Below are 144,179 nucleotides of genomic sequence, written 5' to 3'. Positions count from 1 at the left end.
ACAAGGCTATTAAAAACTCTAAATGAAAGTTGTGTAATGAGCATGAATCTGAATACATTTAAATTTCCTCTAGATCCAGTAATTCCAGCAACACCGTGACATATATTGCTATGTGTGCTCTGGCGGACGTGAGGAGACCAAGGCCCTAAAAGATAGCAGGATTTCTTCAAGGGTGGGGGTGGGGAGGGGACAAACAATTGTCATGAAAATTAACCCCTGAAAATGCACAGGATTTTATTACCAAACGGATGCCTGAGGAGATTACTAGATTTTTAGGGTCTTTACTATCAAGAGAGCAACCTGCATGCCTGACATAATTAAGAAGAGACTCAATTATCTAGTAAACTGAAATTTCAAACCACCCTGCTTACCTAAATGAGAAAAGCTGCTTAGACTAAAGCATCATTACTTCTATTTAGACAAGCCTTAGCAAAGATATACAGGGAGCTAAAGAATGGGACCCCACATTCTTCCCTAAGCCACAACAATGCCTGTTTATGTAAATAGGATTTTCAACAACAGGACGGAATCTGAAAAAAAAAAATGTTTTCATTATTGTCTCTGAAAAAATGCAAATGCAGAAGATGAAAGTCAAGGGGCTTTCACTATAATGGGCACTGAATACCCTAAAATATTTATTCTATGTGAGTCTGAGCCTGGATTCCAAGTGGTTCTAACAAATAGGCAAGGACTCTTTCTCCTCAAAAATGTCTTGAGTACGATATGTGGAGGCACAAGGTTTTCTCCAACTCGGTGGCAAGCTGAGTGCATATTTATTCCAAAACTCGGTTTGAAAAAAAAATAAAAGTAGTAGTAGATATCTATTTACGTTTATTTGGCACCCCTTCCAAACTCTGGGCCAAAACATAAATATCCTTGCCTCCATCCTCACCATCTGCCAATCAAACACCCCCGCATGACCATAACAACCTCCAGGCGCAAACTAAAAGCTCATTAAAGCCTATATGGAGGCTATTGATAGAAGAACTAAACAGAAGGAACGAACTATTAGCAAAATGAATTAGACTGTTCATACTTTTGACAACTATTGCTATTTGTTTGAACTCAAGTGTCCGGCTCCTTCGCTGATAGGTATTGATAACTGCACGGGTATCCCAGAGCCAGAGTTTTAAACTGTGCCGGTAGTTTTTTTGGTTCGAGAACTCAGGTTTTGACCCGTACTCTCTATATCAGCCTTCCTGTTGTTGTTTAGGCAGCTGATAAGAGGCAGAAATCCTTCTTGCTCATTAGGCCATTAGCTGCTGTTAAGCAAAGGGCTGGGGCTGGGGCGGGGGGTGTTCAGTGGCCCAGAGGAATGCGCCGGACTCCACATATAAAGCCAGCCCCGATTTGGGGTTAAGAATTTAACCTTAAAAGGCTGACAAGTCATAAATTTGCCTGGGGTTCATATATATGTGTGACTTTCACAGTTTATATTTCCTAGCCAGGACTCAAAGTCAAAACATGACCCTGATTAATGAATGGTACTAATTGTTATTCCTGACTTGAGAACATTAGTCTTTATCCGAAATATTTTCTTTAAAAACACACAATCTCATACCTAAAACTCTCTGGCTTAGGGGAGTTTGGGTAACCAGTTGGAAAAAAATAGGAAGAGGAGCCTAATGTTATCTGTTACTTGGTGCTACCATTTTGGTAGTCCAGATTGACTCAAATGCTTCCATTTCATTGTGTCCATCAAGCAAAGTGCAAAGGAATGTCCTCCAAATCTAAACATCTGAGATAAAGCAACCATCTGTGACTCTACACAAAAACTGAGCGGGGGCGGAGGCAGGGGTGGGGATGGAAGGGCTGAAGTATCTCCGAGCACATTTTGTCTAACTTATCTTGTTAAATATTTATACGTAGGTGCATAACCTAACAGCCTTGGCCAAGCTTGGGAGAGATAATAGACACAGGACAAACAAAAGATCCCCCTAAGTGTAAAGACGAAGAAAAAAATACCAAGGAATAGTCCAACTGGAAGACGCTCTTTAACCTGAAGTCAAATTTGAAACTAGGACAATAAAATCCTGCAAGTGACATGATGTCCTGAAATGTGATCACTTCATCGGGGAAAAGCAAGCTACATTTGGTTAGCCTGTGAGCTAGGTGTCAATTCCACCCCACATTAGCAGTGTCTCAAAGGGGCTCCCTGATCTTCAGAAAAAGGCAGTTCGGTGGAAGACAAGCGATTTCTAAGAACAAAGATGCAATTTGCATTCATTGAGAATTATGACACAGTGAGAGAGAACGTAAACTACATGGCAATGATCTGAGATACTCCAGTCAGATATATTTAGCCTGGTGCTATCTGTACAGAAACCCTTTTAAATACTCGGAGTTCTTAGAAAGTGGAATGTAAATTCATCAGTGCATATTTTAGAGCTCTGCAATTCCAAACTAACTAAGGAATCGAATTTCGAAATATCCCCGGGAGAAGTAACCAGGTACCCAAACCAAATATGCGGGCAGAAATGGAAAGGCTGTTTTCTCTCCAGAATCACTGAGGGCAAGCGGATGTGGAGGAAGCAGAGGAAGATGGGGGAAGAGAGAGGAGAAAAGGAAATCAGGAACTATAGGAAAAGGAAACACAACTTAAAAACTAAAAACTAAAATACAGAGGGAAATATAAAACATTCCACTCCTCCAATTTTTTTAGAGAACAAGAAACACAAAACCATTCAATAAATATAACAAACCGTAAAACACCTTCTGTTCTAAATTATAACCAGTTGAGAGAGAGCATGCGGGTAGAAAGGAGGAAGGCAAAAAGGGAAGATGTGGGGAGCAGTCTGGCAGATGACGAAGGGGAGGGCTCGGTAACTTTGGAGCTTTTCTGAGCCCCAGAAGGGCAGCGATGGGTGTGCTCAGAACACCCGCTGCTCCCCTTGGCTACAGGTGTCCTAATAACTCAGGCTACTTCTTATCACTCTACTCTATGAAATAAAGGGTGATGAGCTTTTGGAGAATTTCACACAGAATTGTTAGTCAGCGATACATCTCTTTGCCACTAGGACCTAGCTTGAAAATAAAACTGGATATTGGTGAGGGGCGGAGAAAGCCTGAATGATTGACTAAAGCTGGTTCCAACTCCTTCAAGCTTTGTGAATGAGGCAACCTTACTCCCTCAAAGAACAAAGAAAAGGCAATCTGACAGCTTTTGAAGGCCAAAAGAACCTTCAGGCAACGTTATTAAATTGACCCACAGCACTGAAGTTTCAAAGGCAAGAAATGACTTAGGTTTTAGAAATTAACACTTTTATAAAACCTTCAGAATTCCATGGGGGAAAATAAACCTTTATTTCAGAAATAAACTTTGAAGTTTGAAAACAAAGCAGAAACTCAGTTTCTGAAAACAGAAGGGACTATTTGAAACACTGAGCACAGTTCTTCCATGGCCCTCTGAATAGCTTCAAAAGCTCCACTCTGACTCCTAGGGATGGCCAGAGAAGGTACCCCCCAGAAGTCCAGTTAAAAAAAAAAAGTGGGAAACCATTAGGTCCCTAGGGTAAGAGCAAAATGGTCTTGGAAGATACTTGCCTCTGGCCACATTAAATTAAGCCAAGGCGTGGACAAGAGGCTCTAACTATCTGGGAGAGCAAAGATTGTTTTCCAAACTAGTCACAAAGTTATTAGCCAGCACACGGGCTCAATCCAGCCCCTTCATTCTTCAACCCCCCCTTCCCTCCTTCTCACCCCCACTCTCTGAATCTCTCTCTCTCTCTCCTCCCCCAACCTCCCCCCCTCACACATTTCTTGTGTATAGATTGCTGGGGCCACATCAATGAATGAACAGCCAAGCACAGCACAAATGCAAGAAATCAAAAGAATGTGGACCTATTATGTGCAAGACCCTCCCCTGAGTCCTGCAAGGTCCTTGTCCTCAAGGAGCTTACACTTGGAAGCAGCCCTTCTCAAGCTTTAAAGTGCATACAAATCAACTGGGGATCTTGTTTAAAAATACAGGTCTCGGGGCGCCTGGGTGGCTCAGTCATTAAGCGTCTGCCTTCGGCTCAGGTCATGGTCCCAGGGTCCCGGGATCGAGCCCCACATCGGGCTCCCTGCTCAGCGGGGAGCCTGCTTCTCCCTCTCCCACTCCCCCTGCTTGTGTTCCCTCTCTCGCTGTGTCTCTCTCTGTCAAATAAATAAATAAAATCTTTAAAAAAATAAAAATAAAATGAAATAGAAATACAGGTCTCATTCAGCAGTTCTGGGATGGGGCCTGAGATTCTGCATTTCTTGCAAGCTCTCTGGTGATGCTGATGCTCCTGGTGCATGGGCCACCCTTTAAGGAGCAAGCCTCTAGGAAGACGAAAAAGTCAAGGACATAAATAACTAGAAGAGCAAGAGAGAACCAAGGCCATAGGAGAAGTACAATGAGACCAGGGTTCAAAGGGAACTAGGCATGGGGAACCATGATATGGTTTGTGCACATGACATCGCACGGCCACCTTGAAGGGTGGCCAGGACTAGAACACACACTGATGGAAGGTAGACAGTCAGGTGGTCCACAAGCAAAGGCTCGGAGGCAGACAACTACAGGGTCCTTTCAGTTAAGGAGTTCATGGCCTGTTGTGCTTAAACAGAGGGTACACGGGCCAAGGAGGTAAGCGCGAAAGACATGGCGGAGATAGACTCGCAGGACTTAGCCATTTAATTCGGGGGTGAGATGTGGACAAAGAGAAGTCCAAGATGATTGCATGGTTTCAGGTCTGGGTACCAGAGTTGCTATCGCCACGGATGCAGAATGTTGGAGGGGGGCAGTTTTGTGCAGGCGGGAGGAGAAAATGATGGACTGATTTTTGGCTCTGTGGAAAGGGAAGCCTTGGCAGGACTTCTGGATGGAGATGTTCGGCAGGGCGACTGGCAGATCCTGAACTGGACAGCAAGGAAGAGGTCAGGCTGGAAAGGGAGACGGGAGTCATTCAAACAGCAAAGATAATGAAGTCATGGGAATGGGTGTGGGAATGAGCAAAGAGAGAACAGAAGGGGCAAAGGACAAACATGACTGGAGCGCTTGCATCTAAGAAAGGGTGGGAGGATGAAGGCAAACAAGCAGAGATGGAATCAGCCTGAGAGGAGGAGAGAAGCCCGGAGTGAAAAATGTCATAAAGTCAAAGGAGTGTGGGAAGTTAAGTCAAATGCTTTCTATCCAGCCCATCTTCCTTCCCCTCAGAATCCAGTGAGCATACTGGCAAGAGCATGAGCTATCAAGTGAGACAAATCTGGATGCAAATCCTGGCTCCGCATATTACACAAGCTCAGGGAAAGTGAACCTTTCTGGGCCTCAGTCTCTTCATCTGTAAAATGGAGATGACAGATGAAGGTTTGCTGTGTAAACGAGATTAAATATAAAGCAACTGGCACTCAGTAAATGGTAGTTTCTGTGCTCTTCCCTTGGGGCCCCTTCCATACTATTCCACTAACCTGAAAGTGGTCACGAAAAAATCTACTGGAGAACAAGGGGTTTCAAGTTTACACTGAATGAAAATAGAAGCTTGGATGAAGGCAACCTCTTGAACAATAGGGAAATTAAAGAAACTCTTCATGCCAGAGAAACAGAAAATTCTACCACCCTTTCCCCCCCAACCAACCAAAAACATACACACACACACACACACACACACACACACACACACACACACACACTACATCTCCATAGATACTTAAGAAAAATCAGCCCAATTACACAAGTATGCCTAGTATTTGCTTGGAACCACATGTTTCAGAGACCAGCCAGCAGGGCCCAGTCTGAAGTGGAATAGAGACCAGAGCTCCAAAAAGCTACAGCTTTCATTCTCCAGAGTGGGAGGCTGGTCCCCAGTGGGGGCTGGGGTGCGGCAGGGGGGCCTCTATGTTGGAACCAGGCAGGTCAGCTGAACTCAGAAGCTATGGACACTTTATGAGTGGTTGCATTGTCTGTACATAAGATATATGAAAGCAAGGCTTTCACGACACAAATGTAGGTAGGATTGTGAAAGACCACCCACTGCTAAGAGTAACAATTAACAACTTTCAAACAGTTTAAATAGCATGCAAAATTATTAATTACTGCTATCAAAAATAATAGAAATCCAATCCCTTGCTTCAAATGTGCTTCTCTACATTCCCCCCACACCCGTGTGTGTGTGTGTGTGTGTGTGTGTGTGTGTGTGTGTGTCTGTGCTTGGTAGCGCATTATCTTATTTGCAAAATCTTGGACCATGACAACATCTACTCATACTTTCTCTTAATCAAGAGAATTCTTGAAGTCTTTGGCAGTTTTTTTTAAATCACCAGATGTTGGCAAAATGCATTTTAAGATGTGTCACATGCAAAAGCCTGGAAAATATCATCCACACCCTTGACTTCCAACTTGAGCCTATATGCTGATGAGTCCCAACTATGCTTCTTCTGAACTCCAGGAGAGTGTATACACTATTTCCCAGTGATCTCATCTATTCCCAGAGTTTCAGTTAGCATCTATATGTTGTTAATGTCCGAGTATGTATCCCCAGCCCTGATTTCTCTCTTCTACCATCCAAAACACAACCTCAACTACCTAGCAGACATTTCTGCCTCAATGATCAAAGAACCTCTCAAACTCAACCCCTTCAAAATCAAACTCATTATTTCACCCCTTAAAAACATGTTTTTCTTGGGGCGCCTGGCTGGCTCAGTCGTTAAGTGGCTGCCTTCGGCTCAGGTCATGATCCCAAGGTCCTGGGATCCAGTCCCACATCGGGCTCCCTACTCAGCGGGAAGCCTGCTTCTCCCTCTCCCACTCCCCCTGCTGTGTTCCCTCTCTCGCTCTGTCTCTCTCTCTCAAATAAATAAATAAATCTTTAAAAAAAAAATATGTTCTTCTTGGGGCGCCTGGCTGGCTCAGTCAATAGAGTGTGCGACTCTTGATCTTGGGGTCATGAGTTCGAGCCCCCACGTCGGGGGTACAGTTTACTTAAAAATATATGTTCCTCCTATATTTCACTAAGTCAACAAATATTTACTGAGCACCTATTATGTGCCATAGCCCCACCACCCAGAAAAAACAGAAGTTCTAGACTCTCCCTCCTATCCTCATATCCAGTCAGCAAGTCATACCTGATCCACTTCCTCTGGTCTCTCAACTTCATCTTTTACTCCCCTATTTTCTGCCCTGCTTTTTTTTCACCTGTATTACTAAGACTCCGTACCAGTCATTCTCCATACTGAATACCATTTTCTCTTCTTCAAATGTTTTCATGGCTCTTCATCATCCTTGGATACAGCCTGAGGAAACTCCTCATCATTTCCTGCCTACTTTTCTAGTTCATCTTTCCTCTACAACCACCGCCCCCCCCCACAGCTGTTCTCCAACCAATCCAAACCAGTCCAGTCCAACAAATGTGTCATTTTGTCTCTACAGGCCTTTGCATATACCTTACGTGACAGCCCACTTAAGGCAGCTAGGCACCCCTCCTCCATAGCGCAACAACCCCCAGATCCCTACATGGCTCCCTCCCTAGGCGGTGATTGTATCTTATGCATCAGCTCCTAGGTCAGTACCCGGCATAGAATCAGGGCTCAATGAATGTTGCTGAAGTAGAGAATGAATGAAAAACTTTTCAGTATTTATGCAGTGATGGCATATAGAGTTCATTATTAGTAGGTTCCTTTCCTGAGGATTTCCATCTGTTTTCCAAAACAACTAAATGTTGTCCCCAATACAATCACTCCATGAAAGTTAACTTGGAAACTGCCTCTTGGGTCACATTCTCCTTGCTATGGACTTCAACATGCAATGTGGCCAGTGCTAGAAGTCATTTTCCGAAATGAGTCAAATTCACAGTATGGGTTGACCATCACTGCTTTAAATGAGGATCACATCTCTGTACTTAGGAAAATGATGGAACTTAATAAATGAGCTCTATGATATCAGTGACAATTCACTCTGCAACAATTTGGGGCCAATCCAACTGAAAATGGGTTACTTGAGCTCTGAGAAGCTGTACCCCATAAGCTCTTTCCAGGGTAAGTTAGGCTTTTTCTCTAGGTTATTAAGGATGGATAGATGTAGGGATAGTATATGTGTGTATGTATGAGTGTACAAATGTGTGTGTGTGTGTGTGTGTTGGAACCAGGCAGGTCAGCTGAACTCAGAAGCTATGGACACTTTATGAGTGGTTGCATTGTCTGTACATAAGATATATGAAAGCAAGGCTTTCATAACACAAATATAAGACAGGATTGTGAAAGACCACTCACTACTAAGAGTAATAATTAGCAACTTTCAAACAGTTTAAATAGCACATAATTATAAGTTGTTCCTATCAAAATAATAGAAATATAGAGTATTTATACATATATAAACTATGAATATACACACACACGTATACATAAATATAAATACATATAAAACATATCCAAACACCACATTTTTTTAAAGTAGGCTCTATGCCCAATTTGGGTCTTGAACTCACGACCCCAAGACCAAGAGTCACATGTTCTACCAACTGAGCCAGCCAGGTGTCCCTTAAACACCACATTTAGAGAAGGCTGGGGGGGGTGGCGCCTGGGGGGCGCAGTCAGGTAAGCATCTGACTCTTGGTTTTGGCTCAGGTCCTGAGCCATGCTCTCAGGGTCGTAGGTTTGAGCCCTGCGTCAAGCCCCACATGGGGCTCTGTGCTCAGCACAGAGTCTGCTTAAGATTCTCTCTCCCTCTCTCCCCTCCTCTCAAATAAATAAGTAAATCTTAGAGAAACCTGTAGGTAAAAATTTCTCTCTACTTGTCACTTCCTCCCCAGACTTCAGTTTTGAAAGAGGGGCAAGAAGGCTCCCAGGACCACAAAGAACAAATAAATGGGCTTCACCTCCACCACCCCATCCTCAATCCCTACTGCAGATCAACTTAGACAATGATGCATCCAGAGACTCAGTCCTTCTCTAGGTATATGCCATCCTAGGATCTCATTCAACAGCGGTCAAGTCCTGTAGACTGTGTCTTTAGGTGTTTATTCTTACCTTAGCTCCAACCTTTATTACTAACTCTATACAAGGCACTCTACTCACCACTCTAGAGGATATCATGCGGAATCAAATATGGCGTCTGTATTCAACAGTTGTAGGGTCTGGCAGAGGCTATGAATAAGCTAGGTACTTCAAAAAAACATGGATACTAAGCAAGAAGTACAAATAGAGTATTTCAGGGACCCAAATGCACTTGGGGCATATCTCCGTATTTTCTATGAACATGCAAGCTTCCGAATTCAAATGTTTTCCAATCCTTTCAGGCTGTTATGTGTCAGTGAACTTTCTGATACATACCAGAGTAAGGGTATGTCCTCCCTGTATCTGTTGAATGTCCTCCCTGTATCTGTTGCTCTAGCCCTTCCTCTCTTGCCCACGTTTCCCTCAGCTTCAATCCTCCGAACCAAAATTGGACAAAGAGCAATGGAGTATCCCAGGATGCTGATACATACTACAAGTACCAGAATGCAGAGTTTGGGAGAGAGGGAGGAGAACCATAACTAAGGAGGAAAGTATGCAAACACAATTCTGATATTATTTTCAAATGAACATCATCCCTTTCCTTTTTACCCTCTTTCCTAGTTGAGCCTCTAGCTGAAAGAACTCCCGATGGGTCAGCCCTAGCCAAATAGTTGAGTTTTCTCAGCTGACTTTCAAAGCTTGCCCCAATGCATACAGAAATTGAGAGACCTCTCAGGAGGCCCTTTATCCTACTCAAATAAAATTTCCTTGGCTGAATATCTACTTTGGATTGTGTCCTTTTAAATATACATTTATGAAGCTTCATGTTATAGGTAAGAAACACCAAAGAAAAACTTACATACATTCCATGTATGTTTCTGTAACTGACACCAAGTTGCATTATTTTTGAAACCTAAATGCCACAGATCTGTAAAGTAAATAAATGCATTTATATATAGGCGGATATATTTAATTTATCTATAAACTTCTTAGAATAGCCTTGTAAACAAGCACAGAATACTTACCTCTTGGAAAGGTTTGGCTAGACTACTTCTTTTGGGGAGTTATAGTACAGCCACATGAATTAAACCAGTCCTTTGTCACTTACCTATAGACAACAAATGGATTTTTGACCTGAAAAAGGAGCTGCTTTTTTAGAAACCTTAATATATTAGTAAAAGTGAATCAACTACTTAAATATTGGCTTTATGGAAATTTTGTTTGTAATACATTTCTACTTCCAATCATTCATTTAGTCTACAAATATTTATTGAGCACCTATGATTTGTACCATGCTCTTTGCTAGACATGGCAGACACAAAGATGAAGATCACAGTCTAGTAGGGCAGATATAGACGACTATGAACACATACCTTAAAGATGCCATACTCAGGATTTCTAATTTTCCAGTCATAAACTTATTTCCAAAATCCAGACTCAAAAAGGCCAATTAAAATTGTAGTCTAGAATTCTGCCTTATTCTGGATTTATAAAAGAAATAAATGCATGCCACATTGTGGAAATTCTGAAAAACACAGGATATTCTCAAAATCCTCACTTCTAAGAAACGTACCTCATTCAACTTTCAGGTGGATGGATAGAATACAGTGAGTGGAGGTTTCTTTTATAATGGCTTTAACTTCCCTGTCCCTTCTTATTGCCACTTTCACTTGTATTTTATCTCCCTTCCTATCAATTATTTATCAATATAAGCCTATTAAGTATACTTCAAAGAGCTTAGTAGATTTACTAATCTAGCATATAAATACAATTTCAACTACTGGAAGCAATTAACTGTTTGGAACACTAGCAATGCATTTTGGTCCTAACACTGACTCCTTTTTACTCATGAGAAAAAATACAAACTCTCAAATAAGGCTTTATCCAGCTACACACAAAGAGAGGCAAAAGTGAACACGCCTTTCTTGGTAATCACTCTGGATTCATTTTTGTTTAAAAATGGCAGACAAGTATTTCTAATAATTAGCACTTGGACAATTGAGGTTTAATTGGCCTAATTTGAAGTACAGAACTAAACCTTTTTTACTTTGTACATTCAACGAGGTCTTCAAGTGAGACTACCATGCTCCAGTGAGGGTTTTCTCCACACACGCAGCATTTCAAAATGCACATTTTCTCTGCTGGTATGCCCACCTTCACCTTGCTTTCTGACTCACATTCTCCCTGTCATTCTATCTCAGAAGGTAAATTCCCATTACCTTACACTGTCTCTAAAGCCAGTCTGGGGCCCATGGTTTGGATTCTATTCTCTGATGCTCATTTCTTAATGGAGTGCTGGGGATCCTGTTTCCAGCCGGACAATTTGCTAAATATGGGCAGATGAGTGGGGGGGGGGGGTTCTACCCACACTTTCCATTAGACCCTAGATTACCCAAAACATCAAACCCCTTTGCAAGCTTGGCTAGGGCTGAATAGATGTTGGCTCCTGGTATGGTCTCTTGAATTGAGCCTGTGCACAAATTCTGATCCCAGGCTACAGAAACGTGTGAGGTACTTCAACAGGTCCGTGCATGTGTTATAGCCCAACTCCAAAATACGGTAATGTCAATGTTAGCGAGAAAGGTCTAGCTGACATTCCATCAAAGAGTTTGATTTAAGAGATGTGTTACAATTTATGTGCTATAATAACTGTTGTCCTGTAATGATACTACGCCAATCATAACAATGTTGCTAATTTCAATTTGTTCTTTGGGTACTCGACATTAATAAGCCCTTCCTGATGGTTAAGAGTCACCAGCTAACTGAGGAAAGACTGAATCTGGCTCCAGTCAAGATATAGGCAGCCTGAAAAGTTTGTCCACACACCCCAGCGGTGTACCCAAACAAACTGGACTTGGGCTTCTAAAATAAGTAAGATGACATAGAGCTTAGGAAAGTATCTGAGAGTTCATAGGGAATACGTCATGATCTAGAAATTCTATTATCATCAATAATTTACTAAATGTGCTATGGTGCTCTTGGTATTGTGCTCAACACTGCACCAAATGCAGGGCTTTCCCTTTAAGAAGCTTCTAATCTAAAACATACAAATAACCATATGCAGAAAAAAGCGAGAGATCAGAGTAAAGGAAGCATTCACAAAAATGTACAAATTCAGCATGCCAGAACTTTTCAGTTGAGCAATATGATCCCTAGTGAAATTCTTTCCAAATGATGTATCGTGTGCACAAGTTATAAGTGATTATCTTCAATTTTCTTAGAAATGAGTAATAAGATACCTCTTAAGACCCATGCTTTTGTATATGCATCAAACACTGAAGTTGGCGTGGTCATTGATAGCTGCCATTTAAGGAGAAAACATATTTTCTGTCTTGTCTCATAGCAGACAAACCCAGGCCTCTTTCTTCCCAGGTTGGTAATAAGCAGCCTTTTTCTAGGCTACAGCGAACAGCAAACATGGCAACTCTAAAGATGAAAGTAGCAGAAAGCTCAAAAATATTGCATCCAAAAGACTGGATGCAATCTACCAGCCCATAAGAAAAAAAAAAATTGCAAAACTGACACCATCTGTGTCATCTAGCATCCATCGGAATCATCCCATGCATGCATCTCCTAATGCTTGCGTGGAATTTGCTCCAAGAATTAAGAAAACTCTCTTTAAGATGGCGGCCCTATTAAGAGCGACCGCCCTATCTCCCACTTCATCTCTTCAGTTCTTTTCCCTTGGCCAGGCTGGCTATTGTGACCATTCCAGCCAATTTCCTGGAGGTATTTTCTAGCCCTTTTCACCCTGTTTAATCCTACAAGTTTCCTGAGAAGCCTGTTTACTCGTAGGCTCCCCCACGAGACTGTGAGCGCCTTGACAAAAGGGGCTGTGTCTTACTCCTCTCGGCACATCCAGCACCTCACTCGGGGCCGGCCAAGGAGCGCCAGGCTTAGGCTCCTCGCAGGCCCGGGCGCTCCACCGACCACCAGCCATCTCCTCGACGGGCCCCACGCTGCCCTCCAAGCCCAGCCCGGTACCACCCGTCAGGGCCGGCCTCAGAGATCTACTCAGACCACGCTCCGGAAGAGCCCTCCGAACTGTCCCCAGTTAGCGTGCAATAATGCGACTTTGTCAAAGTGTGAACAAATCACCTGCTCGCCCCCACGTCTAGGGCGGCCTCGGCAGGGAGCAAGTCCTCCCACACCCACACCCCGTGTCTTGTTCCCTCTCCCGACATTAGGACCCCTAGCTACTTCCAACTGATTGGGGAGCCGCGGCTGGCCACCCAGACACGGTCACTAGGTCTCACGCTTTAAAACAACAACGACAACAAATACCAAACTCTCTCTTTGTTTCAAGAACGCTGATTTTTATTTTTATGGTGTTTCATCTATTTTGAGAAACTCCAAGTCGGGCTTGGCTCTTCAGGGTTGCCTTTGACCCACACGGGAGTTTGGCCTTCGGGATTGGTTCCTGCACTTTCCAGGGCCCTCTAAGGCAAGATCCCTCAATCTTTGGGGAGTTGCAACACTACCATGGTTTGTTTGATTTTCCCATTCCCGTCCGTCCCCTTCACCACCACCCCCCACAAAAGCAGTGTATGGCATTCATAAAGTGAATTACACTTGATTTTTGTTTAGAGGAATTTTTTTTCAGACTTCTGTAACATTCCCTTGAGACAATTGGAAACATCATTGTCTGATTACTAGCTCACTTTCTTTGCCTAAAATTGTATCCATTCTTGATTGCGCCTGTGGGTAGGTTAAGCAAAACAAAATAAACATCCAGACTTATGAGCTCATTGGCTTTTTTCTGAATTTTTCTAAATTAAATAAGGGCAAAAGAGCTACACTGAAAGTCAGTTATATGGATTTTTCTGCCAAATGCTAACTCTGTGTGCCTGGTTTCCATCTGTGGTGCCTTCCAAGTTACAAATCCTTAAAAAGAGAGAGAGTGGGGTATGAAAAGATCTACGGACTTGGGGGACATGCTATTTAGAATTGCTATCCCGTGTCTTTGAACGCTCTAAAAGAAATGGGAACATGAGATTGTAAGGCTTTAGATCAGCTTTGTGGAAGTCTGGTATAGCCCTTCAGCACCAGTGATTTATTTTTTAGGCTGGCTGATTTCAAATGCCATTTAGTCTCATCCATACTAGCATAAGAAATGTACCTTATCCACTCTAACCCAATTCTGCTAATGGCCGAAGTTAGCAGTCAATCCCAAATGCTCCCCCTAAGTGAGACAGGACATTCTTGAGGATTTCTCCTTCCTGTGACCAAATCTCATTTTATCTGGGACAAAAAGAGCTTTAATTAGCAGTTAGTACAGTGACGTGGGCAAACTGAACATGGCTTAAAATATAGATGGGGGAAAAAGAAGTCAAACGGTCATCTTGACGGTTCATAACTATCAAATAATTTGCAGCTCTCTTTCAATTTCCAACCACGGAACGACAGCAGCAAATGACACATTTATTCACTTTGAGATGATGCACTTGTCATTGTATTTAGTCGGCCATTATCATCTCTTCTCTGAATTACTGATGAGCTCTTTCCACTTGTGGACATTAGGATTTTCACCATGTTTCCCATTCTACAGTGACCAGAGTTGTCCAAGTGAAATTCGGGACACATGGTTTTCATGGCAAGACAAGAGTACTGGAAATCTGCGCAGCCCCCGGAAAATCCAGGATATATGGTAGCTAGCTGCCTGGGTGTCACCGTATTTGAAGTTTGGCTTTACTCCAGCACGAGTCAGAACAGTGCCTGCCCGCCATCTAGAAGGTGCTGGCCACTGCACACGGCTGTTTAATAGAAGTGAAGTAGGGAAATTGGGTTTATATGAAGACCCTCGGAAAGTAATTTTGCCTACAGAGTTTGGGAAATACTGGAGGAAAAGGGAAAAAATCCCCATTAGGAATTCCTGTCCTCTACAGCATGGCCATCCTTAGGCAGGGAGCAAGGGAGCGTGCAGGGAGGGAGCCCAGGCCAAATCTCTTACACACAGTGTGTGGGCCCTCCCAGTACTTGTATACAGATGCTGCAAAGAGGCCGGCAGCCAGAGAGCTGGGGAGGAGGAGGGAGGGCCAGCGCCAGCACGAGTGTGTGTAGAGGGAGGGGGTTGCTAAATGAGTATCAGTGTGTTCCTTCTGGTCTTTTTCTTCTTTTAAGTACAACCTTTACTCCCTGGCCTCGAACCAGCCGAATGTGGCCCCAACCCCAACCCCGGAACCATTCATCTCGCTGGGACCCATCCTGTGAGGACCAATTTTTACGTTATCAACAAGAGCGTATTCTCTGGCCTTAGCAATCTAATTACCACGGCACTTCGAGGGGAGAGAGATTGCGCCTGTTGTTTCAGCTCTGTGGAACTGATTCATAGGTTGCCCCTTACAGCTCCTGCACACGCCCACGTGGTACGTTACGAACATTTAACAGCGGGAGAGGTAGTTCTCCCCTCCCATAGAGCGAAATCCTGCAACGCAATATTTAACATATGCGCAAATGCATTTCAGTCGCCAAAAGGGGTGACCAATTACCTTTGCAACCAAACAGCGGGCTCGCTCGGCTCTTTTAATCCACCTAAAGAAAAGGCTGAGGGCTGAGGGAGCGCCGGCTGCCTAGGTAAGCTCCCGCTAGTGAACGCTCGCTGGCAGCGCCCACAGGGCGCGCGTCGCGTTCACAACTTGGTCCAACCATCAGGCCCGCCTCTCTGACTTGTTGAGAGCCACGAGCCAAGTTTTGACGAGGGCTGCTCCCCGATCCCTGATCCCTCCGAAGCGCGGGACGCGCGCCTCGCTGGAGGCGCGGGCTGGGAGGAGACCCCGAAGGCCACGGACGTCTCAGGGTTTGCGAACACCACCGGCCGCTCCTGCAGAGCGCACCTCCGATAAATTAACCTGTTTCAAACCAACTCTTCTCGCCCGCAGTGTCAATGTAGCAACTTGTCCTAATTGGATTCTAAGGCAGGCTTTTAGGAGTCCAACCGCGGGACAGTCAATCACACGGGGCCATTAATATTCATCTGTTGACAGCGGCAGCCCTCAGCGAAGGTTAAAATATGCCCTTACAACACGATCTGATTGTGCAGAACAAAAGGCAGGCGTTCGGAAACTTTCCTCCACCTAAAATCATCTCCCCTTCAGGGTCCAGCCTGTCAAGAAGGCAGATGAATTTGAGAAGGGGAGGAGTTAAATCATCTTTGGACTCCTGCTCCCCGGCCAGCAGCACCGTTTTCGAAGCGATTTTGCCAACCTGGATAAGGGACGCTGTTTTGAAGGGAAAGGTTCGGTCCTCCTCATCTTGGGGACCCTCCTACTCAAAAGTTTCCCCCAGCGTGTACTCTACCTGCCACTGTGGATTCGGAGATCTGTCCCCAACTTTGCCTGCACTTGGGCCCGCGAACCCCGGGAACCCAGGCTGCGGAAAGGAGGGCGAGGGGGGCAGGCTGGGGAGAGAATGGCCGTAGCCACGGTCCAGCTCCGGCGGAAACGCTGGCACGTTCGTGCAAGGGAGGGTGGCGAATGCTCGAGGCACCGGCTCGGCTGTGGGGCGCCAGTTCGCCGAGGCCCCGGGAAGCAGCTCCCACCTTCCCGCCCTCCCCCAAAAATGGGCGCTCGCGAGAAGGCCCTCCCCGCCGTGCCTCCCACCCGCACCTTCCCTGACAGCAGAGCGAGCCCGGGAGATGCGGACACGGTCCACGCTCACCCTTCCGCCCTCCCCCGGTAGACCTGGCCGGGCCCCGGGCGCAGCGACCACTCCCAGGTGCCCAGCGGCGGGGCGCACGACCGCGGCCCCACGAGGCCAGCGCGCCCGGGGGTACGGTCGCCACGCGCCCCCGGCTCCCCGCCGGACGCGGGGGACGCGCGCGGGGTCGCCTCCTCACCTGGCACGGGGGTTTCGGGCACCCACTTGAGTCCGGGCTGCAGTCTCTGGAAGAAGGAGCGGACCTGGTGACAGGTGGCGTCCGGCGGCGGCGGCGGGGGCTGCGCCTGTCCCGGGCAGTCCAAGCTGAGCAGCATCGCCACCACCAAGCACGCGGTGCGCACGGTCCCCGCCATCCTGCTTCGCGGGCAGCGAGGAGAGCGCGGGAGAGTGGCAGCGGGGGCGCGAGCGGTCCCGAGACTCGGCAAGGCTGGCAGCGGCCCTGAGGAGCGGGAGACGTGCCGCTACCCAGCCGCGGCAAAAGTTTCCTCGCAGCTACCTGGGCGCGGGGCGAGGGCGGGAACGGCTCGGCGGCTCGGGCGGGGCGGGGCCGGCGGGCGGGGCGGGGCGACGGGGGACCGGGCGGGGCGGGGCGAGGCCAAGCGCGCGGCCAGGGGGGCGGCGGCCGCCGAGCGGCGGCGAGCCTGCGGGTGCGGGGGCGCGGGGCTGCGGGGCCGGCTGGGGCACCGCGGCGCGGCGACCGGGCGGGAGCGGCGGGGAGGAGGGCGCCGAGCGCGTGCGGTGGCTCCTGGCGGCCCAGCCCAGCTGCCCGCTCGCCGCCGCTCTACCCAGGGCGCTCTGGCATAACTACTGCAGAGGGGCTGCAGGCTCCGGCGCGCTGATTGGCTTCCCAGCAGCCGTCCCCTCTGACTGGCTCTGGGAGAAGTTCCCCAGCCTCACTCCTCCTTCCCGCCGCTCATTGGCCTACAGCCGCCAGGGCTTTTCCCTTTAGGATTTTTGCAACCTCTCCATCCTTCCTTGAGGTGCGTGGGGGCTCCCTGGCCGCGGGGCCCCTCTCCGCTTCGCCGCAGGCCTCCTCCCAGCCGGGTCCAGCTCGCCCCTGGCCACCCGAGCCACCCGAGGTCTTCCTCCTCCGCACAAAATCCACCTCCTCTTCCTGCTCTCCGAGGGGCTTCCCTCAAACCGTTTTCCCAACGCAGCGGCCCCGGTCGGGTTCGCAAACCCAACCCACGAATAGTCACATTCAGGGGCAGCCGGGGACCGCCCGGGGCCGGGGGGATGGTTCACAGCCTGCCTCATCTTTGACTCCTGTACCTAAAAAGTCTACAAGCCCGTGGGATTTGCTACGTTTGATTCCAAAGAGCCACACAAAGTCAGAGAAAGCACCTGATCCCAGGATGTTAAAAGAATCTGTCTCCTGCAAGATAGCCCCAGGTGACCCTTCATGAAGCAAAGCATAACTGGTGACAACAAAATAACCTGGGGCTTAACGCCAGCCTAACTCATGAGGAAATCATTGGACACAGCAGATTCATCGAGCCAGAGCTTGCCTGTTTTGTAGATGGAGTAGAAGGCTGTTTCAACTGTCTCCTAGACCCAAATCCCCACCTGACCTGCTTAAATTTCTCCATTAGAAATCCAGTTCTTTGAAAATGAAATACCTCTCAAAGGAGGAATGCGTTTAGTCATTACCCATGTGCTCCTAGGTAAGGATCTTTAACTCTCCTATTCTTCTCTGTGACCCCCCCCCCACATACACACACACATGCCTCTTAGCACGGTGCCTTGCACGTGGTAGGAACTCAAAAATTACTCGTATAATGACATGATTTAACACCTCAGTGTGGATTAGTTTATCATCTGATTGTGTTGTTTCTGATCTAGGTAAAAGTAGGTTTTGATTAGGAAAGAAAAGGGAGAGCCTCCACACCACAAATTTTCCAGGGAGTGCCAGACCAAGAGAGAGGAGGTCATGTGCCAGAACTTGTGGGCTGAGGAAAGAGGTAAAGGAAGGGTAGGCTGCTGAGGAGCTCGCTCATTCATTCGTTCATTCATTCAGTAACAAAGATTTGAACTCCTACTATGCACCAGACACGTGGGATGCAAACAGACAATGAGGATCCAAAGACTAACTCTTGGTACCTAACTTCAAAGAGCTACAAGTCTAATGGGGAAAACAACCAAACAGAAAATGTTAACACAGCACATGGTCAGTGATAAGACAGAAGCAAGGGCAGCATTCTAAGGGGTGAGAGGGTAGGTCAGAGGAAGCTTCCCAGAAGAGACGGTGCCATAAGCTCAGGCTTACAAGGCCAGCAGGAGTTGAAGTCAGAAAAGAAGCTGGCAAGGAGGGGGCCAAGGGAAAAGAAGCAGCACGAGCAGAGATGGAGCAGGGACAGCCTGTAGGGCCCCATTGCAGGGTGGGAAGTACAAGCAACCGCTCAGGCTGGGGGGGGCGGGGAATGGGTCAGAAGAGCCCACGAGGCCGAGGTGAGCGAGCAAGGGCCAGGTGATGCAGTCTTGAAGCCAGGCTAAGGAGCCTGTGGAACCACTTAAGGGAATGCTAAGCAGAGGGGTGACATGATCATATTTGCCTGAGGAACAGATCTCTCCGGCAACTTTGTGGATTGTGGAGAATGGTTTGGAGAAGAAAGAGGATTGGAAGCAAGTTAAAACGCTGTGAAAGTCATCCAGACCAGAAGCGATAAAGGCCCAGGGCAGAGGAGATGTGTGTGGAAGGGAAAAAAAACTAGCAGCGGTATTTGGGGAGGAGAATGAAAAAGGCTTAGTGACCTGGTGGATGTGGGGGCTGGGAGAGGAGTCAAGGACGGAGGGCTCATTCATTCTTTTTTCAACAAACATTTGAGTGCCGCCTATGTATCTGGCATTCTTCTCCTACTTCATAATTTTGCCTGGGGCTAGGCCTGCGCCTGCATTGAACATTTGACAAATGACATATCCACTTTAAAAGAAACACCAATTAAGAGTCATAATTTGGCTGGTGAGTTTGATATGTTCCACCTGTGGAGCCCTGTGACCAAAGGGCAGATTGGAAGGCAAGCATTGATTGAATTTCATGACCTCGCAGAGGAAGACATGACCTCCCATAAATTCATGATCTTCCAGAGCTCATGCAACTAACTACAAAGGCAACAGTTGTTTTCAACTACTGGGTAGTGAGTACCTTGAAATGAGGGACTGAGACCTATTTTTAATATAACCTTCTTTATGTGATACGCTCTGTATGAGCCAGGGGGGTGCTTCCCAAAGTAAAGTGCATGAATCCGTGGTGATAGGTGGGCCAGTGAAGTTTTTGGTTTTTATTTTACTCGATATTTATTTTAATGTGGATTAGAAAAATATATACATGAGTAGCGCACCTAACCCCTGACTGCTTTAGGACAAAGCTAAGTAGATAGTGCTGAAACGAACTGCTTTCAGTGAAAACGTGAGCTGGCTTGAAGAAAAACATGAAAGAGTATTAGGAATATGACGATATGGCAAAACTTGTGGGGTGCTATGTGAATGACCAGGACTAGGGCTAGCTCACAGGCAAACCAGCCCTGAGGTTTGGGGAACTCTTTGGCCTCAAAGCGTCTGCTCCTCCTCCATCCAAGCAGCTTCTTCAAGGCTTTAAGCCAACCTGAGGGAGGAGGGAATAAAAGGGGCTAGGCTTAAGAAGCGGTTCCATTTTTATAAGGGCCTCTCAAAGACTTTCTGGTCTTCCAGCCCCCAAGCGATGACTCTGGCAGTGGAATTTCAGACACCGGGACAGCCCCTGAGGAACAACAGGCTTTGGGTCAGGAACAGCGATCGATCCAGTGCTCTCTGCACATCCAGTGACAACGGAGTTTTACTGACAAACATCCAGTTCCTTTCCCAAAGCCTAAAATCTGTTCCGTTACGTACTCTCCACTGCCCAGATGAGTGACTATGAATTAAGACTGGGTTTTCTTTTTTGCTCTTTTACATAAACAACCATCTTACCCTTCAAGGCTCCCTTCCTCGCGTTAGGAGTCAGGCCAATGACTCATTCTTACTCTTCAGCTGGAAGAGACAAAGAGAAACAATCAGTCGAGAAACACAAAAGGATGTGCTGATTGAGCCAGCGTTCACTTTCTACAATTCATGGTTCTGTGCTTTCAGGCCCCATTGGAAGCATTTAGATGACACCGTTGGGCCCCATTTTCCTCTTTGGACCTCAGAAGAACTTTTCTTCACCTTTCGTTCCTAGTCTCCAGTTTGAAAGAATTCAAGAATTCCCAGCTGTAGCCAGCAGCTATTATCTTGCTGTAGCTGGGAGGAGAGTCTAGTTCCATGGCTCCAAAAGCAGCATAAATCAAGGTTTCTGGGAGAGAGTTAAGAAAGGGTGTTCAGCAGCTGCCGCCATGGGAGGGGCTCATACACAGCCGTGCACGCGGCCACACACGCACACATGGTTTGTCTTGGGCCCGGTTCCCTTTGCCCCCCAGATGATGGCCCGGTTCCCTTTGCCCCCCAGATGATGCCCTCCTCTTCCCACCCCCCTCAGGTGCACAGTGCCTTCTCCTCCTTGCCCTATCCTCAAAACCGGCTTTCAGAGAAGAAACTTGCAGACTCATCTGCCTACAGTCTATCTGCTTGATAGGATATAATGGGGCTGCCCACCCAGGGGTACGGGTATTTTAACAGGGATCAAAGCTTTAAACCAAAGGAACAGAGCTCTCCAAACTGTGGAATTCCAGGCATTCGCCAGTGGGAAGGGAGTGTTTAAACTGAGGGGCAATGAGGCCTTTTTTGGTGCACCTGAAATCACATCATGTAGACAGTTGCTTATATGTTGGACCGCTGCTGCCCCCAGTCAACACGTCCCTAGCCACACCTCTGCACTCCATGGCACACAGCCACTTTGTCTCCCCTTCTCTCGCAGTGTATGAGTCCTTTGTGGGGCAGAGAGGAGGGGAGGCGCCAGGCACACTGATCCCAATTCTCCCAAACATATAAGCTATGATCAGAGAATGAATTATGGTCCTTTGGGAAAGAGCGTTCATTCATTCATCCCAGCCAGCAGGCCAGTGCAATGTAAATGGTAACTTTGTAAGTTGAAAGACTTAAAGCCATTTTGAAAATTGCATAATAATCCCAGGCAGAGTTTGGCTCCATGTGTATGGAAAATTAATAGGGCCGGCTGAGATGCTTGCATTATGAGTTGTGGACGGATAGCCTCTCCTCAGACCAGGGACTATGCTTGGCCCTCACTAAATCCACAAAATATACTGAGGTTCTTGTAAGCTAGAGTCTAAGACTTGGGGGAAAAAATTATTGAAATTTTTATTTGTGGCATCATGTTGATTACCACAAATAAAAAATTATTCTGTTCTGTCTCTGTTTGTATGAGGGATATTGATCTAGATTCCTAACATATTTCTTCATACCCCCAGTCCATTGATTTTTTTTTGATTGGGCAGACATAGTGTATCTATCTATCTATATCTAACATTTTGTCTCTTGCATAGGATATTTGGTTTTCTAAACAATTTAATGGGTTTGTAGTTTGGTGGTTGAGACTATGGTAGCATTAAATCTAAAGGCTGGTGATGCCTGAGGCATGGCAATTCACACATCCTTTGTTTTGCTTTGAATTATCATGGCCCAAAAAACACAGTGGTTCAGGTAATGTAATATATTTATTTTGTCGTATGGTGCGTAGAACCTATAAGTAATTTTACTATGTTTTTGTTTTTTTTTTTTCTGGGTCTTTATGCTCTGGAGCCTAGGTCAACAGAGGATCTCCAACAGTTGAACTCTCACGTTGTTTCCTTCCATCAGGTTCCTTTCTCATCCTCAAAGCTCCCTGAATTCCCAGCAATCTGGGGGAGGAAAATCGACAGCCACCACCACAGATAGCAACTCATGCTTTCTCAACCACCTCTCCCATCCCACTTCCCAAACCCCATCCACAGTTCTAAGTCTTGCGGAATTTCCAAAGTAGCATCTCTCAAGAAAAGGCGATCATCCCCACCCCACCCCTAACTCTATAGACTTATCATAAAGGCTATCCATGAGGGACTGTGTTCCTGAGCAGCAGTGTGGTGGGGGCCTGCAGCCAAAGGAAGGGGAGAGTAGGTACCAAACCATTCTATACCCGTTAGCCCAGCGTCTGCCATATTTGCTGTACCAACACCTGGAGGGACCATTGTCTCCACCATGACTTGTAAGCTTTAGATGAGCACAGGTTCTCATGATGCTTCTCTCTCTATTTCCTCTAGTACAAGTGCTACTCAAAGTGTGGTCTGGGTACTTGTGCTGGTCCCTGCACTGTTTGCTACCGGTCTGTGCCAAGTTTAAGTACAAAAAGGGAGAGTAAGCCTTTAGAAAATTGTATAGCATTTTGATACCACAGCCACATGTAAGCACATGATGAATTGGCCCCACTGTTGAATCTCATAATTGTTTAAAAACGGTCTTGTATTTTGGTTTTATTTCCCAGTTTTTCTAGTCATTCATTTTCATTGTAGTTTCCCCAAGTATTTGTACATGTCAGACAGATAATAAAAAACATATAAAATAAACTAATCCTTTACTACAGCCTGAGAAGCACTGCCCTAGGATGTGCCCAGTGCCATGGTAGTCACTTCGTAAATATTTTTCAAATAAAGCCCTGTGAAGCTTTTCTTTACAAAGATAAATTTCCACCTTCCCTACTTATAGAGAGTTCCTATTAAAATCACAACACGTAAAAACTTTCCGATAATACGTAGCCCATCTGAAGATAAATTTCTCACTAAAAGGTTTCTCCTACAAAAATTTCCCCATAGGAACATTCTTCTTCTTTGGCTCACTTTTATTCAGCAATACTCAGAAGAGAGTAAATATGGTTTTTGTGAGATTTTGCGTCTCAGTAGATCTTGGTGTAAATTGCAAAACAGAAGTTGAACTCCACAGCTTTCGTATATTATTTTACCGATTATCCACCCACCCCCCAGATTTTATATTTTTTCTGTTGTAAATGAAGGAGATGCTAGCCTGTGTACCAAAACCTATCTTCTTAGAGCAAGATGATAAGATCCAGAGGGAAGTACTGCTTCCTTGGAATGCCTTCATCTCATTCATCCTTACAACATGTCAGAAGCATAGCAAGTCTCCCCTGCCATAAATAAATTGCATGTCATTACTCAGAAGATTTAAGCTCTGTTGGATGTCTCCAGTCCTCCTCTAACTCCTGTTAAACTTATGGTTAATACCATATGGTTTGTTAGCAGCTTTTTGTCTGCTATTGTTCTAAAGTTGTTTCATGTGGGAGTATCCTGTCTTCCCAAATAGACTGGAATAACGGAAGGAACATAGGACTAGGGAGTCCAAAGAGCTGGTTTCTAATTCTTGTGCTGCCACTCTGAGCATTGTGCCCCTGGATCAGTAGCTTAACATCTCTGAACCCACAGCCTCCTTCCTTAACTTCCAACTGAGGAAGGTGGTCTATATACTCTCTAAGAGTCCTTCTAGCTCTGACAATCTGTGTTTCTGTGACTGTGAACTCCTTGAAGGAAGGAACCCTATACTTCTATACCCCGCTTCTAGAACAGTACCTAGAGCATAGCAGGCCCCCAATACCTATATGTTGAATGGGTGACTGAACACAGCCCTCACAACACACACCCCAACAATGGGGTGCAATCTCCACAGGAGAGTCTTGAGAAATATTTGTTGGTCCATCAGTGCTCTTCTTAAAGTACTGTGTACAACATTTAGAATCTAATTTTTTCTCCTAACGAGCAGCCCAGCCATGCTTGTTGTAAGCAATATTGCAAGAGTGGAGATACAAACAGACATACTTCTATCGTATTTTCTTTATCTCCAGAAATCTCAGTCAGAGATTTTTAGAATTATGTCATTAAAATCTTTACGTAACTGAGGCTTTGATGTTGACTCTTTAAGATTGTGAAGTACTGACGGTAAGAGACTATGTTTATCTGAATCTTGCTGCATGGGGGTCTAACAGGTTACTATATTGGCTGGAAATGATGGTAGTAAACTTTGAGGAGGGTTTATTATCAATTTTTCCCTGTTGAAAGACCTGTGTCAATCCTTTCTATGGAAATCTTTCTGAGATGTAGTGCATATTTCCCTGCCTTACTAAACAAAGTACAGGAAATCTAATCTATTCTTGCTGCTCTGTTCTCTCATATTTAACTTGTGTACGATGTTGTGAATATATAGAAATGGTGATACATTGGAGCCGAATCTGTGCTGGGCCTATGACACATCATGAAACTTGCTTTCTTAAAAACAAGCACAATAAAAATCCCCTGTATGATTTGTCTCTTCCTTTTTTTTTTTTTTTTTATTTATTTGACAGAGAGAGACACAGTGAGAGAGGGAACACAAGCAGGGGGAGTGGGAGAGGGAGAAGCAGGCTTCCTGCTGAGCAGAGAGCCCGATGTGGGGCTCGATCCCAGGATCCTGGAACCATGACCTGAGCCGAAGGCAGATGCTTAACTACTGAGCCACCCAGGCGCCCCTGTCTCTTCCTCTTTAATGTATGCTATAGAACATATAGAGATCCAAACCCTCCTGCATGAGTCTGATTTTTACAAATTGTAATTCTGGAATGAAAGGCCCTTCATAGGCTGTTCCTTTGCTGTCAATACTTGTAACGAGTAACTTCAACCATCCGGTCAGTTTCAACCCACTCTTTAGTTTACTTGTTTTAACTGATGTTGCAACACGGTGATGACAAGAGTCCCTGCAGCATGGTGGAGTGAGTGTGGGTTCTGGAGTCAGATAGTCCTGAGTCCAAATTCCAGCTCTGTTACTTACTAGCTGAGTGACCTTAGGCCAGCCGCCCTACGTGGCTGAGGCTTCACTTACAAAATAAGGATTAAAGGGGCGCCTGGGTGGCTCAGTTGGTTGGGTGTGTGACTTTGGCTCGGGTTGTGATCCCAGGGTTCTGGGGTTGAGCCTCACGTCGGGCTCCCTGCTCAGCGGGAAGCCTGCTTCTCCCTCTGCCTGCCGCTCTCCCTGCTTGTGCTCTCTCCCTCTCTCCGTGTCAAATAAATAAATACAATCTTTTAAAAAATAAGGATTAAAAGCTTAATCTTTGGTTGATGAATTGATGGGTGGGTAAATTCATGTGATAATACAAATATAGTACAGGTAGCCAGGATACTGGTGTCCACTGCAATATTCCTTCGGCTTCTCTGTATGCTAGGAAAAACATAACCTTGCAAGGTCTTTGTGAGGACTAGAGATAATATAGGTAAATTGTCTGGCACAGTGTAGGTATTCACATTATCCTATGAACTTGAAGGCTATTTCTTTTAAGGGCCATCAAAGCCAGGTTTTCTGTCTGTTTTTTGTTTTTAATACAGATTGCCTTATTTTTTACGAACAACATTTATTGACCCATCACTATGTTCTAAGCGCTGTTGATACAGCGATTAGGGCAAAATTCTTACCCTCGTGGTCCTTATCCAGGTTTGTTTTTAACCACCAGAGTGATGAGGCCTAACTGAGATCTTGCATTTTTCGTTGGGAGTTCATTGGCAGGTTTACCACAGTGCCAGTTTTGGGGCGTGCCAGATTATCAAGATTTTACAGGATTCAAAAGTTTGAGGGGGGCATATGCTCTCAGAGGGTCTCCTTTAACTACACGCTGCTGGCTCCTGCTCAACCCTCCCGCAGCCTCCCTTAAAACAGGTCCATGTGGAGGGTGTAAGAGCTGAACGGTGCTCAGTGATGGCCGGGCTCCAGCAAGAGACCTGACACAGGCCCAGGAATTCTCAGACACCGATTTGCCTTTCCATTTCCCGGGGCTTAACCTCTGTCGCTTGGCCTCCCCAATTACAATTACATTTCCAGACCCTTTTTTTGGCCTTACCCTCAATTCCCAGCCTTCGTAATGGCTCGTATTTCCTGGATGTAACTACAGGAGCTCAAATTCACTTCTGAAAAAAAGCTTTCAAACTTGAGCTTGCAGCCAGATCTACCCCAGTTTTAAACTTCACAGTCATATTCACATATACTCATACCATTTCTAATTTACTGCTGTACAGAAATATCATGCTGTATTTACTTTTCTTTTTTTCTGCTCGATACTAGGCAACGAACTGACTCCTCTTCAGAGGAAAAAGGCCAAATGATTTCTTGACAACTGGAAACAAGGCCAGGCTCTCGGCAGATAGTCTATATGTGGAGGGAAAACATTTCTCCCACATGTGGAAGGGAAAGTTCATCTTCCTCAGTGTAACTGCTCCTATGGCAAAAAGGTCATTTAATCACACGCCGGCAGCTAGACAAGATGATAATATAAAGCAGGATTCTGTGTGCTTCTAAACCATCTGGGGTTTATCAGATGCCCCTACAACACTCAAGGATGGGAAACCCTGAGACAGTTAAGGAGAAAAAAATTAAAGAATGAAGGATGGATTTGCCTATCGCCCCTTTGTCTCTTCTCACAGGCACTGTTTAGTTCTTGACTCTGAGATGAGCAGATCAACAGAGGATCTTTTCTCTGAGCAGTTGTGTTTGCACCTGAAGCAGCCATGATTCTGGAATCCGGGGAGAAGATCTGTCTCACTTTAGTTTTGCTGCAAAACAGGACTTGCACTATTAGCAATATACCTTGAATACACTCACAGCATCACTGATATTAACAGAACGTTAAGCCTGCCAAGTTTCCTTACCCCTGTACTAATCTTATTATGCGTTCTTCAAACTGAGGCAATATATCCATTCATACCATTTTTTTTTTCCTTAGAATTTGATCTTTCAGGGTGTTTACATCCAAGAAACGGGGATTAAAGGGATGGTACCACGTAGGGCAATTTGGGAGCCTGACAACGCACCTCTGGATCTGAGAAGAAAGGGCCCAGCTTCCAGGACCGCCTAATCACCCCAGTTAACTTGTCTCCTTTCCAACTCTCTTACACTTGTTTTAGACTTCACGCTTCTCACAAAGGGCTTCCCCATACCTTATCCGGATTGTTCTTCCCAACAGCCCCATGAGACAGACCAGACATGCAAGTATTATCACCCCCGTAACATTGATGAGAAAACCTCCGAGATTCAAAGACATAACGTGATGATTCCAAGATCACATAGCAGGTCAGCCATGGAGACGGGACCATACCCAAGTCATATCTGTCCATTTCTAAAAGATACAAAAATAAAAACTCCCAACAAGCCATGTGGCAGTGGTTTCAAACCTAAATGTCATAGGCAGAAACTTTTGAATGTTATCCAGATGTCTTTGAAAGGCTCAGGGGAATCGATACTCACCTTCCAAGAGCCAGGCCTGAAAAATGCCATGTTATGAAACACAATGCCCATTTAGGATTTACTAGATGAGAGAGAAAAGTCGGGGACCATATAGACCGGGCCAGGTTTCAGAACGTTTCTTGTTGCTCTTCACTTTCCTGCAAACAATGACCTTTGCACAAGATAGAAGAGATACAGTGTTGGCTGTGGAAAAGCGAGTTTGTTTCAGACGATTCACTCCCAATTTGTGGGCGGGGGGGGGGGCAGAAAGTGGGAGACGCTTTGGAAATCACCCTGCAGTTGGATTTTAAATGTTTGGAGAACCTTTTCCTCCTTGTAGGTGAAAAGCCTCAAGTGGTTCAGGGAAAGTCTGGCTCTGTTTTACTTTCATCCTGTTATCAGGAAGGTAAATGAAGAAATCAAAAGGAGAAGTCCAAATGAAGTAGCCTTTGAAAGCCTCTGAAATCGCACTTCCTCGGGCCAGTGGAATTTGACAGCTAATTATGGAGACTATCGATGATACAAAACTCAGAATTTCTCCGAATGTAGTAGTGACACGCCTGGGTAGGGAGAGCTGCTTACATTCACTACAGGAAATCCACAGCTTCCCTGAGGAAAAGTGGTTCCACGGGTCAGAGTCAGGCCTCATGCTTGGAATTAGGGGGTACAGGTCCGACCGAAGCCCTCTTTTTCCTACCTTGCCTTCGCAGACAGAGAGGAGCACAGAGTCCCTCAAAGGAGAGCTCCCCACAGGAAGGAAAAGTGAGCCTAAGAGGGGGCTAAACCTATGAAGCTGACGTGCCAGAATCCCTCCACAGGCCACCCAAGCAGTGAAGAAATTCATGGAGAGAAAGAAAGAAAAGACCCACAGCCGTGAGCAGAGCCAGCTGGGAGGGATGTTATTACTTTATTTCTGTTTTCTTAACTATGTGTGTGTGTGTGTGTGTGCATGCGCGCGCGTGCATGTGCGTGCGTGTGTGTTGAGGATTGATTGCAGAAAATGTCTGAATCCACGGCCCTCAAGATGGAAACTTTTGTTGATATAATTTCTCCTAACTTTCCTACACCTTCCTTCCCCTCCACTCCGGTTCCCCAGTGGCTATCAAGAGCTGTATATATCTGACCACAAAACATCCAGTCAGTTCAAGTCAAAAATGCAGCCAGCCATCTGGATTGACTCAAACTCTGTCTACACACACCAATTGGCTTGGGGGTAAAAAAATGTAATTCAGTGGAACAACTGGTTATTTTTAAAACAACGAGTTGAATTCAGACAACCATCCAATTAGTTGATTTCAAAATGCCTGTTTGGCGACATGAAAAGGGTTTTTTTTTTTTTTTTTTTCCAAAGGGCCTTGTGTGTGCATAAACAACCTGAACGCTATTAAATTGACGAGCTATTTTAGAATCAAGTAGATAAGGCCAAAGCGGCTGGCCTCTGTTTATAAAGGGAAAACCTGTTAGAGTAGCAGTCCATCAAACACTCCAGAGGGTGACACCTTCTCTTGCAAGGATGCAGTCTGTCCCTCGACAGCAGGGTAGACATACCCCTCTTTGTAGCTCAAGCACCTCGTTCCTTTTTTACAGAAACCTCCCGGGCGCCTCCTTCCTGGACGCGCCACGCTAGCCGGAAAGAAGGCCGCAGATTCAAACAAACTCGCAGAGGCAGACGGGCTTGGGTTAGCTCTCGCCACGTACCATTCCCTAACGCACACCAAGACGGGGACTCGATTCTCTCTCGCCTCTCCCGGGTGGAAAGGAAGCCTCCTCGGAGCCCTCTGACCCACTCCGGAGTGGGTTGGGTCCGTGGAAACTGCACGGCTCTATCTCCCTGAGCTTTTCCCCCCCTGAAATGTGAAAGTTCTCGTCTTGTGTCACATTGCTAAGAAATGATTTAAGCAAAAAAAGGGCGGGGGGGAGGAAGGTCTCCTCCTGAAGAGAATTTTATTTGCACTCCCCATGCTTTGTCATAAAGGGCATTGAACCGTGTTAATCATATAAGAAGTTTTAGAGAAGCTCTCTTTTTCACATTAGGCTTAAAACATCACCCCTGAGGTGGTGCTGATGGTTCCCTTAGAAAAGATTTCTTTGACATCTAAGACACAAAGGACTTCAGCAAACGCGCTCGGCGTTAAATGAGTGGCGCTAAGTGCTGACTCTCCATCCCCAGTGACAAGCATTGACTAAGTGAGACTTTTGTTACTGCAAATGTCTTACTTGGGTGTGTCTTAATCCCGAATGTTGTGGAGGTTTTGTTTTAGTGTGTGTGTGTGTGTGTGTGTGTGTGTGTGTGTCTGTGTGTCTGTGTCTCTGTGTCTGTGTGTGTGTGTTTAAACATTTATTTTATCAGAAAGGATCCTCACAATGGAAGCACTCATAGCCATCTCTGTGGCTGAGTCTTTAGGTTTAAGACTGGCTAAGCAGCCCCAGGTAGAAGTGTTTGCACAGCTACAGAAGGATAGAATCCCAGCCCCCGAGTTGGAAGGGGCCCCATTAAGCCAGTCCTTGCCTTCAGGCATCCAAGCCAGAGGAATAGCCACCCTTTCTTTAAGATCTCCAAGGACAAAAACTCCACACGTAGCTCTTTTGTTACCAAGAATATGTGAACTGTAAAACATATTTACAAGGGAAGAATATTATAATCCATATTTAAATGATTTCCTTGCTTCCGTATTTGCCTTCGTGAGTTTTAAAAAATGAATAAACAACAAAATGTCCTTTTCCCTTGGGGGAAAAAAATCCTTTCAATAGAAGCATTTCTCCTCTTTTTGAGGATCCACACGAGACATTTCTCTCAGGAAATTCTATCAGAAACTGTGATGTCTCTCCTAAGAAAGCAGGTCTGCTTTTATCTTATGGATGCTCTGAATCAAGAGCTTTGGCTTCCTTTGGCTGTTAGAAAGCTCACAGCCACATTTGTAATCAATGAACAGGACCCAATCAGCGTCACCATGCTTTCCCTCCCTTATCTTCTCTTCATCCAAACTTCTTCCCTTGGTTGTATCTTTTGTTGTGGTTCCTGGGCTTTGGGGTTGGTTTGTTTTGATGTCTGTAAGTAGTTTAGTGACACAGTTAAGAGTAGCAGAGACCTCCGCTTGGATCCCAGCTCTGCCCTTTCCTAGCTTCCCTTCCCCGAGTCTCAGTTTCCCAATCTGTAAAGTGGGGGTTGTTGTCGGCGTTAAATGAGAGAACGCATGTGCCGTATCAAGCCGACAGTAAACAATTCGGTTATTTACTAGTATAACTTTGCTACTGCCTTAAATCATTTCGGGAGCAAGCAGGGCAAAAACTGATTGTTTATTCCCCCAATCCAATTTCCCATCTTTTATCCCTTTTCCCCTTTTTTCTTTTGCATGACTTGTCTTCCGAGTGAAATCACTTGTTGCTGTTTTCACACTTTGCCAGAACTCCTTCTACTACATTACTCGACAGTGCTTCCCAGACTTGCTTGATCTTAAGAATCAACAGAAGCGCTTATTACAAATACAGATTCTGACTCTTTAGACACCTAAAATTATTTTATAAACAAGCAGTCTGAGATCAGATGTTTCTGGGACTGAAGATGTTGGATGTCATCATCGGCTTTTTCAACAATACACGCCACGTTGTCTGTACTTTTCGCCAAGAATCTAATCACAAACTTCCAAACTTGCTTTCTCTGTAGTGAGCGTCCCTCTAACATTTTCATTTTGTTCTCTTGTTTTTCCTTCAGTGACTCTTTATACAACTTCTAATTCTTTGACTTCCCGTCCCACCCCTGTGCGAGGCTGTGTCTGTCCAGTTCCTGATGCACCCCCCTTTTGTAAGAGCATGTCCTTCAGCACACCTCACCCCCCACACTCCTTTGGATGAGGTATATCAGAGCTAAAGTTGTCAGCCTCTCTGTATCTTTTCATGACTGAAAGTATATCGCCATTAACCAATAGTTACTCAGGAACCATTCCAAACCCTTCTTCAGGAGAAAAACATCTGCAGGCCTTTTTTATTTTATTGGCCTGCTTGATGGCTCTACAACACAGTGAAGAAGGAGCCCCACCCTCCACAAGTCTCTTCATCCTGCTGGGGAAGCCATACACAGTTGAGAGACCAAAAAGTCCAAAAAGAAAAAAAAAGATTTTATCCGCCTTCCTCTGTTTTCCATGGATGAATGCCAAATCCCTCATACTTAAACTTTTCCCCCCTTCCTTTATTTTGCCTGCCAGTTTTCCTTTGAATGAATGAATAAATTGTCCACCCCTCCAAATTTTCTCAATAATCTACCTCTGTAGCTCATTGCAATGTTTAATAACCTTGGTAATAAAAAAGAAGGAAGGAAGGAAGGAAGGAAGGAAGGAAGGAAGGAAGGAAGGAAGGAAGGGAGGGAGGGAGGGAGGAAGGAAGGAAAGTCTTGCCTACTAAAATGCTGAAAGCTCTTTAGCGTTATCTTAAGACTGGTTCGGCTGTTTCCCCTTGTTACATGTACATTGCCAGGATAGTACGAGTATTTTCAAGATGAATTCTCTGCCAAAAGATCTTGCCACTGAGTCATCACCATCCTCATCTTTTCTCAAAATGTGAGCAAGTCTCGGCAGCACTTCATTCACGCTAGTAAACACCACCTAAGGAAAGAAAGAATCGGCTTCGAGAACATGCATCCTCATTGAAACGAAAGTTTACGGAGTGCCTACTCAGGGCCCGGCACTGCATTAGCCCCAGAGATAGAAAGAAGGGCTTGCCTTCAGGCACACACGCACACACATGTACTCCCGTGTGTAACATCCGGAGAAGGGGCGCAGACTGGAAACATTACTGGAATTCCAGGGAGGGTGCAATTCTCCCCCAAGGGCCCTGGGTAGTCACAAAAGGTAAGACTCCGAGCCCTGAAGAAAGGGTAGCAGAGAGCCTGACGGAATTAATGTGGACAAAGACCAGGAAACAGGAATGAAAATAGTTTCAGCTATTTGAGGGGGAAACAATTAGGAGACCATTTGCCGAGGGCAGACAGTTTGTGTAGACTAGAAGACGAGTGGTAGATAATAATGGGGCGGTGGACCTTAGTCTGCTTGGAGAGGGCCTTGAATGCTAGGCTAATTAGCGTAGCCTTAGCCTATAAGCAATAAGGAGCGCCGCCCTCACAGATAAAAGAAAACAGGAGACCCCTGGGGCTTCTGGGTACCTTCAAGGAAAGAAGCAGGGACATTGATTACAAGAACTTTGTGAAATGTCTTGAGTTTTTATCACTGTTCATATTTGTGACTTTGTTCTTCCCCTGTGGTGTCGGCGCCATTGGGGATGACAGCAAGGAGAGGAGAGCTAGAGAGCCTAATCCTGTCCCCAAAGGCCAGACGGAGGCGGAAAGGACCCTAAGAAATGGACTAACTGGAGGTGGTTTCAGAAGTAGGAAGACAGACCAGGAAAATCACTGGGGCTCACAGAAGAGGGAAGAGATGTGGCCTCTTTGGAGTCAGCGTGGAATTGCAAAATGCCTTTGAGGGCTTAACTGTGAGGAACCTCAGCCATTTCCCTCCCAGCTCCACTGTTCCAGCAGTGTCTCGCATGCTATTTTAGAGAAGCGGAATTTAAGGGGCACCGTTGAATGAATGCCCCATTTTGTGAACCCCAGAGAGCCCTGAGATGACTCTGTACCTACAATTGACCCTTGAACTACACGGGGTTAGGGGTGACGACCCCCCATGCAGTAGAAAATCCACATACGACTTTTGACTTCCCAAAAACTTAACAACTGTTGACCAGAAGCCTTACTAATAACGTAAACCGTCAATTAGCACATATTTTGTATGTTATATGTATTCTATACTGTATTCTCACAATAAAGTAAGCTAGTAAAAAAATGTTATGGAGAGAGTACTTGAAAAAATCACATGGAAGAGAAAATACGCGTACAGTACTGTGCTGTATTTATTGCAAAAAAAAAAAAATCCATATCTGAGCAGACCCACGCTTTTCAGACTCGTGCTGTTCAAGCGTCAACCTGGCTGAACTAGCTAGGATTGACTGAGTACCAGGGAACACGTAGGTTGATTCCTTGAGCCTCCTAATTCAAAGGTTCTGCTTGGACAATAGTGGCTCCGCATCTCCTCATTCACATTTGAGGCAAAAGTGAAACAACAACAAGAACAAAATTCTTTTCAGCCAAGAGTTGATCGTGTCCTGCTAAGGTAAGAGTTGATCTGCTCTCCTCCTGATTCAATATGGCTTCAGTATTGTGAATGGGCAGCTCTCTGTCCAGGACCACTTGGAAAAGGCTTCTGTCTCTAACGATCTTCATTTCTCACTGAGCTGCTCTCTCTGAGTCCTAAATTCACCCCTGTCTCCCTTTGCAAGCAGGGGATTGCCAGTGTTTGGCTGATAGGGCACAAAGTGATTGAGAAAGACCCTGTTGCCTCCCTTCATCCACTCTGCCCCTTAGCCAAGCAGACAGGAAACACTGCTTTCTTCACTGACTTGTGATCACTTTCATGAGCATTTTGTCCGAGCTACACATTAGATCCTCAATAGCATTTGCTGAACAGGTGAACAAATGAATGCCAGGTACTATCCTAGGTTATGGGCATCTGCCAGTCAAGAAGACGATAGACAGAAATCCCCACTTTTATGGAGATTACATTATAGTGATAGAAAAGAAGGGACCATAAAGTTCCAAGTTATGTCAGACACAGCACTGAGCACATGAGAACTACTCAATAGATAATGTAGTGAAAAGAGAGACTCTAATATAATAACGCATCTAGTTTATGTCTCTCCTCCTCCTCAGTCTCATTAAACAACACTGATTATCCTCAAAAAGTTAAAAAGAGAGTCACCATATGATCCAGCAATTCCATTCTTAGGTATATGCCCAAGAGAACTGAAAGCGGAAGCTTGAGCAGATATGTGTATGCCCATACAGTATTTTTTGCAAGAGCCAAAAGGTGGAAACAACCCTAGCGTCCATCGACGGATGAATAGACAAACAAAATGTGGTCTATGCATACAAATGGAATATTATTCAGCCTTTAAAAGGACAGAAATTCTGACATATGCCACAGTGTGTATAAAGCTTGAAGACATTATGCTAAGTGAAATAAGCTAGTCACAAAAGACTAATACAGTATGACTGCACTTAAATGAGGTGTCTGGAGTAGGGAAATTCATAGAGACAGAAAGTAGAATGGTTGGTTGCCGGGGGCTAGGGGGGTGGGAGGAACGGAGAGTAACTATATAATGGGTATAGAGTTTCAGTTCTGCAAGATGAGAAAGCTCTAGAGATCTGTTGCACAACAATGAGAAGGTATTTAACACTACTGGCCTATACACTTAAAAATGGTTATGATGGTAACTTTCATGATAGGTGTATTTGAAATGATGATATGTGTAATTAAAAATTGTTTTAAACACTTGTTGAACACTCGTTTGTGAGAATTGTACAAAGATTAACAAACATGAGCGCTTTGCTGGAGTTTACATTGTAATACAGACCCTTCATGATGTGGCCAGGCGTGTCAAGGCCACACAGACAAGAGAACACAAACATTCAACCCAGATATGGAGAGGCAGCTGGATATTTACATTACCTAACAGAGCAAAGGTGAGTGCATTTGGGGATGGAAGGAGGGCAGGCTGTCCACACAGTATGATTTGCCCGGATGCTGCTCCTGATCCGTTTCTCCAAACTTTATCAACGAACGCCATTGCCCATCATACATTGCAAAATTACAGTTCTTTCTTTCCAATCCTGAAGGATTAGGATCTTCCACAATTCCTCATAAGTAGGCAAATAACCCAGGGAGGGACAAGAATGGGTTTGAGCTAACAGTTTGCTCCCTGTTTTATATTACAGCACTCCAGGACGAGAGGCGAAGAAGTGGGGTAGGAAAGGAGATGGGTGGGCAAACAAAGTCAACTTCCCACTTTGACGCCCAAGTGAAGGAGACTGGGGATGCAAAAGATATTGATGTGACAAGTCCACATGCAGACAGGTTTACGGGGGCTGTCCTCCCCACAGGTAATCAAGAGCAAAGGAAAAACCCGTTTCCAAACGTTCGCACTGCCCAGCCTCCAGAGGTAGTGATCTCCTTCCTAATGCCAGAAGTATTCCAGCGGAGGCTGGCGTGGCGATGGGGATATTTTTTCCAACTCCGTATTCTGTGTCTCTCTTGACAGAGACCTCTGGGTGAACCTCCTTTTCCCCCACCAGGCCAGCCACGCCTCAATCCCTCAGGTGCTTGTGGCAGCTGTGTGGGGAAGATTCTAGGGAGAGATCTCTTTGCACTTTCCATGAAGAAAGAGTCTGCTGGACAGGATTCTTTAAACCACATCACAAATGCATTTTCATCTCCTTAAAGGAACAAATTGTTTTTAAGGACTTCAGCACATTGTTTATGAGTCAATGGAAACTGCTAATAACAAATGGGTCTTATCTATTCACGAAAGCAAGTCTCTGAGGGTCTCTCTTGGGAACCACTGCGAGCAGTTAGTTTGAGTTATTGTACACATAGACTTCAGCTAATAAAAGGGCATGTTTTAAAACATTCCAGAATTCCAACCTGTCACTAATTCAGATTGGTCTGCCTGCCCCCACCCCCATTAGTCCAAATAGATGAGATTTTGCTGAGGCAGATTTTCGAGTCCTTTGCAAATGGTAAAGCAAAAGAGGGGACTTCTCCCCCCTCTCCCTCTCTTAATTTGAGACACATTGTTTGACATCTCACTATTAGGATCAATAGGTGACAATTTCTTCCCACTTGTTATTTACCTTGGTTCCCATTAGCAAGTTGCATTACAACAAGAATGAGTCCTGACTTTCTTGCTTAGTGCCAAACAGCTTTGTTTTTCCATAGACTGACTCTCTTTTGGTTCCATAAAGGTCATTATTAAGCTAATGCCAACTTATTTTTTTAAAAGATTTTATTTATACATTTGACAGAGAGAGAGGGAACAAGCAGGGTGAGCGGCAGGGAGAGGGAAAGGGAGAAGCAGCTCCCCGCTGAGCAAGGAGCCCGACCCAACCCGACTTGGGGCTTGATCCCAGCACCCCAGGATCATGACCTGAGCCGAAGGCAGACACTTAACCGACTGAGCCACCCAGGCGCCCCTAGCTAATGCCAAATTAAATTACCTTTCATTCATTTATAAATGGAAAGCACAAATGCTCATCAGTGGCATAACTTAGAAGTATCAAAGAAGATGCTCTGGCCAATCACTCTCTTCAAAACAATCCTGTGGATTGCAATACTTGTGATATGCTATTTTTGAATAGTGTTTTCCAAAATAACAAGCTATAAACCACATGGTCAAAAAAAAAAAGCCATAAGCTATTTAATATTTAAGGGACTTGTGGGAAAACAATATTTCAATGTATATTTAGGTTTTTTTAATCAGCTAAAGAGCACTTCAGCTCTAAAGCCTGTAGGAACCCACCACACCAAGGTTCCAGGCTTAACGCAGCAGCTGGAGTTTCCCAGGAAGACATGGAACCAGGTGCAGAAGCTTCAAATAAGTCTTTGGTTTCCTATATACATGTCAGTTGATTGTTGTGTTGGCTTCCTGTATCACAGAAATTGTGACTTGCTGATGGGAAAGCATTTTGAGAGCCACAGGAATAAAAAAGGAACAGAGATGCTCCTCTGGTTCTGGTTCTAGGCAACAGAAAGGGAGTGCAGAGACTGTGGAGATGTGAGCTCCCCTGGCTGGCATCAGGTCAGAAGTGTGACCGACTGACGGTCTGAGGCAGTTTGGTGCTGAGGGGAAGGCCTTGTGGACGGGGCTTTGTAGCCCAGAGACTTTATCATCCCTCACCTCCCAGCATGCACCTGATGAAATAAGCTTTAAAAGCTTATGAGGCAGGCAGCTTTTAACAACAAAGGGATTCCTCGTCCAAGAAGTTTCCGGCCTGAGATGACACGTGTAGTACAGAAATGCTCCATTGTTAATCAACCAAATGTATGCATTAACTGAGGGATAGAAGAGCATACGCATTTTAGCGTCAAAGGCAAAGTCAATGAATTTGAGACGCACAATCTTACAATTAAGACTTCAAAACCAATTTTCAAAGTACAAGTAGCTACAAGCCAACAGAAGAGGGCTGAAGTAAAGGCAGGGTCAATGATACTGTGGCCACCGCAGCAGAATCTTAGGGAGGCACTGTTCTTATTTAAAGGGTTCTTTTTGTCCGGGCAATTGAAATCCGCCACCTCCTCTATGAAGTCCTTCCCGTCGCTGACTCTTTCCCTGGCTAAAATATGGGTCACTCTTTGCTTTAGGCCTCACTCTGCCCTGACGGAGTGAGACCATGGAGGAGTGAGACCATGATGCTCCCCATCACGCCACCCCTAACAACGGACCGCATTTCTGTTTTCATGCCTGTGTCCTCACTAGCCCTCTAGTACTTTGAGGACAACGTCTTGGTCTTTTGTGTGTCTCCATCACCCTAGCTCAGTACCTGGCACATAGTAGGTGCTCAATACGTTTTTTTCGAATGGATGGTATCCCATAATGCCCTGTGGTAAAGAGAGCACCCACTAAACAAATGTTCCTGTTAGAGTTATGTCGAGCCAATTTAGGGCCCTGCAGAAGAAAGAGAACTGTAAATTCCCAGCTCCTAAATCAAAGGTTGAAAGCTTGCTCCTCCCTAGCCATAGCTCCTTGATATGGCTCCTGATTAATAATCTGTTACATCCTCAAAAGGGGTCATTTTAAGGTAACCCACCAGAGCTCCCATGACCTACTGACCTTGTTATATCACCAAAAAGGAGCTAACTTTGGGTCAAAGGATGGCAGAATACTTTGCTGTGATTCACATATTACCCAGAAAAGTTTGGCTTCCTGGAATTCATAATAAAAATTCCAAATCCCCAGCAATAACTTCCCAACCCCACATTCCTTGCTAACACAGCAGAGTAACACTTGGATTCTACGCCAGGCCTCCTGACCTTTTGCTAATTGCAAAATAAACAGATCTCCAGTTTAGAGGGGCCTTCTCCTTTTATGGGCTCCCTGCAGTGTAGGCACTGCTTGAATGGTATTTATTTCTGCCATATTTGCTTTCCAACACTTGTTCAGAGCAGGAGGCAGGTGTCTGGGAATGGAAAGAATAGGGATTGGAACAAGAGGAAAGAAGCAGGTGCCCTAACGTCCTGAATGAAGTGCCCAATTTATTCCTCAGAAGAGGCTAAGGTCCTAGGAGGATGTGTGCAGATGAAATTTTATTTTAAAAAATTTCAACAAGTATTTCTGAGCCCCTACTCTCGTGCCTAGCCCTGCCCTCACATAACTCACTGTCAGGTAGGGGAAACAGACATGTTAAAATGTGATAAGCACCATTATGGAAGCACGGACCCAAAGCTGGGAAAGCCCAGAGGATAGATAACAGTCCCCCACTGGCCAGTGCTAGTGATTGGCATAGAAATATGATAGGGAAGGGCGGCAGCAGCATCATGGAGATGTGGCCTCCTCTGTTTTTAATAATAATAATTAATAATAATAATTTCTTGGCATATAGTAAATACATAGTGAATGAACTTTAAAATTTTATGATTAGCACTAATCAGACTCCAAGAGACTGACCCATGAAAAACCAGAAAGATAAATACTAATACAGATGTAAGCTAAAGTTCATTCACTATGTATTTACTATATGCCAAGAAATGTTCTCAGTGCTTGGCGTGAATTATCTCATTTAATACTCATCGCAACACAAGGAGAAAAGCACTATCACCAGCTTCATTTTTTAAAAAATAAATAAACAGAGACTCAGAAAGGTTCTGACTTGCCCACACTGGTCAAGTGAAGATTCTTATAAAAGTCTGTCTGATTCTAATGCCCACGTTCTCAACCCCTACACATGTAGTCACTCATTATTTCATAGTGAAAAAGTGAACTGTCGGCTACTGTGTGAGTTCCTTCCCCAAAAAGGAAAATGATGGAAACCGAGTTAAGTCCTGAAGATCGTTTGCTAAGTGTCAAAAGCAGAACAAGGAGCTCAAGAAACATCCTCCATGAAAGAACAGTTACGAGTCCTCAAGCTATGCTGGTCTAGTGAATTAGACTCCTTTACCCCCGCCCAATAGCTCCCAGACTTTGAGTGATCAGCCAGGACGCTCTCTCCTGCCGAAAGCCCAATGATTAAGTCAAACTGAGCATTGCTGCTTTTTCTGTCCTTATGTACCCACATCTGGGCCCTGCCCTGAACCTCAGTCAGTGACTAGGGTCTTAGATACCATCCTTGCTCAATTTCTTCCAGCTGCCCCAGCAAGATCCTCCTCTTTCTAAATCCTCCTCCCTGCCCTAGGGTTGCTCCACTTGCCCGATTGACCCTCCTTGAACTCCTGATGATCAGAATTGTACCAGAATTACCTATTCCTTTTGGACTACCCAGCTATCCTCACCAAAGTTCATTAACTTATTCATTTAACTGGTGTTTACTGGGTGCCTACCAGGTGCCCAGCACTGTGCTAGGGGCTTGAGGGACAAAAAGGAGGGACGTCTTATGCTACCATGATGCCAATGTCACTCCGGGCTTAGGAGATAGTACAAAAATGACCAAGGTTTATCAGTTAAGGTCTGGGCAGGAAAAAGATGGCACCCTCAGACTGAGTAATCTGGGGGAGAATTTCATAAAGGGGCTACTTACAAAGGTGTGGGTAGAGAGTGGAACCTTCACAAGAGATGGGGTCATACCTGGGAGGTAGTAAGTGCAGGGCACTCTTACCCACCCAGGGCCAAGGAGAGGGAGCGGTGTGTAGAGTGTGCTTTACAGGACGCTGCGGCCTTCTGTAGAGAGAGACAGCCACTGCCGGTCCTCAGTCCATCAGGAGACAGCCTGGGGAATAAACACTCCAGCTTCACTCTCCTCCCGCCCTCCAATCCCCAGCTGCTGCCAAACACAACCAGAAGTCAGGAGGCAAGGGAGTCCATGAATGCAATCCATATGGGTCAGCCTCCTGTGAAGGGTGAAGAGCGGATCTGGACATCCAGTAACACTATGCAACTGCATTATTTCCTCCCTGGCCCCAGTCTGCTCCGCTTAGGATTCCTTCCACTTCCCCCTCCTCCTTATTCCACCCTGCCAAAGATTCCGCTTCTTGTATGGTTACGCCGAGCCATCCCAGTCTTTACAGTACGCGAGCTTTCCGAAGACCCCATGACGATTTAACGACAAAACCAGATCACAGACCTGAGACCCTGTTTCTGTTTCTTTCTACTTCATTCTCCATAAGACAGTGAAGTACTAACATGATGAGGATGATGCTAACGATGACGATAGCTGTCATTTTTTAAATTCTCGTGATGGGCCGGGAACTAGGCTGTTTTACATAGAATGCCTCCCTAGGTGTCTAATCTCAGGCAGGAAAAAACCCCTGACTTCCGGTAGACAAGTGAGAATAAAGACCAACTTCTTACCTTTACAGACAGCAGAACATTTTTGTGGGTCCCATTGCCATTCTGCCTCTGTCACCCTTGAATGGCTGTGTACCAGATGCAAAGAGGATGTAGTTAACACATTCTAATTATGGGCTCTAGGAAGAGAGCTGCTTTTATGGAATGTACTCCCGCTGCCACTTTGGCTTCTGTCGCAGAGGCTGCTGAGTATGTTAAATGCTCTCCAAATGCCCAAGGGGCACCCTCAAGGTTTGAACGTGCAAACACAGGAGCTTAATTATGGATCCTGAGAACCAGAATGATTCCATTTACAGCCTTAAAGTCCTGAAAGGCGATATAAGTGTTTAGGGGAAAACTCAAACTGCACCTAAGGGTCGAGACAGTTGCATCAGTGATTTAACATATCCATCCAGTACAGCTCCCCCAAAAGTTATGGAATCTGTGAAGGAAGCCAACATCTCTACTTGCCAGCCCTGGAGGGGGAGGGGTGTAGGGTGAGAGGAGGCTGAACAGAAGCCCAGCAGGCATAAACACACACACACGCGCGCGCGCGCGCGCATGCACGCGCACACACACAGGGCAGCTTGCCTTTGTTTGCCAAATATTTACCCAATAGTATGTAATCTACATCAGGTCAGGGATTTTTGTCCACACTCCCACCCACCCACTGCAGTATCTCCAACACCCAGCATGGTGCCTAATGTGTAGTACGTGCTCAATAAATAAATGAATGGGGGGGCCTGGCTGGCTCAGTCGGAAGAACATGCGACTCTTGATCTCAAGGTCATGAGTTCAAGCCCCACGTTGGGTGCAAAGATTACTTAAATAGAACTTTAAAAATGAATAAATGAATGAAATGGGGGAAAGTTTCCTCTGCTGCCCAAACAAAGACTCCTTAATAACCCCTGAGGTTATCTCAGTTGGAAATTTCTCTGGGCATCTAGAAGATACTATCCTTCCCATTATCTCATATACCAGAGTATAATGCTTTACCTTTTCCATAGCATTTTCCCAATCATGGTCAAATAAGTCTTTCCCTAGCAGTAGTTCAGCCCAAAGCTACTCGAATAAGTCGAAGGAGTATGGTTAGATCCACTTTAAAAATGTAGAGATTTACTCCTGTGCATTTGGGTATCTTAGTGTTGTAGTTGAATCTGAGAGACTCTTAGGAAAGAGATAACAGGCCCAAACCTCACTTGACACACATGCCAAAGTTAATGTTAACTGTTTCTGCACTAGGGAGCTTTTCATCATCCAGCCACTGCCCCAGCTCCAGAGATGTGGGGCAACTGACAAGACGGGTAATGAGCTTTCATTTTCTTTATACAAAGTCAATTAAGGAAGTGGGGGGTCTCCACTTGTTTTGTAGCTTATTCAGATCAGTAACCTCCTTTCTTCCTTGCAGATAGAGTCTTTCCTATGGCTGGAGAGTCAGGGCCAGAAATAGTTTGGCTGCATTTATGCTCTGTGTATTGCTCAGGGGAAGGACATGCCTGTTACACCAAGGATTTGCAAGGTGGTCAATTTGCTGCAAGCAAATCAAATCAGACTGGAAAGCACTCTAACTTTCTAATACATTTTATTTCCAGACCCTTAACTGAGATTCCCCAAGGTGGTCTACTTAGACTAACCAGATTTCAAACATGTATAACCTGCTCGATTTGTAAGTTCCTTGAGGCAACTTACAAATGTCTGTCCTATTCATTGCCAGGTCCTCAGTGCTACCTCAGTGTCTGGCACATAGTAGGTGACCAATAAAATATTGATGGATAATGGAAGGAGTATTTTTCTAGTTCATCTTCTCACCAATTGACTGGCCCAACATCACAGTAAATATTGTAGGCATCTCCCTAAAGGAAGACCAATGGTGAGGCTGATGACAAGCAACAACTTCTATTCTTTTTTCGAATCTGAGGCCATCATTTGTTCGGATCGTGTGGTCATTCATTCATGGATTCAAATGTTTATTGGAACACGTACCATGTGCCGAGTAGAGGGGATGCATATGTGAACAAACTGTGTTCCCTGATGTCAAGGAGTTCAGTCTCCCCAGGGAAGGGATAATGAAATAACTGCAGTACTATCTAATAAGTACCATGAGAGGGGGCAGGCCCTGAGAGCCACGGGAGCACAAAGGAGGGACATCTGATTTAGACTGGGAGGTCAGAAAAGGCTTCCCAGAAGAGGCAAGGGTTAAATCGAGTTTTGTAAGGCAAGTGGGAGTTAGCCAGATGAAAAGGGGAGAGAAAGGCATTCCAGGCACGTTTTAGGCACAGACCAGTGAAACGGGCCTGAGGCTTCCAGGGAGCTATAGGAGCCCTGGAAATGCCTAATGACATTTTACATGCTGGCTAATTCTTTGTTGTGAGAGGCTGTCTTGTGCATTGCAGATTGTTTAGCAAATGGTATCCCTGGATTCCACCCACTCAATATTACTAGCACCTCACTCCCCCGGGCTGTGACAACCAAAAATGTCTCCGGACATTGTCAGACGTTCTCTGGGGTGCAAAGTCACCCCCGGCTGAGAAACAGTGCCAAAGGTATGTGTGAGGAAGTGATAGGAGATGAGGCTGGAAAGCCAGGCAGGGGTCCAGGTCATGAAAGTCATGGGCGCTGTGATAAGAAGTTTGGACTTTATCCTGGAGATCACAAGAAGCCCTTGAAAGATTTTGAGCAAGAGGATAATCTGCTCAAATATGTGTTAAGACTATCACTCCGGCAGCAGTGTCGAGTGTAAATCTGAAGGGGATATGTGGCAGGGTGATGAGTTAGGAGACGAGCAATCATCCAGAACAGAAGTGATGAGAGCCAGTGTTACAGCGATGGTGGTGAGAATGGAGGCAGGAAGGAAGATTTGAGAGATATTAAGGGTCAAATTCTTAGTATTTAGTGATTTAGGGGACAGGGGGGAGGTGAGGGAAAAGATGTGACTCCCAAGTTTCTAGTTTTAATAATAGGATAAATTGTGCGGCCATTCACAGACAAAGGGAACAGAGAAAGAAAATCAGGTTTGGGGAGGAGCATACCTTTCATTATTGGCATGTTGACTTTGAGTTACTATGGGACATTCAAGTGAAACTTTTCAGGAGGGAATTTGTTATACTGGTGGCCATTAAGCAGGGAGTCACGGGATCCACTGGGGTAGAGGGGTCCTGAAAAGGAGCTATGTGACAGCCTGTCACCTATAGAACATTTGCTACTAAATGGCTTCAGAGCCTTCTCTCACCTTCATTCATTTAATAAACATTCACTAGGGGCCAGACCCTAGCCTGCATGTGAGGGATACAAAGCAAAGTAAGATGGAGCTCCCGCTGTCCACATCCTCACAGTCTATCCAGGGAGACAGATGAGGCCACGAGCAATGGGAAGTGCTGGGGAGGAGGCACGCCGAGCGCCTGGAGTGTAAGAGAGGGGGGCCTCTACCGGAGTGAGCGGAGGGGGAAAGGCAGAGAGGGTGTATTGGAGGAGGGGACAAGATGGAGAGGTGGAGAATGCCGTGGTCCTGAGAATGCCCCTTGCCGGCCTCCCACTACATCAGGGTTTCTCAACCTCAGCATCATCGAAATTGGAGACTGGATCATTCTATGTTGGGAGGGCTGTCCTGTGCACTGTAGGATGTTGAAGAGCAGCCCTGGCCTCTACTCACTAGGTATCAGGAGCAGCCCCCACCTTACTGGTGACAATCAAAGCTATCTCCAGATGTTGCCTCCTGTCCCCTGCTGGGACAAAATCTGCCCAGTCGAGAGAGAACCCCTGAACTTCACAGAACATAATCTGATCAAGGGCCCGAGGTGCTGTGTTCATCACGGAGTGTGCATGAGCCGGCACGTCCCCCCTGGCTGCTGCTAGCCAGGGGACTCCGCACGTTGGACCCGAAGGCAGGCCTGCCGCGGGAACATGTAGGACTCCACTGACAGCAGACTTCAGCTCAAGGACTCGGCGAAGGGCTTCCTGAACCTTTCCTTGACTGCATGGCCATCTAGGATGTTCCTACCCAACCTTTTTTCCTCTCTTTGCCTCTCAGTCTGACGGCTCTCTCAGCCTCCTCCAGCAACCTCCCCAGTGTCTCTCATACTGATATCACCTCTAGTGAAATCCTTGCACGTTTAATCCCATCTTGGCTTCTGCTTCTCAGAGGACCCAGACTAACAGAAGAAGTCAGACTCTGAAATCAGAACTATCTGGGTTTGGGGCGCCTGGGCGGCTCAGTCAGTTAAGTATCTGACTTCGGCTCAGGTCATGATCTCGGGGTCCTGGGATTGAGCCCCGCGTCGGGCTCCCTACTCAGCAGGGAGTCTGCTTCTCCCTCTCTCTCGGGCCCTCCTCCCCCCACTGCTTGTGCGTGCTCTCTCAAATGAATAAAAAATAAATCTAAAAAAGAAAACCCACATACCACAACCAGAAAATAAATGATTGAGGGAACCAATCACAGGGGGAAATTGAAGGAGGAAAACACTAAAACATAAAATATGTTTGGCGTACATAAAAAAGCACCACTCAGTCTTTGTGTAGTTGCTAGAAATGGGCTACAAACTTGGTTCTAAATTTCCTAATGAGGGACGCCTGGGTGGCTCAGTCGGTTAGGCGTCTGCCTTCAGCTCAAATCATGATCCCAGGCTCCTGGGATCGAGTCCCGCATCGGGCTCCTTGCTCTGCGGGAAGTCTGCTTCTCCTTCCCCCTCAGCCCCTCCCTCTCCCCCGCTCCTGCTCACTATCTCTCTCTCTCTCAAATGTATAAATAAAATCTTTAAAAAGAGAGAGAGAGAAATATCTGGGTTCAAATTCTGGCTCCTCTTACAAGCTGTGTAGCCTTGAGCAAGTTACCATACTTCTCTAAGTCTCACTGACTTGAACATAAAGTGGAGGTAACAGTAGCCACCTCAGAAGGTTTCTATGAGGATTAAATGATCTACTGCCTCTAACACAGTTAGCACAGTGCTGGATACCATGAAGAGTAAGTGCTGCCTCTGAGCAAAGGATGGCTATGTGGAGAAAGGGGCATTCTGGGCATACTGCACCGCATGACGCACAGGCATGATGGCGGCAAGTGGCACGGAAAGGCTGGGAGTGATGGGAAACGTGGTGGGCATTTCAGTATGGCTGCCACACAAAGTGTAAAGCAGGAAGTGACCAGAGGTGATGCGAGAAGGAGGCAGCTCTCGACAGAACAATTCCAATCCCTTCCACCTTTTGAATTCAAGTTAAATTCTCCAAGCCTTTCATTGTCTCCTCTGAGACTTCTTCAAGTTCACTACATCTGCCTTTAAGCTAAAATCCCAAATCTTCACACAAACTCCATCAAAATTCATCGTTCAAAGGGTCTGGCTAGTTGGGAGAGACTAAAGGGTTTGCTGCCTCCCAGTCCCTCTGCTCAGTATTCCAATTTACGCAGCCCTGAATGGGGATTACTTGGAGGGAAAAGATCTAATCGCTACTTGGCCCTTGCCCTGAAAACTCTTTCATTCAATCCAAAAACATTAACAGGGACCATTTCCCCCCTCCCCAAAGGAAAGTTAATCATTCTCCCAACCTCCTCTGCTCAACTCTCCCCTCCCCCACATGCAGACCCACGGGAGCTTACACACACACACGCGCGCGCACGCATGCGCGTGTGCACACACACACACACACAGGAATAATCCAGACATGTCCATGAGCATGAGGACTGAAAAACCAGCAATAACGTGGCCAGTGTGTGGATGTTCTGCTAGCTAAAGACTTGAATTCATATTCCAGCCCCAACATTGAGCAGCTGTGCGATCTACCACAAGTCAGTCTCTGAGCCTCAATTTTCAATAAATCATAACCTGGACGGAAAAGCACTTTGAAAAATACAACGTACAGGACAAGTCATTATTATGCAACTTGTGTCAGGTTAGGGGTCCAAAACTATCTCTCCGATGCCCTTCAGTATGTTCGGTGCCTTTCTGGACATCCTTGCCCAGGTAACAGACGTGAAGCCATCCAACCGGTCTTATGAGTAGGCAGAGAAACAGCTGTCCAAAGCTTCTCTGAGGGAGAAAAGTGTAAGCAAAATAGGACTGGTGATGCCAAGCTCTGCAGTGGGTTCCTCACTCAGTCATCTTTGCGAAACTGGAATTTCTCTCCCTCTTCCCTAAACCCACTCCTGAAGCTTAGCTCATCCATTCTCACTTCCTCTACCTTACTTGACTTAGGAATTCATCCCTTAAATCACTCTCTGTATTTTTGTCTACTCTCTTTCACCCCTGCTATGAATGCAAGCTCCATGAGAACAGTTTTTTGTGTTGGGTTTGGGTTTTTTGCTATTTTAGATTCATTGATAGATCCCCAGGACTGTGCCCCATGTCTGGGACATAGCACACACTCAACAAATCTCCGAATGAATGGATGGATGAATAAAGCCCCGCTTCCTAGCTGGGCTCCCAACCTCCCATCTCTCCAGTCCTGTATGCACCTCCCTCTCAGGCTTGACCTGAATGGTGGTGAAGAGTAAGAGGATGGTACTTGGAAGAGGCGGTAAAGGAGCATGAGCTCCACCCTCAGGAGTGGACGAGTAGTAGTGAGGGGGCTTTTAAACCTCTAGAACTATCTGAAAAGTGTATTTGGAATTATAAACACAGGTAAGACTTTCCCAAAGTGTCTTCTGTGGAAAATTAATCCTACAAATGCTTCTCAACAAGAGGGTTCCATGATCAAGAAAGTTTGAGAAACACTGCATGATTAATTCTACGCTCAGGGCACTGACAGATTCACGGTGTGTATTAGCATATTAAAGACTCTCAGATGTCAGATAGCAAGGAAACAAGCTTAATTATAGAACCCTTTTATCATATAATACCTGCAGAAATATTTTAGGAAATAATCATAAGAAAGTTATCAGATTTCTAGAAGCCTTAAGTCACTTTTCCAGATTTGTTTTTTGTCTTCTGCCTGTTTCCATTTAGTTATCACCAGGAAAACCCTTAAAGCAAACAAAAACAAAAACAAAACGCTTAAAGCAAAATGGAGCTTTCTTTTCTTTTTTTTTTAAAGTAATCTCTACACCCAACATGGGGCTCAAACTCACAACCCCCTGAGATCAAGAGTCGCATGCTCTACTGACTGAGCCAGCCAGGCACCTCCAAAATGGAGCTTTAAAGAGAAAGGAGCCTGAGTGTCCAACAGGAGCTACCAAAATTAGGGTTGGGAGAAGGGCTGACGAGACCAGCCTAGACAGAGAGAAATTCAAGTAGAAAAATCAGCTGGTAGGATCTGTGAAAAAAGGAAAAAGCAAGGTTTTTATGAATCACTCTCTCAATGACCATAATCAGTCTTTCTCTTCCCACACTCCACTGAAATTGCACTTACCAATGGACTCCTTACTGCAAAACCCAATGGGCACTTTGCTGTCATTAGCTCTCAGATGTATGTGACACAGTCAACCTTCCCTTGTTCTTGAAACATTCTGTTCGTTTGGCTTCTACAATGCCATATCCTCCTGGTTTTCGTCCTACTCTATGGCTCCTCGTATCTGTCAGTCCTTAAACAGTGGGGTACACGGCTATGTCTTAGGCCTGCTTCTCTTCTCAATTGGCACATCATCCTGAGCATTCCTACATACCCCCATAGCTTCAAACATCATGTATAGGCTGATAACTCCCGAAATGTGTATTTCTGTTTTTTTTTTTTTTTTAAGTAAGCTCTATGCCCAACATGGGGCTTGAACTCACAACTCTGAGATTAAGAGTTGCATGCTCTACCAACTGAGCCAGCCAGGGCCCCCCAAATATGTATTTCTAGTGTGGTCTGTCCTCTTGGTTTTTGGACCTTAATATCCAGCTTCTTCCTCAACATTTAAACTTGAACTTACACTCAACATGCCCAAGTCTGAATTTGTCCTTTTGTCACGATCTCAGAGAAAGCATCACCCAGCTGCCCAAGGGAGATCCTGAGTCAGCCTCAACTCCTACTCTCCGACATTCAGTCAACCAGCAAGTCCTGTCAGTGAATTCTCCTAAACATTTCTGAAATCCATCCACTTCTCTTCATCCCCATTGTTACTGCCATTCTCACTCCAGGCACCCAAGTTCAGACCAACTCCTTACATAACTCACTGCTTCTGATCGTGTCACTCCTCCCTAATCCATTCGGTCACATGGCAACAAGAACGCAATCAATGTCTTCCAACACAGATCTGATCTTATCACCTCTGTTTAAAACACTTCAAAGGGACCTGAATCAAAAATTAAAACTCTTTCGCATGGTTTCCAAGGCCCTTCGTGATCAGATCTTGCTTTCACTTACAGTGTAATATTAGGTCAGACCGAGGAGCAAGACTGGCTGGGTTCAAATCTCAGCTTTACCACTTTTGGTAGCTATGTAACTGAGCACATGAACCTCCCTGAGTCTTACTTTTCCCATCTGTAAAATGAGATAATTACGGTTCCATCCCTTCTAGGGCTGTTTTTGAATATTTTGTCAATACGTGCATCGTACTGAAAACGTGCCCTCTAAATGTCAGCTTTGAGTCGTAATAAGATCTCTCTAACCTTATCTCTTGCCATACCTTCCCCCTCTCTCTATCCTCTGGCTATAGCATGTCTTTTAGTTTCTAGAGCATGACACATTCTGTTTTCTTTTTTTAAGTGTACACTTCAATGGCCTCTTGTACATTCACAGAATTGTGCATTTATCGCCACAGTCAATCTCAGAACATTTTCATTACTCCAAAGAGAAACTCCACGCCCCTTATCCATTGCCCTCCCAACCCCCTCCCCAGCTGTCCCAGCTCTAGGCAACCACTCATCAATCTACTTTCTGTCTCCATGGCTTTCCCTATCCTGGACTTTTCCTAGACATGGAATCATACATTTGTTCTTTCGTGACAGGCTTGTTTCACTGAGCCTCCTGTCTTTGAGGTTCCTCCCTGTGGTGGCAGCTTATCAGTCCTTCATTCCTTGTTACAGCCACACCACGGCCTCTCCTAGTGCCTGACCTTTGTGCGCGGTAAGCCTCTGGCCGGAACCCATGGCTTCTCTCCCACCCCGGCTCACATGGGTGACTCCCACTCAAACTTCGGCTCTCCCCAGTCTAGATGGAATGACAAGAAGCGCTAGATGACAGCCTCCTCCCATCCCCCGTCCCTCTCCAATCTGGATCAGGTAAGCCTCCTGGATGCTTCCCCGTTTGCTGGTCTTTTTGTCTGTCTCTCTCCCAGACTGCCAGCCGAACGAGGGCTATGCGTGGGGACTGCTCATCCCCCGCACCTAGCAGGGTAGGTGGCACACAGTAGGCCCTCGATTGCTTTGTTGAATGAATGAAATGGGAACCCGGGGAGGGGGGGCGGGGGGAGGGGACGGAGTGTTAGCAGAACAAGGGGAGGCTTGTTAATATGCCACCAGACTAAACGTCCTAACACTGCTTTCTTCAAGGCTGATGTCCTCCAGCAAGACACCTGGCCTCAGTTTTTCCTCCACAAAATGAAGCGTTCGCCTGAATAATCCCTACAATCCCTTTTAGCTCTGACACTGATTGCTTACAAGTATATGTTTAATTAGTCCTATAATTATTAAGGAGAGCCAGAAGGATGCCAAATGCATTAAAAATACATTCCTCTTTCAAATGAATACAAAATGGCACTGTACAAATTGTACTTTTTTTCTCTTATAGCATTAGTAATGTAGCATTTACTGGGGTCAAATAAACAAAAAATTAAAATGATGTCTTACATTAGAATGGTTAAGGGATACAACCTCCATCAACTAGAAGCTTCTGAATCCTCTTTTAATCAGTTCTATCTTGACACTTGATTGAAATATTAGTAGTAAGTGCCTCTGCATTTATCAGCATTTAAAGACCTGAATTAATTTCCCAATCCGGGCCCGGCTTTGTAAGATGGAACGGAAAGTAGGAGGCACCCCTCTCTCTCAGAGAAGCACTTCCCAGTTCCACCAGCCCGGCCCAAGCTATTTTGAATGGGCTTGCCATTAATGAACACCACTGTGGCTCCTTCCAGGTCTGGACTGCTCTCCATTACAGCAACTGGAGCCAAAGGTAGACAAAAGCAACAACAACGAAAAAGATTTAGAATCACGGCATAGTCTCTACATATACACTGCTCTAAGTGTGTACCATACTCAATAATAATAACTCCCATGTATCGAACATGGTATTGTCCCTTTATCTACACATCACGTTCATAACAATCCTATGGGATCAGTATTATCATTTTATTATTATTATTATCCTCATCTTACAAATGAGGAAACTGAGCCAGACAGGTTGAGCAACCACCCAAAGTCATGTATCTAGTAAGTGGTAGAGCCAGGGTTTATTTTTTTTTTTAAGATTTTACTTATTTATTTGACAGAAAGAGAGAGAGAGGGTGCACGAATGCACAAGCAGGGGGAGCAGAGGGAGAGGGAGAAGCAGACTCCCCACTGAGCAGGGAGCCTGATGCCAGGCTCGATCCCAGGACCCTAGGATCATGACCTGAGCCGAAGGCAGACGCTTAACTGACTGAGCCACCCAGGCGCCCCAGAGCCAGGATTTAAAACCAGGCCTCTCTGAACACAGAGGCACAGCCTACGATGTTACAGGACATGTGCCTCCCATCATTTAGTAATTATCCATTTACAAATCCTTCTCTCCCACTGTGCTATGAGCTCCCTCTAGGTTTGTACCACCAGCACACAGCTTGGCACACAGGTTCATTCATTGCTTCAGGACAGATCTATTGAGCGTGTACTGTAAGCTGAACACTGGCTAAGGGCACTTAGACATACGGCAGTGAACAAGGCAGTAAGATCTCTGGCCTAGTGGAGCTTCCATTCAGGTGGAGACAGACCAGTAAACAAATAAGATTTTCGACGAAGAAAATGTGATTAAGAGTAGCTTGGGGTGGGGGTGGGCAATGTTTCGGGAGGCTAAGGTGGTCAGGGAAGGCCTCTCTAAGCAGGTGACAGTTCATTGGAGCTGAGACCTAACTTGAGAGAAAGAGCCAGCCATGAGAAGAGCCAGAAGAAGCGTGCTCCCAGCAGAGGGCCAAGAATGTACAAAGGCCAGGAGTTGGGAAAGAGTCTGGCACATTTGAGGAGGGAAAGAGGGCTAGTGTGGGTGAAGAGCAGGGAGCAGAGGGGTGGGTGGATAGATGTGAGATCTTACCGGGATTGTAGGCATTAGGCACCTCCTATTGTCCCTACGCTTAGGATTGGGACTGCTGCCCCCTACTGATTCCTAACAGGAGCCAGGGTGGAAGAAACAAGTTTTTGATGGGGGATATTCAGAGGCAGGATCTCTGGGCTGGGGAAGGAAAGTATGGGCCTTCCCCATCCCGACTTACTCTTTTCCCTGGGGATACCTTTCTTTGTCCCCTACTCCCATTTTGTACCTTTCCTCCTCCTCTTCCTCCTCCTCCTCGTCCTCCTCCACACACATCTCTAAAACAATTCAAGGGTGCCAGCCATCTCCTTCAACTCCTCCTGGGACTGTAAGCCAGCCAGTCTGTGCCCTGAGCCTCTCATGTGAAAACCCTTGAGGCAGATAAGAGGAGGGAATGACGGTGACAGGGGCAGCAGACACGTCCCAGCTTGAGGTCAAAGCTCAAAGACTCCTTCGGCCTGACCCCTGGAGGGAGTCAGGCAATTTTTTGCGTGGCCTCAAACCGTGGTGCAGAGAGCTGAACTTCCTCACCGCTGTGGGGAGCAGGAAGGAAAGCAAGACCCAGAGAAAGCAAACACCAGGGAACAAGAACCAGAAGCCCGGCGCCCGCACCGACAGCAGGCGGGCTGGTGGAGGGCTCGCACACGCATTCTGCACAGCGGCCCCGGCCCGGCCGAGTCCCGGGGCTCCCGCAAGCCCGCTCCCACACTCCTTGCTCCCTACTGCCCCGCTGTGGAGAAACGCTTCGGGCAAAGCGCTGAAGTGCGAGAGAAAAACGTTCATTGCCACCCTCGGCTTTCTTGGCTTTGGGGTCCCGGCAGTCCCCACTTTCCGTTCCCTCCCTGTCTCTAGCTCAGAGAAAAGGGCTTTTGACAGACCTCCAACAGCCTTTACCTCTCACCGTTAACATTTAAGGCCAATAAACTAAACTAAACATTGAGCTTAACAGTTTAGAAAAAGAGCAAAAAAATTGCACAGGAAAATAGGAGGAAGGAAACAATAAAGATAAAAGCAGAAATAAATAAATTAGAGGATGTAAAAACAGTGGAATTAATAAATACATTCAAGAGCTGGTAGCTTGAGAGGGCTAATAAAGTAGCTAAGCCTCTGGCAAACCTATGTGAGAAAAACACACATAAAATTAGAAATGAGAAAGGGGGTATAACAGCCAGTATAAACAATATTTTTAATTGTAAGGAAATTCTATGCACAATTGTATGCTAATAGGTTTTTAAAATATAATGCAATGGATGCCTTTTTTCCGGCAAAAATATAAAATATTAAAATTCATACTCCAAGTAGAAAATCTGAATAAATTAATAACTGAGGAGTAAATTGAGAAACTGTCACACCAGGTCCCTTAACCTAATGATAAGTAGTTTCAAATCTTCAAGGAAGAAAACAGAAAAAGTTAGGATGTACCTAATTCATTCCATGAAACAAATATGGTCCTGATTCCCAAACCTGAGAAAGATAAAACTCAAAAATCAGAGACCAATATAAACTCCAAATATAGATATAAAAACTCCAGGTAAGACAGTAGCAAACATAATTTAGCAAAGCTTGGAAGGAACAAAGCACAGTCACAAAGGATTGATCCAAGGGAAGCAACAATAGTTCAAGCCTAAGGCAGTCTATTAGTATAATACTATCTATAGGTTAAATCAGTGCGACCCAACTTTTCATGGCATACACAGAAAATGAAAATATTTGCATGGGCCACTGGAGTATGCAGATGAGGCTGCTCCTAGCTGAAGAAGGGGAGAAGGCATATCAGGTTATCCCAAGCCCACTGGCTACCCTGAGAGTTGAAGGGATGGATATATTGACTATTACCAAGGGTGCTATTTGCAGCATTTATCAAGTGCTAAGGCACAGAAATTGACCAATCAGAATGTACAAGCCATGCTGGGTAGTAGCATTAGATCGGGGTCCTGGTGGCCGCCTGCTATATATACCAGGTATTACCCTTTTAGTTGGTAGATTCTCAGGAGGAACTGGGTCAGGGAGGGAGCACTCAGGGTGCTCAGGGCAGTAGTGATTTACTATGGAAGTATTTTAATATTTTAAATGGTCTTACCGTTTTGGTGTATACCAGCTGAATATCAGCTCTAGCTGTGACCCAGACCAGATCGTCAGGTGCATCATGTGGGAAGCTCTAGGTTAGACCACACTTCAAGACTGTTTTAGTATTTATCACACTGTATTGTAATGGTTGGCATCTTGTCCTTCTTTTATTTTTTCAATTGAAGTATAGTTGACCCATGATGTTACATTAGTTTCAGGTGTACAACACAGTGATTTGGCAAGTCTATGCGATCTACTGTGCTCCCAACAAGAGTAGCTGCCCTCTCTCCCCATGCAGTGCTATTACAACGCCATTGATTATCTTGTCCTTCTTCTGACTAGTCTGTGGAGCTATCCATCTTTGTCTTCCCAGCATCCCTGCAAAGTATCTGACATATAGAAGCTTAATAAATGTTTGCCAGATGGATCAAGAATCATTTTGAAGAGATATCCAAAAAAACAAATCATAACGTTTAATACCTATTATGTCAAATTGGGACTATAAGGTAAAAGGATAAGGATATACATGAAAATGACAAGGAGAACATAATAAAGAACATCTCTGTTAAACATGAGGTAAAATAATACTTACCAAAGAATATTACCAGCATTTCTTTCTCATTTGTCTGTTTATTGTTGTTTTCATTTTTTAAGTAAGCTCTATGCCCAATGTGGGGTTCGAACTCATGACCCCAAGATCAAGAGTCACATGCTCCACCGACTGAGCCAGCCAGAGGCCCCCTACATCACTTCCTTTTTTAATTATAATTTTTTACAGATTTTTAAGTCATCTCTACACCCAACGTGGGGCTTGAACCTACAGCTCCAAGACCAAGAGTCACACACTCCACTGACTGAGTCAGCCAGGTGCCCCAGCATTTCTTTTTTTAAAAAACAAGCAAAATAAAGATATCTTCTATCATTTTTAATATTGTTTTAGAACTTCTGATCACGGGCGCCTGGGTGGCTCAGTCGTTAAGCGTCTGCCTTCGGCTCGGGTCGTGATCTCAGGGTCCTGGGATCGAGCCCCACATCAGGCTCCCTGCTCCAAGGGAAACCTGCTTCTCCCTCTCCCTCTGCCCCTGCTTGTGTTCCCTCTCTCGCTGTGTCTCTCTCTGTCAAATAAATAAATAAAATCTTTAAAAAAAAAAAGAATTTCTGATCAATGACACAAAAAAGAAATAAAGTATAAATACTAAATTATGATAGAAAATGCAAAATATAAGGAACTTAAGAATAAACAGAAGTTATATTACCCATATAAAGAAAACTACAATACTATGGAAAGATATAACAAAAAGCCCCCACCATCAACCATATATTTTTTTTGTATGAATGCCAATACTATTGTGTTATATTCTAATATTGTTGTCAAGTTATGGCTGTAGGGAAAGGCCACACTCCTGTGGGCAAAGGATGGGTGGAATCTCCCTGGAAAACTGTGGTTATTCCAGACTAGCAGTCATCTGAGCAAAAAGACAACAATGTGAAACTAAGAAGGCAGGTCTTGGGTATGCCAGGAAACGAACCAATCCTAGTGCTCTTGGGTTCAGAGGTCAGAGGATTCAGAAGTTCTCATCTTACACTCCTGGGTGGTGGGTTGCTAAGATGGTACCCACCTTGTGGAAATAAATGAGGATAAGATGGTGCTCTGAAAAGCAAGCCTTATAGTGTAAAGTACAATGATCTGGTTTCATATTATTTTCTGTGTTTATTTATCTGCTGTTATTCCCTAATCTTTTTTTTAAAAGATTTTATTTATTTATTTGACAGAGAGAGACACAGTGAGAGAAGGAACACAAGCAAGGGGCGTGAGAGAGGGAGAAGCAGGCTTCCCACTGAGCAGGGAGCCCAATGTGGGGCTCGATCCCAGGACCCTGGGATCATGACCTGAGCCGAAGGCAGACGCTTAACGACTGAGCCACCCAGGCGCGCCATGTTATTCCCTAGTCTTTAGACAGTCTTATTCAATATTCCAGCCTTACCTCAACTATGCTAAAAGGTACTCAGGAAAGGTGAATGTGTCTACATTTAGGCGAAAGTGCTGATGGAAGAGCAGGACCTCGATTTCTATAGGCAGATAGAAGCGAGGTTGCCAGTAATTATGAATAATTGAGTGCTTGGGTTAGGCACTGCTTTACACACATTATCTCATTCAACTCTCTCAACAAACTGATGAGGTAGGCACTTTTATTAACCCCAATTTACAGGTGAGAACACTGAAATTCAGAGAAGTGTAGTGATGTATCCAAAATTATACAGGAAGGAAAATGGCAGAGGTAGAACAGAAACACATCTCCGTCCAACTTCCAGCTCTGTGCTCTCAGCTACTACCTGCTCTAAGAGATCCCTAAGAAAAGACAACTGTCAAGGACAAGAGTTAAGGGTTCTAGGCTTAATTTAATTAACAAAGGTAGAAGTTATTTTTTTAGGAGACATAAAAGATGAATTCAATAAATAGAATACATGCCATGTTCATAGACGGACAACACTGTAAGAATATAAATTCTCCTTGAATCAATTTGTTATCTGCTAGCACCATATTCCAGAGGAAAAGTAACTTCAGAGATACAGGGAATATAGATTGTTTATGAAAAGAAAATCTTTGGGTATTTTTTATTAATAGGTTTTACTTGATATCCTTAAGAGAGATATCTCAAAGTACACTGGGGATATCTTCTCCAAACCCTGCCCAAAGTATAAAGAGTTCTATAGCTCTAGCTTCTCCCCTGGTAACTTCATACCAGAGCTCATCAGATCACAGGAAGGCCCTGGGACTTGGCTCTGTTAGTGGCCTCACCCACACTCAGCTCCCTTCTCTCTTAACAGCGAGGAATGTAGTCCAAAAGCCCTTGTATGTTTTGATTCTGTTTTCTCCATCTTTTCTCAATACTCATTTCTCCCTTTTTCTAATCATTTCTAAGATTCCCACCTTTTTTTTTTTTTTTTTTTTTGGTTGATAAGCCTGTTGCTTTTATACTGATGGATGTCACAGAAGCTCATTAAGTCACCCTGAGATGGTCATCACCCTGCACACTCGGCTCCTGCAGGCATGATGGGGATTCACAAATAAAACACACAGAGCACTGAAAGCATGCGCCAACCCAGTGATCATGAATTTAGTCCTAAAATTGGCTCGGGAATATAGAGGTCCAACCATTCCCCATAGGGCAATCTGGAAAAAAAAAAGAGCAAAAGTAGACCTCACTTTTTAGAAAGGAACCTCGAGGTACCCAAAGTATCCTGTATCACAAAATAAATCCTCACACACTAAACACAGAATAATAATAACTACAACAAAAGAAATAAATTTGGCCTTGGAATGATGTCAAAATCCTGCTCTAGTTCTTTTCACACAGCCTGAGAAAGACCATGTAGTAAGAGCATGGACTCAACACCAGACCATCTAGACTAGAGTCCGGGCTCTGCCACTTACCACCTGGGTAACTTTGGATAAGTTACTTCACCTCTCTGGACCTTGGTTTTCTTATTTGTAAACTGAGGTAATAATAGTAACTACCCCCATAGAATCGCTGAGTGGATTAAATGAGATAATATGCCTAAGGTGGCTGATACACGGTGTGCAATTATTATAGGTTAATAAACTCAGCCTCCTCTGCCAGAACCCTAGTTCCTTCTTTCCATGTTTTTCTGCACTGATCCTCTTGCCTATCCTTTTGCCACATGCAGTTTCACTGCTGATTCCCTCCTCTCGTTTCTTCTTCTGTGACTTTTCTCATTGCCTCTTCAAACATCCCCTCCCTGCAAAATGCCCTTTTGCAAGCAGCTGTTAAGACACCAGAGCGTCCAATCCCAGGACCCAAGATTGCTTTCTCTTGCAGAAACTCCAGCTCAATTAATGAAAAATAGTCAAATCCAGGGCATAGCGTTTGTCCTGTGGAGATTTTCTGCTGTAAGACAACAGCTGGTCTACCATCTACCACAAATGGTGTTTTCGAGAAATCCAAACTGCTCCGAATAGACCCAAGTCAAAAGGAATTTTTTCAGACCACTCGAGGAAGCCCTAATTCATTTCTAGGCTAAGTCTCCCTTCATCGGCAACCAGGGCATGTCTGCAAAGCTTCATTTACCTTACTTAGTACTTCTTTGCCATTTTCTTACAGCCTTCCCATGTCCTCACGCCAGCCACCACTAGTATGGATGCCGTCTGTTCTTCAAGCCCCTTTCATAAAGGCTTTCAATATTTGCCTTTGCATTTTGTCCTTTGTTTTCAACTCTGAGCTGGTAAAAATGGCCAATCAAGAGTATCAGTCTAGGAGCGACTGGCTGACTCAGTCAGTAGAGCATGGGACTCTGAATCTCGGGGTCATGAGTTAGAGTCCCTCGCTGGGCATGGAGATTACTTTAAAAAAAAGTAATAAAAAAACTAAGTATTGAAAATCGACTCAATTAGAAACAAACAGGAATGAGAAGAGAACATGTATTATATCGTTGGAAAGATATATTTTAGACAAAGAAATTTAAAAGGAAATGACAAACTTTTATGATTGCACTGTTTAAACAACTTCTGTACAATAAAATTAAAAATCCTTCTGATAATCTACAAAGATCTATATAATCTGGATTGCTGGTCCCTCTCTAGCTTCATCTCCTCCTCTGCTCACTCTGCTCCAACCACACTGGCCTCCTTGAACATATCATGCACAATCCTTCTTCTGGGCCTTTGCACTTGCTATTTTCCTCTGTCTGGAATGCCCAGCCATTCTAGCTCTGTTTTGTTGTAATTTCTCCACTTCTGCTTGCCTCTTTGCATTGGCTTCATCCTCAGGCAGCTGCCTCTCATTGTTGCAAAATGGCTGCCGAAGCAACGAGGCTATATGCTTCTTCTTGAATATATTAGGAAAGAGAGCCTGCTGCCTTTTATAAGCATAGTAAGAAGCCCCGAGTTTCATAATGACTGGGCCATAGCTGAACCAATTTCTGTGGCCAGGAGAATGCCATATGCTGAATAGTTTAGGCCAGGGTTACCTTGACCAAATACTATGGCAAAGGGGATAGATCACTCAGATTGACTAAGACGAATGAGGGCTCACACTTGGGAGCTGGTGGTGAGGTCAATTCCACACATATCAAATGGTTGCTAGGAAAAGAACTACAATACCCACTGCAGAAAGGAATCTAGATATACCTATCAGGAACCTTTAACCTAGTAATGATATTCCTTCCTGGGAATTTATTCTAAGGAATAAATTCAAATGAAGAAAAGCTATGTGCATCAATATTTATCTCTGCATTATATCAATAGTGAATAATGAATTGATGAATAACTTTTAGAAGCAAACACTGTAAGAACTTAAATGCGCAACTACTGAGAAATGTTTAAAGAAAGTATGTTATATAAATCAATATCCAATAAAATATTATGTAACTACTAAGAGTAAAAATTATAAAGATTATGTGATGAGGAGATATATATAAACATTTTTGCATTATATACATATATAACATAATATAAAAATCTCAATACAGACTTCTGTGTATACTAATACTGGAATGGTATATGAAAAGATGAAAACAGTCACGTTTAGGTAGGAGAATTAAGGATTTTTTCCCTTCTAATATTACCTTTAATTTTGTCTTTCCAATAAATTTTAAAATCAAAGAGAGGCAATCCGATAACAACCAAGGAATTCCTGAGAAGTAGGCATGCTCTAACAAAGGGGAGGCTCTGATGATGAGGAGAGCCCAGCTTGTTGACGACCAGCTTTGCCAATGGCTCCATCAAACCCTGGGCAAAGCTGGTCGTCAACAAGCTGGGCTCTCCTCATCATCAGAGCCTCCCCTTCCTTTTCAGTTTTCTTTTTCCACTTTTGCATCCCCACCCCCCCCCCCGATCCACTGATCATTATGTTTCCTAGACTCTCCAGTCATTGTCAGAAAGATCTTAGAAACTCATTTACACTGAGGTTCCCTGGTGGGAGGACTCACAGAGTGGGGGTGGCAATGCTTAACCCAAAGAAGTATGTAAATGAAAACGGACCATTAGGTCCAGCTCAATTTTGGAGTGGAGAAGAAGAGTCCATTTTGGAGATGGAAGAGAAGAGGCCTTCCAGTACCTGTCATGTGTCTGTTATTTGAATATTGATATATTATCCAAATATTATTGTTACTATTTTGCAAATATTTAATTACTAAATCCAAGACATAGTGGGAGAGATATATATATGAATAAAAATTACAGACTAGAAAAAGATATGAGGCCTATATACAAACAACAATAATAATGAAAATAAGAACCATAAGTGGGATTAAATGATATGGGAATTCAAAAGCAGAAGATTATTTCTAGCTGGTGATATTAGGAGAGGCTTTACAGAGGAGGTGATGGAGTTTCTAGGGCTTGAAAGATAGAAAGGTTTTAGTATGCATAGAAAGGGGCAGAAGGCAAGAGCAACAAAAGCAAAAGTAAACTATTAGGACTACATCAAACTAAAAAGCTTTTGCCCAGTGAAGGAAACCAATGAAATGAAAAGGCAACCTACTGAATAGGAGAAGATATTTGCAAATGATATGCTTGATAAGGGGTTAGTATGCAAAATACACAAAGAACTCATACAACTCAACACCGACAACGCAAACAATCCGTCTAAAAAATGGGCAGATCCAAATAGACATTTTTCCAAAGAAGACATCCAGATGGCAAACAGATTCATGAAAAGATGCTCAACATCACTAATTATCAGGGAAATGCAAATCAAAACTGCAATGAGGTATCACCTCACACCTGTCAGAATGGCCAGTATTAAAAGGACAAGACATAACAAGTGCTGGTGAAGATGTGGAGAAAAAAGAACCTTCGTGCACTGTTAGGGTAAATTAGTGTAACCATTTTGGAAACCAGTATGGAGGTTACTCAGAAAATTAGAAATAGAAATACCATACGATCCAGGGGCGCCTGGGTGGCTCAGATGGTTAAGCGTCTGCCTTCGGCTCAGGTCATGATCCCAGGGTCCTGGGATCGAGCCCCACATCGGGCTCCTGGCTCAGCGGGGAGCCTGCTTCTCCCTCTCCCTCTGCCTCTCTCCCTGCTCATGCTCTCTCTCTCTCTCTGTATCTCTGTGTCTCAAATGAATAAATAAAAAAAAAAAGAAAAAAAAAAAAGAAATACCATACGATCCAGTAATTCCACTTCAGAGTATTTACCCAAACAAAAATACTAATTCAAAAAGATATATACACCCCCATATTTATTGCAGCATTATTTACAAATGCCAAGATATAGAAGCAATCTATGTGTCCATTGATAAGATGAATAGATAAGGAAGATGTGGTATATATACACAATGGAATATTATCCAGCCAAAGAAAAGAATGAGAACTTGCCATTTACGACAACGTGGATGGACCTAGAAGGTATTATGCTAAGTGATATAAATCAGACAGAGAAAGACAAATGTCATATGATTTCACTTATATATGGAATCTAAGAAACAAAACAAACTGGGGCGCCTGGGTGGCTCAATCAGTTAAGCGTCTGACTCTTGACTTTGGCTCAGGTCATGATCAGGTCGAGAGATCAAGCCCCGAATCCAGCTCTGCACTCAGCACAGAGTCTGCTTGGGATTCTCTCTCTCTCCTCTGCCCCTCCCCCTACTCACACACACTATCTCTCTCAAATGAATAAAATCTTTAAATAAATTTAATTAATTAAATAACAAACAAAAAACAGAAACAGACTCATAAATAGAGAACAAACTGGTGGTTGCTGGTTGGGGTCATGGGGATGGGCCAAATAGGTGAAGGAGATTAAGAGGTACAAACTTCCCATTATAAAATGAAGAAATCATGGGGATGTAAAGCACAGCATAGGGAATATAGTCAATAATATTGTAATAATTTTGTATGGTTACAGGTGGTAACTACACTTATTGTGTAGTTATTTCTTACCACTTATTGTGGTGAGCATTTCATAATGTATATAAATGTTTAATCACTATGTTGTATACCTAAAACTAGTATAATATCCTATGTCAACTATACTTCAATTAAAAATAAATTAATTAACCTAAAAAAAAAGAAGAAAGGAAAAGGAGATGCCAGGCAGGGGTAACTTCATGGGAAAATGCACTGAGATGTACATAAGAATAGCAAGTACTGTCTTTCAATGAATCTTAAAGCACCAGTGATTATAAGATACATTGTTATTTTTTTTAAGATTTTTTTATTTTTGGGACGCCTGGGTGGCTCAGTTGGTCGAGCATCTGCCTTGCGCTCAGGTCGTGATCCCAGAGCCCTGGGATCGAGCCCTGAGTGGGGCTCCCTGCTCAGCGGGGAACCTGCTTCTCCCTCTCCCTCTGCCTACCGTTCCCCCTGCTTGTGTGCCCTCTCTCTCTCACTCTCTCTCTCTCTCACTCTCTCTCTCAAATAAAATAAATAAAATATTTTTTAAAAATAAAATTTAAAAAAAGATTTTTTATTTTTAAATAATCTCTACACCCAGCGTGGGGCTCGAACTCACAACCCCAAGATTAAGAGTCGCACGCTCTACTGACTAAGCCAGCCAGGCACCCCTTTTTTCTTTTCTTTTTTTTTTAAGATTTTTTCATTGTTATCTTATGCAACACTAAGAAAAGATAAACACTGCCAATCAAACAATAACTCAATAGTTTCTCATATGGAATTTTTATTCTATATTTACTGAAGGAGCTCTTTCAGGCTTTAGACATAGACAAAGCAAAATAAGATAATTATAATATTCCTAAAGCTTCTTCACAGTGAGTGAGGAAGGGGCCAGATGATGCTGGACTGTGTAGACCATGTTGAGAATTTGGGCCTTTCATGGGCAGTTCATATTGAGAAATGTTTTCACCAATAAAATATTGGTGGACAACTCTGATCTCACTTCTGCTGGGATGACCATTCTTTCCCACCCTGAACCCTTCCTTCACAATCTCCATGGATTACCCCAACAGAGTAATTCTTAAAGAGTAACTTGTCCCTTTTCTTCTGAAAAGTGTTGGGCCAAAAGAGAGCAAAGGCAAGAAGCAGAAATGTGGCCATATATATTATCAAAGCATATTAATGAAGGATACCTAAAATAAACCACAAATAAACTACCTTCTCTTTATGTCACAATAACTTAGGGAAGAAATGAACACAGGTCCTCGCCTACTCAGTGATTATTAATAGCCAGATGCTCATACTTGAGAGATCCTGCAGTTGAATTGCAAAATAAAACCTCCAGCAATATAGGAAGATCAAGAAAACCATTTTATCATCCAAATGGATATTCAAAAGGCATAATACTACTATAGGAAGGCAAGAAGAGAATTATTTGAATTTCACAAGATGTATACATATGATTGATACATCAGAAACGCTTTCAAAGTATATTATATGGTCCCTTCAAAATATATGAAATATATAGTTATCAAATATTGCTCAATTAATGTACCTAATGGTTTTATTTTATGAAACCAGTCTGTCATTTTATCTTAATTTTTACATAGATGAAGGAGCAGCCCCATAATATTGAAAATGTAATTTAGCAATTTAACAAGGACACTACAATCCTTTGAAAATGAACAGCTTTTAACTGAGTAATATAACTTACCTACTTGTCATACTAAACAAATAACACACTAAATACCAAATAGTTTTTCTTACTACTGAGTTTAACTTTAAAACCACAAATTATCTTTGTACCCATACTTTAAATTTAAAATTCCAAGATTTTTTTTTGCAGTACACTAAGTAGGTGTGTATTCTTGAAATATGCAAATATTAATCGTCATGACAAATTACCACTAAAATATTATCACTGCGAAGAAATGTATTATAGGATTCTACAAAAGGCTATCGGAAGTAATAGATTAAAAGTAAGGACAGAAATTATACTAAAATGGACTCAGCTTCAATTTTTAGGATTATGATTACATCTATGATTAATCTATATAGAGAATATTCAACATAATATAATATTAAATATGCTGTCACCATCTCACTTACAGACTGATTATGAGGCAAATTAAAGTGTCATGAAGTCATCCTGCTAACCTTCAGGCTAGTGCTTCTCAGACTCTAATGTGCATGCCAAACACCTGCAGATCTTGTTAAAATGCAGATTCTGATTCACTAAGTCTCCATGGGACCCACGATTCTGCATTTCTAACAAGTTCCTAGGTGGTACTCATGCTACTGACCACAGTTTGCGTAGCAAGGCTTTAGGCTACAAAAAAACACTTTATATTCTTCAGGAAACTTTATGACAAATATGTTTTTAGTTCCCACTTCTTTCATTCACACTTCCAACATGTTCAACAAAGATTGAAAATATTTCCTCTGGATAAAAATGTTCTCTATTCACATTGCTCCATGGTAGATGTTGGCATTAGGAACATTCGCCTCCTATCAAACACAGAGAAAATAATTAATAAATACTTGTTGGCTGACTGACTTTTTAAAATAACAGCTTTATTGAGATATAATTCACATAACATAAAATCGCCCTTTTGTAGTGTATAATCCAGTGGTTTTCAATATACTCACATTGAATTGTGCAGCCATCACCACACTCTAATTTTAGAACATATTCATCACTCCAAAAAGAAATCCGGTACCCATTACCAATCACTTTCCATCTCGCCCTAACCCCTCCAGTGCTAGGCAACTACCAATCTACTTTCTGTCTCTATGGATTTGCCTATTCTGGATACGTGATCTTTTGTGACTGGCTTCTTTCACTTAGCATAATGCTTTCAAGGTTTGTCGGTGTTAGAGCATGCACTTCATTCCTTTTCGTGCTGGTTATATTCCATTGTATGCATATGCAACCTTTTGTTTATCCATTCATCAGTTGATGGACATTTGAGTTGTTTCCATTTTTTGGCTATTACGAATAATCCTACTGTGAACATTTGTGTATGAGTTTTTGGGTGGGCGTATGTTTTCAATTCTCGTGGGTATATTCCTAGGAGGGGGTCACATGTTAACTCTATGTTTAAATGTTGGAGGAGACCTAATCTGTTTTCCAGAGTACCTGCACCATTTTACATTTCCATCAGCAATATACAAGGGGTCCAATTTCTCCACATCCTGGACAACACTGGTTGTTGTTGTTGTTGTTGTTATACTATCCTAGTGGATGTGCAGTGGTATCTCACTGTGGTTTTCATTTGCTTTTCCCAGATAGCTCATGATGTTGAGCATCTTGTCATGTGCTTACTGACCATTTGTATATCTGATTATTTTTTTAAAGTTACGTTTTATGAAGCATTTACCATGTGCCAGGCCATTTTCATTCATTGTCTCATTTCAACCTCTTACCAGGCATATGAAAAAAGTACCATTTTGTAAAACAGCTCTTTAAAGGTATAATTGACATACAAGAAAATGCACATATTTAAAGTGTAAATTTGATGAGCTTAGACATATGTATACACCCCATGAAACCATCACCATAATCAAGATAATTAATAGTTCCATCATCTCTAAAATTTCCTTGCTCTGTTTCGTAATCCCTCGTTCCTGACCCTTCCCATCCCCGCTGCCAAGCAACCACTGATCTGCTTTCTGTCATTATAGATCAGTATGCATTTTTCTAGAATTTTATATAAATAGAATTATATGGCATATACTCTATTTTGTCTGGCTTCTTTCACTCAGCATAATGATTTTGGAATATATCCAACTGCTTCAATGTATCAATAGCCCATTCTTTTTTTTTTAACAGCTTCATTGAGCTAGAACTCACATGCCATATAATTCACCCATTTCAAGGGTACAACACAATGATTTTGGTATATTACATTATTAATTTTTAAATTGTGGCATAATATATATAACATAAAATTTGCCATTTTAAGACTTTTTTTTATGTTGCTGAATAATATTCTCTTGTATGGATCTACCACAATTTGTTTATCCATTCAGACAGGTAGTATTATATTCGTGCCGACTTTACAAATAAGGCAAAGTGAGGCATGGAGAGAAGTTAGCTGTGATTGTAAATCACAGGCAAGTAAGTAGTAGAGCTGGTATTCAAACCCAGGTCTGTCCAATACCAGAGTTTATGCTCTTAACCATTATGTTACACTGTCTTTCCAAACTGAGAAAACCTATCTGTTCTCTACATCAAATATGTACGGTCCCCACGGCCAACACCATATCAGTTCTTGTCACAGTCTAGCCCTGGATCATGGTCCTCCTCCCCTAGTAATCTATAATGATCTAAAAGACCCTTTCACACACACAAAAGGTAAAGTAAAAGCCCTTGTCAATATAAGGTTTCCAGAATCAAGGATCAGACATGAGTCCAAGGGGCTAGACATTAAGCAGGACCAGACAGGTTAGTGTCGGAACAGTGAGCTTTGCCCAGTCAGCAAGAAAATAAACTGCCCTCCTCGGGCTTGTGCAAAAGGGTTTAACTGAATGCAAGCCTGGGGAAGAAAAAAGTCTTTGTGTGATAACAGTCCAGTTGGGACGAGTAACCGAAAGAGTCACTTCAGCTCTCAAGGGACTTGATTCACTCACCTTTAGTAATACCTCAGATCGGGAGGACACGAAGATGTATTCTCTATTTTTCTGAGAAAGAAGTGCGAAGGCTAATGCACTAAACTACCTTCATAGGATCACAGGACAGAAGGGTTGCCACGGGAGAAGGCAGGGGCGGCCTCATCTCTATTTTCACTAATTCAGGAAAAGAGGAAATGAGGTGTAGTAGAAATAGAAAGGCATAGCTTGACAATATTATAAAGCACTGTAATAAAAGCTGTCAAAGAAGGCTGTGGAATCTTCTTCCCTGGAACTCATTAAGAGCAGAAGAGATACCCACTTGGAATCCAGCCCAGAGGAGAGTCAGAGAACGCCACTCGGAGCCACAGAGAGAGGGCCTAAGCGTGGTCTGCAGCAACTGGATTGCAGCCCGCTGCACAGGCTGGCCAGCCCGACAGTCTGGAGGGACCGCTTGACTCCAGCGCGGCCAGACAGCCCCAACAAGTAGTTCCTAGAGAACTGGACTCTATGCTTCCTCCTAATTTCATCTGCTGCTTTCTTCTGTAAGAACATGGCCACACCAGGGCCACTACTATGACATTTGGAAACCAGAATATGATTTAGTTTAAGCCTCCGGGACCTTTGGTCGGAAAATACATATTAGACACAGAAATAGCAAGTGATGTTTCAAAAAACAACCCTGAAACACACGGACCCTGGTCACTACAGGCAATACCCATACAAATTAGGGGGGAGGGTGATGGAATACGCACAGCTCAAGACAAATGAATCTTAACTCCTGACCACGGCTCTAAGGTCATCTACAACGGTCTGATTCCAGTCTCTCTAGGCCTCCTCGACTCAGAGCTGGAACATCACTTTGATCCCAGCTAGAGGCTCAGCACTAGCTCCAGACACGGCTTCGTCAGCAGAGTTGTAGGAAGCTGCACCCCAACACCCTAAGGCTCAACATCAACTTGCTGCAGGTCCTGTGCTTCTGGCCCAGTTTTTGAAAATGGAATTCCTTCCCCACTCTTTCCCTTCTGCCTTTACTTCCTCCCTCTCTCCCCTCCCTCCTTCTTGCCCGTCATCCAGCAATTCCACACCCAGGTTTTTACCCAAGAGAAATGAAATCATATGCCTACAAAAGGATTTGACTCTCAATGTCATAGCAACTTTATTTTTATTTTTTAAAAGATTTTCTATTTTTTGTGGGTTTTTTTAATTTTTATTTATTTACTTCTTGAAGTAAACTCTACACCCAAGGTGGGGCTCGAATTCACAACCCTGACATCAAGAGTCCCATGCTCTACTGAATAAGTCAGCCAGGTGCCCCTACAACTTCATTTTTAATTGCTAAAACAACTAAAAACAGCCCAAGTGTCCATCAACAGAAGAATTGATAAACTGTGGTACATCCATACAGTGGAATACTACTCAGCAATGAAAAGGAAATAAGAACTGATACATGCAACAACGTGGATGAATTACAAAAACATGCCGAGTGAGAGAAGCTAGACACAAAACAATATATACTACATGATTCCATTTATATGAAAATTCTAGAACAAGCAAAAACAATGGTGGAAAAAAATCAGAATAGCAGCTGCCATCTAGGGGCATGTTATGGGTTGAATTATGTCTCCCCAAAAGATACAATGAAGTTCTAATCCTCAGTACCTGTGAATGTGACCTTATCTGGAAATGGGGTCTTTGCAAATAAAATGAAGTTTAACTAATGTCGTTAGAATGGGCCCTAATCCAACAGGACTGGGGTCCTTATAAGAAGAGAGACAAAAACAGACACACACAAGGAAAATACCATGTGATGAGAGAAACAGAGATTGGAGTGATATGTCTGTAAGTCAAGGCACACCAAAGATTGCCAGTAACACCCGAAGCTAAAAGAAACAAATGGGACAGATTCTCCCCCTAGAGCCTTCAGAGAGCACGGGCCTGCTAACACTTTGATTTTGGACTTCTAGCCTCCAAAACTGTGACAGAATAAGTTTCTGTTGTATTAAGCAATCCAGTTTGTAATAATTTGTTACAGTAGCCCTAGGAGACTAATACAGGGTGGGTGGAGCGGGGATTGGCTACAAAGAAGCATTAGGGAACTCTTTCGGGGGTGAAGGAAATGTTCTATATTTTGCTAGAGGTTTGGGTTACATGGATGTATACATTTGCCACAGCTCATCGAATAGTATACTTGAGACTTGTGCATGTTACTGTATGTAAGGTTTACCTCAAAAACAAAAATAACCGTAAATAAACCCTGAATTCTAGTTAATGAAATGCATGCGGAAGCATTTAGGGGTGAAGTGTACAGATGTCTGCAACTTACTTTAATGGTGGGTGGCAGGATGGACAGACAGATGATAAAGCAAACATAGCAAAATGTTCACCACTATAGAATCTGGGTGGTGGGCATTTGGTGTTTGCTCTGCGCTTCTTTTAACTTTCTTTTAAAGATTTTTTTTTTTTTTTTGACAGAGAGAGACATTGCGAGAGCAGGAACACGAGCAGGGGGAGTGGGAGAGGGAGAAGCAGGCTTCCCGCCGAGCAGGGAGCCCGACGTGGGGCTCGATCCCAGGACCCTGGGATCATGACCTGAGCTGAAGGCAGATGCTTAACGACTGAGCCACCCAGGCGCCCGCTTCTTTTAACTTTCTTACATGTCTGAACGTTTTCATAATAAAACAGTGGAGAGAAAACAACCTCAGTTTGCTGTGTGAAAGCATCTTCCGAACCAGTTCCTTAGCCGGCCACACATCTGCTTCTTCCAACCAGACTGGAAATTCACAGGAGCCGCCACAGCCTCAGAAACATTTTACAGTCGAGAAAATCGAATCACAAAGTGTGACTTGCCCTAGGTCACACAGCTAGTCGTAGAGCTGAGGCCATTTTGATTCCCCAACTTTCCAAAGCTGGGGTCACCCTGTCCCAGGCGTCATTATATACGCAGCATCTGGCACACGGGGGAATCTCGAGATGAATGAAAGGCGGCACAGCTGAACTTTTACTGCTCTGCACACCCTGTCCTGAGCTCCAGGCCCTCTTTGTGCCCCAGTTCTGGTCCCTGGAACTGTGCCTCTTCCCTGAGCTTAAGCCCTCACTCTGGTGTCCTACCTAGTACCCTGATCCCACGACGCCAGGCTTGCTGGCTCCCCTTCTGGGGACTGAACTCCTAATCACCTCCAGACTATGGGGACCTGTTAACATTTCCCTACTTTCCAAGGTAAGTAGTCAGCCTACCCTGACTTCTCACGTTATCTAGCATATTCCACCCTGCAAGAGTCACCCAGCTGTCCGGTGGCACCTGCCACTGCTTTTAGCACAGATACTGACCACTCCTTCACCCAACAGTGATCTCCTATTGTGGTCACACTTTGCCTGCTGGTCTGGCCTTTGCAATGGAAAGAAAAACAGAAAGAAAAAAAAAAGCCTTTACATCAAATACGTCCAAATGGGACCTGCTTCCTGGTTGTCTCTGGGCCTATCTGATCCCAGGGTGAGCAGAGCCTCACAGCCCTGACGAAGTGCCAGACTGCCGAAATCTGAGCCACGGCCTGCTGTTCGAGGGCTGAGACAACCTCCTGAGCTTGCAGAGAAGGAGAGGAGTGGGAAGGAAAGGAGAGAACACAACCGAAATCTCTCCTTTCTCTTCAAACTGTAGGGCAGTATGGAGTACTGCAGGCTTGGGGCAGAAAATACATTTTTTTAAGAGGGAACAAAACACCAAAATCACTCACCCAGCATTTAGGAGAGGGGGCAGAGACAAGTAAAATGCAAAATGGGACATACAATGGGAAGAGATCAACAAAGGTTGTCAGCACAAAGCCGCTGAGGCCCAACGAAGGAGCGACAGAGAAACGTCCAGACTCCTCTACTTTTCATCAACTCATTGTATCCTTCTAAGCTGTACTGAGCCTCCGTGGGTACCTTATATGGACACTTTCTCTGAAAATCCTTTGGTCCCCAGACTCCTTCAAATGAATGCCTACATTAATAGACATGCTATAAACTATATATATAATATTACTATCATGTGTAGCATATATAATATTATATATAGATAGTTTATAACATGTCTATAATTATATGTTATTCAGTCATAGACATGCTAAAACTATATATATATGTATGTATTATTGACGCAGTTTGCATGTGGCCTGCATGTGGCCGGCCTGAGGTGGAGAGAGGGCCCCAGGAAGGCCACCCCTCCAACCGGAACTGCCTCACTCATCAAAGTTAATTCCACCAAAGAATTCTTTTCACTTCAATTCGCTTCAGAAGAAATCAGCCAGTGACTAATACAAGATTGAGCATGATGAGTCCCTTAGCCTTAGATACGCATACAGCGGAATGCACAAAGTCTCCCGCCCTCCATACCCCCAGCTCTGTGAAGTTTCCAACTTAGCAGCAGCCCTGGAGGGAAAACACAGGGAACTAAGGGAGAGAGCAAACCAGGCTACAGGCAGAGAGAAGATGTAAAGAAATTAACCTATCACTGCCTGGTTGGCATGATGACACGGACTTATTTTCTTAGCGGTTGCTCTGGTGATTACAATTAGCATCTTAATTTATAACAATCTAGTTCGTATTAATATCAACTTAACTGCAATAGTCTACAAAAACTTTGCTCTCATAAAACTGCATTCACTCTCCCTTCCTTTTTGCTTTACGTCTTTACACAGTAAAAGCCCATGAACACAGATTTATAATTACTGCTTTATGCAGCTATCTTTTAAATCAGATAGGAGAAAAACAAGTTACAAAGAAAGATACATAGATACTGTCTTTTATGTTTATCTATGGGGCGAGCTTGACTGAGGATCTTTATTTCTTCATGTGGATTCAAGTTACGGTCTAGTGTCCTTCCAGGTCAACTTGAAAAATGCCCTTTAGTATTTCTTGGAAGGCAGGCTGGCCAGTGAAGAATTCTTTGTTTTTATTCACTTGGGAATGTCTTAATTGCTTCTTCTTTTATGGAGTATAGTTTTGATGTATTTAGAATTCTTGGTTGACAGACTCTTTCTTCCAGCACTTTGAATAGGTCATGCTCCTGCCTTCATACAGGTAATATGGCCTCCATGGTCTCTGATGATAAGTCATTGCTAATCCTATCGGGGATCCCTTGTTATGGTTTGGATCACTTTTTCTCTTGCTGTCTGCAAGATTCTCACTTTGTCTTTATCTTTCAACAGTTTGACTCTGATGTATCTAGGTGTGGATCTCTTTGAATTTAATCAAATTAGGGTTTGTTGAGCTTGTTGGGTGTGTAAGTCAATGTTTTTCATCAAATTTTGCAAGGTTTTTGGCCATTATTTCTTCTAATAGTCTTCCTGCCTTTTGTTCTCCTCTCTTCTTCTGGGACTCTCATTATGCATATGTTGGTACATTTGGTGCTATCCCACAGGTCTCTGAGGCTCTGTTTATTTTTCGTTCTTTTTCTTTTCTGTTCCTCAGACTAGATAATTTCAATAGACCTATCACCAAGTTCTCTGATCAAATAAGCTGTTGAGCCCCTCTAGTGAATTTTTCATTTCAGTTATTGTCTTTTTCAACTCCAGAATTTCCATTTGGTTCTTTTTCTTTACTTTACTTATTTTTTTTAAGTAATCTCTACACCCAACATGGGGCTTGAACTCACGACCCTGCAGCCAAGAGCCACATGCTCTACAGACTGAGCCAGTCAGGTGTCCCCATTTGGTTCTTTTTTTATGAATCAAAGTATAGTTGACACACAACATTACACTAGTTTCAGGTGTACAACATAGTGATTCGACAACTCTCTATGTTATACTGTGCTCACAAGTGTAGCTACCATCTGTCACCATACAGTGCTATTACAACACCATAGAGTGGGGCGTCTGGGTGGCTCAGTCGTTAAGCGTCTGCCTTTGGCTCAGGTCATGATCCCAGGGTCCTGGGATCGAGCCCCGCATCCGGCTCCCTGCTCGGCGGGAAGCCTGCTTCTCCCTCTCCCACTCCCCCTGCTTGTGTTCCCTCTCTCGCTGTGTCTCTGTCAAATAAATAAATAAAATCTTAAAAAAAAAAAGACCACCAACGCCATAAAGTATATTCCCTATGCTGTACCTTTCATCCCCATGACTTATTCTTTCTGTAAATAGAATAAATATCTCCCATTCCCTTTCACCCATTTTGCCCATCCCCCAACTCCCTGCCGTCTGGCAACAGTCAGTCTGTTCTCTGTATTTATGGACGCATTTCTGCTATTTATTTGTTCATTTGTTTTGTTTTTTAGATTCTTCATATAAATGAAATCATTTGGTATTTGTCTCTGACTTATTTCACTTAACATAATATCCTCTAGTTCATCCAGGTTGTCACAAATGTCAAGATCTCATTCTCTTTTTCCATTTGGTTCTTTTTATCATTTCTATCTCTTAATTAATGTGCTCTATTTAATGAGACATCATTCTTATACTTTCTTTTAGATCTTCTGACATATTTTACTCTAGTTCTTTGAACATATTGTAAGTGACTGAGTTAAAATCTTTGTCTAGTAAGTCTAATGTCTGGGTTTCCTCAGTGACAGTTTCGGTTTATTGCTTTTTATCCTGTGTATGGGCCATGGTTTCTCATTTCTTTGCTTATCTTGTAACAGTTTGCTGAAAACTGGGCATTTTAAGTAATATAAAAACTTCGGAAATCAAATTCTCTCCCCTCCCTAGAGGAAGTTGTTGTTGCTGTCTCTTGTAATTGTTGTTGCTTGTTTAGTGATTTTTCTGAAGTGATTCTTTTAAGTCTGTATTCTTTGTCATGTGTGGCCATTAAAAATCTCTGCTCAGTTGGCTTGGTGGTCAGTTATCCATTGAACAGGAATTTCTTTAAACTAGGGAAACCAACAAGTCTACCAATCTTTGCTGAAGGGCTGTGTGTGTGATAGGGCCCACATTCAATGCTCCAGCAAGCAATTTAAAACTTTGCCTTACTGTTCACTTTCTGCTTTTGCAGAGCCTCAAGTCAACCAGCAGTGAGAGCTTAGGGCCTTCTTAGGTCTTTCCTGAGTAGGTAAATAACCCTGAGCATGCACATGGCCCTCTAGATTCCCAGGAATATATCAGAGAGCTTTTCAAAACCTCATTCCCTAACTTGATTTTAAAAGTTTTCAGTTAGCTTGTTGCTTTCTACAACTGTTATCACCTTCCCAGACAGCCAGAAGTTAAACAATTGCCTCACAAATCGCTTTTGACAAATGCCTCATGGGGAAAAGTTTTTCACACTAAATAAGCTTTGAGTCAGGTCAAATACAGACACACTTGCAAGTGGGATCTTCCAGGGAGCCACCAGACAGATCATTCGTGGGGAATGAGTCTTTGAAAGAGCTCCATACTGGTTTTGCTCCCTCTGTTGGCTGCCAAGATGAGAAGGTCAGCTGTTGTTTTTCAAGGCTACCAGGGAGCTGGAGAGTTGGGGACAGGACTAAAGCAAGTTAAGAGGCCACAAACCTCACTGTTCTCGCCTAGCCAGGCACTTTTTTCTTACAGAAACACTCCCTGATTGCTGCAAATATTTGGTTAATTTCCAAAGTCCTGAAAAAATTAATTCTGACTTTTTTCCAGCACTTTTATTCTATTAATGTGTACCAGTCTCTCCCATACTCCTTTGTTTTGTTTTTTTTTTTCTACACAGATTTTTAAAATTTCCTTAATAATCCCCTTTTTCCCCCCATCCTCCCACCCACCTCCCCTCTGGTAACCATCAGTTTGTTCTCCATAGTTAAGAGTCTGTTTCTTGGTTTGCCTCTCTCTCTTTTTTTCCTTTGCTCATTTGTTTTGTTTCTTAAATTCCACATATGAGTGGAAAATCATACGGTATTAGTTTTTCTCTGACTTATTTCACTTAGCATTATACTCTCTAGCTCCATCCATGTCGCTGCAAATGGCAAGATTTCATTCTTTTTTATGGCTGAGTAATATTCCTCTGTGTATGTGTATCACATCTGACATTTTTTGACAGTTTTCTTATTCACTGATGCAGGAGGGACATTTCAGAGGTCCTCACTCTTCCATTTTCACTGGTATCACTCTCTCAAGGATCACTTTGGGACTTCTTTCCACACACTTTTGTGGGACATAAACTGGGTGACAGAAATGATCATGGCCTTTGTGAACTTGAGGCATCTAGTTTTATAAATGGGCTACCAGCAATGTTCTCAAAACTGTAGGGTCACGCATACACCTGAAGGATAGGACCAGAGGCAGAGAACAGCAAAGACCAGTGAAGAAAGATCTAGTGTGAACAGGGCAGGTTCTTCTTCACCAGTGTTTCTCAAACATTGCAGACTGATAAGCAGAGGTGCCCACTTGAGTCTGACCTCTAAATTTATATTTAAGCAGCCTTCCATTGCCAAAAAAGAAAGGATCAGTCATGATCCGTTTACCTTAAAATGACCACCCCATTTTTTTCCTTTTTAATACAGACAAACTTCTGGGAAAATATTTCTGTAAAGGCAGAAACACAGTTGCTCAGTCTCAACCTATCAAAAAGAGAGAAGTGGTGTTGTGAACTGAATTAGGTGACCCCCAAATTCATATGTTGAATCAGTAACCCCCCAATGTGACTTCTTTGGATATAAGACCTTTAAAGAAGTAATTAGGGTTAAAGGAGGTCATGAGCATGGGGCCCCAATCCAATAGGACTGCTGTCCTTTTAAGAAGAGGAGGAGACACCAGGAGTACATGCCCACAAAGAAAAGGTCATGTCGAGGACACAGAGAGAAGATGGTCCATCTGCAGGCCAAGGAGAGAGGCCTGAGGAGAAACCAACCCTGCTGACACTTTGATCTTGGACTTCCAGCTTGCAGTATTGTGAGAAAATACATTTCTGTTTTTTCAGCCACCCCGTCCGTGGCATTTTGTTATGGCAGCCCTAGTACCAGTGGTAGCCTTGATGGGATCCTGAAACAGGAAGTGGATATTAGGGGAAAATCAACGAAATCCAAATAAAGTGCGGAGTTCAGCTAATAGTAATGTATCAATTTTGATTCATTATGACAAATGGACCAGAGCAATGTCAGATGCTTACAACAGTGGAAACCGGGTGTGAGCTACAAAGGAGTTCCCTGTACTTTCTTTGTAACTTCTCTGTGCATCTGAAACGATTTTAAAATTAAAAGTTTATTTTAACAAAAACAGAGAAAGGAGAGCTATCCAAAGCCCTCAGGTGCAGGGCAGCAGAGGTTCTAGACTTCCCAGGGCAGCAACATTTCTTCCACCACGACTTCCTCTCCATAGACATATACCAGAGCTCCCCCTAATTCTCCTTTTGGGCTGCCTTCCAGCAGGGGAAGCAAGGTGTGGGTCACTCCTGATCCAGGCCCCTTGCAGCCACTGCATGGTTGTTTCTATCAGAAATGGGTTGAGCTGTGGGAAAATGGAAGATCTGATGGTGTTCCCAGTCCCCAAGCTCTGTGAAAGCACTAAGGCAGCTGCTCTGTTCCAGTCTCTCACGAGGAGAGGAAGCAAGGTTGCCAAAACTCACAGGCCCAGGGCAGCAGAGGGCTATGAAGGAGATGCTGGTATTAACAGGGAAAACGTTACAGACTAGCTTCTCTCTTGCTCCAAGTCAACATAGATAGCATCACTCTTTGGGTACCTGTCCCCCCAAAAATCTCCTTCTGTGAACCTTTCATTCTACCAATTAAGGTAAGATTCGGTCGTGCCCAATTCTCCTCTCTATAGATACTTCCTGCATGTGACCAGGGAACAGCAAGGGAAAGGAGGCCATCAGGAACTCCAGGCCCCTGGTACTATAATCAAGCAATAGGATGGGATCCACAGCATGAGAAGCCCACGAAGGAGCTGGTGTAAATAGGGCAGCTCAGCTCTCACCCCTCGTCTGCCCCACTGGGGACTAATGCCACTTTTTCTCCCTTTGGACTTACTCCCATCCCAGTGAGCAAGTCTGGAACCTTTTAAGAGCCACCCCCCACTCTCCCCCTGAAGAGCAAGACGGGGAGAAGACATTAGTCACCACGAGCTGCTTGCCTGGACAGAGGCACTAACACAGCAGTGCTGGTAAAATGAGAAAGGAAATCGACAGGAGCTTGAGGCACAGAGCAGCACTGACCTGTGAAGCCGGAGCTGCTGTGAACAGGTCAGCAAAGTCCCCTGTTCCTTTGTCCCTGCTGCTTTTACTGTGGAGAAAGCTGTTAACTTGTGTCTCAGTTAGGTGCTACCAGACAGCGCCCCTCTGGTCCCCTTCCATTCCTGCAAGGGAAGCAAAGGTCATTCTTGACCTGTTCCTCCTATAGTCTCTCCCTTGGGCGTAGATAAAGCTGGGAGAGGAAAGACATTGAGGAACTGTGGTCCTTTATCTTCATAAAGCTCCATGACTCCAACAGCATAGAACAAACAAGATTTTAGGCATGGCAGGAGGGTAGCACGTGAAATTTCTAGCCTTTACAGGTCGTTTTCTAAATAGCTGTAAAGAAAAGACCAGTAGCAGTGAGCCTCAGATCAGCACCGAAATCCACGCAGCCATGCTGCTAAGCGGCCCGGAACACGGAACTGCCTCCCTGGGCTCACGCCATTTCCAGAAGCAGGCCGGGCCAACTTGAATCCATTAACCAGGGAGGAAGAACGAACACTTGGGTTTGCCTAACAAAGCACGACCGGAAGCCATCTCCTGGGTGAGGTGGGCTTTGGCGTAGGAAAGGCCAGTTGAACGGTGACCCCCCCAGCCGAAGCCAAGCCCTTCCTAACTGCCCCCTGCTGCTGCGGGGGCGGGGGGCGTGGGCTCTCCCCCAGGGATGGAGAGGGGCTGGGTCCCCTGGCTTTTACACACCCGAGGTGGTACAGAGAGCCATTTACCACAGCATTCTGCAGGAAAGAAAGCGGATAGTGTGAAATCTGAAGGAATAACATCTATAACTAACAAAGGAAAGAAAATGTGAATTGAAGCATAATTACCAATTTACAATGCCATAGCAGTTTCTAGATGCTATACTTAGCAGAAGCCCACAGTCCGCTCTTTATAATTATTTGTATGCATCATCCAGACCTTCAAACTATCTGTATCATCCACAATTATTATCTCAGCTCATCTACACGTTCAGTTTCCCAGGAGGTGAAAAAAACCTCTCCTGATACTTAGTTTATGAATTCTGGGGAATCTGACTGGAGGAGATGTGGAAAAGCAAACAATTGGTAAGGCATATAATTATCTCTTTCAAAGGAAACATTCACCTCCAGCTGGCCTACTTGTGTAGGTTCTAATGCCTGAAAAGAGAACTAATTAACCCAAGCAGATCTCCAGTGCTTGTATGTCTTCCTTCAAGCCTATTTACAAACCTGCTTAGAAATGCTGGGCTTTTGCAAGCAGAGAATTCACTTAGAAATACAGCTGCACATGGAATTCTTTGAAAATGGAAATGGAAAATTCTGAACAGAAATAACTTGACATTTGATTCTGGAACAATGGTAAAATGTCAACATCTGCCATGAAAATATAGAACCATAAAATAATGAAAAGGGTCCTTTCAGTTTTTTTAATCTGTAGCACTGTTGGGTTTGGGTTTGGTTGTTTTACAAAGCTCCGTCCGGTTATCACTTGGCTTCGACAAACTTACATTAAAGTAATATTATTTAAGTGACTGATTAATTAAACAGGCACACTGTAGACTTTTAATTTTATCGGAACATAGTAGTAGCCTCACTCTGTCAGAGGTGTGGTCCATCCAGGCCAGAAGTCTCTTTTATCCATGCACCAAAAGCTAGGTTGTTTGATAGCCTATCATCCTCTATTTAGTGATCTTTTTAAAGATCTGGAATGTCAAACATCCCAAATTCTGTTAAAAATCCATTTTAATGTTATCACTTATAATTATACTTAAACCTTTTTAAAACTTACTTACTAGGAACCTGTACCAGCTCTTGAGTGACTAATTAATCCTTAAGTTTGCTGCCTGTTGTGTAAAGTAGCACCTCCAGCATTTCTTTCTGTTTTAAACTTCTTAATTGTGGTTTAAAAAAAACACACACAACAGGGGCGCCTGGGTGACTCAGTCGGTTGAGCACCCAACTCTTGATTTTGGCTCGGGGAGTGATCTCAGGGTCGTGGGATTGAGCCCTGCCCCTGTGTCAGGCTCCCCGCTCAGCAGGGAGTCTGCTTGTCTCCCTCTCCCTAAGCCCCTCCCCCCTCCCCTCCCTCTCCCTCTGCCCCCCCATGCACGCATGCACATGCACTCTCTCTCTAAAATAAATAAATCTTTTAAAAAAAAAACCCACAACATAAATTTCACCATCTCAACCCTTCTAAGTGCACTGTTCAATTGAGTATATTCACCTTGTTGTGCAATCAATCTCTAGAACTTTTTCATCTTGCAAAACTGAAATTCTATTCCCCATTTCCCCCCTCCCCTCCACCCCTAGCAACCACCCTTCTACTTTGTTTCTATGAATCTGACTACTTTACATACCTCATACAGACGGAATCATACTGCATATGTTTGTCTTCTTGTGACTCGCTTATTTTCACTTAGCATAATGACCTCGAAGTTCACTCATGTGCAGCATGTGACAGGAGTTCCTTCCTTTTTTAAAAATTAAGTTTATTATTTTAATTCCAGTAGAGTTCGCATACAGTGTTATATTAGTTTCAGGTGTACAATATAGTGATTCAAGGATTTCCTTCCTTTTTAAGGCTGAATAATAGTCCACTGTATGTGGGGCACCTGGGTGGCTCAGTCGTTAAGCGTCTGCCTTTGGCTCAGGTCATGATCCCAGGGTCCTGGGATTGAGCCCCACGTCGGGCTCCCTGCTTGGTGGGAAGCCTGCTTCTCCCTCTCCCATTCCCCCTGCTTGTGTTCCCCCTGTCAAATAAATAAAATCTTAAAAAAAAATAGTCCACTGTATGTATGGGCCATATTTTTTTAATTGGTGAACATTTGTGTTGCTTCTGCCTCTTGGCTATTGTGAATAATGCTGCTATGACCATGAGCATGCAAATATTTCTGCAAGATCCTGCTTTAAGCTTTTCTGGGTCTATACCCAGGCATGGGATTGCTGGGTCATATAGTAATTCTATTTTTAATTTTTTGAGGAACCACCATATCATTTTCAATAGCAGCCATACCATTTTGTGCTCCTATCAACAGTGCACAAAGTTCCCAATTCTCTGTAACTTTGTCAATGCATGTTAGTTTCTGGTTTTTTTGATAGTGGCCATCCTGATAGATGTGAGGTGGTATCTCATCGTGGTTTTCATTCACATGTCCCTAATGACTAATGATGTTGGGCATCTTTTCATATGCTTGTTGGCCATTTGTATGTCATCTTTGAGACATGTTTATTCAAATTCTTTGTCCATTTTTAAACTGTGTTGTTTCTCTGCTGTTCAGTTGTAGGAGTTCTTTATATATTCTGGATAGGAGCCCCATATTAGATATATGATTTGCAAATGCTTCCTACCATCCTGTAGGTTACTTTTTCACTCTGTTGATTGTGTCCTTTGGTACACAGTAGTTTTTAATTTTGACAGAGTAAGATTTATTTTTACTTTCCCTTTCGATCCTTGCCAACACTTATCTTTGCTTTTTTTATAATAGCCATCCTAACAGGTATGAGGTGACATCTCATTGTGGTTTTGATTTGCATTACCCTGATGATGAGTGATGTTGAGCACCTTTTTATATACCTGTTGGCCATTTTTATGTTTTCTTTGGAAAAATATCTCTTCAGGTCCTTTCCCCATTTTTTAACTAGGTTATTTGGGGTTTTTTGTTATTGAGTTGGAGGAGTTCCTTATACATTTTGGATATTAATCCTTTGTCAGATGCATAGCCTGCAAATATTTTTCTCCCGATCCATAGGTTGTCTTTTATTTTGTCGACGGTTTCATTTGCTCTACAGAGCTTTTAACTAGTATAACTAGTATACTAGTATACTAGTTATACTTGTCTAGTATGCTTTTGTTGGCTGTGCTTTTGGTGTCATATCCAAGAAATTATTGCCAAGACCAATGTCAAGAAGGTTTTCCCCTATTTTTTCTTCAAGGAGTTCTATAATTTCAGGTCTTATCTAAGTCTTTGACTTAGTTTTAGTTTGGTTTTTTTTATTATGTAAGGCAAGGGTCCAATTTCATTCTTTTGCATGTGGATATCCAGTTTTCCCAGCACTGTTTGTTCAAGAGACTGTCCTTTCCTCATTGAACGGTCTTGGCTGACTTGCTGAAGATCAGTTGACTTATATATGCATGGGTTCCTGGGCTCTCTATTCTCTTTCATTGTTCTACATGTCTGGTTGTTTTTACATGTCTGTTTTCATGCCAGTACCATACTGTTTCAATTACTATCAGTTCATAATACATTTTGAAATCAGGAAGTATGATGCCTACAACTTTGTTCCTCTTGCTGAAAATTGCTTTAGTTATTTAGAGTCTTTTGTGGATTTTAGGACTGTTTTCCTATTTTTGTAAAAAATGGTAACGGGAGGGGTACCTGGGTGCTCAGTCAGTTAAGCGTCTGACTTCAGCTCAGGTCATGATCTCAGGGTCCTGGGATCGAGCCCCGCATCTGACTCCATGCTCAATAGAGTCTGCTTGTCTCTCTCCCCCTCCCTCGGCCCCTCTCCCTGCTCGTGCGCGCTCACTGTCTCTCTCTCTCTCTCTAATAAATAAATAAATTCTTCAAAAAAATGGTAATGGGATTGGATGCATTGAATCTGAAGATTACTTTGGGTAGTATGGATATTTTAACAACTAATACTTCTGATCCATGGACATGGGATAACTTTCCATCTATTTGTGTCTGCTTTAATTTCTTTTTTTAGAGATTTATTTATTTTGAGAGAGAGAGTAAGAGCACACAAGCAGGGGGGAAGGGGCAGACAGTGAAGGAGAGAGAATCTCCAGCAGACTCCTCACTGATCACGGAGCCCAACACGGGGCTCAATCTCACATACGACCCTGAGATCATGACTTGAGCTGAATCCAAGAGTCAGACACTCAACCGACTAAGCCAACCTGCTTTAATTTCTTTCATCAGTGTTTATAGTTTTATTAATGAATAATATTCTACTGTATGGATATACCACATTTTGTTTATTTACTCATCAGTCAGTGGACATTTGAGTTGGTTCCATGTTTTGGCTATTATGAATAATGCTCCTATGAAAATCCATGTAAAAGCTTTTGTTTGGATGTATGCTCTCAATTCAACATTTTAAAGTATATTTACAAGGCTGTACAACCACTTCCTAATTCCAGAACAGTTTTACCCACCAAAAAGAAATCCCACACCCATGCAGTCACTCCCCAATCTTTACTCCTTCCTCTAGCCTCTGGCAACCACTATTCTATTTTCTGTCTCCATTGATTTGCCTATTCTGGACATTTCATATAAGTGGAATCATAAAATATTTGCCCTTTTGTGTCTGGCTTCTTTTAATTAGCATAATGATTTCAAGTTTCCCCATGTTGCAGCACATATAAGAACTTCATTCATTTTTTTTAAAAGGTTTTTTTATTTATTCATTCGAGACACAGAGATAGAGAGAGAGAGAGAAAGAGAATATGAGCAGGGGGAGAAGCAGAGGGAGGGGGAGAAGCAGGCCCCCCGCTGAGCAGGGAGCCCGATGTGGGGCTCGATCCCAGGACCCTGGGATCATGACCCGAGCCGAAGGCAGACGCTCAACCAACTGGGCCACCCAGGTGCCCCAGAACTTCATTCATTTTTATAGCTGAATAATATTCCATTGTATAAATATATAACATTTTGTGTATCCATTCATCAGTTGAAAGACATTTGGGTTGGTTCCACTTTTTAGCTTTTATGAATAATGCTGCTCTGAACATGTGTATGCACTGTTTTGTGTGGATATATGTTTTTGATTCACTTGGGTATTTTCAATATATCTAAGAGTGGTATTGCTGGATCATATGGTCACTTTATGTTTAACTCCCTGAGAAACGTCCAGTTTTCCAATGAAGTTAAACTTTTTATATCCCAACTAGCAATGTATGAGGATTTCAATTTCTTTAAGTCCTTGCCAACACTGGTCACTGTCTTTTTTTATTATAACCACACCAGTGGGTTGAAGTGGTATCTCATTGTGATTCTGATTTGCATTTCCCTACTAGTGATGCTGAGCATGTTTTCATGTGTTTAATGACTATTTGTACATCTTTTTTTGAAGAAATTTCTATTCAAATCCTTTTCCCATTATGTCATTGGGTCATTTGTCTTTTTATTGTTGAGTTGTCATTGTTCCTTTTTTTAAGATTTTATTTATTTGAGAGAGAGAGAGCATGAACAGAGGGGAGGGGCAGAGAGAGAGAGAGAGAAGCAGACTCCCCGCTGAGCAGGGAGCCCGACGCAGGGCTTGATCCCAGAACCCTGGGATCATGACCTGAGCCGCAGACGCTTAGCCGACTGAGCCACCCAGGCACCCCGAGTTGTCACTGTTCTTTATATATTCTGTATACTATGCCCTTATCAGATATATTTGCAAACATTTTCCCATTCTGTGGGTTGTCTTTTCATTTTCTTGATAATACTGTCAATAGCACAAAAGTTTTAAAAATTTTATGTAGTTCAATTTATGTCCTTTTTCTCTAAAGTCTAATTCTTTTAAAATTGTGAAATTGGACCAAAAGTAAAGCAAGAGATGAGGGACACAATCTTGTTATGTTTATACTTTAAGTGAACATATGTATATGAAGTGGTAACTCAGCAAAGAGACCACAGGGAAAGAAAGGAAGCTGTGAACAGTGGGGGTTTGGGTTAGGGAAATGAAATCAACTGTTGGATTCCCTCTTGTAGGTGATAGCTAACAATTTAAATCATTGGCCAAAAGATCAAGGTAGCCTGGATCTTAAATTATTCTAGCATCAGCATCTAAGGGAGTCAGTCTGCAGAGTGAAGTTATGGCAGCAAGGGACTCCAAACCGGAGTAAATAAACCTGTGAATGAAGTGAGAGTCAGTAACGTGGTTTGGAGTAGTCCATTCAGTTGAGAGTAGAACTGCCATCAGCCACTCAGAATACAGAGAATGGGGGAAAGAGTTGGTGGAAGGAACAGGAGAGAAAGTCCAGGAAATCAAGGCAGAATTCTAGAAGCGCAGACTAGCAAAAATGGTACAGGAAAGAGAAAAACATGAGGAATTAAGAAAATAAAGTATTTAGGGTTCATTTCCTATATACCACCCGCGATGGTTAATTTTATATATCAATTTGGCTGAGCCATGGAGCGGCCAGCTATCTGGTCAAACATTATTCTGGGTGTTTCTATGAGGGTGTTTTGGCCTGAGATTAATGTTTAAATTAGTAGACTGAGTAAAGCAGATTGCCCTCCATGTGAGTGGACCTCATCCAATCAGCTGAAAACCTGAAATGAATTTATATGCAAACAATGAATCATGGATCACTACATCAAAAACTAATGATGTACTGTATGGTGACTAACATCACATAATAAAAAAAATAAAATAAAATAAAGGTTTACCCTTCCCCAAGTAAGACAGAATCCCTCCTGTCTGACTGCCTTTGAGCTGAGACATCAGCTTTTTCCTGCCTTTATTCTAGAACAGAAACATTAGCTCTCTCTGGATCTCAAGCCAATCTTCAGTGTGGAACTATACCATCAGCTTTCCCAAGTCTTCAGCTTGCCAACTCACCCTGCAGATCTTGGGACTTGTCCACCTCCATAATCATATGAACCAATTCCTTATAAAATGTCTCTTTATATATATTTATAATATTTGTTATATAATAAATATATATGTTTTATAACAAATATAAATATATATAAAGAGACATATTATAAGGAACTGGTTCATATAATTATGGAGGCTGACAAGTCCATACATATCATATTCATGTATATACATACACACTATTGGTTCCATTTCTCTGGAGAACCCTGACCAATATTCCGGGTTCAGGGAAAGCCAGATTCCACTGGTTATTGGGAGCTCCTAAACAGTGTGTTTGCCTTCAGAGTGGCTCACACATTGGATAGGCCTGAGCTTTCAAGTTCACATTTCAAGTTTCAAAGCATTAATACATGTTACAATATGGTTAGAAAGGTAAGGAATGAAAAGTTCTAATACTGAAAGATGACAAACAAGCCTATGGTCACCATATGGATTTCACAGTGTATAGTAATATCACTTCTCAGCCTTTATTTGCTAGCCTGAAAACTACATGATGCTAGTTATTTAGCATGGCCTCACGTAACAATCTTCTCTATTTGCCTGAGTTTCAAAAATGCTCTTCTACTTTCTGTAGCTCCATCCAGTCCTTTTTCAAGTGAAGAAATCAGAACTTGCAATGGTGTTCTAGGTTCACAAATATCTGGGTTTTGTCGAAGAAGAGGAAACTGTTTGGGTTTTCTTACCAGTCGACTTCTCTGTTTCTCAGTACTTTGTTGGCCTTCCCTCACCATGGTTGTCTCAGATGGGGCTGTGCTCAAAGCCTTCCGGCCATGCCTCTGTAGTGGGGTTAACTCAAACGATAGACAAGAACACGTGATCTGATGAAGGTGTTTGATTTCTGTTTCCTGCTTTCTTTATAATGACTCATCATTCAGATGCTCCCAAGGGAGTGGTCTTCCAGAATCCTTTCATTATACCTTACTTTAAAGGTGACAGCACACTTTTCACGAGAGGGATGCCCGTATTTCTTCATAACTGCCTTCTACCTACTTCTTTGTCTACGCTAATCAAAAATTAAAGGGAGAAAGATGGATGATGTATCATGCTGCCCTTCTTTTATGCCAATAGCCTAAGATCCTGTAATGACTTTTGTGAAATTCAAATATGGCACCTAGGAAATCACGACTCTACCGGGAAGCTCCTGCTCTCTTTCTTTCCTATATATTCAGTCTTCTGTTTCCACCTCTTTTGAATGAATCAGTTTTTAACATGCAATGAAAATTCTCAAATATGTAGATGCTGACAGTTTTTAAACAATTGCAGCTCTTTGTAAAGAGGCTTTTCCGTTTTTAAAAGTTGGTATTTTTAAACACATCTTAGACACAAACTTGTTTTAAAGAGAGTTACACAGTTTTCTCACAGGAGAAGAGGAATGACAAATTTGTAAATAATGTTTAAGCATCGTCTTAAAAAACATCATCTACTACCCCCTTTGAATTTCACTTGTAGGCAAGAGTATACTTTTAAGAGATACCAAGGCACACAGTCTTTCTGCCTCCTGCTGGAAATCCAAAGAAGTGAGTTGCATTTATATCTCAGCCTTAAGTTGGTAAGTGGAACTCTAGAGCATTATACCATCTGTTTATATTTGTTTAGAAGGAAGTAGTAAGCAATTTTTCAGTGATTTTTAGCATATTTACAAGGTTGTGCAAACATCACCACTCCCAAATGCTAGAAAATTTTCATTACCCCAAAAGAAACCCCATACATATTATCAGTCATTCCCCATTCCTCCTTTCTACCAGCCACTGGCAACCACTAATGCATTTTGTGCCTCCGTGGATTTTCCCATATTGGACTTCATACAGAAGGACATTTACAATATGTGGTCTTTCTCACTGGCTCTTTTCATGCAGCATAATGTTTTCCAGGTACATCGATGTTGTAGAAGGTATCAGTACCTCGTTACTTTTTATTGCCCAATACTATTCCACTGTATGAATGTACCACATTTTATTTGCCCATTTATCAGTTGATGGACATTTGAGTTGTCTCCACCTTTTGGCTATTATTAATAATGCTATGAACATTTGTGTACAGGCATTTGTGTGGATATTAGTTTTCATTTCTCTTGGATATAGACCTAGGAGTGGAATTACTGGATCTTGTGATAACTCTGTGTTTAACCATTTCAGGAATTGCCAGACTGTATTCCAGAGTGGTTGCACCATATTACATTACCACTAACATGGGTAAGTGTTCTTATTTCAGCAACACTTGTTATTGTCTGTCTGTCTGTCTGCCTATCTATCTAACTACCTATCTAATATATATCTCCTAGCCATTATAGCCAGACTAGTGGGTATCATTTTATTTTGATTTGCATTTCCCAAATGATTAATGATGCTGAATACCTTTTCATGTGTTTATTAGCCATTCGTGTATCATCTTTTGGGAAGTGTACATTCAAATCTATTGTCCATTTTCTAATTGGGGTATCCTTTTATTGTTGAGTTGTAAGAGTTCCTTATATATTCTGTATGCAAGACATGATATATGTGATTTGCAAATATTTTCTTCTAATCTATGGGTTGTCTTATCACAAGAGTCAGATGCTTAACCAACTGAGCCACCCAGGCACCCCATAAATCTTTTAACTTTAATGAAATCCAAATTATCTATTTTTTCTTTTGTTGTTCATGCTTTAGGTGTCATATATAAGTGCCTAAATTGGGGCACCTGGCTGGCTCAGTCAATGGAGCATGTGACTCTTGATCTCAGGATTGTGAGTTCAAGCCCCACGTTGGATAGAGAGATTGCTTAAAAATAAAATATTAAAAAAAAAAAGAAGTGCCTAAATTGCCCAACCTAGATCATGAAGATTTATACCTATTTTCATCCTAAGAATTTTATAGTTTCAGGTCTTTGAACCATTTTGAATTCATTTTTTGTATATGGTGTAAGGTAAGGGTTTAACTTCATTCTTTTGCATGTGGATATCCAATTGTCCCAGCACATTTTTTTTTGAAAAGACTACTCTTTCCCCTTGAATGATTATGGCACTCTTGTTGAAAATAAATTGACCATAGATGTGACGGTTTATTTATGGACTTTCTATCCTACCCATTGATCTATATAGACCAGCATTACACTGTCTTGATTAATGTGGTTTAGCAGTAAGTTTTTAAGTCAGGAAGTATAAAGTCTATATTCTCTGTAATTCTGATCCTTCCCATGGCTGCTAAGGTGCTGGTTTTCACTGTGATTGTGGGCTGTTGATTTTCAAGGCTACCACAGAGCTGGGGAGAGAGTATGGGAATAGGGGAAGTTCTAATGACACAAAGTTCACTGTTCTTACCAAGATTAAACCATTTTTCTTGAGGAAATGCTCTCTCAATTTTTGCAAGCTTTTAGTTAATTTCTAGAGTTCTGGAGAAGTTGCTTTTACATTTTTTGGCTAGTATTCATTGCCTTTTCTTTTTTAGAGAGAGAGAGAGCAAGAGCGAGTGAGAGGGAGGGGGAGAGAGAGAATCTCAAGCAGGCTCCATGCCCAGCACAGAGCCTGACACAGGCCTTGATCTCATGACCCTGAGGTCATGACCTGAGCCAAAATCAAAAGTCAGACACGCAACCAAATGAGCCACCCAAGCGCCCCCTCATTGCTTTTATGGAGGAGGGGTTTCTCAGAGTTCCTTACTCCCCCATTCTTGACATCATCTAGATCTGAGCTTTTAGCCTCCACTACTTTCTCCTCCTTTGCACCAAAAGTTGTTGGACCAACTTGTGCTGTTTCCTAGGAATTAGGTAGATAACAATATCACAAATTATCATGTACACTATAAGCCAGCATAAAACTGTTGGGATTTCCAGATTAGGCTACGTGAGCCAGGATCCTTGTCTTTTTATGTTTTAATGTATCGCTTATCCATGAAGCACAGTGTTGAAATGGGAATATTTGTCTCCAAATTGCTGCTGGAAAATATATGTGACAAATACCCATCATTCCTGTTATGAGCTAAATGTTTCTGTTTCCTGAAAATGTATATGCTGAAACCCTAATCCCAATGTGATGGCACTTGGAGACAGAGCCTTTGGGAAGTAATTGGGTCATGAAGGTGGAGCCCTGATGAATGGGACTAACGTTGTTATAAGAGGAGACCAGAGAGCTAGATAGTTCTCTTTCTATCAAGTGAGGATACAGCAAGAAGTTGGCCATCTGGGCGCCTGGGTGGCTCAGTTGGTTAAGCGACTGCCTTCGGCTCAGGTCATGATCCTGGAGTCCCAGGATCGAGTCCCACATCAGGCTCCCTGCTCAGCAGGGAGTCTGCTTCTCTCTCTGACCCTCCCCCCTCTCATGCTCTCTCTCTCTATCTCATTCTCTCTCTCAAATAAATAAATAAAATCTTAAAAAAAAAAAAAAAAAGAAGTTGGCCATCTACAACTAAGAAGAGGGCTCTCACCAGAACCCGGCCACACTGGTATCATGATTTCCAAATTCCAGCCTTTAGAACTGTGAGAAAGAAATGTATGTTGTTTAAGTTACTTTGTCTAGGATAATTTGTTATAGCCAACTAAGGCAATTCTCAAAAGAAATATCAACTTATCCAATGAAGGACATGCTTAGTGCATTGTAAAATAGCCCATTACCAGCCTCTGGTCTATTCAAGAGAAGAAGAGAGTGATCAGGAAGGGTAACCAACAAGTGAGGATTACTTAGAAGATTGTCATAATGCTGTGCATTTCTCTCCCCACTCTCACAATCTTCAGATTAAATTAAAGGGGCTTCAAGGGAACTACTGTGAGCTTGATATGTATTCTCTAGAGTTTGGACAACAGTTGATATGTGTCCTTTGAAGTTCAGAAGCCCCAAGGAGTGGCGATTGAGGTTTACCTAAAATAATAGGTTTAAAGACTGGCTGGAGTTGTCTATGACTGTCGAGCAAAGACAACGGATTGCAGTGGGTGTAGTCTGAACTTCAAGTATTTGGTGGGGCAAAAGTATGGAGTGTTTACCATGGGACAGAAGGGGTCTTAAGGAAGATACCCAGGCTTGAATTTTCTTGAAAGGCACCTGCTGAAGAGGTATGCATGCTAAGACAAAGTGATCCTAACCATCAGAATCTAGGTGGGGTGTGCAGCCAGCCAGAGTTGGAAGCTGAGGGGAAGAAGAGCAAGCAAAGAATAATGGTATCATTGGCAAAAACTGAGACAATGAGAGAGAAAGCTGGCAGGACAGGGAGAACTTTTAAGTTTGTGTTGAGACATCATTTGTGATATTTAGTATCCTAATGATTATTTCACATTGGTTAAAAGATATCTCTGCAAAATTCTTTGTATACATTTAGTATTTCCAAAATATTTTAGGGGACTTGGCAATATTTTCATTGCGTCTGGGATGGTTCAGTAAAATGAGGAAGAGAAAACCTAAATTCTTTTTTTTAAGATTTTATTTTTAGGGGGGCCTGGGTGGCTCACTCAGTTAAGTGTCTGCCTTCGGTTCAGGTCATGATCCCAGGGCCCTGGGATCAAGCCCTGCATCAGGTTCCTGCTCAGCGGAGAGCCTGCTTCTCCCTCTTCCTCTGCCTGCCACTCCCCCTGCTTGTTCTTTCTCTCTCTATCTCTGTCAAATAAATAAATAAAATCTTAGAAAAAAAGATTTTATTTTTAAGTAATCTCTACTCCCAACATGGGGCTCAAACTTACAACCCCAAAATCAAGAGTTGCATGCTCTACTGACTGAGCTGACAGGCACCCCTAGAAAGCCTAAATTCTAATACCAGTTCCATCATTAAGTTATATGGGACGTTAGCCACTTTGTGCCTCAGTTTTCTTGCTATAAAATGCAGATAATAGCTTCTCTCCTCATCTCATATGGTTACATGATGATGAAAGAGAATACAGAACAATTTATGTTAAATTTCTTTGACAAGAATAAGTGCAAGATTTATTCCAAATCTATTTCTCATAATTAGTACATACCAGTAATCTAGCAAAGATAGGGCAGGAGACAATGAAGCTCCAGTTTGTATTCCAAGACAGAAATCTAGCAGGATAGATAATTATCTATCATATCAATAATTATAATGAAACGACCAATGTAAGTTATGACCAGTGCTCACCTGGAACAATGTGCTCACTGAGGGCGGGGATTTGGGAACTGCAGAACTTCTGCTCTGAACATTAAGAAATGACAGGACCTAAGGGGTAGAGATGATGCATCTTATAACATTGGAGAAGTTAAAACCAAAGTGTAACAATGTCCCTCATTTCTCACTTCAAAGTATAGAATAAAACTCAAGGGTTTACTTGACTCTGCTAAAAGAATCTCATCTCCAGCCAGAGGAAGCAGCTCCCCACCCCCCACCACCCCCCACCCCAAATGCAAAGTCATTATAGAAGATACCAAAAGACTTGCAGGAATTTGTTAGTTTATATGCTACCAGAAACTTGGGATGCTGCAGTAAGGATGATGGAGTTTGCCCATATGTCTGCTAGCTAGAGCATCAGGATATACTTCTATTATCTTACTTATCTGATTAGCACAAATCTAGACTAAATGCTGAAACCCTAGAAATCTCCCAGCATGATGCAAAAGAAGGAATTCAAGGACTTAGCCAGAGAAATATACTAGTGTAAATTTATCGTGAGCGACTTGCCTGCTCATCCCCTAATTACATCCTCTGAAAGGCCAGATGACTATCTCTTCACTAAAAACTTGAGACAAATTACTGAGTTAAGCCCAAATATCTTTTTGTTTTGTTGAAAAGAACGTGAAACTTTTGGAAGGGTTAGAATAACACAATAAATACTCATATACCCTTTAACCAAATACATCTATTGTTAGCAGTTTACCTTATTTGCTTTAGCATTTGTGTGGGGCTCTTTAGATACGTGTGTGTGTGTGTGTGTGTGTGTGTATACACATGCACATAATATTTTCTGAAATTTTTCAAAATAAGTTGCATACATCCTGGCCCTTTACCCCTAAATACTTCATGGTGTATTTTCTTAGAACAGAAATATTCTCTTCGGTAACCACAGTACAGGTATGAACTTGACTGAGTTTAACATGAATACAGGGGCCCCGGCGGCTACCCACACTGAGGTGAGTGTGCAGGAATCGCCCCGCGCGGCCCACCGCAGCCCACCGCAGCCCAGGATGCTGGGAGAAGCGGGCGAGGTGCTGGAGAACAGGCCCGTCAGGTCGGTCATCCGACGCACTGCACGAGTTTTCACTGCATGCAGCAGGATGACCCGCACGGGCAGCCTTACCGTCTGGTCCCATCCTGAGAACCACCGGCTTCTGTCCAGAGGTCCAGTGCCTACCCTCTTGGCATCCGCCGAGCCTGACCCCACGCGGCCCAGCCGCCGAGGCACTGGGACCACAGCGCTCAACGCGCGGGCGCACGCATCCATGCGGACGTGCGGAGCCGAGCCGTGGCTGCGTGCTTCCGGCTGCCGCGCTTCTACGAGCAGTACCAGAAGGCCTTGCGGCAGGCGGCCAGTGCCACGCTCACCGTCCTGCCACAGGCCACGGCCTTTGTGTCCCAGGACGTCATCCGTCAATTCATGGAGATGGGGCCCAAGGTGCTGGCCGTGCAGACCATCGACCCCGTGTCCTTTGCTGTGCACCCTGAGGCCCTGCTCTCCATCTACACGCAGACGCAGGCCAGCTCCGCTTCCCAGGGCTCTGTCTCTGTTGCCAAATTACTGCTCCACCTGGCCACTGCCAACAGCTTCCGGACGGTCATGAGTGGGGTCCACAGCAAGGCTGCGAGTGACTGGTGGCTGATGGGGCTGGGTGGAGAGGACCTTACCGCCATCATCATCGTGGCTCACTGCGACGCCTTCAGAGTAGCCTTTTGGCTGTCGCATGGCATGGACTCCAACGAGAGCGGCATCTCCGTACTGCTAGGGCTCACCCGCCCCTTCTCCCAGCTCTACCCCACCTGTGCACCCACGCAGTGTACAACCTTCTGTTCTTTGCTTCTGGAAGGGCAAGTTCAACTACCAGGGGACCAAGCACCGATTGGAAGACAACGTGAACCACACAGATTCCAGCATATTCAGTACAATGTGGCCTTTGTCCTCTGACACCGTGGTCCAGGTGGACAGCCTATATCTTCACATGTCCTAGCCACCTTGCAAGGAGACGCTGCAGCACGCCTTCCTGCCCGAGCTGGAGACAGTGGCCGTCAGGTCCCGGAGCTGCAGGAACCCGTGGTGCACAGGATCAACCCCGCTGAGGACATCCTGGCCTGGGAGCATGGGCGCTGCACCATTCTCTGGCTGTCTGCCTTCACCCTGGCCCACCTGGAGAGCCCCCGTGACAGCCAGTGCAGCAGCAGCATGGACGGAAGGTCTCTGGTCAATTCTAAAACTCTGACCGGCAACTTGAGGCTCATCGCAGAAGCCCTGACCCGAGTCATTTACAACCTGACCGCGAAGGGGACCCCTGAGACATGCCAGTCTTCCTGGAGCAGATGATCCAGCGGGAACAGCTGGACTTGGCGATGGGCTGGCCCACCACCCAGCCGCAGGCCACCCAGCTGGTGGACAAATCCTGCACGTTCCTCGCCATGCCGGAACACTAGCTAAGTCACTACTTGAAGGAGGGGAAGCAGCACCACATCAAAGCCGATACACAGGACCCCAAGTTTGTCTTCCATGACCAGCTGAAGCAGGTGATGAGTGCCTACAGGGTCAAGCCAGCCATTTTCTACATGCTCCTGGCCATCTGCATTGGTGCCTACCTCAGGCTGGCCTACACGGCAGTCCAAGTAAGCAAGCGGGAGCTCAGGTGGGAGGCAAGGCCTCTGTGGGAGGGTCAACCTGGCCAGGTGAGTCCTCGGCATCCCCTAGCCCACCCCCGTCCTGCCTAGAAGCAGGTGACCCCACAGGTGGGCCCTCAGGCCTTCCTTGAGGCAAGGTTTGCCCCTGACCTCACTCAAACCATCCTGCTGCCCCCAGCACTTCGACCTTCTGTACAAAACAGTTCAGGGACTGCTCCCGAAGACCAAGATGCAGTGACGTGGCCACCCACCAGTGCGGGGAGCTTTCCACCTGCCACCCCTCTCTGCTCCACACGGCAGGAAGGCAGGGCTTCACCCCTTACTGAGAGGCCCCAGCCTGGAATTACAGAGCTTTTCTGTGTTGTTCCTGAGGACTTGGGGGAATCTTTCTCCTTTTTGTCCTTTGAACTCTCTTGGAGGAGCATTTAGGTGGAAGTCCCAGGGCCAGGCCATGGACTTGGGAACAAGCCTGCCAGTGAGCCCTCAGTCCTGGAGGCGACCCCATGGTCCTCGGGGCTTGTGAGCAGAGATGACAGAGGAAATGTGCAGCCTCAGCGTCCCCGCTCCTGCCCGCGATGCTGACCAGGGACTCCCAGCTCTGTGTCTGTCCTCCACCCTACCCCAGTCGCCCTCTGGTGACTGGGGTACTCTCTCCTCTTGTCTGAAGGAGGGCAGGGCCAGCCTCTGGGTCCCCAGTTCTGGCCCCTTCCTCAGAAGCCTTGTGTCCCCCCACCACCTTGGTCAGGGCTGAGGGTAGCCAGCTCAGGGTGCAGCCTTGGATGCGTCTCCCCCAAGCCCCCATGGACGGCTGGTGCCCTGAACACCCAGTGGCCTCCCTGTCAGGCTCCTTGCACCACTCGCCCTCCCCTGTGCTTCTCACTGCCTCTGCCCTCCTGCCACACCCCAGGGAGCTTGGGCCTGTCCCCCCCTGGGGTCCTGGGTACCTTCAGAGTCCCTGGGGCAGGAGGCAGCCCTAGAGGAGGCCCCCTGGTTCCTCCGCCTCTTACCTCGGGCTCTCTGGGCCTCAGTTTCCTCACTTGTAGAAAAGAGGATGTGTTCTGGGGCAGCTGGTGCTTCTGGGTCCTGGGAGGGCGTCCAGACTGGGGGTGGAGCAAGAGCGTTTTCTGGAGGAGATGCAACCAGCCAGGGGCCGTCAGGGGTGCCCTTCCCAGGACCTGGGACCTGAGAGGAGGGTCAGGGCCTGAACCCCACAAATGAGGTGCCTCTGAAGGGAGGGGTCTGGGGAGGAGACCTCGAGGCCCTCTGAGACTGACCTCAGGGAGACCCAGGTGTTTCTTCCAGGTGTACCGATTCATTAGCAGTATAATCAATTAGGTGTTTTGTGCTGGGAGGAGGGTCAGGATGAGGGATGAGGCGCTCAGGCACCTGCCTCGTCTGCCCCCAGGGAGGTCTTGCCATCTTCTGGTCTGCCGCCCAGCCAGCCACTCCCTACTCAGAAGCCAGCTCTCCAATTGCCGGAAGGGACAGGCTCCTGGAGGACTGCATCTCTGCCTCCACTTTGGGCCTTCTGCCTTTGCCAAACCAGACTCCCCGGCAGGGCTGCCGTCCCAGCCTTCCAGGCCCCAGATGTGGGCCAAGCCGGGCCCAGGGAGGGGCAGGCATGCAGGCCACTGGTTCTCTTTTGCCTCTCCCCCCCTTCTCTGCCCCACTGGGTGGCCTGTCTCCCCCAGAGACTGTTTACTGAGTGCCCAGCCAGACCAATCACCTCTGGGGTGCTGGACACAGGGACCAGCATTAGCTCATCCTTCCCCCTTCATCCTTCCCCAAGGCAGGTTGTCAGGACCGCTGACTGTTGAGAGCTCAGGCTGGTTGTGGGGCACAGTTGGATGATCAGAAAATAGAGCCATATCGAATAATCAAAAAAAAAAAATGTAACATGAATACAGAGCTTTGATCTAATCTAACTTCCATAGTTTAATTTTGTCCATTGACCAATAATGCCCTGTCTAGCACATCTTTACTCTTGAGCCCAGGATCCAGTCTAGGATCACATATTGCATTTAGTTGTCACGTCTCTCTAGTCTCCCCTAGTCTGAAACATGCACAGTCTTTCTTCTCTGACATTGAGATTTTTGACAAATACAGTCCTTCCTTTTGTTTCAGTGCTCCTCATTTGCAGTTTGTCTAATATTTCGTCATGTTTAGATTCATATTATTATAATATGATGCTGTGTCCTTCTCAGAGCATAATATTGGGAGGCACAGGATGTCTGTCCGCCCCCCATGGGTGATGTAAATTTTGATCAGCCAATCAAGTTGTTTTCTGGGTTTTCCACTTTACAATTACTGTTTTTTCTCTAGCCACTACTAAGCAGTCTGTGGAGAGACATTTTAAGAACAGTGCAAATATTCTGATCCTCATCACAATTTCCCCCTTTTTTTAGCATCAGTTGATGATTTCCTGCCTAAACCAGTCTTTACTATGATAGTTGGAAAATGATGATTCTTCCAACTCCAGCGCTCCCTCCGCATTTGATACTCAAGCCCTCTTATCTTTTAAAACAGCCTTATTAGCTGTTCTCTCTAGGTGAGGATGCTAGGTGACATATTGCGGTCAAAATGAGCTTGCTAATCTCAATGGGGATAATTAAGGGCCTGGGCTAGCAAAGGCTAGATGGGGGCACTGACCCAACATAGACACAGTTGGGGTGACTACTAGAATCCATAGCAGGACCTGTACAGTAACTAGAAATTATAATTCACAAGGATCTTAGGCATTATATAATTGAGCAGGAGCCCTAGGACACAAATGGATGGGCAGCCCATGAGATCCTTCTATAACTGACAAAACTCCTGGTTTAAGTGAATGGAAGCCTGACTTGATCTACCACAATAATGAGTCATAACTTTCACTCAATTACCAGATCCAAGTTGATTTATAAATTTAGGATCCCATACATGAAAGGAGGCCAGATACCCTTAAGGAAGAACACCCGAAGTATGTATGCATTTTTCTCCTAGCTTCCCCCCCAGTGAACCTGCAGCCATTTTCCCTGGTGAAAAGGAAATACCCCGAATTTTGAAGAATAGTAAATCCTAGTTCTGAGTTAAACACTAATTTCTGATCAGCCAGGACACTATAGCTACCAGTTATAGACTTAGGATAGGGATTGACAAGATAAAAGTGCAGTTTTTGACCCTTGTTGGTCTCGCCATAGGCCCATTGAAACCACCAAACCCAATCCAGCAGAAATATCCTCAGTTCCTGAGGATATAAATGACATGCATATCCTAAGTAAACAACAGAATTCCCACCTGGGCTCCTTGAGCCACAGAGGCAAGGCTTTTAAGACTATTACAGAAGAAAGGGCCAAGTAGAAACTCCTGGCGCTCCAGTTCCCTAATAAGAAAGCAATACTGCCTCCCTGGTAGATAGAATTGCAGAGATAAATGTTACCATCAATGACTTGAAAGATGTAGGAGTGATGACTTAATTCATATTTGGCTACTTTAAAAGGCAGGTGGGTCTCAAAGTGACCTTAGATTATCATTAATTGTATGTCAACTCTAATTGTGGCTAGTGTTCCAAATATGATCTTATAAACACTTGGTGAGTAGTGTTGATCTAATGGACACATTTTCTCTATATGTCCATCAGGATGGGGCTTGGGTGAGATGAGTGAAGCGCTCACCTCAGACACAAAATTTAAGGGAATGTCAAAGCACTCAGTAACCAAGATAAATAATATTTTAATGCAATATTTTATAGAACTAAAATTGATGCAAAAAACCCATGATATACAAAACAGCAAAATTTTAAATAGAGACAAAACTAGCAATAAACAGAGAACACCAGAAGCAGAACACCACTGTCTTGCCCCAGTGTATGTCAACTCTTCAGCCATGTGCTACTAATTTGCAGGGAATATTGATCATCTCATCATCCCATGAGACATCATTGTGCTAGTCTACCATCGATGACATCATGTTGACTGAATCTGGAGAGCAAAAATTAACAGGTACCCCAGATGCTAGGAAATGGTGATAATTCTCCAGAAAATACAAGGGCCTGCTGACACCTCAGTAAAATTGGTGGGGGGAGCAGGTATGTCCAGTGACCTTGGACATACTGGATATCTCTCCCACTGTGAATGAAAAGTTGTTACATCATGGAGCCCCTACTATTTAGTGGACTTCAATGGATGCTGGAGGTAACATATGTCACATTTGATTGGTTGCTTCTTTCCATGTACTGGCCTACAAAGCTGTAACCCTCCATCTTTGAGAAGGCCCAGAGCAATAGGTGGTGTTCCATCTGGTCCACGCTGTAGTGGGAGTGGTTCCACCACCTGGGCCTTATCATCCAATAAATGCAGTGGTACCAAAAACATTTCTGGCAGGTTGGGATTTTATGACAACATGTGGAAAGTCCATTCCAGTGAATCACAGCAAGACGTCCCTGGAGCTCTGGAATAAACCTATGTTCTTTTAAGGAAGTAACTTTTCTCCTTTAAAACCATTACCTGTCTTGCTTCTAGTTTTTGATCGAGATTGAATTTCTAACCTATATCTTCAAGCGACCACATAATCCAAACTGCCTATCATAAATTGCATGCAGAGAACTGCCTAGCTATAAATTTAGGTGTGCCCTGAAGCATTTCATCTTCAGTGGAGGCTCTGTGTTTGGAATGTGGCTTGAACAGATCTTGCAGGTTAAAGTCCTAGCACACCTATCCCTATCATAGAGCTGTTGTTCCAGTGACTCACACCCATAACCTCATAGAGGGTTCAAGGCTTGTTTACAACTGGCTCTGCGTAATATGCCTGCAACAGGCAGAAGTGAATTGTTCCAGCATTATAGCCCTGAGGGGTATCTCTGAGGGACAATGGAGAAGTAAAATCCTCCAGGGGGCAGAACTTCAGGGAGTACTTCTGGTCCACTTTGCTTGCTTGGCCTTTAGGCCAGGATCCATACTTGGACTTGGCAAGCTTTTTTTCTAAAGGTGCAGATAGTAAGTATTTTCCGCTTTGTAGGCCACATACCATCTCTGTGGCAACTGCTCAACACCACCCTTGCAGTCAAAAACGACCATAAGTAGGATGTAAATATATGGATCTGGTTGTGTTCCAATAAAACTTTATTCAGAAAACCAGGTAACAGACTAGAGTTTGCCATCCTCTCATCTCTACCAATTCATTGGCAGAGGTTAATGGTTTGGTCAGACGGTTATGGATCTGGAAGTGAAAGTAGAGGATTGGTAACAAGTTTAACCTCTTGATTTGGGATCCCCAGAACCCTAAGTGGCCTGAAGATAGAACAATATAATATTATATAATAGTGGCTTCCTTAATAGTCTTATGTGTTTTATATGTTGCACTTAAAAATATTACTCTGAGAGGGGTCCATAAACTTTACCAGACTACCAAAGCCTCTGAAAGATGAAAATGTGAAGAACTACTTAAAATGGAGGTAGACAGTGAGAAATTGCATGTCCCAAGTAGAATGCATCCCAAAAGGCCCTAGTCTCCATTGCAGAAGAATGGTACCAGCAGCGTCAGGGAGAGCAAATCCAGAAATAGTTTCTTTTCTACTGAGGGAAACTGTCACCTCATCCATAGTGGAAGGCGTTTAGGGCAATCAACCTGCCATAAGGTTATGGCTAGTCACCTCAAAGTACAGTACTTTACGAGGGGCTCAGAATTTGTTGCTTCTACTGATAAGTTGGGTTGAAGTCCATGAGATTCCTGGGTTTCATGTACATCATCACAGAAGCAGCAGGTCTCAGATTGTTGGAAAGGCTTACTGATGATTCAGTTACGATACCACTTGGGCAATTAACACCTTGCATGGCTGGGATGATGTGCTACAGGATGTGAAATCACTCTGAACCAACTAACAGCACATAGACAATGCCGTTTTTCTCATTGTCAGAGTACGTGAGTCTGGGGTCCAGGGCCCGGGAGAGGTTAGCGGCACCTTCTGGGTTCATTAAACCTAGCCGACAAAACCTTTGTTTCCCAGTAATGATAACTTCGTCAGCATCAGGTCACCAGGTAATGGAAGAGTATGGACAAGATAATGGAAGAGTATGGACCACTTGACAGCTGAGTATAAATAAGATTGTGTTCTCGGGGATTCCGAGAAATAACTGGGAGGGGGCTGATATAGAGGAGAACTGGAGATTCCACAAGACTTGATGGAAGCAAATTGAGAGAAATGCTGTGTGTGACTTATTCTGACCACACTGTGATTATTTAGACATAATAATGGCGGTTTTCTCCATGAAATCTGTGATTTTATAGTCATACAACTAAAAGAACCATGAATTAACCATGACTTATGTTTTACAATTTATATAGCTATTTTCATCTATTTTTGACAGTTTTACTTCTTTTAACTGTTAACATCTTTTGTGTGCCTGAGAAGATAGATGTGTGCTCCTTTATCCATGTTGTACCCACCTTTACCTTTAAGATAAGAAACAACCTCAGTCTTCCTCCTATGTATCTCTTTTACTCAACTCAACTCAGTTCTGACACTATCTACCTGGAGATAGCATCAGATCCCACAGGTTAAAGGCTCAGTCCCACAAGACTGCTCCTACCCTACTTCAGATGCCAACAGCAAGCCCAGATTGTCACCTGTGCGTTGATCCACCCACTATAAATAAGATTTTCCCACAACCCCCTTCTCGGGTTCAATTAATTTGCTAGTGCGGCTCACAGAACTCAGGAACCCAGTTTACTTACTGTTTACCAGTTTATTATAAAGGGGTATGATAAAGGATACAGATGAACAGCCAGATAAAAACATACATAAGGCAGTGTCGGAAGGGTCCCAAGCACAGGAGCTCCTGTCCCTATGTAGTTGGGGTGGGTCACCCTCCTGGTGGGTGGGTGTGTTCATCAACCTGGAGGCTCTCTGAACCTCCTACTTTTGAGATTTTAGGGAGGCTTCCTCATGTAGGCATGACTAGTCATCAACTCCATTTTCAGCCCCTCTCCCCTCTCTGGAGGATGAGGAGAGGGGTGGAAAATTCCAAGCTTCTAATCATGGCTTGGTGACCAGCCCCCATCCAAGAGCCCACCAAGAATCACCTCATTTAAACAAAAAGATACTCCTATCACTCAGGAAATCTCAAGAGATTTAGGAAGTCTGTGTCAGGAGCTGGGGTCAAAGACTAGGTCAAAGACCAAATATTAGAACAAAAGATGTTCCTAGCGCTCTTATCACTAAGGAAATTACAAGGGTTTTAGGAGCCCTGTGCCAGGAACTGGGGACAGAGACCAATATATATTTTATCTATTACCCTGCAATGAGCAGGTTACTCCAGCCTGGTGTGGTCTTGGGTAACACAGATTATAATACAGTTTTATGCTGAGTTATACATATTCTCGTAGTGTTCACTCTAACAAGATTCTTAGCTCCTTGAGGACAGGGTCTATGTCTTATATCAGTGCTACTCATTTTTTTTTAATTTTATTTATTTGAGAGACTATGGACTCTGAGAAACAAACAGGGTTTTAGAGGGGAGGGGGGAGGGGGGATTGGTTAGCCCGGTGATGGGTATTAAGGAGGGCACGTACTGCATGGAGCACTGGGTGTTATATGAAAACAATGGATCGTGGATCACCACATCAAAAACCAATGATGTATTGTATGGTGACTAACATAACATAATAAAATTTTTTTAAAAATTTATTTATTTATTTGACAGAAACACAGCGAGAGAGGGAACACAAGCGGGGGGGTGGGGGAGGGAGAAGCAGGCTTCCCGCTGAGCAGGGAGCCCGATGCAGGGCTCCATCCCAGCACCCTGGGATCACGACCTGAGCCGAAGGCTGATGCTTAACGACTGAGCCACCCAGGCGCCCCTAGCAGTGCTACTCAAAGTGTAGTCTGTGGACTATTTGTTACCAGTCCATAGCTAGATAAATTCAGGAATTAAGATTAAGCATTTAAAAATGTTAAAGAAATTTGACAAGGTAAATGCCTTGGTGATTTTTAAAAATATTCTTCTAATAGTTAATTCTTACTGTATTTTATAAAAGTATTGGATCACTATGAATTGGAAATTTTTAGAAAAGAGCTTCACAGTTTGAGAAGCACTATTTTTTACACAACTTTTACTCTTTCTTATATAGGAAACCTTTGAGTTTCATTTTGAGGTCAGTCTTTACATTGTAATTAGAAAGACTGAAATACAAGTGACAATGTGGGCAAAGTGTTACGAAAGAAATAAGAGGAAGGATATGAAATAGAAAAATAAATCATTGGTGTATATTACCAATATACACCTGTAACATTACAGACACCATCAGATATTTCTTTTAGCTCAACTTATTTCAGAAGATGGACAAATGATAAGTTGCAACATCTCTTGGTTCTAACATGAATTTTTTTCTTTACAAAGGGCAAAAAGCGATTCCATGTTTGGATTTTGTCCACAGAACAGATTTGTTTTTGTGAAATCATAGTTTTTGATATACATAAGTTTACTTTGAAAGATACTTTGTAAAACCTTTTTTCACTTATGACTTCTAAAATATATTTTTAGAATGGTGGATCTTACACTGGTTCAACTTCTATTTTGCCTAGTAAGATGCTGGTTCTTAACTGTGACGTGTGTAGCCTCGGACAAAGAAAACCCTGAAAACTGACTTGTCTCACCAAAATAATGAATAAAAATCATGTCTAATAACTAAGCTATCAATTCATTCAACGTGTATTAGACATCTGTGTGCCAGATGCCCTAAGATAGGCCGTGGCACAGAAATGGAATTTTAACTTTCTTACAACCAGGGATCCTCTTATTTTGTGCCCCAATAATGGCCAGGTAGTATATCTTTGGAAAAGCTTTTATTTGTCTAATACTAGAAGCCCAGTTCTGAATTCATAATTATTGAAGAATGAGCTATTCTAGTGCATTGTGGATTAACCCATTTCCATATTATAATACATTGTAAGGTGAGAAAAGCAGGATATAAGATTATATGTACACCACAATTACAAAAGAGTAAAACATGCATATGAAAATAGCCTAGAAGGCAATAAAAATGATAATAGCTGTGTCGGAGTATTGGCATTAGGGGTGGTTTTTATTTTCTCTGTTTTTCAAATCTTTTGTAATATATTACTTCCATAATTTAAAAAACAGAGGCAGTAGACACGAACCGACATTTCATAAAAGAAGACATTCAACTGGTAAGCAAACAGAAAGCCATTCATACTCTCTGAGAAAGGAGTATATATTAAAACACCGCTATGGTGCAATTTTTCACCTAGTTGGCAAAAAAATTACTTTTTAAAATAAAACCTGATGTCATGGAGGATACAGAACAGGCACTCTTATACATTGTAGATGGCACTGTAAGTTGGTTTGATCCTTGTTATGGGTTGAATTGTGGACCCCCAAAATTCATACATTGAAGTCCTCACCCCCAGTACCTCAGAACGTGACCCTATATGGGACTAAGATCAGTGCAGATGTGATTCATTAAGTTAGAATGAGATCATGCTGGATGAGGGTGGATCCCTAATCCAATGTGACTGTTGTCCTTATGAAAGGGGGGAATTTGGGAACAGACAGGCACCCAGGGAGAAGGCCATGTGACAATGAAGGCAGAGATTGGGACGATGTAGCAGAAGCCAAGGAACGCCAAAGGCAGCCAGCAAACCACCAGAACCTAGAGGAGAGGCCTGGAACAGATCCTTCCTCATAGCTCTCAGAAAGAACCAACCCTGCTGACACCTTGATTTCAGACTTCTGGCCTCCAAAACTGTGAGACAAGTTTTTGCTGTTTAAACTACCCATTGTGTAGTATTTTGTTACGGCAGCCCTAGAGCAGAAACCCTAATATATATTTAAAGATTTTATTTATTTATTTGAGAGAGAGAATGCACAGGGGAAGGGGCAGAGGAAGAAGGAGAGAGAGAATCTCAAGCAGACTCTGTGCTGAGTGCAGAGCCCGACGTGGTTCTTGATTTCACAACCCCAAGACCACAACCCGAGCCGAAATCAAGAGTCAGACGTCCAACCTATTGAGCCACCTAGGAGCCCCTAAATATTTATATTTATACCATATTTATATTTTGTATTGTATTTATATTGCATTTATTGTATTTGTATATTTTATATATTGTATATTTTATATATAAATATAATTATATATAATTATGTTGATACCTCTGTATATATGAAATACAAGCCATGTATTAAACACTATGCATAAAAATGAGGTAGAACTGATTTTTCCTTCCTTTCTCTTTTACCATTTTATTTAATGTATTTATAGTACTTTTATAATGGAAGAAAAATTAATAAAATGTAAAAATAAGAATAATTTGTTTTTTAATTCTCTTACCAGTTCATAGACCAGTCATTGAGAAATACATCTATTTAGTCTCTAGAGGACATTTGAATTCTGAAATTCTGCAAAATGGAAAAGACAATAATTTCCCTGATGGTGCGTTAATATTCCTTGTAGGTTAAAAAACCTTCCAAGGATACATGGGTGAAAAATTCAATCAGAACCTTACTGCTAAAAGGAGCCCAAGTCAAATCTACAACTGCAGGACTCACTGAATTCCCCGCATCCTCTCTGACAGATGCCCATCTGGCTTCTGCCCAAGTACTTACAATAATGACAGGGAGGTCACTGCTTTTCCATTAGGCCATGCAATTATCGCATAACAATCATAGTTAAGTTCTTCAGTATATTGAGCTGAATTCTGCTTCTCCTTATGGTGTCCAGGGTTCCCTTTGGAGCAACAAATGTATTTGTATTACCTGATTCATAGCAAATAGCAATTCATAGCAAATAAATGTATTACCTGATTCATAGGGCTCCTGTTTAAATATACGAAGTCTTTCCAGATCAAATGTTTAATGCCTGAAATGACTCCTCGTATGATAGTATTTCTAGAGATCCTCTTTTCGTGCTTGCCTGATCATTCCCTAGTGTCTTGGTGTACTTCAAAATATGGTATAGGGGCGCCTGGGTGGCTCAGTCGTTAAGCATCTGCCTTCGGCTCAGGTCATGATCCCAGCGTCCTGGGATCGAGCCTCGCATCAGGCTCCCTGCTCCGCGGGAGGCCTGCTTCTCCCTCTCTCTCACTCCCCCTGCTTGTGTTCCTGCTCTCGCTGTCTCTCTCTCTGTCAAATAAATAAATAAAATCTTTAAAAAAAAATATATGGTATAAAAATAAAGTTCTCCAGGGGTGCCTGGGTGGTGCAGTGGGTTAAGCATCTGCCTGTTGGTTTCAGCTCAGGTCATGATCTCAGGGTCGTGAGATGGAGCCCCACGTCAGGCTCCGTGTTCAGCGGGGAGTCTGCTTGAGATTCTCTCTCTCCCTCTCCCCCTGCTCCTCCCATTCATTCTCTCTCTCTCTCTCTCTCAAATAAATCTTAAAAATAAAGTTCTCCAAGTATAAAAGCAGATTATTGTGGGTAAATTACCACAATTGATCTAATACAAGGCCAAGCACAAAAAAATATTATTGTTAATAAGTACTTTGCATATATTCTTATTTTGGTTCTCTCAGCCACCATGCATTGTTATCAGTCATATTTGACAGTTAAGAAAACTGAGACACAGTGAAGTAACTTGCCTAAGATCACACAGTCCAAGCTGAGAACAGTTGGAAGTCCAAAGCCCTTCCTCTTAACCAGCTGCCAAAATGCATTTGTTGAATACATGCTTAATAAATGCTTGTTGAATGAAGGCAGGATTTATATATTTACACTTTTAGCAATTTTTTTTTGCCCGGTCCTAATCCTGGCACTTAGCGAATTAGCGCTTAACTGAAACCCCCAGATACTTTTCATATAAACAGCCTTTAACTCTCATCCTGAGCAGCCACAGCCCTCAGCTCTAACCTAAATGCAAAAATGTACATTTCTGTCTATTACATTTCACCTTGTTGGTTCGGGCTCATCATTATAGCTTGTTGAAATATTTCTGAATCTTGACTGTTATATGGTGCTCTCCTATCTCTGTGTCATTGCAAATTTAATGAGCACACCTCCAATAATTCTGCAGTTGTAAAAAGAAAAAATATAAAGACTTTCTTCCTGATTTCCTATGATAAAACTATTGCTTTTATAACTACACATTCTTAATAAAGTAGAAGTAATGACAAAAGAAAGGCACACTGTATAAATCCATTTTAATTATTTCATGTTGACATTCAGCCCTAATGGGGCTGAATCTATGGAATTTTAGTGTAGTGTCAGGAGACAGAGAATGATGTCACCTAATGCTGTATAGGAACCATCAGCTCTATGCAGTATGTCAGTTAGGATGCCTGGATACAAGTGATAGAAAACAACCCAAACTAGCTCCAGCAATTGTGAGTTTATTAAGTCCTATGACAAGGACAACAGAGATAAGGCAGTTTGGGTAATTCACTGGCCCAACAATACTATCAAGGATTCATCTTCTTTCCATTTTTCTCCTCTGAGGTTCTGTTTGTCTGCTGCTCTCCTCATAGCTGCGAATTGTTACAACAGCCCCAGGTATCATGTCCTCAAACATTGACTTCCAAAGGCCAAAGGAGAGGACATCCTTTTCTGGTGCCCCTTTCTGAGAAAAGCTTTCCCAAAAGCTCTCCAACAGACTTTTCCACATGTGTCATTACCAAAATTATATGTCCATGCCTGAGCCAGTCATTAATAAGGATAATGAAATTACCATGGCTGCAGACTGAGAGAAAAGGTTTGCAAAAGACACATCTGATAAAGGACTATTACCCAAAATATACAAAGAACACTTAAAACTCTACAGTAAGAAAACAAGCAACCTGATTAAAAAATAAGCCAAAGACCTTAACAGACACCTCACCAAAGAAGATATACAGATGGAAAATAAGCATATGGAAAGATGCTCCTCACCATATCATAAGGGAAATGCAAATTAAAACAACAATGAGATACCACTAGGTACCAGTTAGAATGGCCAAAATGTGGAACACTGACAACACCAAATACTGGTGAGGAGGTGAGGCAACAGGAACTCTCATTCACTGCTAATGGACTGCAAAATGGTACAGCCACTTTGGAAGACATCATGATGGTTTCTCACAAAACTAAAAGTACTCTTGTCCTATGACCCAGTGATCAGACTTCTTGGTATTTACCCAAAGGAGTTGAAACGTATGTCCACACAAAAACCCACACACGATATTTATAACAGCTTTACTCAATAATTGCCAAAATTTGGAAGCAACCAGGATGTCCTTCAGTAGGTGAATGGATAAATTGTGGTTCATACAGACAATGGAATATTATGTAGCACTAAAAAGAAGTGATCTATCCAGCCATGAAAAGACAGGAAGAACCTTAAATGCATCCTACTAAGTGAAAGAAGCAATCTGAAAAGGATACATACTGTCTGATTTCCATCTTGGAAAAGGCAAAACTATGGAGACAATAGAACAATCAGGGGTGGCCAGGGGGGACAGGGAGAGATGAATAGGCAGAGCACAGAGGATTTTTAGGGCAGTGAAAATACTCTGCATGATACCATAATGATAAATACATGTCATTATGCATTTGTCTAAACCCATAGAATGTCCAACACCAAGAGTGAACTCTAATATAAACTCTGGACTTTGGGTGATAATGATGTGTCCATGTAGGTTCATCGATTGTAACAAATGTCCCACTCTGGAGGGGGGTGTTGTTAATGGGGGAGGCTATGCATGTGTGGTGACGAGAGGTATATGGAAAATCTCTTACTTTCTCCTCAATTTTGCTATGAATCTAAATCTGCTCTAAAAAAATAAAGTTTTAATTTAAAAAAAAATTACCAAGGCTGGCTTAACCAGGTGAAGGCCTAGGGCTGGGAAGGGACCCAGTCTCTCTTAAAACCCATGGTGCCTCATACCAGCACAAATTGGGGTTCTGTTATCATGGAAAAGAGGATAGTGGTGGGCAACCAATGGTGTCTACAACATGTAGCAGGATATGTTCAGACATTTTAAAATGTCTGAACAAATGACATCCAGATGTACTTGCACAATCATATTTAGAAGAGTTAGATACTACTTAGCAATGGAATAAACCTATTAAAATCCAAACCCATTGGAAAACCTAAAATAGCACAGTACTCTACTTGATGGGCATTATCATGGATGAAAAGTGGGGCTGATCTCAAGATGCTAGAAACAAATTACCACATGTTTCATCCATTCAACAAGGGTTGCATCAAAAAGGAAAGAGAACTTTCTTTCAGAAAATCCAAGTAGAATCCAGTAAATGCTCAATGAAGTATCATGATTTTGCATTTATTCCATAGAAAAATAAGCAATATACTTCAGGCTTCCTTATGTTTATACAAGTACACTCCATAGTTTCTTTGATGTCTTCAGTATAAAGGCACACTAATACCAGTTTTTAATAAGGAGTAAGAGTGATATAGTGAATATTTCATTTTGAGGAGTTGGCAAAAAGATTATTTTTAAGTTTACTTCAAAGGAAAAGGATGAAATAATAAAAGATGAAAGACTGATTCATGTTCTCAGTGCTAGTTAATTCAGAAGACTCCGTGGTCCCATTTTTATCTGCTGACTGCAATCTTTCTAAGATAATTGATCTAGGTTTCTGTTTGATTGCATTTGCTGACACTCATTGCATTGTTTGCCAGATTGGAAGGGTTTGATACAAGTTTATGTACCAGGTATAATTTCAATATGTCATCCAGTCTTTGTTCATCCTCCACTGTCAGTTGATGGCTTAAAATTGGCTCTCCAGGAAATCTCAATTCGCTATAATCTAACTGCCGCATTAAAAAATACCGAGGAAGGAACTTCATCACCTACAGTTTCAAACATAATTCCATAAACCCTACACACACAGAGCTACAGCAAGATTAGTTCAGTTGAATTTTAAATTACTCAGTCCAGTTCATAACAATTTTCTAAAAATAATATTGCAAGTCCATGAACCAGATTCATTTCCTGGATTAAGAAGACAGGAAGTATTTCTAAAACAATTCTAAGGACATCAGTGGTTTTCATAGGATCAAATGGATAGGAGTACAATATTATCAAATCCAATAGCATATAAGAAAGTTTTCTTATTTGGTGGCATTGGCACATTTTGTGTTTGTGACGAAGTAAAACAGACCGTAAATATGGGTTCAAGTACCTGTTAACAGAAAAGAGGTTTAGCCATGTGTAGCGGATAGTACGTATGCCTCAACTGAAAATCAAGAGAAAATACTAAAGTGCAGAAAAGGGAGTTTGTTCCCAGCTTTCTCGATGACGTTGTTTTTCATATAGAAAGGGAGGAAAATCTACAAGAGGGGATGGCCCATGGAATTCAAGGAACAGAGCAAAGATACCTCAGAAAATAATAATGTGCTTCAGAAGTTTCTAAGAAGCTGTGGTGAGTAATACATTACTCAGAAGCCGTTAACCCACAATTCCCCCTGAGGGCAAGGCTGCTGGGAGCCCCCCCCTCAATCAAGTTACAGAGCAGGGAACTTTTGTGCTTAATTTCAAACAAGCTTATCAAGACCACGGTAGTTCAGGAAATGGGCAACAAAGGAAAGTACAATAAACAAAGCACTCTTCACAATGAAATTTGTCAAACTTTTCAAGAAAAGTAACTATCAAAAGAATTTTGCATAATACCTTACCCCAGGGGGTTGAAATCAAAGTTTCACAAAGTCTTAATCTTATTGCAAAGTTGGAAAAGAGGGTATAGTACCTAAGCAGTACAAGAGAGCAACCTTATTCATTCTTTCAATAAACATTTATTTAGCACCTACTGTGTGTAAAATTCTGTGTAAAGCACAGAGAATAAAAAATCAAGATACAGTGTTGATTCCCAAGAGGTGTGTTGGAGGGAGACAAAGAAACTCATGATTCCAGTCAGGTATAGGGAGCCTAGGGTAGAGATCTGCACAGGGGTTACTCCCTACCCCTTCATTCTATACTTTTGACATCCTTTCTGTCTACCCTCCAAAAAAATGTACAGATGGAAATAGAAGATGGTGGGAAAAGGAAAGGTAGAGAGGTTTGTGAAATGAGCAGAGGACAGCTGAAACAGCCAGAAATCCAGAATGTAGGAAATTGATCAGATCTGGTTTCTTCAGCAAATAAATTGCAAGGAAAAAAAGGGGGGGAGGGGGAACCTTAGATTCAAAGAGACTTAAAAAACATAACCAACAGTGTGAAATTTGTTTAGATCATGACTTGAACAAATCAAGAGCTGTAGGAGGGGTGCCTGGGTGGCTCAGTCAATTAAGTGTCCGACTCTTGATTGCAGCTCAGGTCATGATCTCAGGGTCCTGAGATCGAGCCCCATGTCGGGCTCTGTGCTGGGCATGGAGCCTGCTTGGGATTTTCTCTCTCCCTCTGCTCCTCTCCCCCACAACACACTTGCATGCTCAAGTGCATGTGCTCTCTCTCTCTCTCTCTCTAAAAAAAAAAAAAGCTATAGGACACAGGGAAAATTGAACACTACCTGGATATTTGATATTAAGGAGTCTGTCAAGTTTTTTAAGTGGATAATGGTATTGGGGTTGTGCCCTTTTTTTAGAGGTCCTTATCTTTTAGAGACTTTTACCAAAGTATTTACAGATGAAGTAATAGGATGGCTGAGATTTGTTTTCAAATGATCCAGTATGTGGAGGTGAATGTGTCAGGGTATAGAAGAAACATGATTGGCTGTGTGTGCATAATTGTTGAAGCTCAGGGATGGTTACATGGTGGTTCATTATATTATTTTCCTTACTTTTGTGTACGTTTGAAATTTTCCATATTAAATCAACCTGGGGAGTCAAGAGGTGGCTTCCAAAAGGAGATTTGAAGTGAGTTTTGGAGGAGGACAAGAGCTATCTAGCTAAAGGAAGGGCCATCCTTTCATCTCAAAAACTTGGAAATGATATTACCTTTTGAAAAAGTAACCGTTAAAAATTGTAAAGTCTATTGTACATGTAATCATGTATTTAATGCAGATACACAGTTTAAAGAATAATAATGGTATGAAAATCTGTGATGCCTTTAAAGCCTTCCAAGCCCCTCCTCAGACCACCATCTTCCTCTCCACCTCCAAAAGCTCCGAAAACTCTCCTGAATTTTGTGCTGATTATTCCCTGTGTAGGGGCACCTGGGTGGCTCTGTCAGTTAAGCGTCTGCCTTTGGCTCGGGTCGTGATCCCAGGGTCCTGCGATCGAGCCCCACATTGGACTCTCTACTCAGCGGGGAGCCTGCTTCTCCCTCTCCCTCTGCCTGCCGCTCCCCCTGCTTGTGTGTGCTCTCTCTCTCTGTCAAATAAAATTATTCCTTATCTTTATAGTTTTTGTCACATATGCATTTATCTTCAACCAATATAGTATTACTTAGTTTTGCCTGGTTTTGAACTCTATATAAATGGAACTATACTGAATGTGTTCTCAGACTTAACTTTATTCAGCATTGTTTTTCAGATTTATTTGTGATTCTGTGTGTACTTGTAGATCATTCTTTTTGTTGTCAGTATTCCATTTTACCAATATGCCATAATTTATTCATCCATTCTACCACTGATGGACATTTGGGTCGTTTTCTGTTTGGGGCAGTATGCTACTATGAGTACTCATTTACATGTCTTTGGAGCACAGGTGCGAGTTTTCCCTAGGGTATAATGGCCTAAGAGTGGGATTTATGGGTAGGATTTTTTTTTTAAAGATTTTATTTATTTATTTGACAGAGACACAGCGAGAGGGGGAACACAAGGAGAGGGAGTGGGAGAGGGAGAAGCAGGCTTCCGCTGAGCAGGAGCCCGATGCGGGGCTCGATCCCAGGACTCTGGGATCACGACCAGAGCCGAAGGCAGACACCTAACGACTGAGCCACCCAGGCGCCCCTTATGGGTAGGATTAAGATAGCTTTTTTGAGGGGCGCCTGGGTGGCTTAGTCGTTAAGTGTCTGCCTTCAGCTCAGGTCATGATCCCAGGGTCCTGGGATCGAGTCCCGTATCGGGCTCCTTGCTCAGCGGGAAGCCTGCTTCCTCTCCCACTCCCCCTGCTTGTGTTCCCTCTCTCGCTGTGTCTTTCTCTGTCAAATAAATAAATAAAATTTTTGAGATGTCAACTGATTAAATCAACTCATAATGGAAGGAAACTGTCAACTACACTGTCACTTAGCCAATGGTGTTAAGAAACTCAATAATGTGTTTTTTAAAAGATTTTATATATTTATTTTAGAGAGAGAGGAGAGAGCAGAGGTGGGGGGGAGGAGCAGAGGGAAAGGGACAAGCAGACTCCATGCAGAGCACAGAGCTCAACACAGGGCTGGATCCCACGACCCTGAGATCATGACCTGAGCCGAAATCAAGAGTCAGACGATTAACTAAGCCACGCAGGCGCCCCCAATAATGTTTCTTAGTAGAACTCAGCACTGAAAAAAAAAAAAGGTGTTTCAAGGGCATACTTTGGCAATGTGTATCTGACACCACATGGGGGAGAGAAAGGTTGAATCTAAGTACCATTTGCTGCAGAACAGGGACAGTTCTTTGGGCTTCACCATAGCTGGGATGAAATATCCCTCAAGACTATTCCCCTCCCCTTGTTTTAAATCCTTGCTCATCAAGCAAATTTCTGAATTGTATTTTCCAGCAATCTTGGTATTAGGAAAAGGGAGTACGTGGATAAGACAGTACTCAAACAGCCTCTTCAAAAGAAAGGGATTGCCTCTCCTGGACAGCAAGATGCTGAAGTATGAAATTGGTTGGCATCAGTGAGAACGGACATGTGGGAATTGCATGACAGTTCCTTAGAACCGTAAGAAGTTGAGAGTTTAAACCTAGGGTCTGATAAGATGGGGAGGCCATTAACACGTAAAATCGCCAGAAGGACAGGTTTGAGGCGGGGTGGGAAGCAGAACTGGAAGAGATGACGTTAGCATATACTAGATGTGCAAGGCCCCTCAAAACATCCAGGTGAAGATGGTCAGTTGGGAGTCTGGAAATCAGGTCTGGAGCTCAAGTGAAAAGTTGAGATCAGAGATACACATTTAGAAGTCATTCATGTAAGGGGTGCCTGGCTAGCCCAGTCAGTAGAGCATGTGACTTTTGATCTCAGGGTCATGAGTTCAAGCCCCACGTTGAGTGTAGAGCTCACTTAAAAAAAAAAAAAAGAAAGAAAAAAGTCATTCACATAAGCCTGAAATGAAATTGCTAAGAGAGATAAGGTAAAAAAAGAAGAATTTTGAGCACAGGATCTTGAGGACATACCTACACTTAGGAAATAAGAGAAGGAAGAAGAGCCAGTGAAGGTAACACAAGAGACTGTCAAAGAAGTAAAAGGAGATCCAAGAACATAGAAGGCAAGGGAAGAAAATGAGAATTGAAGGCTGAAGAAAGTGAAAAAGGTTGGAGTAGGTCCTCTAAACAAAACCCTGGAGATTCACCTAGTGATAAACAAAAAAGGGGTCGATGATAAAGGAAACTGCCAATTACTCAGCACCTGTTATGTGGCACAATAGCAAGAACTTTGCAGGGGCGCCTGGCCAGTTCAGTAGATAGAGCACACAACTCTTGATCTCAGGGTTGTGAGTTCGAGCCCCACGTTGGGTGTAGAGATGACTTAAAGAAAAAAAATCTTAAAAAAATAGAACTTTGAAAAAAAAAAACTCTGCCTATATTATTTTTTTCTTCTTTTATTGTGGTAGAATATACATAACATAAATTTGACCGTCTTAACCACTGTGAAGTGTACATTCAGTGGGATTAAATACACCCACATTGTCGTGCAGCCATCACCACCACCATCTCCACAACTTTTTTCATCTTGCAAAACTGAAACGCTGTCCCCATTAAATAATAACTCCCCATTCTCCCCTCCCCCCAGCTCCTGGCAACCACCATTACACTTTCTGTCTCTATGAATTTGACTACTCTAAGTACCTCGTATGCATGCAGTCGTACAGTATATGTGTTTTTGTGAGTGGCTTATTTCACTTCGTATAATGTCCTCAAGATTCATCTGTTGTAGCATATGACAGGATTTCCTTCCTTTTTAAGGCTGAATAATATTCCATTGTGTATGTATGCCATTGTGATGGAATAAAAAAATGTATATATTGGTCTCTGCCCCTGGTTCTTGGCACAGAGCTCATGAAACCCTTGTAAATTCCTAAGTGATAAGAGCACTAAGAGCATCTTTTGTTCTCATATTTGGTCTTTGATGCAGGTTCCTGACCCAGGGCTCCTAAATCCCCTGGAATTTCCTGGGTGATAGGAGTATCTTGTGTCCTAATGAGGCAACTTTGGGTGAGCTCCTGGGTGGCTCCTGGATGGGGACTGGTCACCAAAAAGACCAAGCCATGTATAGAAGCTTGGAATTTTCAGCCATGTCCCCCACTTCTCCAGAGAAGGGAGAGGGGCTGAAAATGGAGTTAATGATTGATCATGCCTATGTGAAGAAGCCTCCCTTAAAGTCCCAATACTAGGGGGTTTGGAGAGCTTCCAGGTTGGTGAACACATCCATGTACTGCGAGGGTAATGCCCCCAATTCCATGGGGACAGAAGCTCCTGTACTCGGAACCCTCCCAGAATTTACCCTATGTATCTCTTCATCTGGCTATTCATCAGTATCCCTTATCATATTCTTTAATAAACTGGTAAACATAAGTATCTCCCTGAGTTCTGTGAGCTGCTCTAGCAAATTAATCAAACCCCAGGAGGGAGTCATGGGAACCTCCTATTTATAGCCATGTTGGACAGAAGTGTGGGTAACCTAGGGACCTACTATTCACAATTGGCATCTGAAGTTGGGGGGAGGGGGGGACAGTCTTGTTGAACTGAGCCCTTAAGCTGTGGGATCTGATGCTATCTCCAGGTAGATAGTGTCAGAATTGAGTTAAATTGTAGGACACCCAGCCTGTGTTAGAGAATTGCTTGGGGGAAAACTCCCACACAACTGGTGTTAGAAATGTTGTGAGTGTGGTAGTCACGTTAGAATAAAAAACAACACAAGAGGAGAGGACTCAGGTTTTCCCTTTACAACCACATTTTTAAAAAGATTTTATTTATTTATTTGAGAGAGCAGAGCAAGAGAGAGTGCATACAAGCAGGGGGGAGGGGCAAAGGGAGAGGGAGAAGCAGACTCCCCGCTGAGCAGGGAGCCCGATATGGGGCTCCATCCCAGGACCCTGGGATCATGACCTGAGCTGAAGGCAGACACTTAACGACTGAGCCACCCAGGTGTGCACACCACATTTTGCTTATCCATTCATCCATTGATGGACAGTTGGGTTGCTTCCATGGTTTAACTATCGTGAATAATGCTACTATGAGCACACAGGTGTACAAATATCTCTTTGAGACCCTGCTTTCAATTTTTTGGGTATATACCCAGAAGTGGAATTGCTGGATCATAGGGTAGTTCTACTGTTAATTTTTTGAGGAATGGCCATACTGTTTTCCACAGTGGCTGCACCAGTTTACATGCCCACCATCGGTGCTCAAGGATTCCTTCTCTCCACATCCTCACCAACACTTGTTATTGTCTGTTTTTTTTTTTTTAATAGTACCCATCCTAATGGGTGTGAAGTGGTCTCTCATTGTAGTTTTGATTTGATGACCAACAATGTTGAGCATCTTTTCATGTGTTTATTGGCCATTTGTGTATTTTCTTTGGAGAAACGTCTATTCAAGTCCTTTGCCCATTTTTGCATGAGGTTGCTTGTTTTTTCATTGTTGAGTTTTAGAAGTTCTGTATATATTCTGGATATCAGACATATGATCTTCAAAGATTTTCTCCTATTCTGTGGGTTGTCTTTTTACTCTGTGGATAAATTTACTCTGTGCCTTTTTACTCTCTTTTACTCTGTTGATGCACTAATTTTTAAATTTTCATGAAGTCCAATTTGTCTGTGTTTTCTTCTAAGAGTTTGATTGTTTGAGGTCTTACATTTAGGTCCTTGATCCATTTTGAGTTAAATTTTTGTGTACCTATATTATTTTTAATCTTCACAACCGCTCTTGGTGGTGGACAATATTGGCATTCCTATTTTACAGAAAAGGAAACAAATTTAAAATGGTGAACCTCTAAAAATAAATAAATAAATAAAATAAAATAAAATGGTGAACCTCTTATGGAATGAATAAGTCATGGGGATGAAAGGGACAGCATAGGGAATGTAGCGAATGGCATTGTAATAGCGTTGTGTGGTGACATATGGTAGCTACACTTGTGGTGAGCCGTAACATAATGTATAGAGAAGTTGAATCACTATGTTGTACTCCTGAAACTAATGTAACAGTGTGCGTCAACTATACTCAATTTTAAATATTTTTTAATAAAGTAAAACAGTGAATACCTTGTCTAAGGCCACTGAGATGGTGAGTGGAGGAGTTTGGATTCGAACGCATGTCTGCGTGACTCCAAAGCTCAGGTCCTTGTCATAGCTCACACAGTCAAAGCTTGGCCAAGATTAGGAGGAAGTTATAGCAAAATTAACCAGCGCCTGACGTTTACTTGAGAGTAGGAGGTGTGGGGTTTTCCCAGGGTCAGGGATTGGCCCAGGGGACTTCAGAGTTCAGTCCCGGTGTGACCGAATGTAAAACCAGTTGGGACGTGAGTGTAGCTAAGAGAGTGGGGGACAGTGTGTGTGAGGGAGGGGGGACCATCAAAGCGTAGAAAGAACTTGAAGGCCTAGAAAAGGTCAGAGCCAGTGTAGACGGTTGTGGTCCAGGTAGGGGTTGCAGAGTTTGTGGTGAAATCTTGGTAGATGGAGCAGTTCCCAAAGCGGGCCACACTCACACTCTCCCCTCTGGATCTTTGCACATGATGTTTTCTCTACCTTAAATATGGTTTTCAATGCCCACTCCCACTCCGGTCACACACACACCCTGATCTTGCCTGGCTAAGTCCTCTTCATCCTTCAGGTCTCAGCTTAGGTGACCCCGACCGAATTGGATGCTTCTTGTCTGTGCCCCCACAACCCTCTATGCCTAATTGCAATCGCGCGGACTACCCTTTATTATAACTGAAAGCTTGCTTCTCTCTCTCCAGCAGTCTGTGAGCTTCCTGAGGGTAGGAACAGTTTCTCACTCATGTCCCTGTCCCCAGGACCTACTATAGGGCCTGACCCGGGGTGCTTGCTCAGTACGTATTAAGAAGCAGTATGACGGGAGCACCTGGCTGGCTCAGTCAGTAGAGCATGCACCTCTTGATCCTAGGGTTGTGGGTTCAAACCCCTCATTGGGTGTAGAGATTACTTAAAAAAATTTTTTAAATCTTAAAAAAAAAATAAGCAGGAATGCCTGGGCGGCTCAGTCAGTTAACCACCCGACTCTTGATTTTAGCTCAGGTCATGATCTCAGGGTCCTGAGATCGAGCCCCGTGTTGGGCTCCCTGCTTAGTGGGGAATCTGCTTGTCTCCCCTCTCCCTCTGCCCCTGCTTGCATGCTCTTTCTCTCTCTCTCTTAATAAATAAATAAATCTTAAAAAAAAGAAGCAGTATGGCTCTAAGAGTACACTTAACATGGGGGCACCTGGGTGGCTCAGTTGGTTAAGCATCTACCTTCAGCTCAGGTCATGATCCCAGGGTCCTGGGTTCAAGCCCCGCATTGGGCTCCCTGCTCTGCGGGAAGCCTGCTTCTCCCTCTCCCTCTGCTGCTCCCCCGCTTGTTCTCTCTCTCTCTCTGTCAAATAAATAAATAAAATCTTTAAAAAAAAAAAAATACACTTATCATGAAGAGCACTGAGTAATGGATACAACTGTTGAATCACTGTATTTTATGCCTGAAACTCATATAACACTATGTTAACTATACTGGAATTAAAAAAAAAAAAGAAGCAGCAGTAAGGCTAAACACAATGTGGCATCTTGAATTGGATTTTGGAACAGGAAAAGGATATTAGTGGGGAAACTGGTGAAATCCAAATTAAATCTATAGTTTAGTTAAGAGTTATTAATAGTTACCAGTCTATAGTTTAGTTAATAATAGTAACATATTACCAACATTAATTTCTTGTGACAAATGTAGATGGTTACGTAAGATGTTAACATTAGGGGAAGCTGGGTATAAGTTATATGAGAACTCTCTGAACTATCTTTGTAACTCTTCTGTAAGTTAAAATTATTTTTAAGTTTAAAAGTTCATTTAGGGGGCACCCGGCTGGCTCAGTCCATAGAGCATGCAACTCTTGATTTCAGGGTTGTGAGCTTAAGCCCCATGTTGGGCATGGAGCCTACTTTGAAAAAAAAAAAACAAAAACAATCAGGGCACCTGGGTGGCTCAGTTGGTTGGGCGGCCAACTCTTGATTTCAGCTCAGGTCATGATCTTGGAGTCCTGGGATGAAGCCCCGTGTTGGGCTCTGCGCTTGGCGAGGAGTCTGCTTCAGAATTCTCTCTCCCTCTGCTTCTCCCCCTGCTCGCTCACTCACGCACTGCTCTCTCTCTCTCTCTAAAATAAATAAATAAATATTTTTTAAAAATCAATCAATCAATGAATAAAAGTTTATTTAAAACAAAATAAAAACAGAAGCAGTATTGTGGTTAGGAGGGCAGCCTGTGTACCTTAAAAGACTACTTGCCCTTCCTGAACCTCCTTTTTTTTAATCTGTAAAATGAGGATAATAAGACTATCTTTTATTTTATTTTATTTATTTGAGAGAGAGAGATTGAAAGAGAGAGAGCACGAGAAGGGGGTGGGGGGCAGAGGGAGAGGGAGAAGCAGGCTCCTGACTGAGCAGGGAGCCCGCAACATAGGGCTCGATCCCAGGACCCCGAGATCGTGACCTGAGCTGAAGGCAGACACTTAACCGACTGAGTCAATCAGGCACCCCCAGAGTACCTTCTTGATAGAATTGTAAGTTTATCTGTACATACAGATTTTATTATCTCTCTAGAGATGCGCACATACATAATATTCACTGGATGTCGGTCACTATTCTAAGTATTTTACATATGTTAATTTATTTTAATCTTCTTCCAACCCCATAAGGTAGGATCTAACAGCTACAGCAGCAGCAATCCCCTTCTACAGGTGGAGAATTTGAGGAACAGAGAAGTTAACTAGCGTCAACAGATAGGAAGTGGTACAGCTGGACCATGAACTCAGAGTGTCTGGCTCCAGAGCTGATACTTGCATTATGTTACCTCCTTTTAAGCTTGGCTGAGTTAATACCTGCAAAGCACTTACACCAGTGCTCAGGACAGAGGAAGCACTGAATAGCATTAGCTATTATTTAATTACCCCTGAAAGACGGGTCTACGGTGGGATTCTACTTGTGAGTTCCAGGGTGGGATGGAGGCAAAGACCATAGAGGTTTATAAAAATAAAACTTCAAGCCAGGGAGTTCGGAGGTTGGAAAGGAATCAACAAGAAGTGAAGACCAGTTTCTTTGTTTGGGTTTTTCCCCATTCACTGCCGCTGCTATTCATTCAACTTGGTCTGAAAAAGATCTAAAAGTCTTCTCCAGTGCTGAGGATTCTGTTGTATTTCTGAGGATTATTTTGATCATCTAACCCTGCAGTAATTTTTAAGCCATCGATACTTTAAAAAGTCCATTTTTTACTAACTTATTTAAATTCAATTAGTTAACATATAGTGTATCATTAGTTTCAGATGTAGAGTTCAGTAATTCATCAGTTTCATATAACATCCAGTGCTCACTACATCACGTGCTGGCCTTAAAGCCCATCACCCAGTTACCCCATTCCCCCACCCACCTCCCCTCCAGCAACCCTCAGTTTGTTTCCTAGAGTTAAAAGTCTCTTATGGTTTTCTCCCTCTCTGGTTTTGTCTTATTTTATTTTCCCCTCTTTTCCACTATGATCCTCTGTTTTGTTTCTTAAATTCCACATATGAGTGAAACCATATGATAATTGTCTTTCTCTGATTGACTTATTTCCCTCAGCATAATACCCTCCAGTTCCATCCATGCCAGTGTAAATGGTAAGATTTCATCCTTTTTTGATGGCTGAGTAATAGTCCAATTTGTGTATATACCACATCTTCTTTACCCATTCATCTGCCAAAGGACATCTGTTGATGGACATCCACAGTTTGGCTATTCTGGACATTGCTGATGCAAACATTGGGGTGCACGTGCCCCTTCAGATCCATTTTTATGAAGCATTTTCTGGTTGATTTTAAGTCACATGCAAACTTAAAGCACTTTTTAGAAAATTGTGTAGGTAATAAAGGGGAATATTCAGATAAATTTTAGCACATACAGGGGCTCGAGGCTATTTTGTATAATCACTCACTCTATTGTCTGGACACAGAAGATGGTCAATTTAATAACATACAACAAAACGAAATGGGAAAAACAATCACTGTGAAGCCCATCCTACTGGTCAAGGTACTAATTCCACCCCGGCTTCTTGCCCGCTCCTCCGGCTCTTTTATACGGACACAGTCTTACACGTTTCCAACGAGTATTTATTATCAGTTAAGCCATGATTCCGGATCCCAGGGTGGGGATCACCATGTACCAGGGCCCCCCTTCACCACCCTGGGAGAAGGACTGAGGACAGAGGAGAAGAGCGTGGAGCCGGTTCAGGTCTTCCCAGGAAACCTGCCTTCTGCCCGGCGGTCGTGCCAGGCTGACCCCCAGGATGTGGGGCAGCGGGACTAGTACACACACCGGTGCTATTGCCCCAGGGAGACATAACCTGGGACTCCTTCTGAATCCATAAAGGACACTAGAAGTCATCTAATCAGGACCCTTTCTTGTATATGGCTTATTCTGTGCCAGACACTGTGTCAGCAAATGAGAAACAGAGATCAACCAAAACAAAACAAAAAAAAACCAAAAAAACAAAAAAAGGACTCTAACCTCTCTGACTCTAGTTCCTTACAGTCTGGTGCCTAAGACAAATGTAAAGCATATAGTGTGAGAGGGGTTAACAGAGACGTAAATACGAAGTGTTGAGGCGACAGCTGTCCCTGGGGAGATCAGGAAAGGCTTCCCAGAGAAGATCCTGCAGCTGGATGTTTCCAGTGGAAAGAATGGAACCTAAGTGGCAGCTTGGAAGGTGAGGTTGCTGAGGTGGTGTTCCCTGAGGGCACAGGCTGGGCCACGGCCCCCAGCCTCTAGCACCGCGCTGCTCAGGATTTTAGGCACGCCCCTGAGGGAGCCTCTGGAGCTTTCCCCAGCCGCACCCAGCCGGCTTCCAGCACTGCTCAGGGCCCAGGGTTGGATCGCCAGATTTAGCAAGTAAAAATACAGGCCACGCAGTTAAATTTGAATGTTGGCTAAGCAGTCAATATTCTGTAGGATAAGTATGTCCCCAGAAAATGAATTGGACATACTTACACTACAAAATATTTGTTGTTTATCTGCTGTTCAAATTTAATTGGGCATCCTACATTTTATCAGGCAGCTCCACCTAGAGTGAATACAGATTTGTGGGAGTAAGAGAGTAGGAGAGGAAGGGAAGAAAGAAGAAAGGAAGGGCAGAAGGGAGCTAGTTCATCAGTGGAGGACGAACAGGGACACTTGCAGATTTGAGGAAAGCAGTAGATTTGTCAAGACCTAAAAACCACACAAAATCTGGCCTTCACATAACTTCTCACTACTTCCTTTCTGTTTTCATTTTTCCAGTTTTATTGAAACATAATTGGCATATAGCGCTGTAAAGTTTAAGGTATGCAACACGATTTGATATATGTATCTCTTGCAAAATGATCATCACAATAAGTTCATTTAACATCCATCACCTCACATAGTTACGACATTTTTTTCTCGTGATGAGAATTTTTAAGGTCTACTCTCTAAGCAACTTCCAAATTTACAATGCAGCTTTGCTAACTGTAGTCCTCACCTTGCACATTACAGCCCCATCTCCGTTTGCAATTCTATATAGGGGCGCCTGGGTGGCTCAGTTGGTTATGCAATTCTATATAGTACAAGATAAACAGTTGTTTCCCCCCTTTTTGTTAAAAAGTCTGCCCCCGTGTGGTAGGAAAAAAGTATTAGGCCAGAAGCCTTAATTCTGGTCTTTCAGCTCACTGGGGCCAAAGGCCCCACAAAGGCCAGCGATCTGGAAAGCAGGATGTGATGCTAGGAGTTTATATGTTTGTTTCTCTGTTTGTTTAGGTGGGGGGACAGGGGAGGAATGAGCAAAAGATGAACGGACTATATGAAGAGCATTGTTAAAATAGCTTTAAAATTAAAAGGAAGTTTAAAATAAAATAGCTTTAAAATTTTGCTCGAGACACACTTGTAACTTTGTACAAACCAGCATAATCTGTTTCCAAGCTGCAGAAAGCAAGTTAAGAGACTTGCCTAAAATTCATGCGGGAGAATATTTCAATTGAGACCCACGTTACAAACAGTCAAGTACCATTTAAACGCTGTGAATTAAAAAGCCACCGTGGTGATCTTAGCTGTGAAGAAAGCCTGGTTCGCGTGCCTCTTCTAGAAGGTCACTAACCTTACTGGCAGGTAGCCCGATCCCCAGGCTGAATCCACCGCTTCCCAGGGAGGGGGTCGTCCTCCCCAGTGGAGGCTGCTCATTCTCCCCAGCCATGAGAAGAGACCAGGCTGCCATTTGCCTCAGCTCCAAACTTCCCACGCTGCCATCATCCTGGGTAACTCCCGTGTCTATGCGGACCCTCCTCCAAAAACCAGGCCTCACGGTTCCCGCCTCTCCTTACCTCTGGGGTCTCACTCGCCACCTCGCGGCCCACGCCCACGGACGTCACTCAGCTTGGCCACCCCTAGGTACACCTCCTCTTCTGAAGTCCCCAACTCCAAGGTGTCACTCTCAGACTGGGCCATGACCTTCGGACCTTCCTACTTTCTCGCTTTTCCATCAAGCCTCTTCCTTTAACTTCCGGTAGACGTCCAGAATCCTGAGCAGTCCCCGTTTTCCCAGCCTCCCCACCCGCTGGTGGCTTCGCGGCCTTCCCTCAGCCGCCTGGACTCCCCCCGGGGCCCCTCCAAGCGCTCTCCCTCCCGCCGCTCGGCCTCCAGAACGCACCGCCCTCCGCATCTGCGTCGCTCCGCACAAATGACCTTCTCTGGCGGGCGAACGACAAGGCGTGGGGTAGCGGGGAGCTGGGGAGCCCGACCCACCCGCACCCGCCTGTACTCACTGGCCTCCAGTATCAGGGAATGAGGGGTCCCTCCGCGCGGGCTCCGGCCAGCCCCTCTCTCCCTTGTTTCCTCACCCCTCTTCCCCATCCCCATTGTCTGCGCCCCCTCACCTCCCTGACCCCCCCCCACACACACACACCCCTGCAGATTGGCCTCCGCCCTTACAGCCCCCTGCCTCGGCTCTCCCTGAGCTCACAGTGCCGCTGGAGCCTTTGCGTGCCCCTCCGCTGTCACCCTAGTCGCCCCTGTTTGGCTGGGCCACCCCCTTCTCTGCTGAAGTCTCTGAGGGCTCAGGGCTGGCCCCTCTCCACTCCTCCGTCCACACCGCCCGCCAGTGGGAGCTCATCCGCACCCGGCTGGGGCGGACTACCTCCAGCCTCGCCGTCCGCCCTGGGCCGTCGAGGCCTGAGCGCAGCGGAGGCGGAGGGCCCTTTAAGGCAAAACCCACACACTTACAGGATCCAGTCATCTCTCTGCACGTCTGTCTGCCGGACGAGGCGTTCATCGGGCCGTGGGCTCCGAGCTCCCATCAGCGCTCTGCCGACTGCCGACGCGGCCTCCCCCACTTCTCAGCCATGGGAGCTGGATTAAGTTCCTTGACCTCATTAGCAAAATGCGATTACTAATGGTGGCAACCTCACCGGGTTGTAGCGAGGATGAAATGAGATAATCCACGGAAGGTGCTTAGTGCCCCGCCGGGCCCGGACGTGGCGAACACTCACTGTGTTCTATAGGCCGTGGGTCAGTCGGCCTGGGTCCCAGCTCTGGCCCTGCCGCTTCCTGCCGGCGTGTCCCCTGCGCAAGTTATGTAACCTCTGTGCGCCTCGGTTGTCTCCTCCGTCAAACGCGGAGAACAGGACTGTCCGCCACACCGGGCTAGGCTGCACATTCGGTCAGTGGGCCCGTAGAGCACGGAGAAGGGTTCTCATAAAGGATTAAATATTAATGCTATGTTATGTTAGCCCCCAGAAAGGCAAGGAATGCATGTGTGAGCCTTGCCAGAGCCCAGCCATCTGGATCTCGTTCCTGGTTCCCCTTGCAATATACTAGACACATGCATACATGCTCCTTGAGGCCAGCCAGGTAATGGGAAGCGACATCAGGCCAACAGCTACCATCTGGCGCCGCCCAGTGTCGGGCTGCTTCGGGGACAGCTCTCCTGCGGGGATGTCTCCAGCTCCAGGATTTCTTACAGCTGGACGTTGCTACGTGACACTCCCCTGAGGTCCAAGTGGCCTCTCCTGGACTGTCAGCATCCTGTGCTTTCTTATCTTGAAACTGTCTCTGAGGCCGTAAACAAGGATTTGCTGTTCTTATTTTTATTTTTTAAAAGATTTTATTTATTTATTTGACAGAGACAGACACAGTGAGAGAGGGAACACAAGCAGGGGGAGTGGGAGAGGGAGAAGCAGGCTTCCCGCGGAGCAGGGAGCCCGATGCGGGGCTCGATCCCAGGACCCTGGGATCATGACCTGAGCCGAAGGCAGACGCTTAACGACTGAGCCACCCAGGGGCCCCTGCTGTTCTTATTTTTAAAGAAATGTAAAAAAGTGATTAACCCTTAGCAGCCCTGTCCCCTGCTGCAGCTGGGAATCCACGTGCTTGCGGAACATCTCCAACAGGCCCTCCGTGCCGCCCAGCGGTCCTGCACCTTCTCCCTGGTCAGCCTGTGCTTTCCTTTCTCCAAACTTCCCTCACTCTCCTTACACCTCCCATCTTGTCATCTCCCCAACTCTCCCGGCCCCACCCCATCTCTCAATGGATCACCCTGCCTCCTACTTCACAGAGAAAATTGAAGCTCACAGGTGCAAAACAATCACTCCCTGTCGGTAAATCTAACAGTGTGTTCTGTCCCCATCTTTCTGGATCTATCGGCGGCATTTGACACGGTTACTCTCTTCTCCTTGACACACTTCCATCCGTTGGTTTCGAAGATGCTACAATCTCTTGGTTTCGCTTTCCCCTTGGTGGCTACTGTCCTTCACTCTCCATTGCTGGTTCCTCAACATCAAGTCAACTTTGAAAGTTAGAAAGTGCCATGGCTCTGCCCTTGGACCTCCTCTCTTTACCTACCTTCACTTCCTTGATGACTGCATCCAGCTTCATGACGTCACCTACTGTCCTACTGCCTATATGTTGATGACTCCCAAAATTATATCTTCAGCCAGACCTCTCTCCTGCACTCCAGACTCATTCTGCTGCCCACACGCTGGGGGGCTTAAACAATAGACATTTAGTTTCTCATAGTTCTGGAGGCCAGAAGTCCAAAATCAAGGAGCATCAGGGTTAGGGGCACCTGGGTGGCTCAGTCGTTGGGCGTCTGCCTTTGGCTCAGGTCATGATCTCAGGGTCCTGGGATTGAGCCCCGCATCGGGTTCCCTGCTCCTCGGGAAGCCTGCTTCTCCCTCTCCCTCTCCCCCTGCTTGTGTTCCCTCTCTCACTGTGTCTCTCTCTGTCAAATAAATAAATTAAATCTTTAAAAAAAAAAAAAGGAGCATCAGGTTTAGTGTCTGGTGAGACCTCTCTTCCTGGCTTATAGATGGCCACCTTCTCTTTGTGTCCTCACATGGCCTTTCTTTTGTGTGTGCCTGGAAAGAAAGAGAGCTCTCTGGTGTCTCTTTCTCTTCTTATAAAGATACCAATTCTATCGGATTAGGGCCCTACCCTTTTGATTTCATTTAACCTTAATTACCTCCCTAAAGGCCCTATATCCAAATACTATCACCTTTTGGATTAGGGTTCCACCGTATGATTTGGGGAGGGACACAATTCAGTCCATAACAGACATCTCAACTTTAATATGTCCAAAATGGAACTTCTGATTAGGGGCACATTCAAATGCCTGAGTCCTGAAACGTATACAATTTGGGGACCTTTCTTCAGGAAAAAGAACTTGAAAATAACTTATTGGGATGCCTGGGTGGCTCAGTCGGTTAAGCGTCTGCCTTTGGCTCGGGTCGTGATCCCAGGGTCCTGGGATCAAGCCCCGCGTCAGGGTCCCCGCTCCGCGGGAAGCCTGCTTCTCCATCTCCCTCTCCTTCTGTGTGTGCTCTCTCTCTCTAGCTCTCACTCTCTCTCTCTGTCAAATACATAAATAAAATCTTAAAAAAAAGAAAAAAGAAAATAACTTACTAACATATTGCTAGAGCCTGAGCAAATGAGAGACCTAATCATCATTAGTTTTACAGTAAATCTGCCTCTGCACTGATCTTCATTCCCTCCCTCCCCACACACACCTGATACCTAGGCCTTCCTCCTCTAGTCAGTGGTAACTCTGGCCTTCAAGCTGCTCAGGCCTAAACCCTTCAAGTCATAGTTGACTCTCCTCTTTTTCTCTCCCCCTATATCTAGTACATTTAAAAAATTGTGCTGCTTCTACTTCCAAAATACGTTCAGAATCTGACCACTTCTCACCATTGCTACCACGACCGCCCTGTACTAACTCATGATCAACTTTTGCTTAGAATATGGCAATGACCTCTAACTGGTGTCCTTGCTCCCACTGTTGACCTCAAAAGTCTATTTTCAACACAGTGAGACTTTTAAAAATCTAAACCAAATCATGTTAGCCCAAAGCCCTCCAATTTTCTTGTTCAACAAACATAATCAAGGCAGCGTTCTAGGCCATGGGGACACAGAAGTGAAAAAAAACAGATCTGGAGCTTACATTCTAGTAATGCATTCCCTCCTCATTCAGAGTAAAATCTAAGGTCCTTATAATAGATTTTCCTTGTTTACTTGTTTATTGTGTCTCCCCTGACTACAATGTAAATTGCGTAAGGTCAGGAATTTGTTGGTCTGTATACTTAGTGAATGGCACATGTTAGATATTTCATAAATATTTGTTGAATGAGTGAATGAACTTTCCCATACCAAACTGATCCATCTATCCACATCTGTACTTTTCTGATCCACTTTCTCTCCTCTTACAGTAAAGGAGATATCCTTCCTTTTATCTATGGTGCAGTGGCTCCCGAACTTGAATACACATCAGAATCCCCTGGAAGGCTTGTTAAAACACAGCACTCCAGGCCCCAGCCCCTAAAGTTTCTGATTCAGTCAGTCTCAAGTAAGGTCTGAGAATCTGGATCTCTAACCAGTTCCAGGTGATGGTGATGTTACTGGTCCAGGGAATCACGGATCTCACCACACCCACTTTCTCAGGAAACTTACACTATTAACGATCTTTTCTTTCTAAATATCTTCAGTGGCTATCTTTCAACTGAGTCCTTCCATTCCCTTCTTACTGATACTATAGCTCTGTCCTCTTTTTTTAAGGATTTATTTATTTATTTTGGGGGTAGGGGCGTTGGGCAGAGAGAGAGTGAGAGAGAGAGGTCCAAACAGACTCCCTGCTGAGCACAGAGCCCGACTCGGGGCTCGATCCCACAACCCTGAGATCATGACCTGAGCTGAAACCAAGAGTCAGACGCTCAACTGACTGAGCCACCCAGGTGCCCCTAGCTCTGTCCTCTTGATCATCAGTCAAATTTCTTACAGGTGTTATCTATACTGGAAGTCTCCATTTTTCACCCTCACTCACTTCTCCATCCACTCCAGTCAAGCTTCTGTCCCCATAACTCCACCAAAACTTTCCTCACTAGGGTCACAAATGATCTGCATGTCTTCAAATCTAATGGACATGTTTTTTAGTCATCACCTTACATGCATTCAACATGCTGAAAACTCTTTCCTCCTTCTTGAAACAGTGCCTTCCCTTGGCCTCTTCCTCTTGGCCTCCATGAAATCATAATCTCATTGTTTTTCTCGTACTTCCCTGGCTGATCCCTCTCAGGCTCATCTTCTTCTATCAAACCATTAAACATTGGAAATCCTAAAGATTTGATCCTACAGCATTTTCTGTTGTTACTCTGTATTCTTCTAAGGAGATCTAATATGACCAAGGCTTCAATTTCAAGATGCCAATATTGCCCAAATTTATATCTCTAGCCATGTATTTAGATATTACTAGCTCTAGATTTGTATAATGACTACCTATAAATTGACTTTTGCTTACTTGTCTAATAAGAATCTCACACTTAACATGACCAAATTGGAATCATTAATTGTCCCACAACCCAAACTGCTCCTCTTCATCTTCCCCCAATAGCGCTGCCACCACCATCAACCTACCTGCCCAAGCCAGAAATCATTTTTTTTGAAGCTTTTATTTAAATTCCAGTTAGTTAAAATAAGGTGTACAATATAGCGATTCAACACTTCCATACCACACCCGGTGCTCATTATAGCATGTGACTTCCTTAACCCCCATCACCTGTTTCACCCATCCCCCAACCCAACTCCCTCCTGGTAACCATCAGTTTGTTCTCTATAGGTAAGCAGAAATCATTCTTGACTCTTCCTTTACTCATGCAGCTACCTAGTCACCAAATCCTCCCCTTCTCCCTTGTAAATATCTTCCAAACTCATCACATTCTCTCTTAGTCCAGGCCACCATCATCTCTCATTCAGGCTACAGTTGTAGACTCTTAATGATCTTGCTACTTCTACTCTTGCCCCACTCTCCACCTTCTACCAGCAGCCAGTGATGTATCCAAACACAAATCTAACCAGCCCCTTCCTCTGCTTACCACCTTTCCATGTTGCTCCTTACACCAGGATAAAGTTAAAGATGTGCACAAGGTGTGCACAAAGCCCACTGAGCTTGGTGGCAATACATATATGTCAAGGCCTTTGTCATATCTCCCCTGCCTATATCTTCTTCACTCTTCCTCCTACAAAATCCTCATTCTAGCAATTTCAGCCTACCGCAATTCCCAGAATGCTGGGTATCCTTGCCCAGGATACTCTCTCTTCCAAGAAGCTCTTCACTTCCTCATCCACTTGGCTTACTACTGATATCTTTAGAGAGAATGCTCAAGTGTCATTTTCTAAGATTTCCTTCACCTACACCTCCCCTCCTGCCTCTGTGCTTCCAGATATTCTTATGCCTTCTCTGTCATGTCAGTTGCTGCTCTATATTTTATTTTTTATTTTTTTAAGATTTATTTATTTATTTGAGGGGGAGGTGTCGGGCAGAGGGAGAGGTAGAGAATCTCAAGCAGACTCCTCGCTGAGCACGGAGCCTAACGTAAGCCTCGATCCCACAACCCCGAGATCATGACCTGAGCTGAAACCAAGAGTCGGATGCTTAACCAATAAGCCACCCAGGTGCCCCTGCTACTCTGTATTTTAATCTTTCGTTTTATTTTGTTTCTCTCATAAAATTATTACAGCCCTGTAGGGCAAAGACAACCATGACTTATTTATCTCTATATTGCCAATACTTAGCCCAGTGCCTATCACATACTAGGAATTCAATAAATGTGTGTTGAATGAGATGTTAATTAATTAACTTGTGAACAAATGGTGACCTTGAAAAGGCAAGTTTAGGAGTAAGCCTCTCTCCAATGGGCTAAAAAAAATAACTGAAAGAGAAGTGGAGAACAATGAGTGTAGACCATGCTTTTGAGAAGCGTAGCCATGAAGAAAAAGAGAAGGGAGAAAGCGTGAGGGAAAGTGTCACAGAGATTGCTAATTGCCTAATCCAATATTCATTCTCCCCCTTATAGAAGACCAGTTTTTTGGCTGGGCGCATAATCATCTAGATTAGAATAAAGTCTGCATTTCCTCACTCTCTTGCAGCTATGTATGGCCAATGGGATATAAGCAAAAACGTGTGATAGCATCGAGCATATTTCCTTCAAAGATGGTTGATATGTGCCCTTTGCCTCTTCTTATCCCTTCCTCTATTTTGCTGCTTGGAATGTGGGTACAGTGGTTTGTACTTCATCTAGGAACCTCAGGAAGAGGGCCACACTCGGAATGTCAGAGCAGAAAGCTGGATGAAGCCTGAGTCCCTGATAACTGCCACGTCAACCTCGGATCGCCCACCTCACAACCTTCACGTGGGACAGAAACATTGATTTTGTGAAAGCTACTGTTAGGTTGGGTTTCTCTGTTACAGCAGAACCCGATCGTAGGAAATACAAAGGGTGGTTTTATTTAGGATGCGGGAGATAAGATAATGTTTATAGCTAGAGAAAGGGGTCAGTAGAAAGGGAGATAGAGGACCCAGTTGGTAGATCAAGGTTAATGAGGGCATGGGAGGGATGGGGCCATGGGGCACAGATGGAGGGATTTGCTCACATCACATTCTGTGAGCCCTAGGGAAAGGGACAAGAACTACCATTTCTGGAGCACGTTCTATGTACTAAGTTCTTTATAGGTACTATCTAACTTAAACCTCACAACACTTTAAGTACTGTAAAGAGTATAATTTTTAAGCCATTTGTGTTCAGTTGTGTACAAGATGTAACCTATTATTTCAATAAGAGTTCAGTCTCTAACTCAAGCCATAATCAAGTTTCAATTCAGTCAATATTATCTGTGATAACAATAGCAAAAGACTGCAAACAACCTAAATGTCCATCATAGGGGATTGGTTAAATAAATTATGGTCCATCCTCACAATGGAACAGTCTACAGCTGTTAAAAAGAATGAGGTAGCTCTTTCGGGGTTGAAATGGAATTAACTCCAAAACGCATTGTAAAATGAAAAAACAAGGTGACTAACAGTGGGTATAGCATGTTATAAATTTGTTTAAAAAGGAAAAGCACGGGGCACCTGGGTAGCTCAGTCAGTTGAATGTCTGACTCTTGATTTCGGCTTGGGTCATGATCTCGGGGTCGTAGGATCAAGCCCCACATCAGGCTCAGTACGGAGTCAGCTTGTCCCTCTCGCTCTGCTCCCCCACCCCCTATGCTCTCTCTTTCTCTCAAATAAATAAATAAAATCTTTTTAAAAAATTAAAAATTTTAGGGGCCCCTGGGTGGCTCAGATGGTTAAGCATCTGCCTTCGGCTCAGGTCATGATCTCAGGGTCCTGGGATCGAGTCCCACATCGGGCTCCTTGCTTAGCAAGGAGCCTGCTTCTCCCTCTGCCTGCCACTTCCCCAGCTTGTACTCTCCCTCTCTCTCTCTCTGGCAAATAAATAAATAAAATCTTTTAAAAAAATTAAAAATTTTAGGGGCACCTGGGTGGCTCAGTCGTTAAGTGTCTGCCTTCAGCTCAGGTCATGATCCCAGGGTCCTGGGATCGAGCCCTGCATCGAGCTCTCTGCTCAGAGGGAAGCCTGCTTCTCCCTCTCCCACTCTCCCTGCTTGTGTTCCCTCTCGCTGTCTCTCTCTCTGTGTCAAATAAATAAATAAAATCTTTAAAAAAAAATTAAAATTTTAAAAATTTTTAAAAAGGAAAAGCAAAACAAAAGAATATACATATGGTACCTCTGGAAGAATATACAAGAATCTAGTAACGTATGGATATCTCCCAGGCAAAGATGGGATAGTGAGAGGGAGACTTGTCTTTTGCTATATACTCTTCGGTGCCTACTGAATTGAAGATGATAGACAATCTACATGTTTTGCCAATTAAAAAATAAAGAACATGCCACTTCAGTCGATAAGAAAACTGTCCATTCAAGATTTTTCCATCATCCTTCTTCCTAGGATGGCAGCTCAGTTCGAACAGGCATATACAGCCTTGTGGCTATGGTGGGAAGCAGCTCTTTAGCCTGGTAACAGATCAGAGGTGGATCCAGGTTTGATGAGGCCCGATTCACACGACTTGGAGAGCCTCTTAAAGAAATAGCACACACAACTGCGAATACAAAATGAAGTACAGAGCCTTCGAACTTACTTGGGCAAACGAGGGGCCCTGAAGCTGCATCTTCATTAGCTCCGAGGTAAATCAGCTTCTGATGCTGGGTGTGTTATTCCACTGGATCCTAGCCATTGCGACTCTTCCGTATTGCTCTGCTGAGATAAGACCACTCTCCTCTTATTTCCAGACTTCCAGCCATGCCCCAAATGCACAGAAGCCCTCTAGGCAGACTTCGCCAGATCTGCCAGCTTCTTCTCTTTCGCAGATAACTTCAGTGCCCTTCCCAGAGGTTACAGGGAACTTCAGCTGCTCTCTCAGGCCAGTGCTGGGAGAACATTGGAAGCATCAGGAGGCAGCGCTGTGAACTCCTCTGAGATCAGGATGACATCAATGCCCACCTGGTTGTGTTATGTTCTCTGGCAGGGGCCAGCCCCTCAAGCGTCAGGGCAGAGAAAAGGGGGCTGTCGTATTGACCCAGAGTTGGGGATTGCGCACACTAGGTGTGGCGTCAGCACAAGGACAAGGGTGATAAGGGTATGGTATGATAGATGTTGGATGGATAGGCCATGGAGACAAGACTCAACGGGAAAGATAGGGATTTGGAAAGAAGATAGTGGGAATTGAGGGGTGGGGTTGAAGTGGACACAGTTGAAACCCAAGTAGCATGAGGCTGAGGTGCTAAAAGGTTCAGCAGTGATTTCCATGGCGTCACTATCTCCTAGTCCTCTTCCTATCTTTGTGGTCACTCATTCACAGTCTCCTTTGTTGGACCTTCTTTCTTCAACTGCCTTTTAATATTAGTATCTCCAGGGTTCCATCTCCATACTGGATATCTCCACTTGGATATCCCACAGGCACTTCAAATCCAACACAATCAAACTGATTTTCTTCCCCGCCCCATACTTAGTCTTCTTCGAATTTAGTGAGATCTGTCTTACAAACTTAATTCACTCTCCATAATAACTCTCAGGTTTTAAAGATGAGGAAACTGAGGCTCAGTTGAAACAATTTGTCCAGTTTCTAGTTCTGCTACAAATGTCAGGGCTGCAATTTGAACCCAAGTCTGACTGACTGAAAAGCCCATCGTCCATTCGTCAGAATGGGTTTTGTAGTTGTTGTTGTTGTTGTTGTTGTTTAAGTAAACTCTACACCCAACGTAGGGCTCGAACTCACGTCCCCAAGATCTAGAGTTGCATGCTCTACCGACTGAGCTAGCCAGGTGCCTGAGTTTTATACACCTTAGTGATGGGGCTCTGTCCTGCTTAGTGGAACCACCATCCTTCTGTTGCCTAAGCCAGAACCCGGACAACTATTCTCGTCTCCTGTTCCTCATTACCCTTCCCCATGTAATAAGATATAATCCATTGCCAAGTCCTGCTGATTTTACCTCAAAAATATCTTTTTTCTTAAAGATTTTATTTACTTATTTTAGAGAGAGAGCCCAGAGGGAGGGACATTGGGAAGGAGGGAGGGGGAGAGAGAATCCCAAGCAGACTCCCCACTGAGCACAGAGCCCAAAGCAGAGCTCGATCTCACAACCCTGAGATCATGATCTGAGCTGAAATCAAGAGTTGGACGCTTAACCAAGTGAGCCACCCAGGCGCCCCTGCTACCAGAGCCTTCTACCTGACCTCCACATACTTCCTCTGGCCCCTCCCCCCGTTGTCCACATACAGCCAGAGATGATGCCAGCAAAGTACAGATCAGACAAGATCACTTCCCTTAGTGCCTATACAATAAAGTCCACTTCTTTGTGAGACATAAAAGATTCTCCACTGGGGCGCCTGGGTGGCTCAGTCAGTTAAGCGTCTGCCTTTGGCTCAGGTCATGATCCCAGGGTCCTGGGATCGAGCCCCAAATCGGGCTCCCTGCTCGGTGGGAAGCCTGCTTCTCCCTCTCCCACTCCCGCTGCTTGTGTTCCCTCTCTCGCTGTGTCTCTCTCTGTCAAATAAATAAATAAAATCTTTACCAAAAAAGAAAAAGAAAAAGAATACAAAGTAAAGTAAGAGGCTCTCTGGAGGGATGAGGCCCCACAAGTGAGGAGCCCTGAAGCTTCAAATTCATTAGCATCCCAGGAAATCTGTTTCTAAGAACACTCAGCAAGTCACGTGCGGTTTCATAAATGCTCCACGCTGTTTCATGCGCTTGCTGTCTTGACACGCATGAGCCCCTCCACCTGAAATGTCCTTCCCCCATTACTTACCTGGCCACTCGTTCTCTGCCAGTGGTGGGCTGGAACGAGATCACAAGCTCACACGACCTGACTGGTGGACACAGATTTTGTGAACCGGTCGTTAAACACAGCTTTTATTAAAAACTAACTTCAAATCAAGTAAGCTATATTAAAAGACACTAAAGACTCAAATCTCATCACGTCCTAATCATGTTACCACATTCTCCTATTATCCGTGTTTGGGATGCTATGTGTGTCCCTTTTATCCACGTGGTGGGACGATTCTGGGACGATGTGCTACGACTATACCTCTCTCCAAACCCCCACATCCAACGTCTTCCCGTCGTGGGTAGCATGAAGCTGGCTGCGGTGGGAGTATTTACAACACAAAACTCAAGTCGGGGCTTTGTTTTCCCTGGAGAGCCCATTGTTAAGTAGTTACGAGCACACCACTGTTTATAACCAAACCCAAGGCACACCTCTGTGCAGCCTTCCCTGATTTCCTTTCACACACACACACACACACACACACACACGGGCTCACACACACAATCGTTCTGCCCCTCCTAGATCCCATATACCACTCAATAGCCTTTCATATACTTTATTTCCAGAGTTGGTTTAATTAAAGGCAGGTACTACATTTTATCCACCTTTGTACCACAAATGCCTCGCACATTGTAAGGGCTCAATAAATGTTGGTTGAATAAATGTAACCTGTCCGGGTTCAGTTTCTTCTTATGTCAAATGAGAATAGCTGCTCTCCCTACCAGAGGGAGAACAAATGAAATTCTAGACATGAAAGTACTTTGAAGGAAAAAGTGAAAAGTATCATACAAGCGCAGGGTATTATTTTCACGTGTTCATGTAGTTTAATGAGTTTCCATCATAAAACACCTGTTGAAGCATATAAGTCTAACTTTCCTCTGTTCTCTCTCAAGATGGTCTAATTTAACCCCTGGGCTCCTTGGGCCTCTTTGAACCTTTCGGGGGTGAGAGTCCAAAGAAACTCTTTGTTTTAATAAAGCTCACTAATAAAGTATGTTTCTGTAAAGTTGATTTTGGACTGAGGAGGAAAACCTCTGAGGAAAATGATAAAATCAAAGATGCATTCTCATCAAGGTAAAAATCCCAAATGACAGTTAAGGACCCAAAATGAAGGCATTAAGATGGGTCAAGCCAGGGGTTCCTGGCTGGCTGGGTGGGTAGAGCATGACTCTTGATCTTGGTGGATCTGAGTTTGAGCCCCACCCTGGGTGTACAGACTACTTAAAAATAAAAATTAAAAAAAAAAAGATGGGTCAGGATGCCTGGGTGGCTCAGTCAGTTAAGTATCCAACTCTTGATCTCAGCTCAGGTCTTGATCTCAGGGTTGGGGGTTCAGGCCTTGTGTTGGGCTCCATGCTGGGTGTGGAGCCTACTTAAAAAGAGAGAGAGAGAAAGATGGGTCAAGCCACCCTACCTGAGACTCTCTTTTTTTTTTCTTTTTAAAGATTTTTTATTTATTTATTTGGGAGAGAGAGAGAGAGAGAGCACGAGCAGGGGGAGGGGCAGAGGGAGAAGCAGACTCCCCACTGAGGGGATACCTGGGTGCAGGTCTTGATCCTGGGTCCTGGGATCATGACCTAAGCCGAAGGCAGACACTCAACCGACTGAGCCACCCAGGAGCCCTGAAACTCTCTTTCTTTATACTTTATTTTATTTTTTAATTATTTTGTATTTATTTATGGGTGGGCCGGGGGCAGAGAGAGAGGGAGAGAGAATCTTAAGCAGGCTCCGTGCCCAGTGCAGAGCCCAACGTGGGGCTCGATCTCACAACCTGAGATCATGATCTGAGCCAAAATCTAGAGTCAGACGTGTAACTAACTGAGCCACCCAGGCACCCTTGTCCTTTATTTTATTTGCATTTTTATTTATCTTATTTAATAAGCCCTAATATGTCATTTAGTATGTGTCAGATTCTTTCTTAGTACTTTACAGATATTCACTCATTTAATCTTCATAAAACACTTCTTTATATTTTTTAAAGATTTATTTATTTATTTGACAGAGAGAGACAGCGAGAGAGGGAACACAAGCAGGGGGAGTGGGAGAGGGAGAAGCAGGCTTCCTGCTGAGCAGGGAGCCGATGCGGGGCTCGATCCCGGGACTCTGGGATCATGACCTGAGCCGAAGGCAGACGCCTAACGACTGAGCCACCCAGGCGCCCCCATGAAACACTTCTTATTTTCATTATATAGGTAAGGAGACTGAGTCACAGAGAGGTTAAGTAAATTGCCACTTTCCTCCACTGTAGGAAGGATGTGGCCACTCCCAGCAGAATCTTACAGAAGCTTGGAAGCCCTGCTCCGGGGCTCTTCCTGCCTGGCAGGCTTCTCACCACTGGAGGACCGGCTTGACCACCAGACCTCTGCAAGAAGCTAGACAGTCACTGGAGACTGCATCCACTCCCTCATTTGTATCTTTTATCCCAGATCCTTCGTGCTGCTTGTATGATGGTTCTATAGCCAACTAAAGTACAAGCAACTGGGGACCACGGTGAGTTGCCATAATCACAGGACTCTGGACCGCGACCAGCCTTTGGGGTCTGACCTAGATCAGGCCTCCCAGGCAAGTTCCTTAACAACTCCGAGTCTCAGCTTTTCCATCTATAAACACGTAAGTCAATGTTATCTGATGGAAAGAAAAAAGAGGTTTGTGTCCGACAAGCTTTTTAATTTGTTCATTCTTTTATTCACCAAATGAGAGCTTCCAGAGTGTCCATTATGTGCCCGTCACTGTGTCATTATGTACTGGAGAGAGTGGTGAACAAGGCCGAGAGTGGGGTAGGGCCTGCCCTTATGAAGCGTACGTTCTAGTTGGGAAAACAGGCAAGAGATGAGCAAACAGATAAATAACTATAAATCGAAATAAGTGTCACACAGTAAACACTATGATAGAAATGGTAGCGGGGATGGGGGAGGGGAAGATCTACTTTCCACAAGGTGATCAAATAAGTTTCCTCTAAAGAAGTGACATTTGGGGCGCCTGGCTGGCTCAGGTCATGATCCCAGGGTCCTGGGATCGAGCCCCGCATCGGGCTCCCTGCTCCGCGGGAAGCCTGCTTCTCCCTCTCCCTCTGCCCCTGCTTGTGCGTGTGCGTGCTCTCTCATGCTCTCTCATGCTCGCTCTCTCTCTCTGTGTCAAATAAATAAATGAAATCTTTTTTTAAATGTCACTTCTTTTTTTTTAAGATTTTATTTATTTATTTGACAGAGAGCACAAACAGGGGGAGCGGCAGGCAGAGGGAGAGTGAGAAGCAGGCTCCCCACTGAGCCACCCAGATGCCCCAATAAATAAAATCTTTTTTTAAAAAAAAGGAAGTGACATTTAAGCCAATTTATTATTTTACTAGATTTGTGACCTTGGCCAAATGGCAGGAAGTTTAAAAAATTACAATAGGCGACTGCTCTGAGCCTCAATAGGGCATAATCCCCATGTGCCCGGATCCTTGTGATGATCCAATGAGATGGTATGTGTAGACCCTTCAGCACATAGTAAGCACTCCATAAATGCTCATCCCTTTCCCCTTCTAGCTAGAGCAGTCAGGGTTCCTCTGAAAATGACTTAAGGTCACACAATCTGCTTTGGCAGTTATTTAGCTGCTTAATCAGTTTAATAAGCCAGGAATTTAGCAGGCAAATCAAGTCCCCCCCCAGTTAGCAAAAATTATACATACACTTTGGGATTGAAGCAAGATGCCTTCAATTTAGGGCCTCCTCATCATGAAACCTGGATAAGCCTTCCTCTGAAATCATCAGCTGGCAAAGCAGCAAGTTAATGTCCTCTAATTCTGCCAATTGGCTCCAGCTCGATTTCCTAATCACTAATTTAACCTTCAGCATTAAGTTATGGAAGAAAACTACCGCTGGACCCTTGTACTGCCCAAGGGCCTGGCACCTTGATTTCTCCTTAGGGTGGAACAGGGAAACCTGTGGTAGGGAAAGGGTGCTGTGATTCTCTCCACTTACAAGTAAGGGACCAGCAGAGTTTAATTTTCACACCCAAAGTCACATGGCAAAGTTGCTATAGCAAGCTCAGACCAGAATTCAAGGCTATGGATTCCTTTGCCACTATATTCTTGCTTAGACCAGGGTTGCCTGGGGTGATGATTAAAAAATCAATTCAGCAAAACTAAAACCTTTACTGACTGGTTATCCCATCACAAGACACACACACACACACACACACACACACATTAGTGGAAAGAATGATGCTGATTTTGTCAAGAATAATGTAATGAATTGTGGTTGTCATTCACTATCCCAAAGAATCCATACTAAGAGCTAAGATAGAGATTATCATATGATAGGCCAACCCTCAGATCACTTGGTGGAACCTCATCTGACCACACTTTAAAAACACAGTGCTAAACACACACACACACACACACACACACACACACACACACACACACACCACTAAGGTAGTCAAACCTTTAAGTACTTATTGTTAATAATGTACCTACAAGTAAAAGTTTAAGCCATGTTTCAGCTATAGTCTGAAATGTGGGGAGGATCACACTGTTGGGCCAGGAAAAAAGGAAGGGAAAGTTGGTCAACTTGATGAAACAAAAACAATGTTCTTGGTTTCAGAGTTAAGATATTTTTCAGGTTTGAGAATCACTATTTATTCAAATATGGCTTCCAATTATTAATATTAAAGACTGTCAATCTCTAGGGGCACCTGGGTGGCTCACTGGTTTAAGCATCTGCCTTCAGCTCAGGTCGTGATCCCAGGGTTCTGGGATCGAGTCCCACATTGGGCTCCCTGCTCAGCGGGGAGTCTGCTTGTCCCTCTCCCTCTGCCCCCACCCCCGGCTCATTCTCTCTCTCTTTCTCTCTCAAATAAATAAAATCTTTAAAAAAAAAAAGATTATCAATCTCTTAACTTGAATTTTGTCTGAACCAAACATGGTATAACATAAATCAGCACGTAAAACACTAGGGGCATTATGAAGTTTTTGTCTTTTTTTTAAAGACTTTATTTTTTGAGAAAAAAAAAGAGTGAGAAGGAGAAGCAGACTCCCCACTGAGCAGAGAGCTCGATGCGGGGCTCGATCTCAGGACCCTGAGATCATGACCTGAGCCGAAGGCAGACATTTAACTGACTGAGCCACCCAGGAGCCCCTGAAGTTTTTGTCTCTAAAAAAAGTTATTGAAGATATGTTTTTACCCCCGAACAGGTACACTCATTTCCAATTATATTCTGTACAGTCAGCCCTAATCCTGAAATGTAAGAACTCTGTCAAAATTAAAATAGCATACTTGGGCATTAAGCTAAACTATGGTTGTTTTCAAATTTTTCGATACAGAAAACCATGGGGTATGCTCGAAATAAATGAGAAGCAATGGCTGGAACAGCCCATTTCCCAGTCAATGCTTTTGAGCAGCTCCTAGAAATAGATCTAATAATATCCCTGCTTTGGTGGCCGAAGCAATTTAAACAAATTAGAGATGCTTAAGCCTTTGTCAAATGACTGTACTAAAATCAAATTTGATATCCTTTAAAAACCAATATTATAGATAGTAATTATAATTGCTTCTGACAAGTCAGTGGAGAAACCATCCCAGACCTCCAACATATATAATACAGTGTTTAAGCACGATGCTCCATAAATCACTCAAAGCAACAAATGCAGTTTGGCAACTTGGTTCTCCTAAAACAGTAGAGGGGCTCTGGCACATAGTTGAAGTAATCTAGGGCTGGAAAAATTCTGGGAGAACGAGAGGAATTACTGGAATAATAGAGAAGAGCCCCTATTTCACCATGAACAGAAACACTTTTATGGTTCCCAAAGTGCACTTGCTTTTCCTTTGTCTTGTTAAAAATATCCACCATTAGAGGGGCGCCTGGCTAGCTCAGTTGGTAACATAACATGCGACTCTTGATCTTGGGGATTTAAGCACAAGCCCCAGGCTGGGTGTAGAGATTATCTAAAAACAAAATCTTCAACAACAACAAAAAATATTCTCCATTAGATATGGTGACTATAACTCACGCGGAGATTTTCTCATATTTTCCTATAGAAGATAGGCTACGTAGGGGTGGTTTGGCATAGAAAGATTCAGGCACCTACCAATATAAGAGCAAATATTCTTAAGTGCAAATGCCAGGAAATTGGGATACTCAACAAATGTTGAGCTCTGTGACACCAGTTTCTTGGGCTGTTTCATCTACCCTCAGCTGGGCTGGATACTCTTCGTTCCTCTGCTCTTGCAACAAGGTTCCGTCCTGGTCACTCTCTGGTCTTCTCACTACCAGTGCTTCAACGGCCACCCAGAAGCAGATCTATGTCCTCAGCTCTAGCACCTGCTGTCCCCGTCTCTCCCAGGATGTCCCAAAGCCCTCTTGAACCTGTATATACCAAAGCAAGCTCCCATCTCTCTCCATCACCTCCGCCATACAGCGTCGCTTCCTCTGTATCTCAGCTGGGCTTGCCAGAAATATGGGAGCCATTCCAGAAAGACTGCAAGGAGTAGGGATCAAGTGTGTGGGCTTGGGAGTTAAGTTACTCCAGGTGCCACTACATTCTACTTAGATGAGCTACCAGCAAGATTATCCCACTTCCTATCTGATTGCATGTACAGCGTGGACACTAGCTACTTGGGTACTGGGTCACTTTGGGCAGGCTCCTTAACCTTTCCGGGCCTCAGTTTCTTCATCTGGAAGAGAGACATAATAGAACGTGTACTTCATAGGTGATTGCGTGTGTTAAAAGATACATTGCAAGTAAAGCGCTAGCATAGTGCCTGGCCCCTGGCGAGCACTCAGTAAATACTAGTCACGATTATAATGATCTAGAGTCTTCCTTCTTCCAGTTATGCTCTTCTACCAGCATTTCATTATAAAAATTCCTAAACATAAAGAAAAACTAAAAGAATTGTCCAGTGAACATGCACATCCCCATCACCTAGGTTCTACCGTTGTTAGCAGCTTGCTCTTCGGACAAAAGCATATATCCATCCACCCATCAGTCCATCTTAATTTTGTGTGCACTTCAAAGTAAGTTTCAAAATAAGCGCCCATCCCTAAATGCTTTCACATGCATATTATTAACTAGAAATCAATATTTAGTTTGCTTTTTAGGTAAAATGAACATATAGTGAAAGGCATGACTCTTTAGTATACCCTTTGGTGACTTTTGACAACTGAATACACCCTAAGGAATCCAAAGCTCTGTCCATACACAGGATATTTCCATCACCCCAGAAAGGTCTCCCAGGCCCCTTCACACCTGGGACACCCCCACCCTCCCAAGAGGCAACCACTGTTCTGATTTTTCTCTGCCAGAGATCAATTTACTCTATTGTAGACCTCCACAGATGTGGAGTTACAGAGTAGGTACTCCTATCCCCAATCTTTTTAACCACAGTAAAGTTGATATGTGAAAAACACATCTTACTGTTGTTTTAATTTGCATTGATTACTATTGAGGATGAACTTTTTGAAATTTTATTTATTTGTCAGAGAGAGACAGGGGAGAGAGAGAGAGAGCACAAGCAGGGGGAGCGGCAGGCAGAGGGAGAAGCAGGCTCCCCGCTGAGCAAGGAGCCCAATGCGGGGCTCCATCCCAGGACCCTGGAATCATGACCTGAGCTGAGAGCAGACGCTTAACCGACTGAGCCACCCAGGCGTCCAGAGGATGAACTTATCAAAAGTTATCACTTGGGAATTTCCTTCTTTTATATCCATTATTCTATTGGCTTAGACTCTGGAGACACAAAGATACGGACTTGATTCTTGGCCTACTAGATGTGCAAACTTGGGCAAATGACTTGACCTTTCTGAGCTGCGGTTTACCCATCTCGAAACTGGAAATAATAATAGATTGATTTTCCAGAATATTACTATCTTACAGGACTGTGAAAATTATGAGATAACACATGTAAACCATTTGTTGTGGCAGGTGTCGGAAAGACAGTAAGTGCTCAGTGCACGTTAGCTATTATGATGCAGTTCTTTGTAGATTCGGAAGTTACTGTGCTCTTCCTTTGATGTCCAAGTGGCTCATTCCCTCATGACCACCTCCTCTCTACTCAATTGTCACCTCATCAGTGAGAACGCCCCCTGATTGTTGTATTTTGACCTAGCAGCCAACCCCGGAATTATTTCCCTATCCTGCTCTACTGGGTTGAATTGTTTCCCTTCAAAAGGCATGCTCAGGGGCGCCTGGGTGGCTCAGTCGTTAAGCGTCTGCCTTCGGCTCAGGTCATGATCCCAGGGTCCTGGGATCGAGCCCCGCATCGGGCTCCCTGCTCAGCGGGAAGCCTGCTTCTCCCTCTCCCACTCCCCCTGCTTGTGTTCCCTCTCTCACTGTCTCTCTCTCTGTCAAATAAATAAATAAAATCTTAAAAAAAAAAAAAAAAAAAAGGCATGCTCAAGTCCTAGTTCCCATACCTGTGAATGTGACTTTATTTGGAAATAGGATCTTTGCAGATGTAATACAGTTGAGATGAGATCACACTGGGCTTGGGTAAGCCCTAAATCCAATGACCGGTGTCCTTACGAGAGGAGAGACAGAGAGCCACGTACAGAGAGACGCAGGAAGAGCATCTTGTAATGACAGAGGCAGAGATTAGAGTGATGCATATACAAACCAAGGAATGCCGAGGACGGCTGGCAACCACCAGAAGCCCAGAAGAGGCAAGAGAAGGATCATTCCCTAGGGCCTTCAGAGGGTCTGCCAACACCTTGATTTTATTTTTTTTTTAAGATTTTATTTATTTATTTGACAGAGAGAGAGCGTGCACAAGCAAGCGAAGGTGAGCACAAGCAGGGGGAGGGGAGACAGAGAAGCAGGCTCCCCACTGAGCAGGGAGCCCGATGCGGGGCTCGATCCCAGGACCCTCTGATAATGACCTGAGCTGAAGGCAGACACTTAACCGACCGAGCCACCCAGGCGCCCCAACACCTTGATTTTAGACTTCTAGCTTCCAGAACTATGACAGGATAAATTTCTTTTGTTTTAAGCTACCCAGTTTGTCATGGCAGCCCTAGCAAATCAATGCACTTGCTTTCTTTTGCTGCATAGCATTTACCATCTGACATACTAAATATTTATTTTATCTGTTTCCCTTCACTAGAGTATAAGAGCCGGTGAGAGCAGGGACTTTGTTTTGTTCATACTGATTTCCTAGCACTAAGAGATTGCCTGGCACATAATAGATGCTCCAGAAACTTTCCTGGAAGGAGGGAGGGAGGGAAAGAGGAAGGAATGGAGGGAGGGAGGGAGGGCAGGAAGGAGGGAGGGAGGGTAGGGGAAAGAGGGAGAAAAGGAGGAAGGAAGGAAGTTTACTATTCCTATATACTATATTAAACACCATGATTTTTGAGTTTGTCTTTTCCCTTTTAAGATTTTTTTTTTTTTTTTTTTTTTTTGCCTTTTAGGATTTATTTATTTTAGAGAGAAAGCATGAGCAGGAGGGGCAGAGGGAGAGGGAGAGAGAATCTCAAGCGGACTCCACGCCGATCTCACGACCCTGAGACCACCACCAGAACCAAAACCAAGAGCTGGACTCTCAACCGACTGCACCACCCAGGCACCCCTTAAGATGGTTTTTGATGTGAAGTTGTTATGTATTCAAATTCATATTTTTTCTTTCATGGATTCTGCCATCAAAGTTATGCTTAAAACAGCTTTTCCCAATCTCACGGTCATATATTCACCTTATTGTCTTCATAGTATTTTATAGTTTAATTCTTTTTAAATTTGTACAAAAAAATTTAAATATAGATCAAAGTAGAGAGAATAATATAATATGCAGTTTCATTTTTTTTTTTTTTTTATGTTCAGCCCTTCTTCCATCCAGAATTTACTTTGATGTGTGGGATGAGAGAGCTTTACCCGTTGTTTTGTTGTAGGTTTTTTCAAAATGGTTAACCAATTGTCCCGGCAGCTTTTATTGACGCATCTCTCTTTTCTTTACCATCTGAAACAATACCCTAGTGATCACCTAAACACTTCTATAGACTTCGATCAGCGAATCAGAGGAGAAACCTCAGCCACGAGTGTCTCTTCTTGCACCAGCACCGCCTCTGTGGAAGAGGTTTTCATGTCTGTTCATGCAAGTTCTGCTTTGTTGATTCCTTTTTTCCCTGTCTTCTTGACTGTTCTGCCCTGTTCCTTCTTACAGATGAACTTTAGAGTCATCATGAGGTTTGGAAACCCTCCCTTCAAGATTTTGGTTGGAATTGTATTAAATGTATCCCTGTACTTGGACGAGGAAGCTGCCTCTCCGTCTATCCTGGGACTGTTGTCCAGATTCGAATCCTCACGTCCCATCTGTGGACAAGCCTCCTAGCTGGCTGCAGGCCCAGTGCTCGACGAGCCAGCCTCCACATTGCTGACAGGGTGATCTTAGTGAATGGGCACACTTGGCTTAGGTCACTTCTCTGCTTAGAACTCTTAAACGACTTCCCTTTCTATTCAGTACGAGGCTCCAAGACCTGGTCCTAACCTACAATCCCCTCACACACAGCAGATATTCTGAACCAAGTGTGGGTCCTTGGAGGAGCCTTGATCTGACCTCTTCTTTCCTTTGCTTTTTTGCATAAGTTCTCCACCTAATAGAGACCCTTCTTAAGCCCCTTTGGCCTTCTTGCCGGCCTTGACTCCCCTCCGGCCCCCTCCCCTGACACCCCAACCAGAGTCCCGCGGCCTGCTCCCTGCTTCCAGAAGCCTGCTCCCTGCTTTCAGACTTCTAGCGTGGCACTCACCATACTGGTCCCCGGTTATTTCTCAAAACCTTGAGCAAGTCACTTCTTCCTGGGCTTCAGTGTCCTGTTACTAAAGAAGAAAGCTGGACTATTTCTTTCAGCTAAAATTTCAGCTTTACCCATTTTGCTTTTTGTCCCTCGGTTTCAAAGCTAAAACAAGTGAGGATTGCCAAAAAAAAAGCAACTTCCAAGTCAACATAGGTTTGGGCTAATTAAGCCTATGCCACATCAACTCTTCTGTCTAGGAAAAATTAATGCCCACACGGACGACCTTGCGAAACCGTAAGATATTAAACTCCCCTCTGAGGCAAAGACAGAACGTTCACCTGGTAGCCCTTCCACTGAACTTCCTGCAATTCTTTAG

At 43.8% G+C, this 144,179-nt stretch overlaps 1 protein-coding gene, 3 long non-coding RNA genes and 1 pseudogene across 4 annotated transcripts in view; 3 read left to right on the top strand and 2 right to left on the bottom strand.

Annotated features, from left to right (window-relative positions):
- The window catches only part of GPC3 (glypican 3), a 400,853-nt gene extending 383,686 nt beyond the window's left edge, over positions 1-17,167 (bottom strand). Inside the window, exon 1 of the mRNA XM_078063901.1 lies at positions 16,784-17,167. Coding sequence (XP_077920027.1) covers positions 16,784-16,958 — 175 coding nt within the window. The 5' untranslated portion in view covers positions 16,959-17,167. The remainder of the gene's footprint in view (positions 1-16,783) is intronic.
- A 2,713-nt stretch (positions 17,168-19,880) lies between these two features.
- On the bottom strand, positions 19,881-40,574 carry LOC118518838 (uncharacterized). The gene is made up of 3 exons (XR_013444759.1): positions 40,456-40,574; positions 20,551-20,610; positions 19,881-20,206 (listed from the first exon to the last, which is right to left on the bottom strand). It is a non-coding gene; the product is annotated as an uncharacterized LOC118518838 (long non-coding RNA).
- Positions 40,575-50,179: 9,605 nt separating this feature from the next.
- On the top strand, positions 50,180-50,838 carry LOC118518839 (uncharacterized). The gene is made up of 2 exons (XR_004908897.1): positions 50,180-50,279; positions 50,550-50,838. It is a non-coding gene; the product is annotated as an uncharacterized LOC118518839 (long non-coding RNA).
- Positions 50,839-86,613: 35,775 nt separating this feature from the next.
- LOC144380461 (uncharacterized) lies at positions 86,614-142,745 on the top strand. The gene is made up of 4 exons (XR_013444619.1): positions 86,614-86,671; positions 129,020-129,130; positions 135,354-135,595; positions 142,487-142,745. It is a non-coding gene; the product is annotated as an uncharacterized LOC144380461 (long non-coding RNA).
- On the top strand, positions 91,468-93,449 carry LOC118518840 (BOS complex subunit NCLN pseudogene; annotated as a pseudogene).
- Positions 142,746-144,179: the final 1,434 nt, after the last annotated feature.

The sequence above is a fragment of the Halichoerus grypus genome, chromosome X (genome assembly GCF_964656455.1).
Source record: "Halichoerus grypus chromosome X, mHalGry1.hap1.1, whole genome shotgun sequence".
NCBI lineage: Eukaryota > Metazoa > Chordata > Mammalia > Carnivora > Phocidae > Halichoerus > Halichoerus grypus.
The sequence above is the reverse complement of the archived record's forward strand: the minus strand, read 5'-3'. Positions and strand labels throughout refer to the sequence as shown.